Here is a 144,179-nt window from a genome sequence, read left to right on the forward strand (position 1 = left end):
ATGATAGACTCTAATATTTCTCACTCCCGGCATGTTGACTTGGAACGAGAGTTGGAACCGTGGGTCCCAGATGATGATCATCCGGAGTGCCCTGAACTAGACAATACATTTGACCATCACTGGCACAGGGGTTGGGATCAATTTGAAGCAAATGCAACATTATTTGGAGTAAAAAGTACCTTTAACGAGGAGCTCTACACAACAAAGCTTGATAGAGGCCCTCAAATGAGAGAGTTAGAAAAGGAAGCCTTAAGATTAGCTAGAGAAATCGAGGGTGAGGACACCCAAGATCTTCATTTAGCAGAAGTAAGTTTTTGCTTCTTCATACAAATCCACTGTTTTTTTATTGAAACAAATTTTATAAATTCTTAAATCCTTTACTTTTTTTTTGTAATTAGGAAAGAGGCATCCACTTTCATGACAAGTTTGATCTCGATGAAGAAACTAAATATTCATCTGTTACTCGCGTGGTTGATGATAGTGGTTATGACGAAAATGAAGACGTTTTGGATTCACGAAATGATGAAACCTTTGGAGATGTTTCGGATTCCATTTTGAGTACTAGCAATGACTTCCATCCATCTGATGCTCTAGATGGCCAAAGCATGTATGTATATATATATATATATGGGTCAAGTTATTCTACAAAGGCTTCTAATTGTAGTACTCAAAAAACCTATACCTCACCAAAAAAACCCTAAAAAAACCTAACCCCCCCCCCACCCCCCAAAAACCTAAAAAAACCTAACCCCCACCCCCACCCCCCAAAAACCTAAAAAAACCTAACACCCCCCCCCCCCCCAAAAAAAAAAAAAAAAAAAACCTAAAAAAAAAAACTAATAAAAACTAAACACCCACCCCCCACCCCCCACTCCCTCGGCAAAAAAAAAAAAAAATTTTTTTTTTTTTAGGGTGGGTGATGTGTGGGGGGGGGGTTTAGGTTTTTGGTGGTGGTGGATGTTTAAGGTTTTTTTTTTTTTTTTTTTTTTTGTAGTGGGGTTTTTTTTGTAGTGGGGTTTTTTTGTGTAGTGGGTTTTTTTAGGTTATTGGACACTTGTCACTCTATAAATCCTTCTTACACTTCTTACAATTAGGATCCTTTGTATTTGATCCTAATCCATATACATATATTGGTTTTTTTTCCTTTCAAATTGTGATGTTTTTAAATCAAGTTTCCCACTAAGCCTTTGTTTGTACAGTGTTGAAAACAATCAGACTAATCAACAGCGTGTTGGAAGTAATCACACTAAAGATGATACAGAAAAGCACATGGTAAATTTTGTGTTTTTACCACTTACCACTGGCTAACTACTCCTTTTAGATGTCCATATGTATGCTATTATGATCTATAATTTATAATAATTTCCGACCGTTCATATTGTGTTTGATTAATGCAGTTGTATGAGCAAAGCCAGGCTTCAAAATCCGAGGGTTAGTATTTTTTTATACCTATGGCAATGATAATCTTTATTGTTTATATTAGTGACAACAGGCTGTTTGTTTCTTTTTCATAAGAGTGAATTTCAAGGATTGTCCTTTATCTTTATACCCATTTTCAGGCGATGTCCTTTATGTTTAAAATTGACGAGTTTTGTCCTTTATGTCTTCATATCATACACGTTTTGTCCTTTAGGCCTAACCCAGTTAGTTTTTTCAGTTAAATTTGGTCACATGCTTTGCACATGAGGGCATTTTTGTCAATTCAAAGGTTCAAAAGCTTTGAGCTGTAAATCTGCTGTTGAACTTACCTTTGAATTGACAAAAATGCCCTCATGTGCAAAGCATATGACCAAATTTAACTGAAAAAACTAACTGGGTTAGGCCTAAAGGACAAAACGTGTATGATATGAAAACATAAACGACAAAACTCGTCAATTTTAAACATAAAGGACAGCGCCTGAAAATGGGTATAAAGATAAAGGACAATCCTTGAAATTCACTCTTTTCATAATATTCTCTTATCTATAAAGGACTTTCAGCAACTGCTACTGCACATGCACCATCCCATGTCTCATCTAACGTTCAAGAAAAGGCAAATTCTAGTGAAGTATCATCCACATCAGAATCTGGAAATGCTGCCCCTGCTTCAAGTGGGCCCGGATTATCACCTAGTTCATCAGTGGGCTCTTTGACTTCAGAAAAGTCAACTTTGAATCCTCATGCAAAGGTTAACATTCCATATCTGGTTGTTGTAAATACAATACTGGCAATTTCATCGATATTGTATTTACACATTTCATGGTTAATATTTTCCTGATTTTGTTTTAGCAACCATGGAATCGTAAATAAGATTTTGTTAGTGTTTTTATGAAATTTAGAAGGATATGCATGATGAATCTTTAAATTTTAAAAGAGTAAAATGCCATTTTTGCCCCTGAGGTTTGGCCAGTTTGCGACTTTCATCCAAAGGTTTGTTTTTTTTGCATCTGGATCCAAAAGGTTGAAATCTTGCCATTTTCATCCGGCTCGTTAGCTCCATCCATTTGTCTCCAATAAGAATGTGTTATTTTACTTCATTTATTTTTTGTATTTAATACTAGTGTAAGGGTATATTGGTAAAATTAGATAGATCATTAATTGATAGTCTTCATTTTTAATAGCTAACTACATTAAATTTGTAAATTATTATTAAAAAAACATATTTAAAAGAAAGAAAAAAATATATATATAATTTAAAGTGCAGCATAAATTACGAGGTGTGTAATACAAATTTCAATATGTGTAGGATAAATTTAAAAACGTATAGGATAAATTTTGATATGTGTAAGTAAAATACAAAACAACCCCACAAGTTTCCAGCTTGACAAAAACAACTAAATAAAAAGACAAAACAAACTCTAAAATTTTAGAACTTGGTAAAAACAACCCCTAAACTATCACAATTGACATTTACACTCTCTACACTTTTTAAAAACTTTATCAAATGTCATTTTCACCTTATTGAGTTCTAACTTTTCAAATTTACCTCCCCTATTTTCATTTTTTGGTTTTAAAGGAAAAAAAACTTTATCTGGCGTGGTTATTTTTATGTACGTGTCGATGTAAATTCATATTTCGATGTAATTTTTTTTTCTTAAAACAAAAGGTGGCCTATGCCACCGACCAAAATACAAAACAACTCTTCAAGTTCCCAGCTTGACAAAAATAGGCCAGACAAAAAGACAAAACAACCCCTAAAGTTTAGAACGTGACAAAAACAGTCCCTAAACTTTTGAAATTGACATTTACATCCCTTACACTTTCCAAAACTTTATAAAATGTCATTTTCATCCCACCTGAGTTCTAACTTTTCAAAAGTACCCCATATTTTCATTCTTGGCTTTTAAAAAATATTTTTCACTTCGTTATTTTTATGTATCTGTCAGTATAAATTCACGTTTTGGCGTATTTTTTTAGAAATGATTAGGGTCAAATATAACACGTTTTCATACTTATTTTTATGTACATTTTTAGTTGATCTATATTTTGACATTTAAATGTATGCGTCGGTATAAATTCACGCTTCAATGCTTGTTTTTTTTGTATGTTTTTTATTGGTCTACGTTTTGATATAAATTGTGTTCGAAAACGAGTCGGGTCAAATATAATGCATTTTCAGCCTACGGTATAAATTTGAGTTATTGTACGTCTTGACGCCACTAAGTCTTTATGCAAATGTAAGGGTGGTGTAGTGGTTAGGTGGAACGCTCTCTAAACGAACCAACTCGAGTTCGATTCTGTTTCTTTTGTAACCGCAATACTTTAGATCGAATATGTCAAAACACGCATTTTCATATGGTTAACGCATCACATAACGTGTCGCAAGCTATATACACCTAGGCGTTGCCGCTGCAACGTGCGACCTATGGCAACAATCAGTGCTATAGTGCAAATAAAAACGCATAAGGTACAAGCACAAGGTCACCACCACCATTGCAACCTCATTTGCCAGATCTCACGGGGGCGATTGCAACGACGGTTCTTTAGTCGAACTTCCTCCTACTTTCCCGATGTAGGCATGCAGCAACCTTCGAGTCGTCGCCGCATCTTAACCAACTTGCGAAAGATGATCTTTTGGGCCACGACTTAAAGAGACAAGGACAAGGTGAGTGAATAACAGATCGGACATTGCATGTCACGATCATTAACAAATATGACGCGACATTTTTCCAGCGACGATGGCACAAAAACGGGTATACACTGGATGGTGCCGGCAACAGATTGGTGATGATTTTAGAATAACAATCGCGACGAGCAGCGATGACAACAAAGGGTGGAATAACCATCGTAGGTGGTGACGACGTGAAAGGAAAACGATATAGCGGTGGTGCTGTAGTGTTTGGTGGTGGCTAGGTGGTTGTGCATGGCAACGACTCAATAGGCTTCTAAATGTTTAGACCATGTGCTATGGTTTCACGACCTTTCACTCCACCTCACTACCACATCATAAAGTAACGTTCACCTCATTCACACATCACCACACTATTTTCCTTCACTTTTTTCACTAACCCCTACAATGGTTTCGCCCCCTTTCACGCCTTATTAAAATAATATTAAAATCTAGAAAAACCTTATTAGTTGATGGGCATGGCCACACCAAGTCCCTTTTAATTCACGTCGTGATCTCCTCCATGCCTTCCCCCTCTCACGCCACCAACCCCGACCCTTTCTCCGGTGTTAGTGCCACCTCATGCCGGGCGACATGCCACCTGGCTTGGGCGTGAGGCGAATAATCTTATGCGTGAGGCGATAGCGGTGTTTATGTAAGCTACAACAAGTGTTGGTATCAGCGATGAATCAAACTGATCCCTTCCAAACTACATCTGTACCATGTGGATTACGATCAATGTTCGGTACTGACACCGATACGAATTACCACATGCGTGGCACGGGCTAATCCACTACTAACAAAATAATATATCATCATGCTTAATGATTTTGTGATACAAAATATGACAAGTATTCTTTCACAAACAAAAAAAAATGCATCAATATTCTACCAAAGAAATATCTTATAGAACTATGTATAACTTATGAATATACATTTGTATAGTCTTTCAAAACTACAAAAACCTAGTCCGGCCGAGTCAGAGCTCGACTAGGCTCGAGCTCAGCTCGTCATGTTTTTATGAAGCTCGAGCTCAGCTCAGTTCGAACCTACTTATTTGAGTTCGAGTTCGCCTCGTGAGTAAAACCCAAAGCTCGGTGTCACACCTCGATTTCCACGTGTCTCACCAGTGGGCCCGGTGGGGGATTATCGTGACGTAGTTGGCAACAATATAGTCAAACCACACAATATATGAATGCACAGCGGAAGCATAAAGATAATTATATTTCAACCATTGTTTGTAATATCAAATGTATTACGAATAGTCGAAAAGTATCCACAGGGGATCAAATAAAAATATAAATATTGTTCAACAGACGAAGGCATCCTTAAGCTTGCGAGACTCTTTAAGATGCCAAGGAGATATAGCCAGCCAATTACGTTTAGTACCTGCATTTAATCTTTTTGGGAAAATACGTCAGTTTACACTGGTAAATACATTCAACCGACACTTTTGAAAAATATTTATTAAAATTGATTTGAATGCACAAGGCACAAACTCTTTTATAACTTGGGAGAATTATTTAAATATATATAATCTTGTGAACGAATTACATGTTCCTTATGCGTTCAGTAGCCCGGATCAAGTCCGGGTTAAAGATCAATAGACACACCACAGCGAACTATTTATGCACTGACGAGTGTACGCCTACACTCCGTGCTTAGGTCGTGGCCATTTCGTAAAATGATGCCAGGGATATCCGGGACATGGTCATTAACCCCCCAAAGGCTTTTAAGTAACAAGACTGTTTAAACGAGCCGATCAAATTTATTCAATTACCCACTCAACGGTGGAGAATTTGATGCTCGATCAAGCGGCATGCTATATGCCGTAACCCAAGCCCGTATAACGGAAAATAAGTTAAAAGTATTTACCTTTGCAAGTATAAATCCTTAATTGAATAAATCACAGATAGCTTTTATTGGTCTCCTATTCTGGAACGAAGGTTTAAAATAACCTATTAGAATCCAAACGGGTCATTAATTTAGCCGTAGCTTAGACCGGTCAGTGAAAGGCGAAAACCGAGAATGGAATGTGATTTGGACCCAACAAGTTTGAAGACTTGTTTTATATGGGTATAATAACCACACTCTGGATTTTGGGGTCAAAACAACATGGTTTGACCCGTTTCGGCTAGTTTATGTAAACTAGTTACATAAGCCGAACCGTGCGCGCAAATGGCGTAACGGGTAACCGTAAGAGTCCTACACTGGTTTCCTAAGTCAATATGCCTTAAAGAGGTTGTGGTATCAGTAGGATACCTTCCATAATGCCCGTAACGAGTTTAAGTTCATATTATGCCCCGTGGGGGTATTTCGGTCATTTTAAAGATTTTTAAAAGAGGTTTCTGAGTTCTACAGGAAATCTGAGTTTCCCGAACAGTTTAATAAGTCTAAAATACTTTATTTATTATTTAAAATCAGTAGCAACTGGAATCGGGTCAAAAGACCTTGTAGAACTCAAGTTATGGCCGAAAAGGGTATATTCGGTATTTACCGAACCGTTGCCATAACCGCAGGTTATGAGCAGGTTAACAATAATTAAAAATCTTTAAAAATCCCAAAATATTATTTTACATCAGTGTGTAAAAGGTTTGGTGTCGACATCTGGGTTTTGATAGGCGTTATGCTAATTGCGCTATTTAATTATTAAAGTTTCCGTAATTATTAAAATTGAGATAGCATAAAAGAGATTTAACATAAAACATGGATTGTCACGGAACGTAACATAAGACTATTCCAAAGTGAATCGAAGACCTTCTCGAATTAACGAAACGTGCTTTGGCCTATTAGGTATTAGTACTCTCAACGATGGTCCCCAGGTAGGCAACGGGTCCTTAATGGATTTATACGAATGCCAAGCCTAGACAGGACGTCCCGACTACCGGTACCTAACCCTTCCAGTTACTACACGTCCTTAATCGATTGGGAAATCGAGACTTTGGCGAGAGCGAAAATCGAGGAGTGGGACTAGTTAACAAGATGCGAGTATCACCTCTAACTTGATAACATCGTACCCTAACGTGGTTGGTACTTATCAAAAGATAAGGGTCCACTAGAACATGAAATGGAAAACTCCCTTCAAGGTTTGTATATCACTCCTAACTTGAGGGTAGATTTCATGCAAAAATCAAAGTATAGCTGAGTGAAAATCATCACCAAGTGTGGGAATCACCCCTATCTTGATGAATCATTTCGATTGTATTGTAAGAGTGTCTTCAAAGCCTCCAAGTGTGTATTGTGTTAGCCTTAGAAAAGGCATGTATATTAAGAGTCCAAAAGAAAATAGAGAGAAGCAAAGTAGATAGAAGGGAAGTTGTTTTAAGCAACACATAGTGAAAAAGCTCCTAAACTATAGACTAGGCAAGGCATTCCTAATTCCCTATAGTTATGGCTCTGATACCAATATGGTATCAGAGTACTCCTACTATAGACTAGGGACAAGTAAGGCAATCCTACCTAATTCCCTATAGTTATGGCTCTAATACCAATCTGTCACACCCCAACCGATGGCGGAAACATCGGGATGAGACGAACAAATTGCTCAAAACAACATAACACTATTGTGACAATATGAATTAATTGATTTCATTAAATCTCAAAATGGGATACATAGTTCCAAATAAATAAACATAACATTTAACAATAATCAAAATGCTAAGTGGGTTTCTAATGTCCATCCTAGCTTGATTCTTGTTTTCTTGATCATTCAACCTGCAATATGTATTAAAATAAATCAACAAAAGCATGTTGGCGAGTATACAAGTTTTCATACATAGCATAGTACGTGTTTAAAATGTTGCTCATATCCAAATGTGAAATACAATATCATGTAAACAGTATATACTCGAAACGATGTTACTCTATGTGCCCAAACCAAAGTTTAACGCAATTAAAGTGTACCCAAACGAATTTGAGTAGGTTGACATAGTTAAACCTAACAATACCTGCTCATAGAACAGGAGGGGCGTTTCTCAACCTATAGCGCTACCATTGTTAGGGGAGGCTTGCAACGTTAATGAACACATAGTCATGAGTGTTTACAATAGCATAACATGTCTAACATGATTAAAATGTATCACATAGAGTAAGGATAGAGTGTGCATAAAATGTTTAACGTGATTGTGTAATTTGATAAGGAATACATATTGCACCCAAAAAGTGTAAAACGAAAATGGGTCATGTATACTCACATTGATTGCGTTGCGCTTTCTTGTAAGAACGTACGAGTTAATGTGGAGAAACCCAAGATAACGAACGAGAGAGTTTAACCTAGAAATTAAAATACCACATACGATCTTGTTATTCCTAATATTTTATGGTTTACAATAGCTTAATTAGATAATTTAATATATTTTATTATTAACCATAAAAGAATTATAATAATTTATTTATGTTGGTATTGTGGATAAAAATAATTGAAAGTGTTAAAAGAGTTATAAAAGGAATAAAAGGGATTTTTAACTTTCAAAACTTAGTGTTTTACGAATTAAAAACAATAGTATCCGTTCTAACTTTTAAGGATATTAGAAAAAGAAGTAAGCATTAAACCATCCCAAAAATTACTTAAAGATGACAAAAAAATTCGGCCAGACTTGGCCTTAGCGCAAATCCAAGCCCGACCATATTCTGGTTTCCAATTCCTTTATAGTGCTTGACATAGTTCATATATACTTATTAGAAAAAGAAAAAAAAAAGAACAAAAAGAATAATATAAGTGTAGAAAAAATAATAATAAGGACAAAACCTTATTTTGTCGTTTATGATGTTTTTATTAGATTTTTCCTTTTAGAGAGATATATAGGGTTCATCTTCTTCAATTAAAAGAAAAAGGAGTACAAGTTCACTGTTATCAAATTTTGTTTCCTATACTACAGTTAGGTTTTGATGAATAATGGGATAGGATCAAATAACATAACACTAGAAAAGAAATTAACAGTAACTTTGAAAAAAAAATCATAGTTTTAATTTCATCTAAACATGAACGGTAAATTATATTTTGTTTCAGTTTGGTTTTTTTTTTTTTTGCGGATTGTTAACAGGGTTCAAAACTCAACATTATAGTTTTATTTGTTCTTGTTATTCCCTATTAAAGTTCCATTATGTATAATAATAGAAAAGACAATCCGATTTAGTCAAAGAATATACCGAGTCCGTGATTCGAATTGTTTGTTATCTTAAACTGTGATTCTTCTTGTATTATATAAGAACAAAAACGTAACAAGGATCAAAGTGAGAAGTGTATACCGAAAATGAAAGACGCGAACTCGAACCAAGTTAGCTCACCTTCTTCGAAAGCAAACCGAACATCGACTATATTTCATGAATTATAAGGGTTCATCAGTGATTAAACGAATGGTTAAAACAAACGAAAGGAAAGGAGTATACCGATATGAAACGATTACTGTTGCGACGTCCGTAGTCTTCGGGGGCTCCGGCGTGTGCTCCGAACTCCGGCGAAGCTTCAAGTCATATGGCGAACACTCCGGCAAAAGTGTTTTGAACAGAAAAGGAGGTGTGGTGTTTAGAATGGTGATCGCGTGGTACAAGAGAGAGAAAGGTCGGTGTGAGAAATGAGGTAAAGGTTGGTTCGGTATTTATAGGAGTTCGATAAACATGGTAACGGGGTTGATTGATGGGTTCGTTTGGAAGGTTGCGAGTGATTACATGTCGGAGATTGAAACCCGCCATGATTGGCACGACAACATGGAAATTCTCGGTCAAAACGGAAGTGATTGGCGAGTCGGAAACGGAAAGGTTCGCCGGGATTGAGTCAAAGAAAAGGAAAGGTCAACTGGGTTGTTTGGGCGGCAAAATAGCAAACTCGAATGCATTGACTGTAAAAATGTTTTATGTTATAACATATGATCAATATCAAGGTTTTCGAATTTGATAAGGCACGAGTGATGTAATTTGTGTGAAATGAAGACTAGTATTGTAAACATGGAAATCTCTATAATCAATGAAAGGAACGAAAATATATTAGTAGAATTATTATTATTATTTTTAAATCTTTTATACATTAATACAATATTAATATTAGTAAATTTAATAAGATAAATCAAAAAAAAAACCAAGTTAAATTAAAGAACAATCCCTTCACGGTTATTTATTTTGCGAAAAAAAAAAAGAAATTCCGAGGCTTCAAAGGTTAGGATTTGGATTTTCAAAACGGGTCGGATTTAGGGAATCTAATTTGACGGATGTTACACAGAGGGTTATACCATCATGTAACCTGGTCCTAAGAGAGTCCTAAGGCATAACTTAATCATAATTTAACGGGTCAGAACTGAAGTCAATGCAAAAGTCAAAGCTTTGCGACTTTCGGCTCCGAACCGGGTCAAAACAGTCAATGGTCGGATCAAACAAGCTTAGACTAGTTAATATACTTATTATCATGTTTTATGAGTGTTTAAACAGGTTGCACATCATCTACATTACTGATTATGCATTAAATCGCAAAATAGCATTTCTGTTGACTTTTTCTAAGCACGTTTGACTCGACATTCGGACTAGTTAGAGTGGGAATCAGAGGGTGCCCTTTTAGGGGTTTAAAGCCCACATGATTACCATCATATAACTATCTTTGATTCGACAAACCACTGGACCATTCGTGATTTATCGCAAAGTCAATCGTTAATTACGACGGATTGACTTTTAAGCTAAACTAAACATAAACTAAGCCACAAAAGGGTAGGCATACTTACAGAAGCTTGGTGCACGACTAAGGATGTTAGAAGAATGCTTGAGAGCTCCAGAGATGATCAAGAGAGCAGGTTTGAGGTGTGATTCAATTGTGTGCAATGTAGTGCCTTTTATAGTGAATTTTCATGCACAAGATCATTACAACTCACTCTACAATGGCTCATGGATGATCAGCAGGTGTCCTAAGGTGCTAGGGGACATGTAGAGGGCGCCCATGCTTCAATTAATGCCTAAATGATCGTTTACAAGCTCAAACATTGAATCTGTCCAAACTTTCTGCATCTGGGACTCCCACCCGGCCCGCATTAGAGATTAGACAACATGGACGCGGGCCGCCTGAATCCTCATGTCAGTAAACGGATCTTCAGGTGGCGCGCGGCCCGCATTATCTTGCATGTTTCCTGTACGCGGCCCGCCTGAGGGTTGATTTCAAAGATTTTCAAATCTTTTGTAATGATTAACCTGACCTTTCGGTTTCGAAGGGGTAACTTTGCGATTTGGCCCTCGATTATTTACAATTAAGGGCCTCGTGACTTTTACCCGCATTGTTAAGTCCCCGGTTAATTTAATGACTATCCGAAAAGCCTTAACTTTTATTGTTGACGCTTTTAACCCCTCGCATACGAATTTGATCATAACTTTCTTATTTTAAAACGGAACTTCGCGAAATTTATATAGTATATTCTAGTGAGCGTATTTTACTGTTACAAAGCCTCAGGTTTGCCAAAGGGTCACTCAGAGGTATAAATCAAACATGCTGACACGATTAACCCCTGTAGCTTGTAATCTCTCACTTTCTCCCGCGTTTCGCTCCGTACGATCCATGATTTATTCGTTTGAAGGTACGAGCATCATTTAGGGTTACTGTACAGTATATTTACCCTTCGTTGACATTTATAACCCTCGAATTTACATACTTTCAAGGTTTGTCAACTTTAGTCCTTTATTTAGTATTTAATACCACGTGTAAACTCATGACACGTGTCAACACGTTATTGGACACAAAATTTCGAGGTGTTACACTCGGGCTCGGCTCGACTCGAGCTATTTTGAAAACAACCTCAAACGAGCTAAAAGCTCTGCTCATGCTCGCTTCAATATTGCTTAAACGAGCCAAAGCTCGACTCGCTGTATAAAAAGTAAATTTTTTTATTTGAGCTCATGAGCCTAACACTCTGTTCCCGAGACTCATTTAACATGGGGAGGGGAGGGAAAAGAGATGAAAATATTAAAAACCATGTTCCCGAGTTTCATTTAACAGGGGGAGGGGAGGGAAAATATGACCAAATATGACCATATATTCATCCTCCCAAATTGGAGAGACTAGAAGAGAAAATTTTCCTTCCCCTCCCCTCCCCTCACCTCCCCCTATTAAATGACTCGGGAACATAGTGTAAACGAGCTTTGCATTTCAAGCTCGGACTCAATAACTAAACGAATTTCAAGCTTTCAACTATACGTCTATACCGATAACAAATAGCTTCGAGCCTCTAGGCTTCTTTACCCCTGGGAAAATGGAAAAATTACAAGTTTTGTCCTTTATATTTATAGTACTTCACTTTTTTCACTAAGCCCTACAATGGTTTCGCCCCCTTTCACGCCTTATTAAAATAATATTAAAATCTAGAAAAACCTTATTAGTTGATGGGCATGGCCACACCAAGTCCCTTTTAATTCACGTCGTGATCTTCTCCATGCCTTCCCCCTCTCACGCCACCAACCCCGACCCTTTCTTCGGTGTTAGTGCCACCTCATGCCGGGCGACATGCCACCTGGCTCGGGCGTGAGGCGAATAATCTTATGCGTGAGGCGGTAGCGGTGTTTATGTAAGCTACAACAACTGTTGGTATGAAACGATGAACCAAACTGATCCCTTCCAAACTACATCTGTACCATGTGGATTACGATCAATGTTCGGTACTGACACCGATACGAATTACCACATGCGTGGCACGGGCTAATCCACTACTAACAAAATAATATATCATCATGCTTAATGATTTTGTGATACAAAATATGACAAGTATTCTTTCACAAACAAAAAAAAATGCATCAATATTCTACCAAAGAAATATCTTATAGAACTATGTATAACTTATGAATATACATCTGTATACTCTTTCAAAACTACAAAAACCTAGTCCGGCCGAGTCAGAGCTCGACTAGGCTCGAGCTCAGCTCGTCATGTTTTTAACGATACGTCTATACCGATAACAAATAGCTTCGAGCCTCTAGGCTTCTTTACCCCTGGGAAAACGGAAAAATTACAAGTTTTGTCCTTTATCTTTATAGTACTTTACAAGCGGTGTCCTTTTTTTCAAATGTTGACAGGCGGTGTCCTTTAGTAGGTATTTTGTTACAAGTTTTGTCCTTTACCCCTAACCCAGTTAGATTTTTTTGTTAAATTTGGTTACCAAGGGGTATTTTAGTCTTTTTACCCCTTTATTATTATTATTATTATTATTATTATTATTATTATTATTATTATATATAAACTCTATTTCTCTCTCTAGACCACTCTCTCTCTCTTTACTTCTCTCTCTCTTTGCTACTCTCTCCCTACCACACATACTCTCTCAAACATTCAGATCCCACCACCACTACCACCTCCCACCTATCACCACCATCAGCCAACGACTACCACCATTAACCCACCGTTTCACCACCCGATTAAAACCCCAACCCAGAAACAATGGCGGCGACGCCACCATCCACCACCGTGGGTGTGTTATTTCACAAAATCAACTGCACCATTAACCCACCGTTTCAACAGTTGTTCCTTCATCACTCAATCAATGGTACAATATCAGTAAGTTTTTTACTTGTTGATTTCGTCAATTCTTAGATTTGTGAGTTTTGTGATTTGATTCATCATGAACGGTTAGGGTTTTGTGTTTATTTCATCGGTGGGAGAGATGAGTGAGGTAGAGAGAGCAGGTGCGGCAGGGTTTCAGGTGTTTATTTCACAGAGGGGTTTAGGTGCAGCGGGGGTTTCAGGTGCGGGTGCGCCGGGGCGTTTCCGGTGGGAATTTGTGTCAGGAGTTTCAGGTGCGGCGAGGCGTTTCCGGTGGGAATTTGTTGGTGGGTTGGTTGGTGGTTACTCATGGTGGTGGTGGGTGAAGGTTGTGTGGATGGTGATTTTGCGCTGGCATGGCAGGGGTTGGTGGTGTAAGCAGTGACAGTGGAGGTGGGTGTTGTGGTGGTGATAAGGGTGAAGGTGGGTGGCATGGAGGTGTTACCTCCGGTATTATATGATCACTTGCAACCGGACTGATTCTGAAAGAAGAAAGATAGACCTATGTTGTGAATTGAACGAGCGTTTGAGTATAGCGTTTGAGTATATTATATACTAGATTTACCACCCGCCGCAATGCGGCTTGGGATTCAATAGTTATATATCATGTTAGATGAAAGGCAAATGTTTCTCACATGACCACGAGTCTGTGTGTAAAACCGAGGAAAAAATAACTAAGTTGATCTTTGACTCGCACGTTGCGACAGACCTATAAAACGGGGAAAAATAGACGCGCTGCGACGGACATGTCAAACAGGAAAAAAAATAGATGAAAAACGTTGAACCCCACACGCACGTTGCGGCGTGTTAAGTCGGGAATTTAGAACGACACGTTAAACGGAGAACTTATGAAAGATGAAAAATATATAAGAGACTAAAGTTGAAAGTAAAAAAATGTTGAGATTAAATTGCAAACGATAAAAAGCTTTAGATTGAAGGTAAAAAAAATTAAAGGGGTTAAATTGCAAAAGATGAAATCTTTTGAATCAGAAGTGAAAAATCCGCAAAAGATGAAAACTTGTGAATTTGAAGTGAAAAATCAAATTAATCAAAGGGGGTTAAAATACCAAAGATCAAAACTTTAGACTTAAATTGCCAAACATTGAAACTTTAGAGTTAAAAAAGAAATCAATTAAACAAAACCACGAGCCTGTGTGTAAAACCGAGGAAAAAATAACTAAGTCGATCTCTGACTCGTACGTTGCGACAGACCTATAAAACGGGGAAAAATAGACGCGCTGCGACGGGCATGTCAAACAGGAAAAAAAATAGATGAAAAACGTTGAACCCCACACGCACGTTGCGGTGTGTTAAGTCGGAAATTTAGAACGACACGTTAAATGGAGAACTTATGAAAGATGAAAAGTATATAATAGACTAAGGTTGAAAGTAAAAAAAATGTTGAGATTAAATTACAAACGATAAAAAGCTTTAGATTGAAGGTAAAAAAAAATTAAAGGGGTTAAATTGCAAAAGATGAAATCTTTTGAATCAGAAGTGAAAAATCCGCAAAAGATGAAAACTTTTGAATTTGAAGTGAAAAATCAAATTAATCAAAGGGGGTTAAAATACCAAAGATCAAAACTTTAGACTTAAATTGCCAAACATTGAAACTTTAGAGTTAAAAAAGAAATCAATTAAACAAAACCACGAACCTGTGTGTAAAACCGAGGAAAAAATAACTAAGTCGATCTCTGACTCGCACGTTGCGACAGACCTATAAAACGGGGAAAATAGACGCGCTGCGACGGACATGTCAAACAGGAAAAAAATAGATGAAAAACGTTGAACCCCACACGCACGTTGCGGCGTGTTAAGTCGGAAATTTAGAACGACACGTTAAATGGAGAACTTATGAAAGATGAAAAGTATATAAGAGACTAAAGTTGAAAGTAAAAAAAATGTTGAGATTAAATTGCAAACGATAAAAAGCTTTGGATTGAAGGTAAAAAAAATTAAAGGGGTTAAATTGCAAAAGATGAAAACTTTTGTATTAGAAGTGAAAAATCCGCAAAAGATGAAAACTTTTGAATTAGAAGTGAAAAATCAAATTAATCAAAAGGGGTTAAAGTACCAAAGATCAAAACTTTAGACTTAAATTGCCAAACATTGAAACTTTAGAGTTAAAAAAGAAATCAATTAAACAAAAGAGATAAATAAATTTAGTTAAATTGATGTTTAATATTATTATTATTTAATAAAAGAGATAAATAAAAAAATAAGGGTGGGAAATTACCAGAGAATGACATGTATCCAAAAAAGATTTTTGTTTATTAGTATAGAAAGATATATAGAGAGAGAGACTAGTCAATTGACAAAATTACCTTTATGTGTTTATCATGTGCCACAAATTAACTGAGTTTTTTAACCAGGTTGGGTGGAAAGGACAAAACTTGTAATAAAATACCTAATAAAGGATACCGGCTGTCAACATTTGAAAAAAAGGACACCGCCTGTAAAGTATTATAAAGATAAAGTACAAAATACCTAATAAAGTATTATGTGTTTATCATGTGCCACAAATTAACTGAGTTTTTTAACCAGGTTGGGTGGAAAGGACAAAACTTGTAATAAAATACCTAATAAAGGATACCGGCTGTCAACATTTGAAAAAAAGGACACCGCCTGTAAAGTATTATAAAGATAAAGTACAAAATACCTAATAAAGTATTATGTGTTTATCATGTGCCACAAATTAACTGAGTTTTTTAATCAGGTTGGGTGGAAAGGACAAAACTTGTAATAAAATACCTAATAAAGGATACCGGCTGTCAACATTTGAAAAAAACGACACCGCCTGTAAAGTATTATAAAGATAAACTACAAAACTTAGTAATTGTTCCTGGGAAAACCTAACCTAAGCCTTTGGTGGGTAATTTGGGGGAAAACGAAAACGATCACGATCACACGCTACTACTACTACTATTCGCTGGATTTAGGGTCTGAACTTTCATTTGTTTCCAAAATTCCACCGAGAAATCAGTTACAAAAGTACGAATTGTTCCTTGATTTCACCTATTTCAACACGATTTCTCTTCTGATCATCGTTTTTCAACATATTTTCGGTAATCCTTCTTTCTTTCATTATACAATCGTCTGAATTTATCGCCGTATATTGACGTATGATGATGTCACGCACACATACTAGAGGAACAGGTTTTCCTGATTATGAATTGTGTATGGATAGTTGGATACATACTTAATGATTGTGTGAATCGGTTACATGCAACATGATGCCAATAGTTTAGGTTTAGGGTTTTTTGCTTTTAGATCATACAAGTTTCATTGTACTGATTGTGATTTAGGATTCTTCTGAAATTACAACCATATGCTGATATTCTGGTTTTTATTAGGTGATTAGGGTTTTTGGTGTCTGTAGCTGTATGGTTTATAAGATTTGAGAACTTAAGAAGGTGAGGCATTGGAGTTATTGTTAGGTATTCAACATTTGACGACACACGATTACAATACGAAAACAAATGAATGCGTGGAGCTAAGCTACGTCTATGCGCTGCAAGTTATACCTATATGTTTCTTCAAATTCAGCTCTAGTTGTAGTTGTATACAATGAATGGAAAATGATAAGAAGCCTGCAATAGGATGACGGAGGACCGTCTTTATCTCCACTAGTTGCTTAAGGATTGAAACTTCAAGAAGAAAACGAAGGGAAATTGCTATTTCTGTTGTGATCATTGTATAATTAAGAGCACTGCTTGAATATATTGAAGCATTTTCTTTCATAAAAAAACCCGACATTGATTATATATCTTCATTTCCAAAAATATATGCCTAATTTGTTGAGGTGTGTCCCATGTCGACGAGTGAATTTCGTTACGCTGTTATTGCATAGTAGAGGGGAGAGCTTTGAATCAAACAGGCACACTGCACTATAGACACCTTTTATCTTAGTTATGTTATTTTGGCTATTTAATCATGAACACATCATGCAGGAACTTTATAAATTTAGGTCTTAGTGGCTTACATGAAATTTCACTCGATTCAACAGTTAGCTACCAAGCGAAGTTTTTGTGGATACCTAACTTCCACACCGTCGATTAAGCAGCCGTATATAATAAAAGCGATGGGGGCTTGTGTAACGCGTGGTGTCTGTTTAAGCAGTCCTACGTGAAGAATTAACAAACCCTAGTAAAATGCGGGTCATGTTGTAACCAGCATTCTGATGTCGGTCGTAAATAAAAGTAGTCCTACCTAAGATTGCACTTTTTAAACTTATGCTGGAATGGTTGGTGTTTATGCAAGTAGGTACAAACATAGGTCTTGTATGAAAGATAATTTTGTCGAATGCAGTTGTATGATGTTGGACAAGGTATAATACTATAATCTATTTGTATGAAAGATAATTTTGTCGAATGAAGAATTATCATCTTCATTGTTTACAATAAGAAAGCAAACTGATGCTTTCATTGGGATTATAAGCTATTAAAGAAAACAAATAGAAATGCACTATATATCTATAAATACAGATTACACTCGCGTTTTTTTTGTAAGTTTTATTTACAAAATCACCTCTGGCACCTTTTAGCAGATCATGATGATTTTTTTTGGCAGATACATTACTAATTCGGTTCTGCAATGAACCCACAACAAGTTGCACAGTCCAGATCATCCGCAAATGGATTCGCTCGTAGAAGAGGTGAAAAAGAAACAGGCACTCGAGTGGAAAATAAATTCCATTCTGGAAAATCAAATATAAGCAGAACGATAACGGCAGGTACAACTTTTTTTACCCAATCGTCTTGTGATTTTACAATGCCATCATTCTAAATTCAGTTTGTCTATGTTTAGAAACTGAAAACAAAGGGGGAATTGAAAGCCTGTCTCGTCATCGACTAGTTTATACAACAACATGCCTCATAGGGCACCAGGTGGAGGTCCAGGTCATCGATGGTTCTGTGTTTACTGGAATATTTCATGCCACAAATGCTGAGAAAGATTTTGGTACTTTCTTTGGCATTCATATTTAGGGCTGCAGACGAACCGAACGAACGCGAACAAGGCCTTGTTTGTGTTCGTTTGTTACAGAAGTATATGTGTTCACGAACTTTTCATGGACACTTACCGAACGGGATTTTCTGTTCGTGTTCGTTCGTTAAGGAAATGAACGTGTTCGTTTTCGTTTGTTAATGTTAGGTTTTTAGGTAATAAACGCAAACAAACGTTCATGAACACAAACGGACACACTCTAATGTTCATAAACACAAATGAAAACAAACGAACACAAACAAGCGTTCATAAATAGAATAATAAAATACAGTAATGCTTATTAAATATTTTGTTTGTCAGAATTTTGAAGTATTTAAATAAAATATGAAAGTTAAAAGCACTAACAAACTATTGAACACAAACGAACATAAACAAACTCGTTACCGGACGTTCACGAACATAAATGAACGAACGCGGTCTCTCGTTTAACCAAACAAACCGAATTGTTTGTTAGTGTTCGTTTATTTATTAAACGAACAAACACAAACGAACTTCCCGCCGAACGATTCACGAACTGTTCACTGAACGTTCAGTTCGTTTGCAGCCCTATTCATATTATTGTTAAAATAATGCATAGTTTCTTTTCTGAATATATTATTTCTTGCTATTTGCAGGAATAATCTTGAAAATGGCTCGTGTAACAAAGGCTGGTTCATCTCATGGACAGAAAAACAGTTTAGATGCTGTTCAAAAGCCCCCTTCTAAGATGTTAATAATACCTGCTAAAGAACTTGTGCAGATTGTAGCAAAGGTTTGCTTTTATATTCAGTCATCTTTAAAAAATCATATTCTTACAAGTTACAACTATCTTTCTGGAGATGTTTAGACTTTAGGGATAACTTAAAAGTTAAGTATTTAGGATGTTTTGTTGGTTAACTAATAGAGTAAAGTACACGGATGGTCTCTGTGGTTGACCAAAAATTTGGATTTGGTCCCTGGCTTTCCACAGGTACACGGATGGTCCTTGTGGTTTGCACTTTGAAACGCATTTAGTCCCCAACTTTTGCCAAAACTACATGGATGGTCAATGTCGTTTGTACTATGTAACGCATTTAGTCCCGTACTTGGACCAGTCGAAACGTTTAGATTTGTTAGATGAGGACTAAATGCGTTACAAAGTGCAAACCACAGGGACCATCCGTGTTGATAACAATCGGTTCAGTAACGGCTAGGAAATTAAAAAACTCTAAATAAAACGGACAGATCTAACGGTCTCTTGTGTTACAGAAACACCACACAAGAAAAACGATTAGGGCAAAACCAAACAAGAATCAAGATACGGATACACCATTTGACTCTAATCTAGGCTCCAAGTACACCATTCAAACATGCCAAATTTGAACTAGCAAGGAATAATATTAACTCAACTCATAATCCAATGAGTAAAATTAACATAGATATTTTCACAAAACAAAACACCCCTTTGCATCTTGCCATTTGCTCGTACATCTAGAAACAAAAAATGAAACTGACCCACTACCTAAAAACATGCAAACTGACTTTGACCACTATCACAAACTTTGAACTAAAATGCAGAAAAATAAAAAGAAGGAAACGTGGGAATTAAGTTGCATAAATTGGAAATAAAATAGAAAATAAAAACATGGCTCTAATTTGCTGCAGATGGGTCGGATCATGGCGGGTGTTCGGGTTCGGATGCGGGTAAAAATGTGACCCAGTTAACCCATTTCAGTAACTGAACCTGATGTATATCACATGTACTTTTAAAAAAGTAGGGACTAAATCCAAAATTTTGGTCAACCATAGGGACCATCCGTGTACTTTACTCTTATTTATATGTATTGATGAAAGTGCATTTTTTTTCTTTTATTATTGGTGCCAGAGTGTATTGATGACTAGGGATGAGTTAATGAATGAACTTGAGCATGATCAACTGCATGACATTATGATAGACTCTAATATTTCTCACTCCCGGCATGTTGACTTGGAACGAGAGTTGGAACCGTGGGTCCCAGATGATGATCATCCAGAGTGCCCTGAACTAGACAATACATTTGACCATCACTGGCACAGGGGTTGGGATCAATTTGAAGCAAATGCAACATTATTTGGAGTAAAAAGTACCTTTAACGAGGAGCTCTACACAACAAAGCTTGATAGAGGCCCTCAAATGAGAGAGTTAGAAAAGGAAGCGTTAAGATTAGCTAGAGAAATCGAGGGTGAGGACACCCAAGATCTTCATTTAGCAGAAGTAAGTTTTTGCTTCTTCATACTAATCCACTGTTTTTTTTATTGAAACAAATTTTATAAATTCTTAAACCCTTTACTTTTTATTTTGTAATTAGGAAAGAGGCATCCACTTTCATGACAAGTTTGATCTCGATGAAGAAACTAAATATTCATCTGTTACTCGCGTGGTTGATGATAGTGGTTATGACGAAAATGAAGACGTTTTGGATTCACGAAATGATGAAACCTTTGGAGATGTTTCGGATTCCATTTTGAGTACTAGCAATGACTTCCATCCATCTGATGCTCTAGATGGCCAAAGCATGTATGTATAATATATATATATATATTGTTTTTTTTTTCCTTTCAAATTGTGATGTTTTATGTACAGTCAACTGGTAAGATCTGTTTTTAAATCAAGTTTCCCACTAAGCCTTTGTTTGTACAGTGTTGAAAACAATCAGACGAATCAACAGCGTGTTGGAAGTAATCACACTAAAGATGATACAGAAAAGCACATGGTAAATTTTGTGTTTTTACCACTTACCACTGGCTAACTACTCCTTTTAGATAATTTCCGACCGTTCATATTGTGTTTGATTAATGCAGTTGTATGAGCAAAGCCAGGCTTCAAAATCCGAGGGTTAGTATTTTTTTTATACCTATGGCAATGATAATCTTTATTGTTTATATTAGTGACAACAGGCTGTTCGTTTCTTTTTCATAATATTCTCTTATCTATAGATGTTTCTGCAGATCCAAATAAAGAAAGTACTGATAAAGGACTTTCAGCAACTGCTACTGCGCATGCACCATCCCATGTCTCATCTAACGTTCAAGAAAAGGCGAATTCTAGTGAAGTATCATCCACATCAGAATCTGGAAATGCTGCCCCTGCTTCAAGTGGGCCCGGATTATCACCTAGTTCATCAGTGGGCTCTTTGACTTCAGAAAAGTCAACTTTGAATCCTCATGCAAAGGTTAACATTCCATATCTGGTTGTTGTAAATATAATACGGGCAATTTCATCAATATTGTATTTACACATTTCATGGTTAATGTTTTCCTGATTTTGTTTTAGCAACCATGGAATCGTAAATAAGATTTTGTTAGTGTTTTTATGAAATTTAGAAGGATATGAGTCTTTAAATTTTAAAAGAGTAAAATGCCATTTTTGCCCCTGAGGTTTGGCCAGTTTTGCGACTTTCATCCAAAGGTTTGTTTTTTTGCATCTGGATCCAAAAGGTTGAAATCTTGCCATTTTCATCCGGCTCGTTAGCTCCATTCATTTTTCTCCATCAAGTCAGGGGTATTTCAGTCTTTTTTGTTAAGTTAAAAGTCAATTCTGTCAAGGGTATTCGGTCTTTTTACATAAATTGAAAAAAGACCGAATTGCCCTTTAAGTTAGCAAAAAAGACGGAAATACCCTTGATTTAACGGAGAAAAATGAATGGAGTTAATGAGCTAGATGAAAATAGCAAGATTTCAAACCTTTTGGATCCAGATGCGGAAAAACAAACCTTTGGACGAAAGTCGCAAAACTGGTCAAACCTCAGGGACGAAAATGGCATTTTACTCTTTTCAAAAGGATGTATTAGAACTTAATTTATACAAATACGAATCATAACACTGATAGTATCATATAGATATAACTGCTTATGATGGTTATAGTTTGTCACAAACTCACAATGATCACTCATTTTCTTAATAAAATATATGGCTGCTCTGAAATTTTTTTTTTTTAACAATTTTGACTTTCTGTTTATCATTATACATCCAGGAATTCAGATTTAACCCAAACGCCAAGAGTTTTGTTCCGTTATCGGCACCATTAAGGGCTGCATCTCCTGTATCCGATGCCTCCTTTTACTACCCGACTAATGTGGGCCCGGTCCCACATATGCATGGCATGCCTGTTGGAGTGAGTTTTCAATAATAGTTACAAACTTACAATGGAAATATTTTTTTTTTAAATCTGTATGTGTATTTATCTTTGCAGATGGGACCCGCATTTCCGCCACACCAGCCTGTTATTTTTGGTCCGCAAGGAACACCTTTGCAACCCCCACCGACATATTATCACTCGAATGGTCCACAGGTATGTTGGTGGTTCCGCCTGCTCTTTTTTTATTTACTGGGGTGTTTTTATACTCTGACATGGGTAAAATGGTAATTCTATTGCAGTATGGGCAACAGATGCTTTTTGGTCAACCCGGGCAGGTGGTATACATGCCAACTTATCCTCCGGTAAGAAAGTGTTGACTTATAACTTATTCTATGTCTATCCGTTTAATGGATTTTTGTGTTAAACTGTAAAAAAATGTATTTCGCTACATAACATTGACAACAAACATGAAAGTTCATTACAGTTTCGTTGTAATAAATGCTGGAAAATAATATCAAAATATTCAATGAAAATACATTAAAAAAATTTACCCATTTTTTAGATACAATGACTATTATACCCTTCTCTTTATTCTTACAATCCACAGTCTTGTGTATCCTAAGGCGAGTTTTTAAGGAAAGGGTGTAAATAAATTTTGAAATGGGTATATTTGATGTTATGATTTTTAATTGGGTTAATATGAATATTTAGTAATTTATTTGCAATCTATTATACCGGTAGAGGATCCTGTACATTAATCCAGAAGTGTGAGAAGTGTAAGAAGTGTGAGAAGTGTATTATAACAATATATATAACACTATATAACATCATATAAACACCGTATAGCACTATGTAACACCATATAACACCATATAACACTATGTAACACTATATATAACACTATATAACAAATATAACACTATATTTTGTCTGATAGCATGTTTATGATAGATGTATAGTGTTATATATTGTTATACAGTGTTATATAGTGTTACATAGTGTTATATGGTGTTATATGGTGTTACATAGTGTTATACGGTGTTTATATAGTGTTATATATAGTGTTATAATACACTTCTGAATTAATGTACACTATCCCTACCCCTATTATACGTATACGCATGAAAACGTACCATCTTTCATCTCATACAGGAAATGCCGTATAAAGGACGGGACTTTTAGGTTGGGTTGGTCAAACCATGGTTGACAATCGTCAGATTTTGTTATTCTGGTGAATAGTAGCACAAGTGTTTGATGATGATAGGAATCCAGCAGAACAATGAACCGCTCTTGGAACATGATTTGCACAGCATAATCTTAACATTTGTTCTTTTTTGGGGGGGTGATGTTTTCTATTTAGATTTTGTTATTTGAACCACATAAATGTCAAAAGAAAGTACCTTTTACTCCTTTTGTTTGCCAATATCTAGGATCGTTTTTTTTTACTTCTTTTGTAAATTGGATTTTGATTTGTAGGATATTTGAAGCAGTTAGTTTATAGATTAATGTTTAAGACATTCAATTCTGAATAGAGCGCTATAAGAACCGTATAAACACTTGTATATATATATAATGTTGGTTCTGCATTGAATGCCTCTCATTCTTATAACCGTCCTGTCTCATTATATAAGATATCGAGTAAGTTACTTAAATGGTCGTCGTGGATTAACATATTTAGTAACAACGATTCAAGACGGCTTACTGATGACAAAGGTCTGATAATTCTCAGACATAGCTAAAGATCTGAGAATGCCCAATGGTGCTTTGAGGCCTTTTTTATGATTCTGTGTAGGTAAACATGAATTTATGATCCGAGCTGTCAGTTTTATGTTGCTAAATGATCATAGAAAGATGTGTGTGTGTGTTTAAGTAATATCTGGGTGTAGTTGGAGACAATAAAAATGAGCAGATTACTAGTCAAAATAAAATCATATATATTGAAAATTAGTAGTCAAAATAAAAATGACGAACTGGATTCTAGAATACCCACAAATTTATATGGTTCTCATGGAGGATTAGTTAAGGTACAATTGAAAAGCTCTATTACAGTTGTATCGTTGAATATTTCAGAAAATAAGTTTTACAATTGTAAGTATGACGCTTTTTAGTAATCCCTTTACTTATGGCCTAGTGGTAGGGGTGGATGTTGGGCAATGATGGTAATAAACCCACCGAGGGGGGTTCAATCCTGAGCCGCACCCTGGTTTTCATCCTGCTGTTACTTCAGCGAGGCATCTCGTGTGGAGGCAGTACGGTTTCCAGGGGAACGCCGTAACTAAGTCTGACCAACCCAGCGCGGGTCTGATTAAGACAACGTAGTCTGGGCAGATCTTGGCTATGTCCGCCGTTTAGACGGTGTGACATTGGGTCACTCAAAAAAAGACAGTCACCGTCAAAAAAATGACACTTTTTAATATGGAACAAGTGGTTTAGACCATACGATTCATGATGTGATCGATAACCTGAATAATACTCCATTGTTAATATTTTTTTAAATCAATTTCTATGTATATATTAACCTATGTAGATCTTTTCTTAAGAAAAGCATCCATTTTATACGTTTATAATATTTATACATTATTTTAAAATTACATGTATGATAATTATCTAATTCAATTTCTTTTAGAATGACTAGTTTAAATATTACCTAAAATTACTCTTAAATCTACATCATTGTCCATCATGAGACTAGAACTCTCAACTACCTGAGAATAGAGATGCACAAATCAGGTTCAAAGCCTAAACCGACTAGGACTGGTCAACAAAAAGTCAAAACTAGTTTTAGTTTCAAATCAGTTCGGATTTTGTCGGTTTTTTACAAGTTTTCAACACTTTTGATGGTTTTTTACCAGTTCGATTCACGTTTAACCATTTTCAAATGAGAGGACAATAAACCAACTAGAAACCTACGAGTTATGTATACTGTTTTCAAATCTCCAAGTGGTTTGGTTGTGCACCTCAATTGAGAATAAACACATTACAAAACACACATTTAACCTAAAAAGACTTTGGTATCTAATTTAATTATAACCATCAAGCTTCTAGTTGAGTGGTAGCCCCATTACTTTACAAATAAGAGGTCATGATAAAGTCTCGTTTGGGACAAATTTTGTTTCCGGATGAGCTAGTGGTTTTTCCTTGTTGTGGGTGGGCCAGGTCATCACGTTTTGTTTAGGGAGTTCAAAAAGCTCGCATCTCGCTCAAAAATCACTCGAAAAATGATCGAAAAAAACTCGCTCGAAAAAAGCTTGAAGATACATGTCCGAAGCCGGACATGATCCTTGAGACAAATCGGACTCCACTTGGACGGACATCTAAAACATGTCCGTTCCGTATCAAAAACCTCCGAAGACGAGCCTCCATTCAAGTGCGTCTAGACGGATGATGCCATCTCAGTTGACTACTATAAATACCCCTTCAAGTACAAATCCAAGTACGATTTCTCTGAACCTTCGTCCTTATTTTCTCTCTCTACCAATACTTATCCTCACGCCGGAGGGTGGTCGCAGAGGGGCCCTCCCATCTCTGCGGCGAGCCTAACGGTTTTCTGTTTTGCAGGAACCTTTCTCAACCCTTGACAAGATCCAAATCCTCGTTTACAGGCTCCGGCCTAAATACGGTTTTTTGGTTCTTCAATCCGAGCCAACTCGTTTTGTAATCGAGCCGAGATTGAGCCAGGGGTTCTCAGCTCGTGGCTTGACCGTAGCTTGGCTTGATGGCTTGACTCAATGGCTCGAGTCGTGGCTCGACTTAGTGACTTGTATGTATGTGTGTGTGTATATATCTATATTTTAGAATTGTGTGTTAATTTTTTATTTTATAAATACTTGTAAAAATTAATAAAAAGTTAAAATAAAATTAACGAGCTGACTCGATTGGGCTCGAAGTTTTTACAAGTTGAGCTTGAGCTCGACTTTTCAGTTCTAAAAAATTAACGAGCTGAGTTGACTGTTTTATGTTCGGGACACAAGGGCGATCCTATGTCTGGACTCCGGACCTTTGTGTTCAAAAGAATAATCTAATTAAATCATAAAAATAATAATGATAAATATATAAATTAAAGATGTGGAAAATAGACAAGGGCAAAATTGGAATTAAGTCAAAAGAATATTCTAAAGCATTGAACATAAAACCGGTCTACCGCCTAACCATATGGAAAACCAGAGAACCTTCTCGCGTGAACCGAAAGCCTCTCTCTCTCTTTCTTTCTTTGGGGTTTTGATTTTTTCATCACCGCCTCTTCACTTTCCCCAATTTCCAAACCCTAACCCTAATTTCACCCCTTTCAAACCCTAATCCTAATTCCACCATGTCATACTCTCCCCGATCTCCAAACCCCAACCAATCCGACGAGAATCGCCGCCTCTACAACCCCTACCAAGACCTCAACATCCCAGCCCAAACCCTATACAAGCTCCCCACCTCACCGGAATACCTCTTCCAAGAAGAATCCATCGCTCAACGCCGCTCATGGGGAGAAAACCTAACCTACTACACCGGCATCGGCTACCTCGGCGGCGCAATCATCGGCGCCGGAAAAGGATTAACCGAAGGCGTCAAGGCGTTCGAACCGGCCGACAGTAAGAAGATCAAGGTGAATCGGATCCTGAATTCGTGTGGAAAGTTTGGGGGAAAGTACGGGAATCATGCCGGAATTATTGGATTATTGTATGCAGGTATGGAGAGTGGGATGGTGGCGGTTAGAGATACGGATGATATTATTAATAGTGTGGTGGCAGGGTTGGGGACTGGTGCGTTGTATAAGGCGGCGGCGGGGCCGAGGTCGGCGGCGGTGGCCGGAGCGATTGGTGGACTTGCGGTGGGAGTGGCGGTTACAGGGAAGCAGGTTTTGAAGAGATACGTGCCGATTTGAGGTCGGTTGTGTTCGGTATTGGTTAATTTGAAGTTTTGATCATTTATCTGATGAGACTTTTATAAAATGAATTGTTTGTAGTGTTTTACGATATTGATGATTGACATATATTTCTTTTGGCTTGGCAATACACTTGATCCCCTTTGTTTTGTGTACTGTGTATCGGTATGTTGAAGGGTTTAGTGGCGAATAAATTTGTGTTGCCGTTGATGTGAAATTTGTGTCACTGTTCTTTTCTGTAGCTTGTTTGCTAGATTTATGTTTGTTTATGTCTGTTGAGGTGAGAATTGATTGAATGATGGGCTGCTTTATGCTTCTCGCTAACTATTTAGATCATCACGTGTTAGTTTTAAAAAGTGCCTGGCGATCTATGTGATTTGATCTCAAAAGCCAATGTGTGATGCGCGAAGCTCGGGCATTATGTGCGGATGCATATGTATTAAAACAAACTAAAAGGTTATTTAAGTTAATATTTTAACTTGTTACTATTGAACACTAAGATATAAGATGCTCATCATTTCTAGTCAGATTTATTCAGTCGACGGCTCGATATGTTCAGACCACATCACGTGATGCGCACATCATGGAGTCGCATCACACAATGCGATGTATCCTCCGCATCATGTGATGTGCTCCTGATGCGCGCAATTTAAAACTCACATCTTTCAAGGTTTAATGTTCATCATTTTCTGCATAAATTAGATCAAATGGCTTGCTTACTTTCAGCATTATGGCATATTGCTCCCTGGTTCGTCTAGGTTTACCCTTTTGACAAGGGTTAAGGTTTGCCGTTTAAAGACAGACTCATGCTGTTTGGTCTATGTTCTTATATTATATTACTTGTGTAGTATCTTAGGTGCGCGTTCAATTTTATTCAGAGATCTGTGATAACCACTTGATACTTTTCTACATGGTGGTTTTGGTAGAGTTTCGTAGAAATAAATAAGAGTTAGAAAGAGTTGGGCACGGCACATGGTTATATAATCAAGTTATGTCTTGCAGTTAGAGCAAAAAGTACAAATCTTTATATATGGTTATTGAGGTTATTTACTTAAGTTTGGTTATGTGCCGAATGTATTGAACATCGAAGATTCAAAAGCTGATCTACAGTATCTTTGCTGTTTTTTTTTTTTTTTTTTTTTTTTTTTTTTTTTTTTTTTTGAATTGGGAGGTTGATACTTGCAGTTGCAGGAATTTGTTTCTAATGAAAAGTTGCAGCTGGTGAGCATTTGATTTTACAGAAGTGTTTTTCTTAATGTTTATCCTTGTATCTTTCTAAATCTCATTGTATCCCTCAAGTAGCACGTACAAATGCATTAAGGTTCTCATGATTATGTTCTATTGAATTTCTTCTTGTATTTGTCAGCTACGGGTACAAGTGCTAAATGCATTATTATGCGGTTTTCATTGTTCTTTTTTTGGATTTGTTTTGTGTCGAACGCCCTCCTTGGCTCAAGGTTAATTAGTAACAGAGCAATTTGGGTTAGTAATTTTGAGGTTGATTGGCAGTTTGCAAGTAAATTCTTTAATTTTTGTCGAGGTTTCACAGACTTTGTATCACTGTAAACTGCGACGGCATCAACATCTTTAACACATTGAGAACCACTCGTAGAAATACCAGGAGCACACACAAACACAAACACGATCACATAATACTAGGCCAATATGGTATATAACATATGCTGTCGCATCACGTATAGCTTACTTTAAAAACAGCATTCTGATCTCCCGTAGGCCGTAACACTTTAAAAACAATTAACTCGATTCTCGTTCTAATAACCCAAATTCTATACTATCTTAAAGAAGAAAGTCGGTGGGTTACCAACCAACTTCTTCAATTCATTTGAGCTTCTTGAATAAAGGCAGCCATTGTTGAATGTTGACTTATGAACTTGCACTATTATTTATATATTAAAAACATTCTAACCCTTAAAACTTATCAACTACAACCCATGGCATTATAGCCTAGTGGTATCTTGGTGGTGGGATAAGGCTTATGACCATTAGGTCATGGGTTCGATTCCTACAAAGGGGGTTTTTCCCAGATTTATTGGGTTTCCTCCTGAATTGGTGTATAGACATTATTGCCTAGTGGAGATGGATATGATCGGGTGGTTCTACTGGTGGCACGATAATACTCCAGTGGTCCGTCAGTGATCCAAATTTGCCGTTCAAAAAAAAAAAAAACTTATCAACTACAACTTTCCACGTGTTCCCTTTTGCTGTTGTTTTTTTGAATACGTATTACACACGCAAACAAAACATTTGAAGGAGAAAGCGAGATGGGAAATCTGGTGTCCCCTCCTAAGACCGGAGACTGCCTAATCCTGCACGTACACAACACACGGCTACAGAAGGAGATTGGTGAATCTAACGATGGTGTTGTTACTGTTTAACGAGTGACGTCGGTGGTTTTAATGGAGCAAACAGTTGCGGCGGCTACGGTGTATATTGACGATGACGGTTCATCAACTTAGGGTTACGCCATATTATTGCAGAAATGGTGGAGGTTTCCTCATGCTCGGCATACCCGATGATGGTGACAGTGGTGCTGCCCATCGCCATAGTCTATCTAGAAGTGGTGGTCGGCTGGTGGTGATGATGTAGAGAGAGAAGAGAAACAATGGCGGTTTGCCGACCAGAGTTGTTCCGTCCGTCAAGATGGACGCAAAGGTAGCATCCAGCGTTCAGTTCGGTTCTTTATTTTCATAGATGGATGATTAAGGTGCTGTTTGTTTTTTCTGCGGGAAAAGGTCTGCAGTCTGCGGACCACATCTGCAGGTATCTGCAGGAGAAGAGGTGGACCAAATGTCTGCAGTCTGCAAGGAGAAGAGGGTTTGTTTTTTTCTAAAAAACCTTCTCTTCTCTTCTCTTCTCACACACAAACACACAGACCTCTCTTCTCCCCTCTCTCTCTCTGCTTCATCTTCCACCACCACCGAACCATAACCACCACCGTCACCTCTACACCACCGCCACCACCGTTACCACTACACCACAACCACCACCGTCACCTCTACACCACCTCCATTCCAGTACGCCATCGTTTCTCCGATCATTCTTCCAGAAACCAACCACTGATCAATTTGTTTGTTCTTCAATTACGGGATAAGGGTTTGTTCTTTGAGGTGAGATTTCTGTAAATTATACATTTATTCAGTTTAATTAGGTTTACATGTTTCAGATTAGGGCTAGTTTGTGATGATATTCAAATTTGGTTGCCATTATTTGGTATGCCCACCAACTGTTCGACAAATTGCCTATATAGGAACTGTTGTAATCTCTGCTTCATTTCCTCCTGTTTGGGGATTTTGAGTGGGTTTTTGAATTTGGGGATTTTGAGTGGTGGTGACGGTAGTTGTGGTGGTGGCCGGCGGGAGTAGGTGGGGGTTGTGGCAGGTGGATGGTGGTTGCAGGTGGGGTGTGATGGCAGGTGGGTGTTGGTTGCAGGTGGGGTGTGATGACAGGTGGGTGTTGGTGACGGTGGTTGTGGCAGGGATGTGGGGGTGGAGGTGTGGAAGAAGACCTATGTGCCAAGAAGAGGTTAATGTCTGTGCCAAGAAGACTTGGGTCATTGTCTGCGTGGTGAAGAGGTCTCGCAGACCTTTTTTAATGAAAGGTCTGCGAGAAAACAAACAAGCTGCAGCATCCAAACGTCTGCGCGCGTCTGTGCGGCGCAGACATAAGTGGCCAGAAGTGCTTCTGGCCAAAAAACAAACACCACCTAAGTCCGAGGGTCTGTGAACTTCAATGGAGCTTTTTGGGGGCAGAGTTAAAGTGGTAAAGACAAGATAAAGACGGGGGTGTTTCTGGTTTCATTTGGCGACGATGGTTCGGCGAGATGGTGACAGTGGATCGGATGAAGATAGAAATGGAAGTGTTGGTATTTATGATTTAGGGTTTTTAAGAGAAAAGCCGATGGCATGTATGTAGAGAGAAAAGAGACGGAATAAACGGTGTGATCTAGCTTTCATTTTCTGCAACTTTCCATCTATTTAGCTTCGGCGTAGATTAAACAAGTAACTATTAGTACATTTTTTTTTATTTCTTTAAATTTAGTTCTGTATATCAAGTTTAATCATTGTTTCTTGATACTTGTCATGTTGAAACTGGAACCTTAATTATCGATTGGGCATAAACCAGCAACACGAAAGGTAATTATGGGCATGTTTTACTAAGCTTATTTAAGTTAAAAAGGATTTTTGGGAAAAGAACTTATTGACTTATGACTTTTTGAAAAGGAGTTTTTAAAGAAAGTGTTTGGATTAGCTTATGGGCTTGGGAAAAGTCAATAAGTCAATAAGTTGTTTTTTAAAAAGTGTTTCGCTTAGCTTATCGATGTAAAATGACTAAAAGCTAATAAGTCAATAAGTTAGTTCAAAAAGTTACAACATTCTAACTTTTCAAAAATGACTTTTTGATGATTTTTTCTCCTTCTCAAAAAGTCATTTTGAAAAGGATTTTTGCATTTGCCAAACACTAGAACTCCTTATTAGCTTTTTGATTAAGTCAATAAGTTGGTTGGAAAAGTTTAGCCAAACATGTCCTATGTATGTGTACTTTGGCTGCATATTTTTGAAAGGCAAAGAGGACGTTGAAAGGCTGCATAATGGTGCAGTATAAAATGAAAGTCACAAATATCTAAAAGTTAATTACCTATAAAGTCATGTTTTTAGGTCGAGCGTTGGTCAAATTCGTATTCAGCATTATCGATTTACTACTTTAAGTATGTATATGTACATACGGTTTTGCCGCCGCAACGCGCGGCAAGGCAAATTACTAGTTCTAAATTAAAAAAAAAAAAAAAACCTTAAATTAAAATAAAACGAGACAAGTCGACTCAGATGTTGAAGTCTCTATATATGGTTCTTGAAGTATTTACGCATTAGAGGCCAACAAATTGTATTCCGGTAATTGCCTGGTAAATAACCTGTAGGTTACGCATCAACTTCAATATCAAAATTAATTTGTACACATCAATCATTTTCGTTCGAAAAAACATTAATGACTCATTGACATCATTATTCCTTCAAATATCTAACATGTCTTCTTAACTTTATATTCATGATATTAATAAACAAAATCCTAATATTAAAGTTTATTCACACTTAGATAAAGATGACTACCCTAGATAAATTTTATCTTAATCAACCTATGCAAGACTTTATAGATTTTAAGAACCAACAGAGCACGACTTTAGATTTTAAGAACCAACAACAGAGAAGAGAACCATATCGGTTAATATGTCAGTACTTTATAGATTTTAAGAGAACCATATTGGTTAACATGTTATTACTTTATAGATTTAAAAAAAAAAACATAGAAGAGAACCATGAACGAACAAAGAAGAGAACCATGTCGGTTAACGTGCAAGTATTTTATAGATTTTACCACAGAGAAGAGAACCATGTCGGTTAACATGGCGCTATTCACTATAATCCGTGTGGTTTGGGTCATTTTGTCAGTTTAGTCCAAATGTTTCATTTTTTGTCTGTGGCTCCAAAAAGGTTTCATTGTTGACATTTTAGTCCACTGGGTTACATTCATCCATTTTTTCTGTTAACAAGAAGTGCAATTCGACCGTTTTATATGTAATTCTGTTAACTAGAAGGACAATTCGGCCATATAAAAGAATCGAATTACCCTTCTCGTTAGCAGAAAAAATGGATGAATTAACCCAGTGGACTAAAATGGCAACAGTGAAACCTTTTTGGACCCATAGGCGAAAAATGAAACTTTTGGACTAAACTGGCAAAATTGCCTAAACCATAGGGACTAAAATGGCATTTAACTCTAAAATAAAAGAAAAAATAGATACTATATAGAGTACGATTATTGTACAAATGGGTTTAACATACTAAACATGAGAAGCCTATTTACACTAGTAAATCACTCTAGTGTAATTACACATTATTACCCTACTAGAGTAAATACACGAATATTTTTAAACATCATGCTTGGAAAAAAAAAAAAAAAACCAAAAAATTCATTCACTTCTCATGTTTAGTATAACAAAACCCATTTGTATTTCATGTTTACATATGTAAAATAATATGTAGGCACAACCAGGTGCTCAAAAACTGATTGAACCGAAGTTAATCAGCTGGTTTGGCCGATTTATACATTCAATTTCAATTGTTCAGTGATCCAAAACAACGGATTGAAACTTAAAGATTGCCATTTAACTTTTTTGTACATGAATGTTGTGCATTCATGTACCTATGTGTATTGTATTAGTGGGCCAACTTTATCATTCTAAGTATTATATACAAATTTTGATCTTTAAAAAAAAAACCGTTTAAACCGTTTGGTTTTTGTTTTCTGTAACCCTAGTTAACGATTCGACTCAGAATAGAACATAAATAGCTCTAGTGAGAACCACCTTGATATTAGAGTGTAATTCCCAAAAAAAAAAAAAAAAAAAAACCACCAAAGCATGCCATTAACTATTTAACTCGTTAAGCAGTTTGCCAACATTGCCATTAACTAAAAAATCTGATGAATATTATTTCCAAATTTCATGTACTATTGACGAATGTAATTGTTAGTGCATGAACTGTTGCATTGAGGAAGCTTAAGAGCAGTGGCGAAGCTTGAGATTTCCGACCGGGGGATCGAAAACGTATATACCAAAAAATTTCTATAAAACTGGGGGGTCAAAAACGTATATACCCAAAAATTTCTATACGAAAACTACATACTCTCCACTATTGAGCGAAAAGTTCGGGGGGTCGGCCGCCCCCCTCCCGCCCCCACTATGCTGCGCCCCAGACGAAGAGCCAATGTTGCAGCCTGCAGTGAAGATCAGAGTCGAAACTGAAATAGTAAATATGTTGCAACGATAACAAAACTAGTGGAGTTTTAAGAACTTCATGCGCACATAAATGTAATAGAAGTTATCACAAGTTGTGATATGCAGACTTAAAGTTTAAAATTTCATGCGCGCATACCCACATCATTTCAAAACACTAAAAATGTCACATTTATCCGTTCCATGGCCATAGGGTGTGGCTTAACACCACCCTGCTACCTCACTAATTTTGGCACCTCTAGGCGCTATGGACCACACCCTCGAAATTAAATGGGGGCGCTATAGGATGTCCGCCATTGTGCTAACGGACCAAATTCGGCAATTTCGAAGAAAATGGTAAAGATGAGGGGGCGCTATGGCATTGAAGAGACTTTAAACCATTGCATGCAAGTTAAAGGAAGGGGCTTTAAAGCCCCCTATGTGACGTGGCGCTGATGTGACGTGATAAAGCCCCTAGGGGCTTGTAACATAGAATAAAGGAAAAGAACAGGCACTAAAATTATCCACAGTGATTATGATGTTTTCTTATATGTTCATTCAGTAAAACATACTATGACAAGTAACTTCTGAAATTTTTAGTGTTATAAAAGGTTAAATATGATCTTTTGAAATGTAAAAGGACGCATATACAAGAAAGTTAACGAAGATGATAACCTTTCTTTCTTATCTGAGAATGTGCATATATGATAGATTAATTCGCTACAAAGACAATATTAGTTTAAAAGTAATCCAAGTCTTTGAATAAAAAGATTTAGGGGCTGTTTGGCAACATTTGAATGGCTAAGTGCTGAACCAGTAAGAGGTCTGAACCATTAAGTGCTGAACAAGTAAGAGATCTGAACCATTAAGAGCTTGTACGTGACAACCCAACACTTCCGAGGTTAGTATTGCGCGCATTCGCATAAAAAATCTACGTTTCATTTCACGTTACTATCTTGCGTCACATGTTAAATTTAATTTAACATACCTACACTAAATTAAATAGATAAACTAAAGCGATTAGCGTAAAATATTCTTAGATGTTCCGTGACTCGAATTGAAACGCTCGTGACCGAATTCCGAACTTGACACACCACAGCCCAAGCCACCCGACTACCCAACCCGCATACTCTTTAATCTTTATACTTAGGGGCTGTTTGGTAGCCTCTTAATGACCATTCAAGTGTTACCTCTTAATGCTTTAAAACCTCTGAATGAATAAGAGGTAATGGTTAAGAGGTAACCTTTAAATGGTAAATCATCACATGTCACATTCTTCTACCTTCTCATTGGTAAAATTCTTAATGGTTCCATTAAGAGGCAGCACCATTCAGAGGCTATCAAACAGCCCCTTACTTTACTGTCCCTTGTATTGCGCGCAACCCAAACAAACAACCCAATCCACTATCCCTCACTTTATAACCAGCCTATAAGAAGCCCAATAGACCATCCCCTCAATCTTGCTTGCGGTTTTTGTGTGTAGCCCAAACCGAGATCCCATTGCCTTTTTTCTATACCTGCGGCCCAACTCAAGACCACCGCCCACCTCCCTTATCTCTGTTTTATAGTTACGTACCATGCATTATTTTATCATCACAACTCCAAAACACTTAAACCCTAATTTACAAGCATCGCACGCCGCGGTTCCTTCTCTTCGGTGCTCTCTCTCGCTCGCATCACACTCTCTCTTACGGTTAGTGTTTCGGTTATTTTCGGATTGTGATTCTTACACTACATGGCTGCGTTTTTATCTTTGCTGCGATTCTTGGCGTTAAAGTGGATGATTATAAGTTAGGGTTTTCTAGAAATCATGTTCGAATGGTATTTTGATCGTATAAATGTTTGATGATTAACTAGGGTTTGTTACGGATTGGAACCTGCTGATTTGTGGTAATATGTATAATGAACATGTATGTATTATTATGCGTATCTCGGCTGCGATTATGTCTAGGGTTAAAGTGTGGCCTAGGGTTTGTGGAAATCAAGTAATGATGCGTAATATTATCGAATATGTTCGTATAGGCCTGTGATTATGATTAGGGTCATATCTTTGATGTTTGAGCATGGCATACGTGATATAAATAACTTACAATATGCTGTGATTAAAGTGTACGTGCCATGGGTTTGTTAGATAATCGATATAACTAAGTGTCATGGGCGTTTAAACTCGGTCTAGTATTATAAAGTCGAAAACAGAAAGCTGATTTACATTTACAGCCAACAGAAGTTGGCTGTAAACAGGTCGTTTTATATCAAAAAACTTATTTTCTGAAGTTTAAAACGTACGTTTTTTAAAAACGCTTCAAATGGCGCTAGAATCGCATTTTTCTGAGGTCGTTTACTATTTTTAAAGGACTGTTTTGTACATCAGCAAAAGCTGTGTTTTTCTGCAGAAAATTCATGTTACGCTTTTTGTTATAACTTGTAAACTGGATAGAGTTATGCTGTGAATTTCGTACAGTAGCTGGGCACGGATGTTGCCGAAAATCTCCAACTGGAATTTTGCCATTCGGACAGACGATGATTTTAAAATAAATTGTTCCGTGGACTGCAGTCAGAAAGTGACGAATCTGACTGCAGCCTAGTAAATGATTTTTGATAAATAATTGGTAATGAATTAGGTCCTGAGATTTTTACACAAGGGGACGCAGGCCACTTAGAACGTTCTGTAAATTATCTAGAATTTTTAGAATAAGACAACTATTTTATAAAAATACCCGAAAACAGCCCAGTTCTGGACGTCAAAGCTGAAACGTAATAAGTTGTTATATGCGTATCTAAATGTTGTTTATGCTATCTGAGAATGATTAAACTTGTTTAATGTCAACGAAAGTATTATGGGAATTATTGTGTGCTTTGATCACGAGTAATTATATGTGGATTATGTATATGTACGTAAGTTGTCAAAGTGAGTGCATGGTATGTGTTAGATACGTGTAGGAGCTTTGTGCCTTACTTGAACAAACTAATAAATTAGATGGTAATCGTATAAGGACGTGATCGACCTACCTCGACTCCTTACCATTTTTAAGAGACCAACCGAGCAATTGAAGGTGAGTTCACCCTTTTCTTCAAAGCATGGGATTCCCGGTGGTTTGGGAATGAGTTAAACAACAACTATCCCCCTTGGGTGGGATGCAACTTGCGTATTCTGCTTGGGTAGGATACGTACTAACATCCTCCTTGGGAAGGACGACAACCGTATAATACATGTCTTAAGCATACTAGACAACAACTCTATCTTAAAGTCCCTGCATATTTTATATTGACTTAATCGCCGGGCCAATGGCGAACGAGTTATTAGTTAAATAGCGCTATTAGGTTTGACAAGCCTCACACCGTGCCGCAGAGGACGGGCGTGGACTAATATACTTGGGCACTTAGTCAATGATGATAGACATTGACTCGGGGCACTCAACATAACTTAAGTCAGTAGTCGATATGGTAACGGGTCTAATGGTTTAAAACAGTGGGGTAGCTCCCCATGGCATGTTTTTATAAAGAACAAGAAACTTAACAACTTATGGTTTTTGGAACAACATTAAAATGGACAACCAACTGTGAACTCGCCAACTTTTTGTTGACACACTACTGCATGCTTTGCAGGTCGTTAGGTACATGGCTGGAGCTTGCACGAGGAGTGGACGTTGTGGCAAGGAACCAATTGTTAGGTTCCTACTAATAAACTTTATGATTTTTAAACTGCTTTATGGGTTTTATACTTTATGCTTTCGCTAATATTTAAACTTGGTTTGGGATTTTGTTTTCGTAAACACTAAACGTTTGATTGGTTGTTTTACTTTGTTTTACTTTATTCACATATTATTCAGTATGATTGGTGGTATGATCCTGGTCAGTCACACACCTCACGGTATTACTCCGCTTGTGAATTTTGGGGGTGTGTCAGATTGGTATCAGAGCCATTGGTTATAGTGAACTTGGTTTTAAAAAACGGGAAAATCTTTTTGATAAAACCAGACTATAACCAGCTCAGTGCTCAACGATCCACAACGACGCTTTGCTCCACGTGCAAGACTCAATACTTTAGGTGGTATGATTTATAATTATATTGCCTACTTGATAGTTACTTGGTGTGTCACTTATGATATGCTTAGTTCTTAGAGTTACTTGGAACTTTATATGCTTATGCCAAACCCTCTTTTGTTATTCTTTTCCACACTCCTGTGTCAACGTTCTCGTTTAGTGTTTTGTGAATGTGTATTCTTTTTGTTTAACGTCTATGTTACGTCACTAACTCCACAGGCATGTCTACCTCAACATCATCCTTATCATCAGATCAGCCACGGGCGCCAAGGAAGGCACCCGCAGTTATACGCACACCTCCGCGTCAAGTAGAGACGCGTTCTGCTTATCATAAGAGACTTGCTCGGGGTGGGGAGTCTTCTTCCCGACCTACCCATGCGGTACCAGTTAATCCAATTAGCGCCCAGTCCGAGTCTGCAGTGATGAAAGCCCTTAGGGAATATAACCAATTTTTTATACAGCAAAATCAGACCTTGTTAGAACGGAATCAATTCTTGCTGAAACAAGTTACTACTCTGGAAAGGCGGGTAGAATCCCAAGGAGAGCAGCTTCAGGTGCTCTTTGAGAGAACCGATGAGTTGAAGCATGAAGCCTTGGCGGATGAAGATTCGGAGGGGGGAGACAGCGGAGTCGACGACTGACCCGCTTTCCACTTGTTTATCTATCTATTTCTTTTGTTTTGTGTAAACAATCGTGATGTTTTAAATGTTTGCGGAAATACATTGTAGCGACTTTTACGATTTATTTTGATCAATTTTTTTTTTATTATTTTAAATACGTTTCTTGTGCTGAGTCGTTACCCTACCCTAAATTGCATGTTTTGAAAGCTTGTACAATGATTGTATGATACCTTGTCTCGTATAATCGTGCGTATGTCAACAGAATGTCTCGTCCTAACGATGAACCTCTCACTATTCATGGTGACAAGAGTGGTGCTGTTGTGGGCATCATCTCGTTCCTTAAGGCCCAGAAGTGTCTGCGAAAGGGCCACACTACCATTCTAGCCCTTGTTACCGATACTCCAACGAAAGAGAAGAAGATTGAAGACATCCCGATCGTACGCGACTTTCCAGAGGCATTTCCTGGGAATTACCTGGTCTACCGCTTCATCGCCAAGTCGAGTTTCAAATCGAGCTAACTGTAACAACCCGACTCTTCGGGTCATTACTTAGATCTGTCATTTATTGCTTAATTGACTTGTACTCTCGGGATATTGATTATCGCTACGGGTTAACTGTTTTAAACTATGTTTTCAAACGCATATTACAACGATTATTCAAAACGCAGTTATCATATTTAAACGCTACTCACAATGCATACTATTTACACGCATTTTACCGCATGTTACATCGCATGTTATTACTAAACCCTATCGCAACGCACTCTCAACGCAACTCGAAACGCGGAATTACTTTTATGCATTTTAGTTGTATTGTGTGTAGATTATGTGATTATTTGGTTATATTGGCTATATGTTTTGTGGTTGTCAACGCAACGATTACACGCTTACTCGCAACTCGCTTAAACGCAACGCAACGCTTAACGAACGAAACGAAAGTTGGAAACTAACTCGCACGAACACGGCTGTCCGAATGGACATCCGGTCGAATGGACATCCGTTCGGATGACCATCCCATCCGATCGGATGGCCATCCGACCGGACGCCCATCCGACCCAATGTCACTCTCTTGGGCCACCTTACCTTTTCTCTCACATCTATAAATACCTCCCACGCACCACTGTTCACTGATGTGACAGCTCCATCCGACCAACTCGCTCCCAAGTCATTCTCAAGCACTTTTCTCTCGATTCAAGGCTATTTCGTAAGTAATTCCTCTCAAATCTTGTACAATCATCATCACTACACACTTCTCCATTATCTTTTCCATCAAAATCACTAATTTTCTTCCATAAATCACCTGATTTGGACTGCTTGAATATGGTGTTCACTTGGTGACGTCATCCCATCAAGATTGGTTCAGATCTAAAGGATTTCCACACTCATAACTTGAAATCTTGTTAAGACTTCGACATATTTCAACGTTTTTCAACTGATTCCAAACTTTTCTTCAAAGTTTTCTTCAACAATGTACACGAAACCGATGGAATCTATGCTCATTTAGACTCTCTGCTCACTTCCTAGTTGAGAGCCGGCTTGAAAACCCTAAAAATGAAAGGAAGCCTTCATCTTCTTCTGCTCTTCATCTTCTTCTTCTTGGAAACCCTAAAATTGAAAGGAAACGTTTGGATGCCGTCCCCGAAACGTTTGGTTGCCGTCCCCTGATTTTAGGATACGTTTTCGAAACGTCCCCAGCCGTCCCCGACGTGTTTCCGTTCCCAAACCGTCCCCAGGACGGGTACTAGAGGCTGATACCCGTCCCTGTGCTTCCTAGGACACATCCTATCCATTTGACCTATTTTAGAAAAAGAAAAAGAAAAAAACAAATCTACTAATTGATAAGCAAATAGGTCGAAATTGCCACCACTGTTGACAAGCTTTAAGATATCCGAGTTCAGTTATTGCAATTACAAATTTAGTTCCTACTACAAGTTTACCGTTTTCCCCGTTTGCCTTAGTTATTCTTTTCTACGTTTTACGTTTCGGTCTAATTTCTTCGCATTAACACATAACAACGGATGTGCCTGGTTCAACGATTTTACGTCTGCTTTTCGTTCAGTGTTGTTTTTCCTTTTTTATTTATTTTATTTTACGAACTTTTCCAGGTCGCTGGTAATGGTGTGGCATTGGTGCTACTTGGCACGGTTTGATGAATCTTTTTAACCAATTAAGTTTTTTTACCTATAATTTGGTTCGACTTTACCCCTATACTTCCTTTACTTTAAAAATACTATTATATATGCATACTTTTTTTACGTGTCGATATAAATATGATTTGCTCTATGTTTCGTAAACTTTTTCTGGAAAACGGGTCTGGTCAAATATAATGTTTTTTTCATTCAAAAGAACCATTTTTTACGTGCATATATTTATGTACTACAAATTTGAGTTGGTCTACGTTTTGATTTGGGAGATGAGTTAGGACAAATATAATATGTATTCGTGCGTATTTTATGTGTTTTGTAAATTTTGTTTCGAATCGTGTGGAGTCAAATTGTAGTTTCTTTTCTATGTATGAGTCGGGTTATATAAATTCGATTTACTTTACGTTTTGTTCCAATCGCAATGCTCATATAGGTTACTTCAGGTTCAATCCGATACGTCAAAACGTGTGCTTTCATACGATTAACGCATCACACGATGTTTGGACTAATCCATTCGATATTTGTGATGTTCTCGCACGGGTGTTGTTGCTAGTTATAATATTAAGAATTAATTTATTAGGTACTTTCAAGGTCGGCTCAACTTTATAGATATAAACGTTGAAAGAGTAAATGTAAAATAACACAAGCTCACCAAAACTCATAAGTTTTGTGGAAAATCAGGGCCAAATTCAGATGGTCACATTCATTTAATATTCTAACATTTTATTATATTTAATGAAATGGGCCAATTTGGAGGGTAAACAACTTGGCATTTACCCACTTCTGCCACCCTGTTGACATGCAACTTTTGAATTTAAAAATACAATTACCACCTCATCAGAGACACTTTTCCACTCATAAAGGGCCAAAAGCCAAATTGGTAAATTCCATTATAATCCACCAAATTTGACTATTTAAACTTTACCTTATAGTTTGTCAACTACCAAGTTATCTTTAAACTTTTCATTGTCAATATATAACACATATTTGAAGTGATTGCTCTGTTGTAGAAATTTAAAAGATGGAGAAATACAGGTCTCGATCATGTCGGGATGATGGGCTGACAGATAACGGGGAGTTTCCACGCAACATGAAGAATTTAAGGAGTTACACCACTTGGAACCGAGACACAAAGAAACCAACTTCGAATTCGAAGAATTGGAGCCTGAGTGATCCTGAGTTGCAAAGGAAGAAAAGGGTTGCTTCCTATAGAGTTTACTCAATGGAGAGCAAAATGAAGGGGTCTTTCAAGAAGAGTTTTGGGTGGATCAAACATACTTACACCCACCTTCTCTATGGCTATAGGTGAATTTGTCGACCTCTATCGTCGCCTTCAAAAGAGACTCAAACATGTGATTGTATGATAACGCGTAGTTATTTTGATTTAACGATGATTTATTATTCTGTTTCGTGATGAAAGACATGTAATCATGTTATTAACAATGGTGTATGCTAAGATTGTGATGATGTTTGAAATTTAAATGATCATTCACCAAGTTTGATTTTCATTTATTTTTGGTTATAAATGACAATACAATACTTTTACTTATGTATACTTCAACCCAAAAATTGATTTCATAACTTATGTATACACAACTTAAACCCGACACAAGATTGGGTATAAACAGGACGTAACACAACATAAACCCGACAGAAGATCGGGTATAAACGGGTCATGTTTTACCCGTTTAAAATACATATTCACATACTAGACAACCTAACCCGGTATTCTAAACCTAGGCTTTTACTGATTACAACCAATCCGATGTGAATTTAATCAGTTTAACTCAGATAAGATAAACAAAACAAAACTAAAATAAAAAATAAAAATAAAAAACAGAAAAAAAGAACCACAAGCAACATAACAAAAATCATACAAGGGTAAACAAAATCAAAGTAAATATCCACAACATATCATATAATCTCAGCATATACAAACAACGACCCGCAACGAAACATATATGGGTTTATGATTGTTATTGCATCAACTGAGAGCTTTACTTTCGAAAAACAAATTTACATGGAGCACGACCCATGGCTAACCAAACCCTTTTTCATTTTGTTTAAAAACGCAGTCCCTCAATACCCTTGAGAGTCGATTCAAAGTTCTTTACGTTACTTGACCGTTTCTGGTCAGAGGACACAACTGGTGAGCTCCTTCGACCAGCGCTTGTGACCCTACGAAGAGCACTAGGGCTTGCATCAGCGGTCCGCCCGTATGATGGCTCGGGTTCACGTTCACCACCTGGCTCACGGCTACTAGAGACAGCAGGCCGCCTTGAAGATCCACTTGATTGCAAAATGTTATTACTCGATAACTGCATACCATTAGTTTGTATTTGTTTGATAACGGGATGAATAGATAAAATATTTATAAAAAAACAAAAGACTAAATTGAAAAGATGACATGCCTCTCTACTCATCGATGGATCGCTGGAAGCTGGATTTTTCTGTTTGGATAAATTACCGGAATTAAACGGCATCGGGGTATTTCTAGACCGCGAGGGATTTGTAGGAGACCAACCGAGGGGCCTACCTTCTTCACCACCTGCAAAGCACCAACATTTTTACAGTTTGATTTCCATAATACTACGATCTTGATGTAAAGAGTTTTAAAGTTTAGATTTGTGTTTTAGTTTTCTTGCATATTATGTTTTTGGGTATAGAAGTAAATAAAATTTCAAGAGAAAATTCAAAGCTAATCAGTTATTGCGGTAAAAAATCGGATATCGGTCAAGGACTGATATTTGAGATATAGGCTATCGCAGTGAGATATCGGTCATTTTAATATCATGTAGAATTTACATATATAGTAATTTAACATTGACAATTCAGTATACTCTCCTACCATTAACAAATTCACATGTTGCAACTAAGTAGAAAGACGAATGGCAGAACTAAGAGGAAAGGTACTGCTATTGGGAAAATCGGTGATATATCGGTCTATATTGCCGATAATATCGGTACCGATACTCTGACCGATGTTTTAGATGGGAACCGATAATCGATATATCTAACTGCATAGCTTTACAGACTACAGGGATCAAAAACGTAATCAGACAGAAGTAGAGACTACTAGTGTAACTAATGAAGTTTAAGGGACCAAATGTGTCACTTTTGACATACCAAGGGGGCAAAAACTGTAACTCGAAACAGAACTAAAGATCCAACTTTTTTTATAATAAAGCAATAGGGGAGGTAGTAAACACTCAACCATTTGGCCAATTCAATTTTCAAGTAGATATTTAATTTTGGGTAAAATGCCATTTTCGTCCCTGAGGTTTGGCCAGTTATGTGACTTTCGTCCAAAGGTTTGTTTTTCCGCATCTGGATCCAAAAGGTTTGAAATCTTGCCATTTTCATCCAGCTCGTTAACTCCATCCATTTTTCTCCGTTAAGTTAGGGGTATTTCCGTCTTTTTTGTTAACTTAAAGGGAAATTCGGTCTTTTTCGGAGTATTTGGTTTTTTACATAAAGTGAAAAACCCTTTAAGTTAGCACAAAAGACGAAAATACCCCAAACTTAACGGAGATAATGGATGAAATTAACGAGGCAGATAAAAATGGCAAAGATTTCAAACCTTTTGGATCCGGATGAAGAAAAACAAACCTTTGAACGAAAGTCGCAAAACTAGCCAAACCTCAGGGACGAAAACCGCATTTTACTCTTTAATTTTTCACCCTTTAAACTTGTTATCAATAAATTGTGCGAAAACTGGACTGATCATGAACTTCAGAAACAATTATCTAAACTTAAAAACCACGACTCACCTGACGGCCTATTCGGTTTGGCAGCCACAGGAGGTATACCAGAACTTGGTCCTGCACCAGTACCCTGACAAGAAAACAATTGTTATTCAATGATAATAACTATTCAAAATGATAATAAGTTCAATAATAACGGGGTTCATTGACAACGCTCTCATAAGCAACCAACTTACAAGAGCATGGGACGGAGGATTTGCAAGCTGTGATTGCTGATACTTCAAAATAGTCCAATCAAACACGTAATCGAACTGAAAACCTGAAGAAAAAAATAGAACAAATATTAAGTGTAAGATACCATATACCCAAATTGTCCAAAATTAAATGCAACGTGTTTTGAGTTCTCCAAAAATAAAAGCAACAATTTATTTTGGGGTAACGTTTCTATAAAATGTACTTTCCTTGTACAACGTTATGATATATAATGGAAGTGTTTAGATGTGTGTTGTAAAAGTGATTAATTTTATATGATAATGAATCATCAGAATCAGTGGTATCAAAATATTTTTTTAATATATTTTGGGAGTGTTTGGAAGTATGTTGTGAAGTGCTTAATTATATAACATCGAATAACTAGATGTATTAAAATGGGTTATAAGAGTGCTTAATTATATACATCGGATAATCAGATGTATTAAAATGGGTTATAGAAAATAGTGCCTGGAGTTGCTCAAATATATTTGGTTTCAGATGTTCGATAAATTTTAATAACTGAAAGATCTAATAGATAAACGACCAAACAGAACTTTTTTTTTTTTTTTTGAGAAAATGAAAGTTAAATAAGAGTAGAAGGTTCTCTATTTATGTTAAAAGATAAAGTAAATAAAAAAACTATGTTACCACTAGCAAAACAGTTTTGTTGCAGGTGGTATAAAACTACGAATTATCCAACATGTTATTTAAAACCCTAATAATAAGAAACAGAATCTGTTTATCCCTAGGCCTGTAAAGAACCGAAGTTTAGTGAACCATTCATTTATTAATGCATGAGCAAACATGAACAATTTTTTTTGTTCATTTAGTTGATAAAACGAACATAAACACGTCAGGTTCGTTTATTTATGTTCGCTCATTTAAATTCATTCATTTATATGTTCATTTAAATTGTTTAGGCCCGTTACAAATTAGTATGGTTTTATGAAATGAAAATATCACCCGTTACAGTTTAGTCTGGTTTCATCAACTTTTAAGGGCCAACAGATTGATGTTCTCGTTTACTTTTAACTAGTGGTCACTCAGTTATTTCATCTATTATATAAACGAACTTCCCAAATCCCACCCAACGGTTCACGGAACGTTCGGTTTATTTACAATAAAAACTAATTCAGATATTCGATTACAAAACACGCAGTAAAACAAGATAATAAGTTGGAGTAACTAAACCTTCACGAATGAAAAGATCACGAAAGATCCTCTTCAAATAAGCATAATCTGGTTTATCATCAAATCTTAACGAGCGACAATAATGGAAATAGGATGCAAATTCTGTAGGATAACCCCGACATAACGACTGCAAAAAAAAACACTCGGTAAATCAATCATACATAATGCAACGAACATCTGAAAACATCATGAAACAGAATAATATACCTCAATAGAGGTAGAAACCTTCTTTTCACTAATTTTTTCATATTTCTGTTTCTTGTTACCGGCTTTTAGTCCCTGCCATGGAAGACTACAACGTACAAAATATTATATAGTCACAATCATCATCAAATATAATTATTATGCATTTATTAATGTTAAAACAAAAGGTCGGTGACCGACCCCCCATTCGACCCCTAAACTTTTGTGTAGCCTCAAAGTAACCCTTTAATTTTGTAAATGTCACTTTGACCCCCCCCCCTCCCCCAAGTTTTTTTTATATATGTGTCTGTATAAATTCGAGTTCATCTACGCTTTAACGTAATTTTTGTGAGTTGGACTACGTTTTGACGTAAATTTTGTTTGGAAACAAATCGGGGCAAATGTAGTTCGTTTTCATTCGACAGTATAAACTTGAGTTACTATACGTTACAACGTAAATTTAGTTCGAAAACAAGTAGGGTTGATTACTTGATTGTAGTCTATACTTTATCACGCCGCGTACGACGCTGCGGCACTTGTTTATTTTATGTACGATTTGAGTTGGTCTAAGTTTCGATGTAAATTTTGTTTGGAAACGAGTTGGGTCAAATATAATACATTTTCATTCAACGGTATGAATTCGGATCACTCTGTGTTTCAATGTAAATTTAGTTCGGAAACGAGTCTGTTGATTGTAGTTTCTATAATTTATCACGTCGCTTACGCGCCGCTGGGAAAAAATACTAGTTCAAACTAAACACAAATGGACCGGTAGGGTTAAATATGTTTACCTTCCTCTTAGAAAGTACATGAGAACGTAACCAAGTGATTCCAAATCATCTCTTCTGCTTTGTTCTAAGTAATAAAAACACCACAATATAATACTGATTTAATGTTGTTTAATATATTTTAATAATATGTTTGAATAATTTTGAGCAATGCTTACCGATTCCAAGGTGAGTATTCATGCTCGCGTACCTTGCTGTCCCTGTTAAATTCTTGTTCTCTCTGTATTTTTGACATAACAAAACAAAACGTGCATGATGTCTTATGCTCAGGATAAATAAAAGGAATGACATAATGTGACTCCATTTGTGGCAAAATCGGCGAGTGGGGAGTTGTACAACTGGTAAGATACATAAGTTTTATGTACGTGTTGAAATGAATCGACCCGCAAACACTTTTTGTCCTTTTTATAACTTCTTACGATCTTGTGAATAATTAATGTAGTATAGTATTAGTATCATAATCTAATAATTTTTAACAATGCAATCTATAAGGTTTCCATTTAAATACACTTTAGGGTGACTTTCAACTCATTTCATTTTTACCTAAGTTCACAAACTTCACTCGTTAAACGTAACCTAAAATTGGCACACTTTTATGGGTCGAAATTGCCACCTCTAAATGTAAAAGAAATCACTTACCTATAAGGAATGTGTTGATGAGTAGAAGAGTCCCTATATTTCTTGGCTAGCCCAAAATCAATAGCATACACCTGTCATGTGTATAAAATATATATATCATAAAACAAAATATAAAAATCAGAAGTAAGAAATAAAAAAAAATGAAGAGACTATAGACTGAAACCTGATTAGCACGCCTCCCTAAACCCATAAGAAAGTTGTCAGGCTTAATATCCCGATGCAGAAACGATTTACAGTGAATGAATTCAACACGATTTATCTGCAGCGAATATAATCAAGAGAAAAAGGTAAATATGAAATCAAAAAGATAATAATGAATATACAAAAAGGCGTACCATTTGATCAGCAAGCATAAGAACGGTTTTCAAAGACAACTTCCTACTACAGAAATTAAACAAATCCTCGAGACTCGGGCCCAATAAATCCATCACAAGGACATTGTAGTCCCCTTCGACTCCATACCATCTCACATTTGGGATTCCAGCTGACAAATTGGCAAACACATTATGTATGTTAACAGTATAACATAATGCATTATCACTATATTCATCATTATCATCATCATCATCATACTCAGTAAATCCCACCAATAGCAAAGCAAAGGTAGGGTCTAAGGAGGGTAAGATGTAGACAGCCTTACCTCTACCCCGTAGGAATAGAGAGGCTGCTTCCAGTGAGACCCCCGGCTCGATAGTAGTTTTGCATCAAGCCTTGGACATAAGGCACATAACACTCAGCAATCGAGACAAAGACCGATTAGTACATGTACCCTTTTGTCTTTCAGCTATCAACGCCACCACATGATGCATGATTAACCGTCTTCAGCTTTTAACGTTATTTTCACGAAACTAGTAAAATAACGTTAAAATTAGTGCACACTTTTGCCCCCCGATGGCCCACACATATATACATTATATGCGCATACCGCAAGCGGGGCGAAATCACTATATTAATTAGATTTTATTAAATAGAACGGTTTAGGAGGCTAATAAGCATTATAAAACGTGTTGGGTGACTTTTAACTAGTTTGACCCGTTCTCATTTTTCTTTTTTTTTTTTATTTGACCAGATAGATATAAAAAATAAACCACAACCCATATCGCCCCATATATGGGTAATGAGGCGAAATTGCCACATCTAAATTATCATAACGACAATAAAGTGAAACAGAATTATGGAAGTGCTCATTACTTCCTCCTTGTAGTATCTTGTACAACTTTGATTCATATAGCAATTGTGGATGCTTTGTTTTCGCATTTTCCTGAAAAAGAAAAAGAAATGACAAAACAGTTAAAGTTAAAGAAAATCACAAGCCTTTATTAAAGTGTAGTAAAGGAAGCCCATAAATTAAAGATTACTAACGATCTCGTATTTACTTTCATAAATGATTAGTATTTGAACATCTTGCGTAATTAAAACCTTCCTAATATGGAACGTATATATAAATAAAATAGCCATGTGATTTGAGTTCTATACTTCTATTATAGAAATGCACTCCTGCTTTTAACCATAAATTATTATATGTCTTCGCCAAACACTCTGAATTGTTATCTATAGGCAAAATGGTCAATATAAACGCATATCCGAACACCACCTTATACACATGTCCAAGACAACTAGTAATATCACACGGTACAGCTCAACGAGCCACAATAACATTTAATCAATAACACGTACATATAATGCAGCTTTTAGTCAACCACAGATATAAATATCAAGATAGATATCCAAAAGTGAAACCCCAAAGTTTCCTGTCATTGCGGGTCTTAAAGTAAATATCACGTGAGGATAACAAACCAATAACATCACGTGAGGGTAACAAACCAATAACATCACGTGAGGGTAACAAACCAATAACATCACGTGAGGGTAACAAACCAATAACATAAATTGTAAGTAACAAACAAAAATTTAGCATAATACTCCAACTCAAATACACGCGTAGTTAGTAGTTCGGTTACGTGAACACATAACTGATAATTTCATTGCAAATACTGACGTGATATATAAACATATCCATATACGTACACGAAATACGCATAATACATGTGTGCACATATATATAGTATGCATATATAGTCTTTAAAGCCGATAGCCAATAAATATTATTCATTGTTCAATTGAAGTACCATACATAAGGTTATTCTACAGCACAAACTTCCACATACGCAAACATCAAAACCTATAAACACATTTTAGAATAATTTCCATGCATACATGCTAAATCCTCCAACAATCCATTGGCTGCAACTTTCCAAGTTCGCAAATAATAATAACAATCCCACTTATCATGTTCTACGAAGGTTTCCACCAAGCCCGATGAATCCCAACAAACAAACTGTTTAACCAAGCATAATTGTTCATACATCCTAAACCTTTGTATCATTTTGATGATCATATATCACAATGGAAATGTTAATATTAATATATTATACACATCCACACAAATAAATCTGCTTATTCAGCTTGGATGATTGTGCAATTCACATATACCTCAACAATCAATCCTCTTATTCAAGTTTAAACATTTTAACCTAAACACTCAAAACAACAACTAAATGCAAACCTTTACTTAAACAATCATACATATATAACCCAATAACAGTAACAATTTACAAACTAAAGCACCAATTATGAAACAGTTTATACTCACAAGCTTGATGGCAACTTCTTCATTCGTCCGAATATTAGTCCCTGCAAAAAAAAAAAATAGATAAAAAAATAAAAAAATCAGTAACACAACAACACAACCAGCTAAACCTAAATAGATCAACATCATAATCCACAATCAATCAATAATCAATTAATAATCAATCAAACAAACAAACAAACCTAAGTAGATCTCTCCAAACGATCCGCTACCGATCTTACGCCCTAGCCGAAACTTATTCCCTACGTGCGGCTCCATCGCAACACAATTCAAACCCTAATTTCACAAACTAACGAAAAACAAAACAGTCCGGTTCAGGTTTAATTATGGATTCATTTTCTATAATTCAAACCGGCCGATCGCGATGAAGAAGAGGTACGGGAATCTACGTCAGCTAGCGGTCAGCGCCATTAACGGCAGCCATGAACGATGAAGTTGAAGGTTGGTGAATGAGAAAGAGATGATTGTGATTTGGGGAAAGGATAAAGGTGTGGTTAAATTGTGCAGGATTTGAATGGAGGTTTAGGTTGGAATCATGATAAAGGAGGAGGCATCGTGATATCACCTCCAGTCCCACACACACAAACACATGATGCTCATTTCTTCAGTTTTCCATTCATCCAAGGCGACCCGACCCGACCCGGTTGGCCATCCATGTTACCAACTTATATAAAACTAGTTTAGGTTTTCTTTGAATGGCATAAAACTAGTTTAGTTATAAGGGTAGAGGGTATCGTCAAACATAGGGTGTTTGAGTGAAATCCTACCCAATAATGTTATGTCATGTCAACCTCCCATTTCACTTCCTATTTTGCACTCAATCAGAGGGTATAGTCAATCACCCTAGGGTGTTTGAGTAGGTTAAAAAATAAAAAAAATTGTGATTGGTTAAAAGGGGTTGGGACCCACCATTTTCTCAATCACTCTCTCTCTCTCCCATTTTCGGTAAACACTCACCGAATTCTTAACCTCTCTCCAACTCAAACACTCACCCACAATAACACGGTATAGTCACCGATTCGGTGACTCTACTCACCGAACACACTCACTGATACTATACCCTCCATCCTAAGATAAAGGTTGATTTTTGCAATTCTGTTATTAAAAGAAAGTATTATCATGGTTTTGCTTAAAAAAACTAAAACGATAGCAAGACTGTAAATTAAACTGAGGGCAAAGCTGTAATTTATCCTAACCAATGAGTGAGTGTTAGAAGCTAGCTGCTGGCATGAATAAAAATTAAATTGAGTCAACTAATTAAAACAAAACACTTCAAAAGTTTTATTAAAAAAACTAAAACAATGGCTAGACTGTAACTTTGAACTGGAGGCAAAATTATAATTTGTCAAAAGCTAAAGTGATGACAATACTGTAATTTTGAACCAGTGGCAAAATCATAATTTTGAAAAAGGGCAAATTCGTGATTTTGAATTGGGGTAAAACCGTAATTTGTTCGGTTGCCTAACACTATTCCTCCACATGCCTTTTGTAGTATACTAGTAGTTGCCCCGCCCGCGTTGCGGGGCGATGGCCGAATAATTCTCAATCAATTAAGAAAACATTACGATAATTTTGCTAGGAAAAAAACTAAAACGATGATAATGTCGTAATTTTCGGCTCAGGGCAAAACTGTAATTTTTCAGGACTAATGAGCGAGTGTTAGGCAGCTCCTTGACACAAAAAAAAAAATTTAACGGAGTCAACCAATTAAAATAAAAAACTTTTATAGTTTTGCTAAAAAAATAAAACGATGGGAAAACGTAATTTTGAACTGAGGGCGAAATCATATTTTTCATTCAGGGCTAAAATCGTAAATTAAATGGACCAATGAGGGAGTTGCAGGCAGCTGCCGGCATGACTATAATTTTCACTGGGGGTAAAATTGTAATTTAGCCAGGAAAACAAACAAAAACGACGGAGAAAATGTAAATTTAAGTTGAGTGCAAAATCGTAACTTGGCTGTGAGAAAAGAAAAACCTAATGGCAAAACTGTAAATTTAAAGGGGGCAAAATCGTAAATTTGAACCGATGGCAAATTTGGAATTTTTAGCTGGGAGTAAAAGCATAAATTTATTTTTATGTGGGGGTAAAAACATAATTTTGAGCTGATGGAAAAATCGTAATTTTAAGGGAAAGAACTAATGGCAAAACTGTAAATTTTAACGGGGCAAAATGAAAAATTTGAACCGCGGACAAAATTGAAATTTTTAGCTGGAAGGAAAAGCGTAAATTTATTTTTAAGTGGGGGGTAAAATCATAATTTTAAACTCATGGCAATATCGCAAATTTAAAGCGGGATAAAATCGTAAATTTGTTGGGCCAATAGAAGAGTGACAGGCAGCTGTCTGGCACTATTCTCTTTGCCGCCCATGTCAGCCAATAGATGGCCACTAACCACCTATTTCACCATATAGGTGGAAAACACTATTCCCGCCCGTTTAATTTGTATACGTTGAATAATATAAATATAAATATAAATATAAATATAAATATAAATATAAATATAAATATAAATATAAATATAAATATAAATATAAATATAGGGGTTGGTTAAGGTACAATTTGTGTTAATGTACGCGGCGTACGAGATTGAATTACAACATGCGAACTTCATTTTCACCATGCGATTTTTTAGAACGTGTTATTTTTTCATTTATACAACATGCTACTTTTCATCTTTCAACATGCGACTTTTTTGTTTTCAATTTGCGAGTTTTTATATTTTACAACATGCGAGTTTTTAATTACGAAGTTTATAACGTGCAAACTTCAAATCTTGTATGCTCATACGATAAGACATATTGTACATTACACTTTCATTATGTATATAAATATAAATTAGAACTATAAATATTTAAAATAAACAAAACCTTAATTATAACGATGATACTAAGATTCCTATACCTAATGATAGTGATAATAACATAAGTTAGTTTAACTTTCTATACCTAATGATAGTGATAATAATATAAGTTAGTTTAACTTTCAACATCCTTACTTAAACTAACTTTAGGTTGATGAAGATCTTTGTGTTTCTTGGAGATTTGGATTGTACATAATAATGTTGCTTTATAATTTTTGTATCTGGTTAGATTAACATTCTTTTTATCTTTCTACTTTGAAGATTTTAAATGTATGAGTTCGTTGCTATTAAAGCATCTTATATGGCTCTTATTGGAGTTATTTTATTAAAAATATATATCAGCATTTCAGTGTTCACGATATATGAATCAAATTATTATTATTTATTTGTTGCAAATGGATATTATATAAGTAAATGATTGAAATACATTTTTATTAAAACAAAATGTGTTATAAAATGTTTTGGCCAGCAAAGAAGAATTTATTCAAACCAAAATAAAGGTCAAAAGCAAGAAGCTTACAGGGACAAATTTTTTGGCCAGCAAAGAAGAATTTATTCAAACTAAAATAAAGCCCAAAAGCAAGAAGCTTGTAGGGACAGAGAGTACACAACACAAAAAACACAGAGGGGCCTTAAAACAAATTGTACTAAAAACATTAAGTAAAAAGAATCCACTCGAAAGTGCTCCAGTTTTCCAAGCTCATTCCTATTGCCCTAGCTCTCTCCTCCGCCCACCAGTAGGTTTCACTCTTGATATCTTCAAGCGCAACATTTACTGGAAGGTTATTTTTGTTGAAAGTTTCCAATGTCAAATGGTCCAAAACGTCATGAGGGCAATAGCGTAGCACCTCTTTTCACCTTTTTTTTATGCCAAGATCAAGAAAGTGTTTCAAGAGCCGCTTGATAGAAACAAAAGTGTTCGGGCTCGGGATCTTCAGCCACTCACAAATCTGAATCTATACGATGTTAGCATGTGAACAAGTGACAAGCAAGTGGTCAGTCGTTTCTTCAGTGGTGCCGCACATAGGACATAAGCCATCACAAAAAAATGAAGCAGTATTGTGACACACGCATTGGAAAAAAAAGATAAAAAGACAGAAAACCCCTCCGCCCTGATTATATCACGCGCCACGTATTCGACCAGGATCCGTTCTCACCGTTTTCACACTTTTAGGCGTTTTCTCCTGATCCCGTTTCTATATATATATACACGTAATATCTTAACGAATTATGAATCATAAATCTAAATTTTGTTGTATTTTTTGCTATATAATACTATACATACCCTAGCTAGCTAGTTAGTATGAGTATTTCTAATTAATTCATAATACAATGGGTCTTATAAATCAATAATAAAAATTAAGTAAAAAAGGAAAACACCAAAATCGGTACCAAAGCGGTAAATGTACCAGAAAACCGGTATTGATACCGGTACCGAACCAATACATTCGGTACCCACTTTACATTAATCTCGATACTAGAGTTGGCATATCGTGTCAGATACGACCTGTTAAGACACGAACACGAAACAAGTAAACACGAACACGACACCAAATCTTATCGTGTCAGATTTTCCAAACACGAACCTGATAATAAACATGTTACACGAACACGACTGGTTAAAACACGAAAAAATAGTATCATACGACTTGTTAAGACACGAACACGACATGTTAAGACACGAACTTGCCCTGGAGGGGTGGTGTGTGGAGTCTAGGGTTCACACATCGTGTCAGACACGATCTGTTAAGGCAAAAATATAACATGTTAAGACACGGACATGAACTGTTAAGACAAGAACACGATAAGACACGAACACGAAATAGGTAACACACGAACGCGACATGAAAACTAACATGTCTTATCGTGTCGACCTGTTTAAGACACGAAACCTGTTTAGGGTCAAACACGGACCTGTTAAGATCGTGTTGTTTCGTGTCATGTTTTCGTGTCCATGTTTGAAATTGCTAGTCCTACTCGATACCAGTATTTTACGGTACCAGTGCGATACCGATCTCATCCCTACTTTAAACCAAGTACAAATACAATAAAGACACCGTAACCTAATTCTCCTATATAACAAACTAAACCGATAGCTGATAATCCTCGTTCCAAATTACATGGTATTAGATTAGTTAAGGAAACTTTTTTTTATTTCATAACTCATCTATTTACATATAATTTTTTTTTCATCCATCACTTGTAGCCTTGTGGTAGGGTGACTTGGGTTCTCCAATGGAGGCTCAAGTTTAATCTCCACTTGTGTCACTTTAGTGGATAAGACAATGATAGATAGAGTCTAGCTTCCTTGAGAGGTGTATGACTATATCCTGAGCCCACTTGGGTTTTCGTCTCACCATGTGTTACGTCAGAGAGTTATGCTCTTATGGTGACACAATGACTGTCAAGTGGCAGCCAGCGGTATGGTTTCCTAGGGGAACGTCCAAGCCAAACTCTAAAGATAGCATGGACCCGATTAAGAAAACAAAGTCTGGCCGAAGTAGGGCAACAAAACTCTCCAATTTGGGGGCGGTAGCATAATACAAGAAAGTCAATCGCCGTTCCATAAAAAATATATATATTTTTCTTTTCTGATTTCGGGGGTGTTTGGCCTAGCTTTTATTTTTTGGTTTATGCTTATATTTTAAAGTAGCTTATAGCTTATTTTCTATCATTTGATACGCTCTTTTTAAGCGTTTGGATTAGCTTATAGCTTATTTTATATCATTTACCCTTACATAAAGAAGTTTTTTCAAATAAGCTAAAAAACCATTTTCAAATAAGCTAATAAGCATAAGGTTAAAAAACTAAACCAAACACCAAGTTAAGCTCATTTTGTAAAAAAAAAAAAAAAAAAAAAAAGCTAAAAAAAACTATAAGCGCCAGGCCAAACACCTCCTTCATGTATCAAAGCCTTGTCTCCTTCCTCTACAAACCCTAGCTCCGAAATCGTTAGTTCTCGATCAGCAATCTTTCGAACATGGATCAATTTGGGGGTGGAAGCTGGAACATGATCCCAACAATGGCGACCCACAGCAACCCCACAACACCCTCCAATCAAGACCACTTATATCTCCAACAACAGCAACAATTTCAACAACAACAACACCAGTTTCACCACCAACAACAATTTCAACTCCAACATCAACAACAACAACAACAACAGCGCTACCAGATCTCTCAACAACAACAGCAGCAGCAGCAACAACAACAACAGCAACCTTCACAATCACTCGCTTCACACTTTCACCTCCAAAACGTATGCCTGCCTGCCAACTGTTTGATAAAATTCCCCAACCACAGAGTCTGTATTTTATATTGTTTTATACTTTTTATCATTTAATTTTCATTATATTGTTGTAGCTGGTGGAGAATTTAGCTGATGCGATTGAGAATGGAACCCGAGATCAACATTTTGATACACTGGTGAATTGATTATGATTATCAATTATATTTTGAGATAAGTTGCTATTAAGGTTCTAAAAGTGCTGGTTTTAAGATATGAAACTTTGATTATTTTGAAGGTTACTGAATTGAGCAGCAACTTTGAGAAATGCCAGCAGCTCTTGAACACTATATCGGGGTCTATCGCCACCAAAGCTGCGGTATGTTTGTTGTTTGTTGTTCATGTATAACTTGATCTTTCTGGCGTTCTGCTGTATGCCAAACTGGATTATTTATCTTGTAATTATGGGTGACAATCGTGGTGGGTTGGTGGATTGTATTGATGAACCTGTACACTCTTAGAGTCGTGTAAGCCATTTTTCTAAACGAGTTAAACTGGGTGTAAACGGGTTGGTGGCCTGGTGGGTTATAAACGAGTTAAAAAGGTTGGTGGGTTGACCTTTCAATATTAATTCTTTGGTTTGTTATTCTAGTTTTAAACGGGTTGACAGGCCAACTTGTTAGATTAAACGGGTTAAACAAGTCAGCTCAAATACAACACATATAATAAAGCAGGTTATACATGTGAACCCGCACAAGACCTGTTTATTAAACGGGTTAGCTATGACAGGCGATAACCAAAAACCTTAATCATGTGCATTAGCATTTTGGACAACTGCATAACAATGTTGTCTTCTGTTACTATATTTGGTTGCCCAATTTTCGTGTTAAAAATCATATATTTGATCATTTGGGAATGTTTACAGACCGTGGAGGGACAAAAACAGAAAGTTGAAGAAGCTGAACAAATGCTTAGTCAAAGAAGGTATTGATTGGGTCTGCAATATTTTGAACTTGTCATATTTCATCACAGGTCATGTTGTATTGATTTATCACTAATTTTTACAATGATAGGGAACTGATCGCGAAGTACAGAAATTCTGTGGAAGAGATTACAAAGTCTGATCTTTAAGCGACTTCACGAAGATTGTAGACTTGGAACATCTTCCTTAAGTTGCTAATCCACTGTGGCTGCAAGATTTGATTGTTCATTCGAAGTTCATATAAAAAAAAAGCATGATAATCCTTACATTGTTATACTATTGTTTGTTTGGGTCACGGGTCCTTTTTCCTAGTTTTCGGGCCTCATATAAAGGAACGAAAAATGATATAAACTGGTTGTGTAAAAATCGGGTTGGTGGCCGGGCTGTGAGGTAAAATATGCCAGTGAATAGGGACCAATGGGCCTTAAAAATGGATTTTGTAGGCCTGTTTGTTGGTGTGACCATTGAAAATAATAAAGTCATAAAGATAATGAGGATTATGGTTGGATCACTTGGATGTACAAGTGTACAACATTTATATTATTCATTTATATTATTGAATAAGTTACTTGAATTGCTAATGTAAGTAGGTATTAGTTATCATGAGTTTTATAGAGTCTCAACAGATCTTTTTTTTTTTTTTTAAATTCACTTGACTTAAGGTGCAACTATTTGATAGTCAAGCTACAATAAATCACTAAAGTTACATACATATATTAACAGAAAATTTAATCAGTCAAATGCCAATAAACCCTGAATTAGGATGTTCCTAAACCGTCGAAATCAAACAAATCACTCAAACTAGTTTGTTATAATCTTATGTGTTTCAATTTTGTCGGTTTAACAATTCGGTTGGTTTTCAACAAGCAAATATTCATGTATCGTTAAATCACCAAACTATCTTGCTCGACGACCACCTAACCTAGCAACTTGCTCGACGACCACCTAACCTAGCAACTCTTATTTCTCATTTTTCAAAACCGTAGTTAATCTGATAAACTTTTTTTCTATTTTTTTAATCAAAACCAGTTTAATCAAATAGTGAACACTTTCTCTTTAAACAATTACATAATTATTTATTTGAATGAATCAAATAGAAAAAAAAAATATCAAATTTGTTGCCATGCAACAAGAACTTACACATTCAAATCATCTATAAATATTCTGTTAAGAATAAAATATTTTTATTAATCTTTTTTTTAAATATTAAATATTAACTAACCACACACGTATTTTTCGAACAACCTCTATATAAGTCATAACCATTAACCACACACTTCATTTCCATAATAAGATCAAAAGCCACGTGTGTAATGTAACCCAACCCTCACTCCCATAACAACAAAACTGCCACCTTGGCCCACCCATTCTAACCACCATAACCGCCACCATCACACCATCATTCCAACCACCACAAACCACCCCCACCCCTCATTTCCCCCTCATTAAACTCCACCCCTAACCACCCCCCATTTTTCTCCCCCCACACCATGACCAATAAACTCATCCACCAACACAAAAACCACCACCACCACCTCCTCCCACCACCACCACCCCGCTCCACCTCCACCATCCAAGCCTGCGCCGCCTGCCGCTACCAACGCCGAAAATGCGCCCCAGACTGCCTCCTCGCCCCCTACTTCCCCCACGACCGCCAACGCCAGTTCCAAAACGCCCATAAACTCTTCGGCGTAAGCAACATTACCAAAATCATTCGTAACCTAGACCGCCCACAAAAGGATGAAGCCATGCGAACCATCATATACCAATCTGATGTCCGGTCCATTGACCCCGTGGGAGGATGTTACCGCATTATTCGCGAGCTCCAACGACAGATAGAAATGTCGTGTGCTGAGTTAGATTTTGTCCTCCAACAGCTCACATTGTGTCGAACACTTTCTGTCCAAAACAACAACAACAATAATAATAGTCATACCCTGAATAACAACCAGTTTAGCCATGATCTGATTGTTATTGATGAGATTGATTACGATATCCATCTTGTTAATAATCCGGATGATCCGCAAATGTATGATGATGGTTTGAATAATAATAATAATAAGCATAACCATGATCTTGATCTGCATAAAGATAATTCTGCATGGGACGATAATAGTAATAGTAACAGTAATAATAATAATAGTCATGTGGTGTTGCCAGTGCAAGAAAACTCAAACTCATCGCCGCCGTTGATTCAACCGTTGCATGCTTCTGTTTGTGATGATTTCAAATCGCTTCTCATCAATGATGTGGATCATGAGCCCAGGTTTGAAATTAGACGAAAAGTTATGATCGTTTAAAAAATATTTTTTAATTTTTTTAATGGTTGGGGATGATTTATTATTGTTTGATGTTTGGTTTTGATTTCAGTGAAAAGAGTTTATTTGATGAAGAAAGCCAGAAAGATTTAGTTAAAGTGGAAAATGTGTGTTACAATGAAGAAGAAGAATATGAGATTGTTACGGATCATAAAGGCATTATTCATGTTGAAGGAGAATATGGTTCTTGATTCTTTGAATAATATTTTTCTTTAACAAACATGTTGCTAGAGCGATCAACCGGTTTGATATTCGGGTTTGGTTTTAAAACATCAGTTGTAGTTATGAGTTATAATCGTTTGAAGTAAAGTATTTGATTAAATCCGTTTGTTGTACGTAGTTAAAAGTTATAAAATGAGGGCTTTTATTAACGGTGGGAAGTTCACTAGTGAAAGTGGGTACCGTCACATAATATGTCCAGACCTCGTGTATGGATGGAAATTGGAATAGAATGACTTGATTCCAATTTTGATTGCACGGGCCACAGGGGACATTAGGTGACAATCCCATATGTTAATCGGGCCAGCATAGCCCTATAAAAGATGGGCTCAGATATAAAATGCACCTAAATCTTTATGGGCCTGTAGCCCAATTTTTTAATAGATAGTGGGCTGGCCTTGTGCTAACATGTAGTTGAAATTGGTAGAGTTCTAGACATGACGGGCACAACTTATAGGTGTCGGAAAATGTAATGAAGTTTTGACTTAGAGATTGACAAAAGATATCTTAAGTTTAACAGAGAATAATTATTTTCATCTACGCTGTTTTCACGTCCCATGACTCCCAATCTCATCCATGCCCATTTCCTGCAGAATGACTGACTCAGATTTCTCACGTCCTTGGGCGTGGAACCACAACAACCCGGTCTTAGAGCATTCACATCCAATCCATCAAATTATATATACATTCCACTAAAAAACAACTCCTATATCAATATATTTCCACTAAAAACAAATATTTTTTCTCTCTCCTTTCAATTAAATAATATTATCATTACATTTTTCTCTAACTTCCACTCACAACCACTTTCAAAATATATTAAAAAATTATAACGGGTGAACAGTGTCCCCTCAAATATACAGATGAACAGTAACATTTTCTCTCTCCTCTACTCACAACCACTTTTTATACCCTTTATAATATAAAACCCCTCCTCACATAATTTGATGGTTAGGATGTGAATGCTCTTATAATTTAGTTAAAATCACTTTTTATCCCAATCTTTAAATAACACTTTTTTGTATTTATTATAATTTTATTTCTTTTATTTCCACTTCGATGCCCAATCTTTAAATAACACTTTTTTTTTTTTGTATTTGTTATATTTTATTTCTTTTATTTCCACTTCAATGATAAATAAATTATGGATAGGAAATTTGTAGCGACTCTCTGAATATATGTTGAATTGAAAGTGAGTCATAAATTTTATAACTGTTTTAGGGAATAATATGAATAATATGAATAATATGAGCGTAATATTTTCAAGGTAGTAAAATGAGACATTCACAAGGGACATTCGTTTTGATGACTAATTGCACCATAAATTTCTTACACCTAACACCACCCGTACTCGTTGCCTTGTGGGCGTTTTTATGCCCAATCACGCCCCAACCACGGCCTTCCTCGGCCCCCGTGGGCGTTTTTTTTGCAAAAAATGGTTTGGGGCGTCCTATATTCCACGCCCATGCCCATTTCTTTTGTCCAATCACCTTCATTTTCCTTTTTGTAAAACCAGTCAGATTTTTTGATGTTTTTTTATTTAATTTATTACAAACATAATGCCCCACAATACCACATCCCCACTACACCCATTTTAGAAAACGTCTCATAATGTCTCATTGCTGACTGGGCTGTCACATGACGTAAAACGCCTAAGGATGAGGTGTTAACCACATGGTCTAATGATTAATTAATGATGTCATTTTCAAATCCTATATTTATATACTATTATTTTGCAACACATGTATGTATTTATAAGTTGTACATGTTGCTTTAGTGGTTTTATTTATTTATATACTATTATTTAGCAACAAGTGTGTGCATTTATATAAGTTGTACATGTTGCCAAGTGTGTGCATTTATAAGTTGTACATGTTGCTTAAACACGGCGCAACATGCGTGTGTGGTTAAACGTTTTTACGTCGTCTATTTTTTCCCGTTTGACAGGTTCGTCGTAACGCTCGGGTCATATATCGACTTAGTTATTTTTTTATATGTTTTACGTTTTGGTTTAATTTCTTCCTATTAACACGCTGCAACTTTAGTGTTAGTGGTCGCTGGTCGGAGTGTGGTATTGGTGTTCATCCTCGCCACAACGCGGAGTTGCTTAATACTAGTTACATTAGATTTATTAAAAGAGACATCCTTTATGGAACTTTGGTTCACAATTAATTATTGAAGTATCGATAACAACATAAAACTATTCTGCTTTTTTAATTATTTTTGTATCTTAAATTATATCGTATAAAGTACCTTAATTTATAAAGCCTCCCACTAATCTTACACCATTTAAATATGATTTTGACACTTTCAAAATGTATATAGGTCGTATAGGGTTATACGACCCATATACATTAATGTTACACAAATTTAAAGGTTGGGAATGTTTTTTTTTGTTTCGTTGTATACGAGTCGTATACTTATATCAGGGTCGTCTTAACCATTCTGGTGGCTCAAAGCGATAAAGAAATTTGGGGCCTTTTTTTTCTAAATTCCGTTGCCATAAACCCACCTACTTTATCCGTGTGACGCCCAGTTATAATAAACTAAAAAGAACTCACACAACACCTAATTAATATACAAAATAATAAGGAAGAAGCACCTAATAAAAAAATTAAGAAGAAAGAGTTTAGCAAATTTACCAAATGCTTAAAAGAAACAATTAACATACACATTATAGCCTCTAGCTTTGGATGCTTGTGTGATATATTATCGAATAAGTTATGTAAAAATTTTGGTACTAGCTGGTCACAGCTTGCATACAGCCGTTCTTGCACACAAATTAATATGCAGGTTTTATGAAGGAATTGGCTTAAAAGATAAGTCCCACATCGCCTTGGTGGGATTAGCTACAAAAGAAAAGAAAGGATTGGGGTAAAAGTTTATCCCACATAGCTGCTTAAATAAAGAATCTAGAATAGCTGCTTAAATAAAGAATATAGAAGGGGGAGCCGCTAAAATAGAAACCACTTCTAGTTGTAAGAACCGCGAGAACCACTCTCAACCAATCAGATTTAGCCAACTAAAAGGGTATTTTAGTCTTTTACCCCATATGTCAAATCCCACTCTCTCTCTCTCTCTCTCGATTTAACGCAACCAGACAATCAACCCATTCTCTCTCTAAATTTAAAAACCCCAATATTGTAGCATTCTCTCTCTAAAAACACCACAACACAGAAACAAAACACATTCAATCCATCTGATGTCAAGTTTGAAGTTCAATCCATCTAATGTCAAGTTTTTCTTTAACAAACACCCACAACACAGAAACAACAGCGGTGGGGGTGACGCGGTGTGGTTAACGGTGGCGGCGAAGGCGGTGGAAGTCGGTGGTGTGGAGGCGTAGGTGGTAGAGCAGGTTGATGGTGGTCGCCGGAGGTGAGAAGGATGGTCGGAGAACGGGTTTTCATGGGGGTTTCGACGTTTGGGATTTTTGCGGCAGTTGATTTTTGCGGCGGTGACGGGGGTGAAGGGCGGTTGTGGTGGTGGGGTTGATGGCGACGGTGGGTGAAGGCGGTTGCAACCCATCTCAGATCTGCAAAAACTCCCAGATCGGCAATCCATCTCAGATCTAAAAAAAAGACATGGTGGCTACAACTGTTCTGAAACGACCTGAATGAAGACCGGAGTCTTGTGCACACCATCCATCTCCGGTGAGAGATAAGCAACAGTCTCCGGGTCGGGTCTTGTTTTGATTTTTTTAATCTTGTTTGAGTTCTGGATCTTGTGTGGTTTGATGTTCCATCTGGGATTTGTTTGATATGTTAGAACTTGTAAATTGATGTTTTGGAGTTTGTAGGTTTTGAAAGGTTTTTTTTTTACATATACCCAATTTTAGTTTTGTGATTTTTCATCTGAAAGTTTTGTATATACCAAGTTTCATCTGAAAGTTTTGACGAAATCTTGAATTGTTTGGGGGAAGAAGAAAAGGGTTGTTTATGTATGTGTTTGTGTCGGGGGTGAAAATTTTTGGTTGTTTTTTTTTGTAAGGGGGTATATTATGATTTCTTGGAGAGTGATTGTTTGCTTTTGTGGGTTTTTTTTTTGGTTCTACTGGAAATGTGAGATTAATTGTGAAAATGGGTGATGACAACAGAGAGAGAAGAGCTGGAAGGATCTTGTAACAATTCTAAATAAAACCGACACCCTCAAAATTTTTCCGACACCCTAATAGTTTAAAATGTCCCAATATGTCTTTAAATACACCCCGTATGTGAAAACCGAGCCCGAAATACAAGATAGCATTTAAAAATAAATAAAAACAAGAAAAATTAAGTTGAGGCGGGCCGCGTAGACCCACCCCAACTCTTTACGCGGGCAGTATGAAGGTTAGAACCTGATTTCGCTGATTTCTTTAGTTCAGGCGGGCCGCGTAAGACCCACCATTAGTTTACGCGGGCCGCGAGAGTCCCAAATTGTGGCACAGCCCGGTGATGACACGTGTCATCATCGTGTCAAGTCTAGTGGGTGATCCGGACGAGCTACACGTTGACCCGGAGTCAACGCGGGCCGCGTAGGCCCTTTGTTTGTGTTACGCGGGCCGCGAGAGGACCAAAATCTGGCCCTATATAAGAAGGGCATCGGCTTTCAGTTTCTGTCGCCCAAATCTTTCAATTCTCTCTCAAATTTCTGATAGTATAACTAATACTCGGGTATAATACCCCCTAAATAGCGAGGTTCTGCTACGATGTAAGTATCATAACCCCTGGAGACGTATTAGATACTCTGCCCGATTGATCTAGGGTTCCGTAACGGCTGTCGTGGTTTTGCCCGACGTGGTCGTTGGAATGCCGTCTCGGGGAGGGTATTACTAATGTTAAAATGGTTATTATACTAACACACGTGCATTTGTGTAATATATAGATTATTCCCAGGAAATCCTTACTGAAAACCCTAAAACAGCAATGTGAGTAATCCTCTTTTTGTTAAATGTTTTTACAAAACCTTACATACTTTTCCATGCGAATAGCAGTTATTGAGTATTTGTAAGAATACAATTATCGTGGGTATGTTGGGGTTTTGTATACAAAATTTGTTACCACCTGATCAAGGAGTAACATTTTCACAAGTCGGGTCTGACAGTACCAACGGGTGATAATTGTTATATCTTGGAAACAAATGTAATTGCGGATGAGCCCTCAATACTGTACACTGTGACTTTTTATTTAAACTTGATTAAACTGGGATTCACTCACCAGTATTTCCCACTGACAAAATGTTTTTAAAACGCGTTTCAGGTAACACAATGTAAAAGACAATTAGAAGCCAGCTGGACAGCACTGAAGGCTTGGAAAAGTGGCAATAAAGTTACCTAAAAGAAATAGATGTTTTTCTCATATAAAAATAGGATTTATTCCTATGAAATGTGTGTACTGAAAACTTGGGTTTTACCCCTGTGTTTAGTGTTATGGAAATGTGGTATTTTACTCTGATTAAATATTTTCTAACTACGGTCCTGATAAAAATTCTGCTGCCAAATTGGATAATAACAAGATACCACCAGAACTGGCCACGGTCGCCCATTCCTGGGATTTTACCAGGAGGGAACGGGGGCTGTGACAGATCTTGAGGGTGAATAAATGTTAATGGAGATTTAGAGTGGACTAATTGTGTGTAATCAAAGTCAACAAGTCCGGCGGAGCAGTTAATTCATTTGATTGCCGGTGGTGCCCGTTAATTCGTTTGATTGCCGGTGGTGCCCGTCGATGTCGGTGGTGCTGGTGATTGAAGGCGGTGTGCCGTCGATGCCGTAAAAAAGTTTTCGTAAAAAATGTTTTTTTTACAACCCGTAAAAAATTTTGTAAAAAAAAAAGTTTTTGGTAAACCCGAAATCGGGGTCGTGGGCGTAAAATTCCGTTTGGCGTAGAAAAGTTTTTGTGTAAAAAAAAGTTAAACCGTAAACTTTTTAACGTAAAACGTAAAAAGTTTAACGTAAAACGTAGAAACGTAAAACGTAAAAAGTAAAAAGTTTAACGTAAAACATAAAACGTAAAAACGTAAAAACGTAAAACGTAAAAAGTTTTACGTAAAACGTAAAAAGTTTAACCTAAAACGTAAAAATTTTTATGTAAAACGTAAAAATTTTAACGTAAAAAGTAAAAAGTTTACGTAAAACGTAAAAAGTTTAAAAAGTTTAACGTAAAATGTAAAAATTTTAACGTAAAACGTAAAAAGTTTTACGTAAAACGTAAAAAGTTCAAAAAATTTAACGTAAAACGTAAACTTTTTAACGTAAATCGTAAAACTTTTTCTACGTAAGTTGTAAAACGTAAAAAACCGTGTGATAAAATGGCGCCTAAACAAGGGGCGTGAATGCGGCGCATAAAAATGCGGCGAAAAAAAAGGGACGTAAAAAACGGTGCGTTAAAAAAACGACGCTTGAAAAAGTCGAGCGTAAAAAAACGGCGTGCAAAAACGACCCCGTTAAAAAACGATGCGTGAAAAAGCCGGACGTAAAAATGGCGTGCAAAAACCGGCGCGCAAAAAAAATTGTCTTGTTTTTTTTTTGGGTAAAGGTTACCCTGGTAAATTTCATTTCACAAATCACCAAAAAAAAAAAAAACAAGTGGATGAGCTGACATGCTCACCAATTCAAAGGCACGAAATACTGAGCCTAAGTACAGCCAAAGAAACAAAAAACGACCAAAAACAAGATACATACAAACTAGACACTATCTAAACTATACACTATCTAAGCTAGTCTGCATCCCTACTTATCTTTTAAGCATCACCCGATCTCATCTTGAATGATAACCCCTTTGGGTAGCCTCCACTCGTTGATAATCTGTTCCACTTGCCGTGTATTTTTGAACTTCAAAGTAATCAACTTTAATCGAACCATATACGTAATGGCTTCGACAACTTGGTTCACCGATCGCTTGTTATCCGAGAATAAGCGAATGTTCCTCTCCTGCCATATGTGGTAAGCTGTTGCCGCAACTATCATTCTTTTTAAAAATTGTCTTATTAAAAAATTTTGAATTTAAAAATGCTTTTAATAAAAAAATTCTTTTTAAAAAATAAAAAGTAATATAATAAAACAAAAAAGTAATAAAAATTAATAAAGACAAAAATACAAAAAAAGTGTTATTTTACTAAACTACCCTTTTGCATTAAAATATTAAAGACATAATAAGAGAAAATGCATTTAATATTAATATTAGTTACTCTTAATCTCATCCATCCATCCATCTTGTTGATCTAGTGGTTAGGAATTGGTTCTCACGGTTCTTACAACTGGAGGTGGTTTTCATTTTAGCGGTCCCCTATAGAGGAGATGTTATCTATAAATAAAGAACCCCTCAGTAAAAAAATTACTAGTCCAAGTTGACCCTTTTGGTGATTTAGAATTTATATTCTTACAGGCCATATTAGTTGGGTAGTTGGGTGGTTAATTTATTTAGGATAAATTACACCTTCCATCCTTTATGTTTGTATTGGATTGCAATGGATGCCCTTTAGCTTCAATAATTACAGTCACAGTCCTTTATTTGTAAAACTCGTTACAGCCTAGGTCCTTTGACTCTAACCTGGTTAAAACTTTTAGTTAAGTCAGGCATGTGCCCTACACATGAGGGTATGTTAGTAATTTTACTGGTATAAAGGGCGAAAAGTGTAATTAAAAAAAAACCCCTCTCTAACCAACCCCACCGCCACCACCTCGATCACAGCCACCACCCTATGTAGCACGGGGACTCCATTTATGTGGCCGTACCCGTCTCGGGTACTTGTTGGGGACGGAAACACCATGGGTACTCGTCGGGGACGTTTCCTAAACGTTTCCAATGTCGGGGACGTATCTGGTAGAAGTATCCAGCCCGTTTCCATTTATTTTTAGGGTTTTTACCCTTTCAAATTCCACAACCAGCCATTAAATAAATAGACCTATCATATTCGGTGTCACATCCCCAAAATACCACATGCGGAATCACCGCAGGGCATGTGACGTACCAGGATCTTAGCCACCAATCACATTGAACTCATGGGTATATTCAAATAAAACTTTCATTTATCAACAATAAGTGTTACAACGATACAATAATTTACAGTTTACAGCGGAAGCATATTTTATTCGTTAAGTGTTTACAAACCACATATAAAAGCTCTTAGTCTTGCATTGCGTTTCCATGTAACTTGACCCATGACCACTCCAGCTTCCCAGACATCAAGTTCCTCTGCTTTGCACCTAAACGTCTGCAAGGCATGTAACAACGAGTCAACAATAAAGTTGAGCGAGTTCACAGTTGGTTGTTTAGTTATAGTATTAATTTCGTAAATCAGATGTTTGCTTTGAAAACTATGCATCGTATTAGTTCGTATCGCGGTCTCCCAGACATGTTTGCGAAGATTAGTGGGGGTTTCCCATATGTTCTAGACTAGGTATATTTGTATCGCAGCCACCCGGCATGTGTGCGAAGTTTAGTGTATAGTTCGCGGCCTTCCTAGGCATGTGTGCGAAGATTAGTCATATTATCGCGGCCAACCCTGGCGTGTATGCGAAGATCAGTTCTATATGTATCACTAGTCTAGTAGTATCTTATCAATAACCTTCCTCACCCGAGGATCATATCACTAATTTCCATTATCTGGTAAGTACAAGTAAATAATCAAATCCCATTCCCACCCTGGGAACCCCATGCCTTGGCTGTGTGAACTCACCTTGGTTTGCTCGGCAGATAAAGCGTTTGTCCTAAGTTGATCAACCATACCCTATTATGGTTACCACTTGTTAGGGCGTTATACAAGTAATCACGTATAAGCTACAAGTATCTAACACGTATTCATTGGGTAGTGTAAAAGTATCAATTATTGCATAATACTTTAGTCACGTATGCATACAAAGTTTCATGGAACAGTGGGGAGTGTGCGACCAAAAGGTCATGTCCAGTTAATACACTTAATTATCCAAATGATTGTGTGGGTCAGATGACTAGTGTGCGGTTTGGTCTCATAATCCTCCCACAAGGTGTGCATGGCCCAACACCTACCAGCCCAATTGGACTATGTGTACATGCAATAGTGTACGGTTTCAAACAAAGTGTGAGACCAAAAGAACAATGTGTGCGAACAAGTGGTGGGGCCAGCCATTAAATGTGTGGTCAGACTTATATAATCATCACCTCAGTCACGTGACATCTTAATATCTCCCAAATATTCAGACATGCATTAATAAGTTATACCTTGAGCTTATATGGTTGTACACACCCTATAACCCAGCATCAATTTTCATAACAAATAGGAATCACCAAGTTTAGATTTAAAACAGATAAGACAAGAAGGTTCATATGTTGTTCAATCATCCATCGCTCCTAAAACCCAGTTTCTATCAAATAATAGTTCATTCCAAAAAAAATAAAATCAACAACTTAACTCAGCTTGTTTGCACAAATCATCTTCTAAAACAACTTCCAAATATCATGTGTACATATGAAAATTTACGCCAAGATTCCTAATGAACACTGTGGTAGCCGTATATTAACTAAAATCACCAATCAGCTAACAATTTCCTATAAAAACAGTTTGCACACCCAATATTCCTACCATATACTTACATCATCCCTTTGTAAATAACAAAACTCTAATTCAACATAGAATGCAGCCACTTATATCAAATACAACTTCATCATCAAAACTCAATAATTTACTAACTAATCAAGTAGTCAACCATCATACAAGATTAAGAACACAAGAATACAAATAACGACATGAAACCTACTGGATTTGACCCGCAACTGAACCAGCTGAACCGAGATTCCACCGAGCCTGAACCGCGCATAAAACAATCCCGAATCAAGAATCTGACTGAGTGGACTCGAGATTCGTCCACTGTTGGCCCGAGTCAATACAGACCGCCACCACTACTGTCGTCAGGTTCCACTGAAGAAACTCATCGAGTAAAACAAAACCATCGTCGCCGTTAAACTGCAACTGTCATCACGACACCACTGACCACCACCTCTGAACGATAATCACTGGACGATAATCTCTATTGTTTCGACCACCTTCAACTTCCGATCATCGCCGGTTATAACCATCGTTCATCATCTCATCGTCATCGATCATCATCATCCTCGGCGACGGTGTTGTCGGAAAAGAGATTTGGCGGCTGAGATTACTATTAGGGTTTGGTGTGTTTGAAAACGAAGAAGACGACGTATTGTATACGTATTGTATCAGGGTTCTTTTTTTTTTTTTGTGTTTTAAAAGATGGGGTGGTTATTATTAAGGTTATTTAAATAGTGTAGGGTTTAGATTTAGGGAGTGGGGTTGGGCCTAGTCTAAGTTTGTGAACCCGTTTAATTGCGTGTCTCGCTTAAACAAACTGACCCGGTTTATTAATAGGATGACGGTAAATAAATACATGAATAAACCTCTCGTCGCGGATTAGTATTATATCATAAATAATAATAATAATACTAATAATAATAACAATAAATACGTGTATTGCTAAAATACCCTTCTCTCGACAACGAGAATACGGGTTGTTACATTCTCCCCATGTTACAGGAATTTCGTCCTCGAAATTTAAGCTAAGATATACGGTTCGTTATTGGCCTTATTGTTATACACAAATACATGTAGTTTCACGAAAGTTCACAAAACGAATCACGCAAGTCATATAGCATATAAAATCATGTAGCATGTAAATTCACGTAATTCTCATAACATGAAACTTTTCACATAGTTTAAACTTATTTCACATAGTAGGGAATATTATATAAGTTATATCTATTTGCTCACGAACACTGTGTAGAAATTGTATGTGAAATTTTTGGGACACCTGATTTATCTAAACTTAAACACAATGCCTAAGTGAATATATAAGTTAACGGAGTTAACAGGGTTTGTGTTCACCCTGTGAAGGTCGGGTGTTACATCATCCCCTAGTTGAAAGAATTTTCGTCCCGAAAATTTTTCTAAAACGATGGCTTGAAGTGAATTCTGACGAACTAGATCTATAGGTAACTTACAATGCTGGGGGGGGGGGGGTTGTCTCAACCGGTTCCTCAACGAAGTGATAAAGTTAAGTTTATCAACTAACTAACGAAATTAAACCAATATGTTTAAAAGTATTCCTCCCCAATCCAGGGATAGTAGTATTCCAATCCAGGAATATGAAGCAGTCCCAATCCAGGGAATAGTAATGGTTTTCAACACCTGGAAATGTGTACTTATTCTAAGGACGCGTGTGTAGCCCCAAGCTAGGGTTACCGTATGTATTTCCCAAACCGAGAAAATAGTATGTTGTCCCAAACCAGTGACGCATGCTTATGGTAAAAGTTGTAATCTCACTTTAGGGTGCGTGCTGTATCAAATGTTTTGCGTCAACGACGCGAACTGGTATAGTATGCAACAATCGTCCAACCATTCTTAATAATGTTCGCACGTCCTGAGTGACCAGTACCAGGGTACGATTGTTTCACAAAAGATTGAGCTCTATCGATGCTCTAAACGAGGTAGGTGTCGTTCCCAGCAGTTGTCAGAATCGGTGACACATGTTGCAGCATGTCTTCAAGAGTTTGTTTGGTTCAACTATTCATTCGTGGGTGCTAAGTAGTTCTCATGCGCGACCGTGAGCCGAAGGATTTGTGCATCGCTTGCCACAAATCAGATGCAAATTGTGGGTCGCGATCAGAGATAATGGAGGTTGGCACCCCGTGCCTAGCAACCACTTCTTCAGCTAGATGATTGCAAGCATAGAAAACTTATATGTTTCCTTGATGGCTAGAAAGTGGGCTGGTTACGTGAGACAATCAACGATCATCCAGGTGAGATTGTTTCCATTTCGAGTTGTAAGTAGCCCAGTGATAAAATCCATGGTAGTCGGTTTCGTTCCCGTATGGGTGTTTCTGGTTGCTAATACTTCATCTTGACTTTCCCTCAAGTCTAACATCATTCCCCCTACCTAGCTAGGTGGGCCTTCATGCCCGATCACCGGTACAAGGTTTATAAATCCTAATGTCTCTCATCATAACCCAGACGACTAGAATATCGAGGCCGGTGTGCTTTGCTCAACATAAATTTTCTACAGTTACTGTATAATGAGGCCCACACTCGTTCCATGAGGTGGTGAATATCGTCTGACCTGCCAAGGTTGCTTCTCCATGCCCCACATGGGTTCAACTTGAAAATCCTCTTCCTTCAGTTCTCTAGTTTGAACAGGGCGAGTCGGATCAGGTAAGTTAGAGTCGATAGTGAGCTGCAAAGCTCGTGCACGTTCGAATTTCATAGTTGTAATGATCCAAAAGTTCCTTCCAGCGATGCCATTAACTGATTTAGCTCTACCGAAGCCAAGGTACACAAGAGGCCCTTGTGATCGGTCTAAATAACACATCTGGTAACGTCCAAGTAATGCCTCCATCTAAAATCCCAAGACCACGGTTTTCACCGCCAGTTGTGTGTCGTGCAGTTCCTCTTTGTAACTCCATCACGTAAGTCATCACTCTCTCGTGCTGCGTCGGTGTGTAACTGAGACTCTGATTCGGACCATCATGGTATACCACTAAATCACCTGCACCCTAGGGTAAAGACGATGCTCAGTGCATTGCAGAGTTGGGATAATCTGCGATAATATCAAGCGGGTCCAAAAAATTGTTGTACCCTTGAATGAAAGCTCGTCCCTTACAACTAGTTGATAGGGTCCTTCTTTCCATATTCGGTGCCATGTTCTAAGGCGCTACTCTCTGTGCTGGTAGATACATATTCTACGTTATAGTCGATTGTCATTGCTTATGCCCTGTTTGATTCGTAAGAGTTGACTCCCATGAGTTGCTGACCAGGGTTAAGGATTCGATTGAAGCCAATTTGCTGGTGCTCGTTGCTGGTAATCAGGGTCGTCAAAATACTGAGGTCGGTAAAGTACTACGCTCATCCACCTATCCATTGATGTTGCAAGTTGTTTGAGTAATTCACAGTATGCTGCGGGAGTGTTACAAAAGTGATCACACTTCAGGATCTAAGATGTCAGTACATGAGTTCCAGCAAGCAAAGAGGAGTGAGAAAGGTATCGATTAATCATCTGATGCTGCGACATCCAACCCAGGGATTTTCGAATAAGCACCTAACATTCTACACGGTTCGCTAAGTGTTCAGATGGGTGTTCAGGTAATACTCGATAGCATCAAGATTCGAAAGGATCCAGAGATGAATGAAAAGTTCACGCTCGAGTAGGGGACAATCACTGCTATGACCCCTATAGGTTTATAATGTTTCACATTGGTCAAATAACGGAACGAAACCCCTTTTCCACTTGTTAGAACTCACTGGGACTCGCATGCACCCCACACTATTATTATGTGTGCACCCACAATAATATTGTGATTTGCATGCTCATCTCAGCTCCTCCTAACTCATGTCAAATGGTTCCTCAGACTCGAGTAGCAAGCAAGGAGCATTACGAAACGTGAGTCATTAATGTTTAGGGAAGTATCACCCTATCAGTCACATAACACATGCATGTAATACATGAATTCATACTATTGTACTAAACGTGCAATCACATGAAATATTATAGGTAAGTGTTCACTAGTTATGCAATGCAGTGAGTATACGAGAGACGAACCTTGCAGTCTGGAGCTGAGTGTCATGGTCGTTTTCATGTTTTCAGACATGTCCGGTTATAGTCTGGTTTTATAAAAACGTTTTTTTTCTTTTTTAAAACCAAGTTCACTATAACCAATGGCTCTGATACCAATCTGTCACATCCCCAAAATACCACATGCGGAATCACCGCAGGGCATGTGACGTACCAGGATCTTAGCCACCAATCACATTGAACTCATGGGTATATTCAAATAAAACTTTCATTTATCAACAATAAGTGTTACAACGATACAATAATTTACAGTTTACAGCGGAAGCATATTTTATTCGTTAAGTGTTTACAAACCACATATAAAAGCTCTTAGTCTTGCATTGCGTTTCCATGTAACTTGACCCATGACCACTCCAGCTTCCCAGACATCAAGTTCCTCTGCTTTGCACCTAAACGTCTGCAAGGCATGTAACAACGAGTCAACAATAAAGTTGAGCGAGTTCACAGTTGGTTGTTTAGTTATAGTATTAATTTCGTAAATCAGATGTTTGCTTTGAAAACTATGCATCGTATTAGTTCGTATCGCGGTCTCCCAGACATGTTTGCGAAGATTAGTGGGGGTTTCCCATATGTTCTAGACTAGGTATATTTGTATCGCAGCCACCCGGCATGTGTGCGAAGTTTAGTGTATAGTTCGCGGCCTTCCTAGGCATGTGTGCGAAGATTAGTCATATTATCGCGGCCAACCCTGGCGTGTATGCGAAGATCAGTTCTATATGTATCACTAGTCTAGTAGTATCTTATCAATAACCTTCCTCACCCGAGGATCATATCACTAATTTCCATTATCTGGTAAGTACAAGTAAATAATCAAATCCCATTCCCACCCTGGGAACCCCATGCCTTGGCTGTGTGAACTCACCTTGGTTTGCTCGGCAGATAAAGCGTTTGTCCTAAGTTGATCAACCATACCCTATTATGGTTACCACTTGTTAGGGCGTTATACAAGTAATCACGTATAAGCTACAAGTATCTAACACGTATTCATTGGGTAGTGTAAAAGTATCAATTATTGCATAATACTTTAGTCACGTATGCATACAAAGTTTCATGGAACAGTGGGGAGTGTGCGACCAAAAGGTCATGTCCAGTTAATACACTTAATTATCCAAATGATTGTGTGGGTCAGATGACTAGTGTGCGGTTTGGTCTCATAATCCTCCCACAAGGTGTGCATGGCCCAACACCTACCAGCCCAATTGGACTATGTGTACATGCAATAGTGTACGGTTTCAAACAAAGTGTGAGACCAAAAGAACAATGTGTGCGAACAAGTGGTGGGGCCAGCCATTAAATGTGTGGTCAGACTTATATAATCATCACCTCAGTCACGTGACATCTTAATATCTCCCAAATATTCAGACATGCATTAATAAGTTATACCTTGAGCTTATATGGTTGTACACACCCTATAACCCAGCATCAATTTTCATAACAAATAGGAATCACCAAGTTTAGATTTAAAACAGATAAGACAAGAAGGTTCATATGTTGTTCAATCATCCATCGCTCCTAAAACCCAGTTTCTATCAAATAATAGTTCATTCCAAAAAAAATAAAATCAACAACTTAACTCAGCTTGTTTGCACAAATCATCTTCTAAAACAACTTCCAAATATCATGTGTACATATGAAAATTTACGCCAAGATTCCTAATGAACACTGTGGTAGCCGTATATTAACTAAAATCACCAATCAGCTAACAATTTCCTATAAAAACAGTTTGCACACCCAATATTCCTACCATATACTTACATCATCCCTTTGTAAATAACAAAACTCTAATTCAACATAGAATGCAGCCACTTATATCAAATACAACTTCATCATCAAAACTCAATAATTTACTAACTAATCAAGTAGTCAACCATCATACAAGATTAAGAACACAAGAATACAAATAACGACATGAAACCTACTGGATTTGACCCGCAACTGAACCAGCTGAACCGAGATTCCACCGAGCCTGAACCGCGCATAAAACAATCCCGAATCAAGAATCTGACTGAGTGGACTCGAGATTCGTCCACTGTTGGCCCGAGTCAATACAGACCGCCACCACTACTGTCGTCAGGTTCCACTGAAGAAACTCATCGAGTAAAACAAAACCATCGTCGCCGTTAAACTGCAACTGTCATCACGACACCACTGACCACCACCTCTGAACGATAATCACTGGACGATAATCTCTATTGTTTCGACCACCTTCAACTTCCGATCATCGCCGGTTATAACCATCGTTCATCATCTCATCGTCATCGATCATCATCATCCTCGGCGACGGTGTTGTCGGAAAAGAGATTTGGCGGCTGAGATTACTATTAGGGTTTGGTGTGTTTGAAAACGAAGAAGACGACGTATTGTATACGTATTGTATCAGGGTTCTTTTTTTTTTTTGTGTTTTAAAAGATGGGGTGGTTATTATTAAGGTTATTTAAATAGTGTAGGGTTTAGATTTAGGGAGTGGGGTTGGGCCTAGTCTAAGTTTGTGAACCCGTTTAATTGCGTGTCTCGCTTAAACAAACTGACCCGGTTTATTAATAGGATGACGGTAAATAAATACATGAATAAACCTCTCGTCGCGGATTAGTATTATATCATAAATAATAATAATAATACTAATAATAATAATAACAATAAATACGTGTATTGCTAAAATACCCTTCTCTCGACAACGAGAATACGGGTTGTTACATTCGGCTTCTCTAATCTCTAAACTCTCAAGTCTCATCATCTCTAATTCTCTATCGATTGCCGATCTCTCACTAGATGAACCGGAGTTTGAAAATGATTTGATTATTGATAATTAATTACCATTGGAAGATGTAGTATTTTTGGAATTTGTTTAATGTGTTTTTATTTTTTTATATTTTTTATTGTCGTACCCGTATCTTGGAATTTTGAGTTTTACCGTTTCTCGTTCCCGTATCGTCCCCGTACCCCAATCCCGTACCCGTTCCAGTGATACTTAGCCACCACCATCAACCCCTACTTCGACAACCTCAGTTGTAGCTATGATATTATCGATATCCATTGTTCTTTATACTCATAATCTCACCATGAAGAATCCAATCCACTAACATCTACATCAAGCCCATCATAAAAAAACCAAAACAAGAGTCGCTGCATTTTAAAAAAACCTACACAAAAAATAACTTCTCAATAATCTATTATATATAATAAACATAAAGATTTGGGCTGATGTGGCATTAGATTAGAGCATCTAGATTTTCATTTTGGCGGGAAAACGATATGGGCTGAAAATGAGTCACGCGGATCTGGATTTATTTGATGTGGTACCCGACTTTTCAGATGTTATATAACCCAAATGTTTTCATTATTTCTTTTCTCTACAAGATTTCCATCATTACCTCTCTCTCTATTTTCTTTCTTTGTCAGTTATTTCTTGGTATAAACAAACCTTTATGTCCAATCTTTCATCCCTATTATCATATCATCTATCTTCAATCGGCGATACAATCTTTAGATCATCTTCCGATTAAGTTTTTGAAGGTACTCAAGTTACAGTCATTTATTGTATATCTGGTTTATCTTTTGGTCTTCATGTTCTTCGTATTTGTTTTTGTTTTTTGAATATCATCACTTAATCATCTTTTTTGATTTCCTGCTTAATTTATGTTTTGTTTTACAGTCCTTATTTACTTTGAAGTATTTGTTTTTGTTGTTCATTTTAATGATAATCTTTTGACTTACTGTTCGTCGATTTATGTTTTTAGATTAGGGTTTTTATCCCAATGATCATTTGTTCACAGTTCTGTTAATTGATCTTTATTCTATTTTGTATTATAATTTTTAGTTTTTGATGATTTTAGGGTTTTTGATTTGCTGTTTCTATGCATGTTGATTCATTATTTTTTTGTACATATGATTTATTATTATTATTATTATTATTATTATTATTATATATGGAAGTGAGATATGTGTTTTTATTTGAATGTTGAATTTTTAGGGTTTTTTTGGTACATCGGTTATAGTTTTCATATTTTTACATACTATATTTTTCTTTACTTTACTAACATGATTTTGGTATGAATGTTTTCATTCTTATTTCAGGATCAACATTACAAACGCAATAATGTCTTTTTACAAGTCAATGTCTGCACTTACCAGAGAGTTTTTAGTACTCTCATCTTCATTGATGTTCATTTAATTTTGTAATTTTTATTTTATTTATTTAACATTTTTTTATATTTTTTTTTACTCTGAAGGTTATACCTCTTCAGTTTTCAAAGATATGGTTATCTTCTGCTGTTGGTGATAATATGGTAGTCATAAAGAGTATCAACGAAAATGTTTGGAATGTTAATTTCTCCAAGAACAATGGTACTTTTGCCTTTACAGAAGGATGGTCAAAGGTTGTAGCTGACCTTTGTTTAACTGATGGTTGTATACTTCTTTTCAAGCAAGTTAATCCGTATAATTATATACTCACACCTTTTTTCAAGGAAACACCTTATCCACTATGTGATCCAGGCATCACTTTGTTTCTATCCATCTCATCTTTGCTGAATAGGAAATACATAAAGTCTTTCTGCCATGTTTTCAATGATCAAAGTGTTAATACACTGGTATGTTTAAAACGTTTTTTTAGTATATAATGTATAATATTTATTTTATATTTACAATATTAATTGTAATATATTTTTTTTTATTTTAGCTTCTTCCCACTTATGTTGTTAAAAGCACTATTGGTGTTGGTAAACTTAGAAGACCAATGAAGGTTCATCTTAATCCATGGGACTCTTTAGATGTTTTTGAAGAGAAAGATTCAGATAGCAAATGTTACTTTTTTTACCGATGGTTGGAACAACATTGTACAACATCTAGGTGTTCGTACTCAATATCTGGTTGTTTTACGCTATATCTTTGATTACAACTTTCAGTTGACATTGTTTGATGTCAATGGATCTGAGGTCGTTATGCCTAGATTTGGTTTATAGTTTAATTCTGATCCTGGATTTCCATCTTCAACTCACTTGGTAAACAATGTTGATGATGTTCATCATGATGATGATATCAATTCTGATCTTGATCCGGAGGTAGCTGCTTTATTTGAACCTTCTGATTCTGATGAATCCGTTGTTGGTAGTTCTGACAGTGATGTATCCATTGATGATGATTTCGATGATGATGACGTTGAAGATTCTACTGGTGAATCTGATGATGAGAAAAAGGACCCTGATGATCAACCTTTAGAATTTGAATGGGAGTATCATCCATGTCATTTTGTAAGTTTTATTAATTATATATTTGTAAGAATTATTTGCTGATTATTGTTCTTAAATTTTATAATTTTTGTTTTGTTGTTGAATTTGTTTTTTCTTTTTTTTTTTTGTAGCGACTGAATAGCAAAGTTGCAAGTATGGCTCGTGTTGATGTATCTCGGAAGATGACAGTTCAAAATCTTGCTGGAGTTGATATTGTTGTTACTTTTCGACCAGAGAAACATGGTGGAGGATTTAGATATGTTGCGAATGCATGGCGTACCAAGTTCACTAAGCCCAATGGAATCAATGCACCTCATAGATGCATTTTCGTCTACTCTCCTGGTGCAGATAAGTTGATTTTGAAGAAAGTTTCGAAGTAGTTCGTTTTATTGTTTTAGTAACAACTCTTTTGGAACAATATTTTATGGTTTTGTATGTTTTTAGTTTGTTTTTGGAACATGTTTGGATACTATGTTTTGAACAATATTTTCGATATAAACCTTTGCCTATCTATGATTTTGAACAACATGTTTGGTTATTAAGTTTTGGTTCATGAGTTCAAGATACAATGTCAGCCATTTTTATGCACAATGTGTTTCTGTTATTTTTCGACTTAACGTTGACTAACCATCAAAGATAATTTATTAATAACTGCCTAATAATGATGATCCATTACTAGAATTCAATATACTTCTAAAAATAGACTTTCAATTTAAATTTGGTTTGAGATTTAGCACTGTTTCTAAACCTTCCATGCGTAGATACAAACCTTTAACGCCAATTTCGATAAATTAGCTACTCAGTTGTATTAATTTATCCGTTTCTAAAATTAACATTAGATTTCATATCTTGGAAATTATGTTATGAAATTAAAAGTATATTTTCTGTTAGCTTCGGTTATTTTATATCGATAAAATACCGATTATTTTGTGTATGCAGGTAATAAAGTATTTTATTTTTTTTATATTTCATTATATTATATGATTCTCTATATATTCACCCTATATAGAACTGTTATTTTGTGTATCAAGGTAATAAAAATATATTTTTTTATTTCCAATAGGAAATCTTCCTTTAATATGAATACCATTTACAAATTTGTTAATAACTGCCTAATAATGATGATCCATTACTAGCGATTCAATATACTTCTAAAAATAAACTTTCAATTTAAATTTGGTTTGAGATTTAGCACTCTTTCTAAACCTTCCATGCATAGATACAAAACTTTAACTGCAATTTCGATAAATTAGCTACTCAGTTGTATTAATTTGTCCGTTTCTAAAATTAACATTAGATTTCATATACAAATTCACCCTATATACAACGGTTATTTTATGTATCAACCTAATAAAATTATTTTATTTTTTTTATTATTTCGAATAGGAAACCTTCCTTTAGTATGAATACCGTTTCCAAATTTGCATTATTCATTGGCATCCTATATAAATCGATTTCGTTCAACAATTGCAAATCACTTTTCTCATTTCATTCAATCTTAAATCTCAACGTGTATTGGTAAATTGAATTCCAATTTTATAGTTTTTTTTTAAATTTACATTGATGCTAATGCTAATTCTATTGGCACTTACTCTTTAATTTTTAAATTTCAGCTGTGAAATGGAGGTTGCAAAGGTTACTATGCTTAATGATTTAAATAGTTATTCAAATAACTATTCCACTAGAGTCAAGATCGTTAGCACATCAAGGAAAATGATGAATCAGAATAAGAATGAAACATATCGGCTTGATATGATCTTTATGGATGAGATGGTACCGTATATATTCAACTAAATTTTTTTTGTTAAAATCTAAAAAAAGTAATTTTATATGAAATCTATATATCTAGTTTCGTCGTTTCATTTTTTTAGGGCAATATGATACAAGCTAGCTGCCTTCATAAGTTGTTAGAAAGATTCGAAGAGTTCCTGCAGCTTGATGAATATCTTCAGATTACTAAACCTTCTCTTGCTGCTAATAAGTCATCTTCTAAATTGGTCAACAGGAATGAAAAAATATCTTTGTATTTTTACACTTCTGTTGAGAAAGTACTTGACTGGTGTGGTCCGAAATACAAATTTAATTTTGTCAATCTAAAAGATGTTGTTCAGAATAAAGTAGAAGTTAATACTGCTATTGGTATGTGTGTTACATCCTTTTTTATTTTGTTTCTGTTATATGTTAAGTTTTTTAACAACTTATTTTTTTTTGTCTAGATTTTATTGGATTTGTCGAAGTGTGTTTCAACATTGAAGACACAACAAAGAAAGATGGTAGCAAAGGAAAAAGACTGAATCTGAAAATTGAAGACCTTGAGTTAGTTTTTTATTTAGTAGACAACATTTACAATTTTATCTACGTCTTAAAGTGTTTTTGGTTGATTTATATTATATTTTCTTACTTTTAGAGGTCAAAAATGTCCTGTTACGTTGTGGGATTCTTTTGCTGTTGACATGTTTACGTACATGAATGACAAAAAACGTGAGAAATTTGTTATTATCATCTGCCACTTTGGTACAGTAAATCTTTACAAGGGTACGTTACAAATCTTCATCACATATTTTTTTATTTGTTTAGTATCTTATAATTTATTATTATATTTACATATATTTTATATTTTTTATGATGTAAATATTGATTTAATTGTGTGTTCTATTTCATCTCAGGCAAGCGTGGAGTGGCCAACAGTTTTGATCTAAGTAGACTTTTTATTGATAACGCTGACATTGAAGAAATTTCTTCTTTCAGAGAGAGGTATATTTAGTAATACCGAAATAAAAATCTAACAATATTATTTTAATTTAAATTATAATTTTAGTCATTAAATTATAATTATACTAGCTTAAGACCCCGTGTGTTACACGGGTTGGTAAAAGAAATTTCTTCATTAATATCGCTGACATTAAATATTATACTTTTATACACGTTAAAGCACAAACAAATAAATTAGATTACAACGACAAATTGAAATAGATGAATATGCAACCCCACCTACAAATAGGTTTTTATGTACGCCATGTATAAGTGTGTGTATTTTGTGTGTCATCCATGTGTTTATTCGAGTCCCTGCAAATTTACATGCTCTTAATCTCCATTGTTGTTCCAAAACATATTAAACTGGTCAAAGTAATAAGCGATCTCAACCCCTTTAAAAATTACAATAAATTCCATTGAAAAATATCTCATAAAAATTACAACATTTTTTGTCCTCACTTTGTAGTCTCAGACTGAGATTTAGGGTTCAAAAGAATTGATCATACATGTATAAATAAATAAATACAAAACAAAGTGACATACAAAAGCAAGATTAACGTGAACAACTTCAAAGTTAAGATCCCAGATCCCCTAACAGTTGTCACTAATCAAATTTAAATGGAAACATTGAACAAATATGTACTAAAACTATTAATAACATAGCTATAAAAAAATACATACTTTGAATTAATAAGGACCATGATTTTTTTACCATCTTGTTTGTTAGCACCCATTTCTTCTTTTTCTACATTTGTTTCTGGTGTACGAACCCGCTCTGAAGACCATAATACTCCACCATCTCTCTAAAATTTGAAACAAAACTCTATATCAATCACTTGTAAAAAATAATCACAAAATGTGTATGATAGTAAAAAAAAAATTAACTATATGCTTAAGGATTCTTTTTATTTAACTGGTAAGATTAAACCCGCTCTGGGAAAACATTTATTACAAAAACTCGATACGATTTGTCAGCGAGGGATTTGCAACTTGACCTCTTACCGGTCTAGTGTCTAATTTAACATTTTACCTACCAAAAACAACCTGCAATACCAAGCAAGAAGTAGCCTATAATATGAAAACTTGACCTGCCAAGAGGTGGTTCTTCCTTTAAAGTAAATAGTTTTAAGCTCAGAAAATGAAGAATTAAAGTGGAGTGAGACGATTAGTGGGAAGTAGGGTTCATTTTTATTCAAAACTTGAAACCCGACCCGAATTCAAAGCCACCCGAACCCGAATTAGGGAATACTCGAAAAACCCGAACCTGAGAAACCCGAACCCGACCAACCCGAACTTTAAATGGTTCGGTTTTCGGGTCACTTTTTCTAGGCCAAAAACCCGAACAACCCGACCCGAAAAACCCGAAACACGAAACCCGAAAAAAAAACCCGAACATTTATTGTTTTTTTCTTATAAAAGTGTTTAGATTTTGAGTCTTTAATAGATGGAACACTAAGTTTTAGGTTTTTTTAAATATTATAATAGCATATTGTCAATTAATCTTTGAACTTTGATGATATTTATAAAGTAACAATATGAATTTTGATGATATTTTGTAAAAAAAAAACATTTATTTTTATTTTACATCTAAACCCGAAAACCGTAGCTATAAAAAAATACATACTTTGAATTAATAAGGACCATGATTTTTTTTACCATCTTGTTTGTTAGCACCCATTTCTTCTTTTTCTACATTTGTTTCTGGTGTACGAACCCGCTCTGAAGACCATAATACTCCACCATCTCTCTAAAATTTGAAACAAAACTCTAATGTTTTTTTATTTAACATTCACTTGTAAAAAATAATCACAAAATGTGTATGATAGTAAAAAAATTTTAACTATATGCTTAAGGATTCTTTTTATTTAACTGGTAAGATTAAACCCGCTCTGGGAAAACATTTATTACAAAAACTCGATACGATTTGTCAGCGAGGGATTTGCAACTTGACCTCTTACCGGTCTAGTGTCTAATTTAACATTTTACCTACCAAAAACAACCTGCAATACCAAGCAAGAAGTAACCTATAATATGAAAACTTGACCTGCCAAGAGGCGGTTCTTCCTTTAAAGTAAATAGTTTTAAGCTCAGAAAATGAAGAATTAAAGTGGAGTGAGACGATTAGTGGGAAGTAGGGTTGTTCATTTTTATCCAAAACTTGAAACCCGACCCGAATTCAAAGCCACCCGAACCCGAATTAGGGAATACTCGAAAAACCCGAACCTGAGAAACCCGAACCCGACCAACCCGAACTTTAAATGGTTCGGTTTTCGGGTCACTTTTTCCAGGCCAAAAACCCGAACAACCCGACCCGAAAAACCCGAAACACGAAACCCGAAAAAAAACCCGAACATTTATTGTTTTTTTCTTATAAAAGTGTTTAGATTTTGAGTCTTTAATAGATGGAACACTAAGTTTTAGGTTTTTTTAAATATTATAATAGCATATTGTCAATTAATCTTTGAACTTTGATGATATTTATAAAGTAACAATATGAATTTTGATGATATTTTGTAAAAAAAAACATTTATTTTTATTTTACATCTAAATCCGAAAACCGAATAAGCCGACCCGAACTAACCCGAACCCGAATAACCCAAACCCGATTAACCCGAACTTTAAATGGGTTGGTTATCGGGTCAATTTTTCCCAGAGAAAACCCGAACAACCCGACCCGAAAAACCCGAAACCCAAAGAAAAAACCCGATGAACACCCCTAGTGGGAAGTAATACCAAATTGCTAATAGAGCCATCAAGACGAACTGTTAACAAAAGGTGAAGCCAAAGCAATTGTTGATCATTGAATCCACCTATGTTCAAAGCCGACAGTTAACCGATGGTCAACGGAATTAACCGAGCCTCTTGTAAAAAAGTAAAGTAACCCATCCATTATTACCAAAACCTATTGATATGAAAACTACAAACACTCATGCTCATCCCTAATAGACAAACAAAACGCCACCTGATAACATATTTCAGTTTTATATCACCCTTCTCATTACACCATGTTCGGTTAAAAAACGACATTACTTGAAATGATGGATTTAAAAAGCAAATATTCATTGTAATTGATACTATTTTATTTTCATGGTTCTCGTCGTTCAAGTGGTACTATCAAAAGATATCGAAAACTCTATATCAAAATAAAACTTCATTAGCATAAAAAAACTAAAAAATTACCTATTGGTCATTCCTCCCATTGCCAGATGATAGAAGTGAATTGAATTCCTTTAATTCTCGAAGGTGATTCAGAGGTTGCTGAAAAGGTGTCCTCAACTTATGATCAGGTAATAAACTTTTAAAATAAAGAACATCAATTAGTAGAAGTTTAGAACAGAGATAATAAGGTTATAATATGACATTATTTCACAAATAATACAATATCTTAGAATTGCATATGTTAGAGATATAATTTAAAAACAACAATAAATATACTATCCTCAGAAGATATAGATAAGTATGGAAATCACTAAAGAGCTGCGTTGCCATTAATTCCTAGAGAAAGTTCTTAAAAACAATAATATCTTAATTCAACGTTTTACCAACAAAAGTCCATCCATTAGGGATTTAAGGCCATTCCAAAGTTCAAAGACTGGAATCCATCATTTCGAAAATATTATATAATATAATCAAACGAAGATTTTCATTAAAAGTTAGCAACTTTAAATCTTGAAGTTGAACTCATTATTCACAAAATACTTCAGGTTGCATCAAAACTGCCTCAAGTGAGTGGTACTCCATATTTAAAGCCAATTTCCACAATTACACTCACTATAAAGCAAGAATGATTGAAAGAGTAAAAGAAAGAGGTTAAATGACGTAAAATGCGAATTCTAACAATGGTACTAAATCATTATCTTAAATAAAATAATACCAGTAAACACCTTAGTTAAAAAACATACTTGCTTACCATATCAATAGACACTTTTCGGAATCGGGTCAACTTGTTTAGAAACCACGACGGGTTGACCAGTTTATAATCATAACCAAACAAATTATTGAATAAATAGTGATGCGTGTTAGTGTATATATGTTTTTAGATATATATTTAAGCCCTTTTTACACTTTTAGCCAAGTTTTAAATTTATAAAACACGATATTTACTAACACTAAACACACATATGGGCAAGTGCACCCATCGTGGACGTAGTATAGTGTTGGTAAGATACCGAGGTCGTCCAAGGACACAAGAGCTTTTAATACCGGTTTATCCTCAACGTCTAATCAAATCAAAAAGGTTAGAAAAATGTTTTAAACTAAGAAAAATAAAAACTAACTAAATGCTGAAAATAAAAATAAAATAAAAAACAGATAGACAAGATGAATCACTTGGATCCGATACGTGTATTAGTATAACCTTTGATTATTTTCGCACTTTTGCACTTGTTTAAGAGATTATCTTAGTTATTGTAGTAGGCCCCTCTTTTGAAGGCGACGTTACCCTCAACCCAGTAGTTTGAGTCAGCAAGGATACAATCCTAAAGGGTCGGATTATTGGAAGATAATGAATTAAGTTATTAATGCAAATTATGGTAGGCCCCGCTTTTGGCGGTGACGTTACCCTCGGCTAAGTAGTCTGAGTCAGCAGGGATACAGTCCTAAATAGCCGGGTTATAGTATTAATAGTAGTTAGCTTATGAGGGGGTCAAAGAGTTTGGATCCCCGCCATCCAATACCTATGGGCATTGAAGGAGATCCTACTAAATTTGACCCAGGTCCCAAGCAGGACCTCTAAACGCTGAACAAGGGCAAGACCCTTACCAAACCGTTCCCTTAACCCCCGACCAGGTAGCCAACATACCTCCATATAGACCGTGGAGATATGAATGGTGAAAATCTTTTATTTTATATAGACAGTAAAATAACGCCAAGACACCACGGACAAACGATAAGGAAGGATCACCTTCAACATAAGTAACTAGTTATTAAAGTCATTAATACAAAACCAAATAAAAAGTGCAAAAGATTAAAAATAAAAAGTATTATACTAAACACTTGTCTTCACCAAGTGATGTAAGAGACTTAGGCAAACATGGCCTTGATTGTCAAGAACTCTTACGATCGATCTTGGATCCCGAGACGACTCACACACTCTACGATGGACAATGGATGATGGTGGTGGATGATGGTGTTATGGTGGTGATGGGTGGTGGATGAAGTGTGAGAGAGGTGGTGTGCCAAGGGATGAGAGAGAATGAAACCAAGCTCCTCTATTTATAGGCTGAACAGAACGCTGGACACGGCCCCGTGTCCGCTGGACACGGCCCCGTGCCCGTCTGACATTCTCTCTCTTCATTAATTGTAATTGCGAATTACAATTAATGCGCCTGCTGTACTTTCAACACGCCCCCGTGCCCGCTGGGCACGGCCCCGTGGTGAGCAATGGAAGCTTCTACTGGTTTGTCTTTTCTGCTGCTTCCTGGGCACGCCCCCGTGTTCACTGGACACGGGGCGTGTTCAGAGTCTGTTCTCTTCTCTTTGTCTTGGGAGGTGCCGTTGAGGGTCCGGGCAGTTTACTTTTGTTCCTTTTCTTGTATTTATGGTAGAATTAGTGGTCTTTTTGCTTCTTTTGTGATTTTGAGCTCATTTCATCCTGAAAATACAAAAGGAAGACAAAAACACTCTTTTTCCAACATTAGTACTTAAAAAGGGTTAGTTTTATGCCTTAATTGATGTGTTTTATATGTTGCATTTTACACACATCAAATACCCCCACACTTGAACTTTTGCTTGTCCTCAAGCAAAACTCTTTTAATGTGGCTTACACTCCCAAATGGAATAGGTAGAAGAGAAGTTTTTTTAACTTGTCCTAGAGTGTCGGGAATCCAAGGTTTGTATAGGTTCTATTTTTATTTTATTTACAATCTTATTCGTCATGGTTTATTTTGAACTTTTCATAAGATAAACTACTTATTTGGGCATAGCATGCCTTATTAAAATTCCATTTATATACAAGTTCACATACCTCACGGGAGATCACTCAATCACTCGGCCGAAGGTGTATATTTAAGTGAATCGCTCGAGAGCGGCACGGATTTACATTCTCCATATGCTTGCCAAGCGATCAATCCTCCTCCTTTTTAACTTTTTACCTTTGTAAATATCAAGAGGTCTTTTGGGGTGAAGGCTTGGGTTTAAAGGTGGGTGGTTGGTTAGTGGTTAGTAAAAAGGGCGAAAATCGTAACAAGTGTCGGTTTTCGTGAAATACCTTATTTTTGGTGACATTTATTTTTGAAGTATTTCTCCAAACAAGCTTTTTGTAGCTTATGTTTGTTTTTGACTTCATCATCATTTTTTTTTTTTTTTGTCACGTAAAGGGTATGTTTATGAAAAACCGAGTTTGTTACTAAAATAAAGGTGAAAAAAATGAAAAAGGTTTTTGGTGGGTAAAAAAATTTTTGTTTTGGGGGTAATGAAATGAAAGGTTTAGGCTCAAAGGGGGTTTTCTAGGGGGATTTTGGGTAGGTAAAAAAAAATGAAAAATAATGGTTTTGAAAGAAAAATAGTTAGTCCTAATGCCTCCATCATTTACTTACTTGGGTTTAAGTTGGTAAGGACCGGGAATGTATCGTCGTGGCAAGTTCTAGATTTGTAAAGACCGAGCGGCTATTCACACAAGAAACGAAAAATGAGCATTTAATCTAAATATGTGTATTTTTATGCTCAATAAAGGCTCAAAACTCACTTTTTGTGGGAATGGGTTTTTTAATGTGACCAAGCATATATAATCGAATTTTAGCTAGACTTGTTATACCGTTTCATAATTTTCTTATGTTAGTTCTTTTTATCACGACGCTATCGGTTGTAAGTTTGTAAAAATATAACCCTTTTATAACTTGTTATTCCCAACTTAAACTTAGACAAGTAAATAAAATAAAAAATGAAAAAGTTTTTGAAAAAATTTGGGGTGTTTAGCGGTTCCAATAGAGTTTTGTGTAAGGCTTGTTTTAGGATTTTGCAAAATTCCAAGGTTTTAGCATCCCCCCCACACTTAAATTACACATTGTCCTCAATGTGTCCAAAAATAAAGTTTTTGGTTGATTAGAATATGTAAAAGTGTGTTTAAAAACAAAGATTTGTGTTACTGGCACTCTGGACACGGCCCCGTGTTGACCGGGCACGGCCCCGTGGTCAAGTGCCAGTAACAAAAATTATAGAATTGAAACAGAAGCCTGGACACGGGGGCGTGTCCGCTGAACACGGCCCGTGTCCAGTTACCTGAACTGGGTGATTTCCTGCAGGGGGCTCAGCACGGGGCCGTGTTGGTTGGGCACGGCCCGTGTGGAGCCTTCTGTTGTGGAGATTTTTGTCGGTTTGTTCTGTTCTTCTGCATGGTTCCATTTTTTCTCGTTCCCTTTTTCATCCATTACCACCACGAGTGTGATTTATTCTGCAAAAACTAAAAGATTAAACTAAACTAAGGATAGGTCCGCGGAATGCCTCCGTGGTGCGCCACGTTTATAAGGGTCCTTGGCTAGACCCAATTCCCGGTCACACGTCTTTTGATTGGGGTGCCTTGCCTCCCAAGTTACACCGTCGGAGAGCGGCATCCAAGCTTGAATCGATAACCTTCATGTAGTGGATCGGGTCGTCATCCTCTATTCTTTTCCCAACTCCGAACTTTACCTCATCGTCCCCATATCTTAAAGTTAGTGTCCCGTCATTCATGTCCACTACTGCTTGTGCGGTGGCAAGGAAAGGCCTCCCTAGAATAAGAGGGACCTCGGTGTCTTCCTCCATGTCGAGTATGACAAAGTCAACAGGATAAACGAATCTGCTTACCCTTACCAAGACATTCTCGATGACACCTTGCGGGAATTTGACCGATCGATCCGCGAGTTGTATGCTTATTTTTGTGGGGCTTGTGGTTCCCAAGCCAAGCCTTTTGAACATTGAAGAGGGCATGAGGTTAATGCTAGCCCCTAAGTCGGCCAAGGCATTGCGAACGGGAGATTCCCCTATTGAGCACGGAATCGTGAAACTTCCGGGATCGATCTTTTTTTGGGGTAGTTTATTGAGTACGAGGGCAGAGCATTCTTCGCCTAAATTAACTAATTGCAAATTTTCAATTTTCTTTTTATGTGTAAGGAAGTCCCTCATAAATTTAGAGTATTTGGGCATTTGGGTTAGGACTTCGATAAAAGGAATATTGACATGCAATTGTTTTAGCAAACTTTCGAATTTTGCGAATTGCTCGTTGGTTTTCTGACGAATTAACCTACCGGGGTACGGAACTCGAGGAGCCTTGGTAGGCTCTGTTGATGGGGGAGGGTCCTTCTCCTGCAGATTTGTTGGCGTTGATTCTTCCGCGGCTGGAGGTACTTCTGCAGGCCCTACGGTCCGGTTTCGTAGCGTGATGAGGTGAACTTGCGCCTTCGGGTTGGTTTCGGTATTGCTGGGTAATGCGCCTTGTGGTCTTTCGGAAAAATTTTGAGCTAGTTGACTTATTTGTTTTTCTATGTTTTGAATGCTAGCCTGTTGATTCCTAAAGTTTGATTCTAATTGTAGGAATCTTTCCGAATTTTTCTTGTCAGTGTCAGAGACGAGGCGAGATATAGTATCTTCGAGCCTTTCTCTTCCACTTTGTTGTTGAGTGAAATTCTGTGACTCATTTCTTGATTGCTGAAAGTTTGTTCGTTGTGGTTGTTGGTTACTACTATTGCCGGGCTCCCTCCAACCAAGGTTTGGGTGGTTTCGCCATCCTTGGTTGAAGGTCCCCGTTGGAGGACCCGACGGCCTAGGTCTATTATCAATGTAGTTTACCATTTCTTGTTGATCGTCCGTTTCTTTCATGCAACTCCAATTTTCATGTGACCCACCACACCCCTCACAAGCCATAACCGAGACTGTTTTTGTCATTTCTAATTTTTTTATTTTTGAAGAAAGGGCCTCGATTTGGGCTTGTAAAGAGGTGCTTTCGTCTACCTTATGGGCGCCCGGGGCGATAGTTTTATTTCCCCGGGGAGTGTGCCATTGAAAATTGGTTTGAGCAATTTCCTCAATCTGATTATATATTTCGTGTGGGCGTCGATTACCTAAAAGTCCCCCGGAGCTAGAATCAAGTGTCTGCCTAGTATGTGGCAACAACCCATTGTAGAAAGTGGATACTTGTTGCCATATTGCGAGGCCGTGATGGGGACACTTGCGTAATAGCTCCTTGAACCTTTCCCAAGTTTCATATAAGGATTCCCCGTCCTCTTGTGAGTATGTGTTAATTTCAACCATTAATTTAGCAGTTTTAGAAGGAGGGAAATACTTATATAGAAATTTTTGGGCTAGTTCATCCCAGGTGTTTACCGATCCAGCTGGGAGGGTGTTGAGCCAAGCTTTCGCTTGGTCTTTTAGTGAGAATGGAAACATACGAAGGCGGATGGCGTCGTTTGATGCACCATTGATCCGAAATGTATCACATATTTCTAAGAAATTAGTTATATGTAGATGGGGATCCTCGTCCGCGAGCCCGTGAAAGGTTGCGGAGTTTTGGAGCATTTGTATCAAGTGCGGTCGAAGTTCGAAGTTATTGGCTTCGACATTCGGGGCATTGATAGCGGCGCCGAGATTACCTACGGTGGGCCGTAAGTAATCCATGAGGGTACGTTGGTCCGCCATTGGGGGTGGGTCACCCGAAACCTTCTCTTGGTTTTTGGCTTTTAACCTTTTTCTGAGAAAGCGTTCGGGTTCTTCTAATGGTTCCTTTATGTCTTTATTGGAACTGGAGCTCATACACTACGCGAGGTTGGCGTCGGGTTCCAAGTCCTGCAATAAAAACAGAAAAGAATGTTGGTCAGAAGGTTCACCACGGCCCCGTGTTGAGCGAACACGGCCCCGTGGTCGGAGTTACAGTGGTTGTTTTTCAGATCCCAGTTACTGGAAGTTGGACACGACCCCGTGTTGCACCGACACGGCCCCGTGGTCAGCCTTCTGTTAACTTGAAAAACAAAAACTGCCAGTAACGTTGCTGGGCACGGCCCGTGTCCGACCAGGCACGGCCCCGTGCTGAGCTCTGCAGAAGCTGAAAAATCTAAAAAAAAATCCTAAAAATTAAAGAAAAATAAAAAGATGATTAGGCTGTTGATTCCTAACTTTCTTAAAATCCTTGTGTCCCCGGCAACGGCGCCAAAAACTTGATGCGTGTTAGTGTATATATGTTTTTAGATATATATTTAAGCCCTTTTTACACTTTTAGCCAAGTTTTAAATTTATAAAACACGATATTTACTAACACTAAACACACATATGGGCAACTGCACCCATCGTGGACGTAGTATAGTGTTGGTAAGATACCGAGGTCGTCCAAGGACACAAGAGCTTTTAATACCGGTTTATCCTCAACGTCTAATCAAATCAAAAAGGTTAGAAAAATGTTTTAAACTAAGAAAAATAAAAACTAACTAAATGCTGAAAATAAAAATAAAATAAAAAACAGATAGACAAGATGAATCACTTGGATCCGACACGTGTATTAGTATAACCTTTGATTATTTTCGCACTTTTGCACTTGTTTAAGAGATTATCTTAGTTATTGTAGTAGGTCCCTCTTTTGAAGGCGACGTTACCCTCAACCCAGTAGTTTGAGTCAGCAAGGATACAATCCTAAAGGGTCGGATTATTGGAAGATAATGAATTAAGTTATTAATGCAAATTATGGTAGGCCCCGCTTTTGGCGGTGACGTTACCCTCGGCTAAGTAGTCTGAGTCAGCAGGGATACAGTCCTAAATAGCCGGGTTATAGTATTAATAGTAGTTAGCTTATGAGGGGGTCAAAGAGTTTGGATCCCCGCCATCCAATACCTATGGGCATTGAAGGAGATCCTACTAAATTTGACCCAGGTCCTAAGCAGGACCTCTAAACGCTGAACAAGGGCAAGACCCTTACCAAACCGTTCCCTTAACCCCCGACCAGGTAGCCAACATACCTCCATATAGACCGTGGAGATATGAATGGTGAAAATCTTTTATTTTATATAGACAGTAAAATAACGCCAAGACACCACGGACAAACGATAAGGAAGGATCACCTTCAACATAAGTAACTAGTTATTAAAGTCATTAATACAAAACCAAATAAAAAGTGCAAAAGATTAAAAATAAAAAGTATTATACTAAACACTTGTCTTCACCAAGTGATGTAAGAGACTTAGGCAAACATGGCCTTGATTGTCAAGAACTCTTACGATCGATCTTGGATCCCGAGACGACTCACACACTCTACGATGGACAATGGATGATGGTGGTGGATGATGGTGTTATGGTGGTGATGGGTGGTGGATGAAGTGTGAGAGAGGTGGTGTGCCAAGGGATGAGAGAGAATGAAACCAAGCTCCTCTATTTATAGGCTGAACAGAACGCTGGACACGGCCCCGTGTCCGCTGGACACGGCCCCGTGCCCGTCTGACATTCTCTCTCTTCATTAATTGTAATTGCGAATTACAATTAATGCGCCTGCTGTACTTTCAACACGCCCCCGTGTCCGCTGGGCACGGCCCCGTGGTGAGCAATGGAAGCTTCTACTGGTTTGTCTTTTCTGCTGCTTCCTGGGCACGCCCCCGTGTTCACTGGACACGGGGCGTGTTCAGAGTCTGTTCTCTTCTCTTTGTCTTGGGAGGTGCCGTTGAGGGTCCGGGCAGTTTACTTTTGTTCCTTTTCTTGTATTTATGGTAGAATTAGTGGTCTTTTTGCTTCTTTTGTGATTTTGAGCTCATTTCATCCTGAAAATACAAAAGGAAGACAAAAACACTCTTTTTCCAACATTAGTACTTAAAAAGGGTTAGTTTTATGCCTTAATTGATGTGTTTTATATGTTGCATTTTACACACATCAAATAGTCATCTTATTAATATAATTAATAAGTTGTTTACCTTCTCAGTTCTTGCTCTAATAGCCGAGTGTCACCAATCCTTTTACGCGCGTCAACTCGAATTCGGTGGTTCCAACTCCGATATCAAGATATGCACCTACAACCGCACTATCTATGTCAAATTCAATAAGATTAGATATGAGAGATTGGAGTGAGCAGGTGAAGAGAGACTACGACTAACATCAACAAAACCTAAACAAAAAACTGAAAAAATGCTTAGATTCTTTAAACCTCACATAAACCAAACATCAAATTCCTATCGAGAACAAAAACACATGAAACCCTTTGATAAACCTAAACTAACAAATTCACTCAATCTCTAACCCAAATAACAGAATCTTATCACCGATTTCCACACATACCTTGGAAAAATGCTTTAATCATGTTATTAACACAACAGACACAAATTTCTAAACACCTTATGGTAAACCATGAGAAACCCATTATTGCAACAAAATAACAAAGTATGGTGGTTTGAGATATCAATAACCTTTCTTAAAAAAGAGTATGAATTTACGATTGTAAAAAAGAAGTTACAGCCAATCAAGCATGCTACAGCGCCACTTCTCAAGAAGCCTGCCAGGATTTACACCACTATAGAAGTGTCAATTTCTCACATCTATCACAACAAAGCCAATTTTCACTCACTACTGCAGCTGTACCAGAGCAGGCCCACCATTTTCCATTCTAGGTAGGCCCAGGCCCACAGGACCCACTACTAACAAAGATGGTTTTGGACCTTTCTTTTCAAGTCTATCCTTTGAAAAAACATCACTTTCTATAGTGTTTTTTCGGTAAGATTTTCCAATTTTAACACATATATGTTTTATTCTTTAGGTAGAGTATTATCTTTCTTTAAACCATTCTCCAAGATCTGACTTCGTTTTGAGATTTTTTATTTCAATAAGATGGTTTCCCCAATTTCCACATCAAAATTCTATTATATTGTAGTAAACTGTATTTAGTAAAAAGGATCATAATGTTCTACCATACCTCCAGAAAGAAAATGATAATTAAAAGAGCATACTGGACCATAGTGTTTATAATTAAGGTGTACCTTTAGTGGCGCAGTTAGATTGCCATCCACATAAAAAAACAATTCTCCATTTTTCTCCATCAAGCCGAATTGCTAATCAGACCTTAATAAAATAACCATACATTTGAGATTTTAATATGTATATACTTACATCACCACCGCCCAATCAGACAGCTTTTTTACTGGTTCATGGCTGTTTTTATCCCGTTAGGCACTTTTGGGCCTTTGGCACCGTGCTACACGTAATGGGTTTTGCTACTCCCTGCCTTCCCTAGGCACGCGCCTTTGATTAGATAAACTCAAACAAAAAAAAGCATACCTTGACGTGTAGTAGAAGCGATGAAATGGAATCTGAACCCGACCAACCCGAACTTTAAATGGTTCGGTTTTCGGGTCACTTTTTCCAGGCCAAAAACCCGAACAACCCGACCCGAAAAACCCGAAACCCGAAAAAAAACCCGAACATTTATTGTTTTTTTCTTATAAAAGTGTTTAGATTTTGAGTCTTTAATAGATGGAACACTAAGTTTTAGGTTTTTTTAAATATTATAATAGCATATTGTCGATTAATCTTTGAACTTTGATGATATTTATAAAGTAACAATATGAATTTTGATGATATTTTGTAAAAAAAAACATTTATTTTTATTTTACATCTAAACCCGAAAACCGAATAACCTTACCCGAACTAACCCGAACCCGAATAACCCAAACCCCATTAACCCGAACTTTAAATGGGTTGGTTATCGGGTCAATTTTTCCCAGAGAAAAACCCGAACAACCCGACCCGAAAAACCCGAAACCCGAAGAAAAAACCCGATGAACACCCCTAGTGGGAAGTAATACCAAATTGCTAATGGAACCATCAAACCGAACTGTTAACAAAAGGTGAAGCCAAAAGCAATTGTTGATCATTGAATCCACCTATGTTCAAAGCCGACAGTTAACCGATGGTCAACGGAATTAACCGAGCCACTTGTAAAAAAGTAAAGTAACCCATCCATTAATACCAAAACCTATTGATATGAAAACTACAAACACTCATGCTCATCCCTAATAGACAAACAAAACGCCACCTGATAACATATTTCAGTTTTATATCACCCTTCTCATTACACCATGTTTGGTTTAAAAAACGGCATTACTTGAAATGATGGATTTAAAAAGCAAATATTCATTGTAATTGATACTATTTTATTTTCATGGTTCTCGTCGTTCAAGTGGTACTATCAAAAGATATCGAAAACTCTATATCAAAATAAAACTTCATTAACATAAAAAAAAACTAAAAAATTACCTATTAGTCATTCCTCCCATTGCCAGATGATAGAAGTGAATTGAATTCCTTTAATTCTCGAAGGTGATTCAGAGGTTGCTGAAAAGGTGTCCTTTAATTCTCGAATCTGACCAATGACCGTTAATTGCTACGATCTGTGTGGTATGCAAAGGAACTTTTCAAATAAAATAATTCAACCATATATTATATATTATGTGATATCTTCTTCTTTTTCTGATGCAGAATCAAATGAACTTTGTTTCAGAAGCAAAAACAAACATATAACACAAACAGTTCAAGTATTTAAAAATTAAACAACTCTTAGAGATACATAAACAAACAAAGATGGACTACTGAATAGAATAATCAATTAATTTGAAATTACAGAGCCATAAAAAAAACTTATAATCAGCATTGAAGAGCCCGTATATGTTAGATAGTTATCCTAATATGAAACGAAATGAGGAAGTTCATGAAATAAACTTATAACAAAATAATCAATGGTGTGTATTGATAATATCTCCAATATAATAATCAAAACACATGAAATTCGAATGAGAAATATTAACACAGTTGTGGAAACCCAATACAAAATCAGAAAACGGAATCAAAAGTAAAACCATACCTTTGATGTAAAACAAAAGATGCAAGCTTGTAGTGGTTGCGGGAATTACCTTAAGAAGGAAAACAAAACAGAACAAAGGAAGAACAATCAGGAATGAAAAACACAAACAACCGAAGAATAAGAACAATTACCTTAAGAATTAGAGAATCAGAAGTGACATAGCGAGGTGTAGACTGAAATTTAGGGTTCAAAAGAATTGCAGATTTACATATCCATTCTCAGTTTGACATAAACATAGAAGCTTTGAAATAAATATTATGATTTTGTACCTTTGATTGCGAGAAATCCACACCAAACAATCGTAGAATGAGGAGATTATCTTGAAATCCATTGATAAAACCATTTGATTCTTTAACAAATCGACACTGTTTAAACAATATAAACCCTAATTTCAGATATGGAAATTGAACTTAGAATCAAAATTTGAATAAGAAGAAGAAAAACTACAGAGAAGAAGAGTCTAACCTTGATCTAGAATGTTAGATCCATTGTCTTCGCATAGATTAATTGTCAAAGTAGATTGAAAAGGAAGGGTTTAAACATTATGGAAAGTCTGGTGAGTTGATTGATGGTGAAACGTATCAAGCACTCTTTGATAAAAAAGAGCGATGTAATGAGATAAAGAAGAATAGAGGTTTGGCGCCCAAAGTGAATTCTCTTGATTAAGAGGGTGTCCACATCATCAAAATGATTGGCTAAGAATAGCCCATGTGGCCTAAGAGAATTCATTTAGTATAATAGATAGATTTAGGTATGTTGCCAAAGTTTCTGCTTCTTCCTCATCGAATGAGAATGTTGGTTCTTATATTATTTCAACTGTGGAAGATGAGTTCCTCAATAAAGGAGATTTCATGCTCATTGGTTTACTTGGAACCATATTAGAGGTATAGTTTTTTTTTCTTTTTAATTTTGTAATTCCTATATTATATATTGGTATGTATTATAGTTTCATTTTAAGATTAATATTGTTCTTTATTTTTATTAGAAAAAGAAGGTGTTGGTTATTGGCACAGTCACGGCCATATGTACGGATAAGCTTTGGTATTACAATGGTTGTAACCACTGCAAATCATGTGTCGAGGATAGATTTGTAACCAAAGAGGGTGATGACGGTTCATGTGATGCTGCTGAAACAAAGGGTTTGGTTTGTACCAACAACGAATGTCAAGGAGTGGACATTTATGCAATTCCGCGGTTTGATAATTTTTTTAACTCTTTATACAATTGTAAACTGAAATTACTTTATTTTTAACTAATATTAACAATTTCATTTGTTTTTAATTTTAATATAATAGTTTCAAGATACCTATCAGGGTCCAAGATTCATCTGGTACTGTTTCATTAACGCTGTTTGATTATGAAGCTTTCAAAATATTTAAGAAATCGGCCAAAGACTTACTTGCTGTCCAAGATCAGGTAATCCAATTAGTTAACCACGTTATTCATTTTTGTACTCTTACTAAGTAACAATTAGTTGTATAAAATTATAGGTTGTTAATTCCGGTGAGATACCCAATCCCTATCCTGAGTTATTTGACACATTGGTTGGAAAGAAATATGCGTTTGTCATAAATATTAGCGACTATAACATTGAATATCAAGTTGAGAACTACGGTATTGCAATGGCAACAAACGATGATGATATTATTGTTGCTCTCTACTCCAAATTCAACATTAACCAGGTCTACTTTATAATTATGTAATTCTTATTGTTTCATATTCCTTTCGTTTTCGTTCTATATAAATATAACCACTTGTATTTTATTTTATTGTTTCTTTCGAATTGCAGCATGAGCAGTCGGAATCGTATGGTGTTCCGTTGTCCGCCAATCTGTCTAATGCTTGTGAGGTTACTAAGGTAATATAATAATTTATTATTTTACTTTATTTTTTTAAATATTTATACTTATTGTTTTTTTTATTAGGATGATGTGTCATTCACCGGTGACAATGTTACGCCTATCTCCAATGTAGCTGGAAGCAGTAAGAAGGCGTCTTCTTGTGAAGTAAAACGTAATCTAGGTGAAGTTTATGAAGTAGATGCTGCATTACGTTGTTCTTCTACAAAGCGCCGCATGAGTGATGAAATCGTCGAAGATGAAGTTGTTGGTCTTTCTAAGACATTGATTCCGAAGGCTGAGAAATAATTTCCCGCATTTTATAAACAATTTCACTGTTTGGTTTTTATTATGGTTTTTTGTTTGAATACATGGTTTTGGGTTTGTTATGGATTTTGAATTGGTGGTTTTAATTTGTGGGATAATCCTTGAATTTTGAAGTTAATAAACAATTTCACTGTTTGCCTTGATTGTGGTATTTTGTTTCAACACATGGTTTTAGTTTTCTTATGGATTTTCAATGAGTTTTTATTTTATAAATAACCCTTTATTTTATAATTGAATAAACTTATCTTCTTATTTAATGATCTTATTATATTGTTTTATTGTAATCATCATACAATCATTGTTTTCATTTTACTTTATTTATTAATGAAAATAAATAAAAGAAATAGAGCATTTATTGTATCTTTCATTACAATATATCTTTCATTACAATATATTCTTATACTACTTGTAATTAGTAGATATTGTTTTTTATTTTTTTTATTATTAAATATTATTTTGACCTTATTACTTCTTCTTAAATAACAATTAAACGTATATTTAAAAATTCTATCGAAAATAATATATTTCATTATCTTGATTGATTCTATACAATACAATTTAACATATTCACATGTTGATATTTAAATTTGTTGACATTTTATTTAATGTTTAAAATTGGTATTGTTAATTACATAAATCGAGATTAGAAACTTTCAAAATATATATAAACTTTAAATGATTTTGAAATAAAATTGAAAAATTGTAGTTTACCTTAATTTGTTGTATTTAATTTTAGAAAAAAACCTCTATTTTAAATAATGCAAAGTGTCATTTTAGATGATATGATGGTATGATGGTAATAGATAGTTTAATATTTAAATATTTTTAAACTGATTTCTAACTATTTTTTATATTATACAACATATATATATGAATATTGATTATTAAAGTTTTTAAAGTTTTAATACAAAGTTTTATTTGCCATTTGATATGGTTCTGTTTGAGATTTTAACACGACTAAACGCTTGATCAATTGATCGCTATAAATGTTTATGTAGACAGTTGCTTGACGGTCTATCATCCTTTGAGTTTAAATGATTTTGAATTTAAATTGAAAAATTATAAATAAATGTTTACCTTAATTGATTCTATTTATTTTTAGAAAAAAACTTTACTGTAAATAACGCAAAGGGTAAGTATACATGATATTTATGGTATGATCGTGATAGATAGTTTAATATTTAACTATGTTTTTTTTTTTATTATAATTCGGTTATATATGAAGTTCAATATTGTAAAAGTTTAATATTTCGTAAACTGATTTCTAACAACTTTTTTATATTATACAACATATCTATATGAATAAAAAAGGACCATTATTTATAATTGGATCGGACCAGGCCCATACAAAAAATTATTAAATCCATTTACATATAAATTAGATGTGTAACCTATTTACTATCCATTGTAAAAGTTTTTAAAGTTTGAATACAATGGTTTATTTGCCATTTGATATGCTTCTATTTGAGATTTTAACAAGACTAAATGCTCGATCAATTGATTGCTATAAAACAAGTTGTAGATTTTGTTTTATTCCTAAGATTTACTAAATCACTTATATTTCGTGATAATGTATGTTGCTCCGTTTTTGATTATTTTTTCTTTCTTTTAGTTTTTATATGTTATGGATTATTATTTTGATGTTTTCCTTATAAAAAACATAATTAAAAAATGGATATTACACATATTATATAACAGATTATAATTATAATAAGCAAAAACCATTGATTTGCATATCACAATTTTTTTAATCCAACCAAAATTAAAACTGGAAATATTATTCATAAGGTAGGAAACAGTTATTATAACGAACAAACAAGCCATAAGTTAAATGTTCCAAAAGACTAATGATTTTTTTCACCAATCGTGTTATCTTCTTCCATTGCCTCATATTCTTCTATTTTTCTGCGTTTCGATTGAGAAGGAAAGTACTCGTCATAAATGATTTTATATAGCGTTGGGCAATCCTCCCAGAAACTTTCCTGCGTCCATAAATCGGAAATAATTTTGAAGAAAAAACCGACATTGTTGTTAAAAGTAATTTAAATTTTGAATGTAAGTACAAGATAAGTATAATATATTACCGCATATTGTTTAGCATAGTTGACGTGTAACCATTCAAACGGCCATGATGATAGCCCTTCATTCCATTGTTTGCATACACATTTGTACTGCTCAATGTCTCTACCATTGAACCTAATTAGAATTTCAAACAGTATAATATCGAAAGGAATATAAACCATTATGAAAGGGCTTTGAAACCTGTAATTGAAGATGCTATGTTGATGCTTTATATAGTAGAATAACTTGGGCCTAATTGAGTAAACCGAAAAAAAAACGAAATCTAATTCAAAAATGGTGATGAAGTTTCTAAATGTTAATTTTCGAAAATATTGTTAACTAATCAATTCCATATTTGTATAATCGGTTTTTGTACGAAATGCTACAAGAATAAGGTTATTTGGTTACTTTTTCTGCTTTGCTATAATTTTGGTTGCATAAACTCATTGAACTCTATAGGTTTGATGATCAACAGTTAAGTGAGACAAATTTAAAGGTTTCTGATTAGGTGGTGATAATTGAGAATGGTCAAAGTACTCTCTATCAACTTTATGATGATGCCAACTAACAGTGTCATTGAAATCAATATTGTCGATTTTTCTTCTTTTGAAATAAGTAATAATTTGTTTTCAGTTATAATCTAAATAATATATATCTATTTTTCTTCTTAGTATTAGTAATGTGCGACCACAGTTGACAACTAATGATACTATATAATCCTAATATAAACAATATTGTTAACATTCATACATATTGTTATATAATGTTTCAAAAACTTCCCATCATACATATACTGAAATACTAACTAAACTTTTAGAAAACAAACTACCAACAACATGTTCATATGCAAATATATAAGTATCCAAAAAAACCATAACCATTAACCACCCATAAACCAACAAAAAGATGTATTACCATCCTTCGACATGCCTTAAATTCGATCCACATTTGTTAACTCCATCACCTGTGTTGAGGTAACAAAGTTGAAGTGAAGAATGTCACCATTCTTCAAACTATTTGCTGACATAAAGTTACCCCAATTGACCATTTTGTAACGCGGTATGTCACCATTTTTTTCGGTTTCCACTTCGTTCTCCATTATTTTTCCATCTAGAGTTTTAATCTTCAATGCATGAAGCTTCTTTGTAAGACCAGATCTCCTCGCTACTTCAACAGGAAGCCTCTACATAAAATATGTTACATTATATTATTATAATTTACCCTATAATTTATACATTATTTAACTACAACTCATTATACAAATTATCATACCAATCTATTTTCTCCTTTTTTTGTAAACTCATAATTTTCTTGATCAATTGCAGCCGTCTTTCGTTTTCCACTATGTTGTCTGGTTTGGCTTTCTTCTCCAACTTTCGATACCTTATTATAGTAGTTAACAACATTTGAAGTCTAATATCAATAATCAATAATAACCAATAAATAATTCTAATTTTGGTTCTATAGCAATCACTAAATAAATCAATTGTTACCTCTCTTTTTTTTGATGATCTACGACAGCTTGAAACATCTGGTTTGAGCACTTCTGGAGTTTCTTCAATTTCCTTTCCCTTTTTTGATGTTGAAACAACAACTTGTGCAACCTTTTTGCGTTTCTTTTCAATCTATTTAGTATATATTTTAAACATATAAATTTGTAAATCAAATACATACTAATCATATTGAATGCTGTTTCTATTTATATTAAGTGATTATTACCTTGTCAATACCTTGAACTCCTTTTTTTGTATTCAACATCTTCTCAGTTTCACTTCCAATGTCTTTAACCTGATATTAAAATTTTATTCAATTTTAATTTATATAAAAAACATAAAATAAAAAACTACATTAGTTCATTAATAAAAGTTATATTAAAAAAATACAAAGTATAACACACTACCTCACTCATCAACGTATCTCCACTTGTATCCGTTCCATTATCAGATTCAAGAAAGTTCTGTAAATAAAATTTATAAATATTACTAATCAAATTTATTTGATAAACCTTTTTTTTAAACTGGAAGATATTTACATAATAAGCATTTCGTTGATATGTTGATTGAGATATTATTTCACAGAAATCGCTCTCTACTGCTTCTTTTTGAATACCCAATCCAACTTCGATTCCATTCCTGAATGCCCTCAGATGAAATATCACATTACCAATCTTATCGAATACCAGTGTGTCACCATCACATATGTTCAAACTTTCACACAGTTTTGGCCATCCATCCTTAAAAGCATAAGTAACATGTAGTTTAGCTGCCATTAGATCCTAGTACTTACCACCTGCAAATACTTGGTAACTGCCGTTTAGCTCGTGGTTTCTGTAGAACATGTTAATAAATTCATCTGGAATTACCTGCAAGTTGTTAAAACATATTAATAATGATAATTACTAAATATGTATTACATTTCAAGTGTCTACAATGTTCACATTTAATTTACTATCAAACATTATGCTTACCGTAAGACCCAGTTTTGTGTAGTTGTTCTTTGTTATGTATGATTCACCATGCACATTGTTTATGAAAGGATAAACCTCCAACACTTTTTCCCCGATGCTTCTAAATAACAGCCATGTGTTTTTTAACAAATGAAGATTATTAACAACAACCCTCCAACCATCTGTTAATACTGGTAGATCATCCATGTGTCTAAGTCTTACCATCCAATGTCTACCGTCTTCATGACGAACCTCTATGTTCATATGTTGCCAGTCATTGCCCCATTTTTTTTAACAAATGCAACAGGTACCATCTACATTATACGGCTTGTATTAGGTACAAAGTAACATATTTAAATAATTCATACTGTGATAACCTTATATTTGATCAACTTAGAAACGGAAAGTACACATACCAACGAAAGCTCTTTAGGATCTTCCATCAGTTGAACAAACCATAGAACCATTTTGTACACTGCATTGCATAATACTTATTATTTGGAGTTCATATTTTTTATGGTTAAATAAGTTATTATAAAGTTTTATTAAGAATCATAAAAAACACATTAAATTTGCATAATTGATCCAAACATCTAATTCTGACTAAAATTCATAATTTTTAATGTTATGATTATTTGTAAAAAGAAAAAGTTATTTGTTACCCATTCTTTATTTACTTCCATATTCCCAGTAGCTATATGTTTAACATACAGATATAATATTTACATAATTTTAGAAAATAATTAATTAATTTAACCATTGCCTTCGTTCCTTAAGTATAAATTTATTCCTTTTATGAGTTATAGCATCTATCAAGTTTGTTAACACTCTAAATCCATGATATTCTTAACATGCAATCTATAATTACTACTGAATTTCTGTTTTAATCGATTTCCTGTTCATTCTCTATCAAATCTATACTTAAATATCTAAATAAATCAATGTATGATCCAAAAAATACTAACCGATTAACAAAAATGAAGATACGAATCTTACCTTTTCTTTGAAATTATACACCAATCTTTCTTCTGTACACTTTGATTGTCTACAAGATTATGTAAGAAAGGAACTTGAAAACCCTAACCGATGGTGTTTGTTGTTGTTGAAGTGATAATAGTCTTTTTTGAATTTTGATAGAATTGATTAATTAAAGGTAATGATGGTATTTCATTGAAACAAGGTATTGAAGTGACGTTTATTAATAAGCAACGGCTACGTAATAATTTGTTTTGTTAACATTTTTTATTATTTATCTTTTCTTTATTTAATATACAAATAAGAAAAAAATATATATTATTTATTTTAACAATTGAATTATTTAGATATTAAATATAAACGATTTTAATTACTTTCCGTATTAAAGACAATCTAATTTTTTTTAATAATTCATATAATTAAAGTATTGGAATTTCCATTATATTTTAGCAATTCAAATCTTTCCAAATATTATTACTTATTATATTTGTTATTTCATAATCTTTTTCAAACTTAACGAATTTTGTAACCTTATAAATACAACCGGTTTTACATTAAACCTATTATCTCAAATTGAATTTTGGCTTTTATTTTCAAACAATCATATTTTCAAAATCTCATGATGTCTCTTCTGAGTTTTTTAACAATGCATCTTTCAGTAGCATTGATGTTTTATGGGAGACAACTAAGGTATGTGTAATTAATTTTCCGTTAAACTTTTCAATTATTTATTTTAACTATTTATTTTATTTTGCAATTTTTTTAGCCAAAGTCTCTTATCATATTCGGTATCATCAAGAACATATTTACTGGTTTTGGTTGGTACTACATGACATGTCCAACGTGTTTGCATGAGGCTACTATGGAGATTGAGGAATATCTTCCACTTGATGGTTCTTTTGATTCTAAGAAATATGAAGTTTATGACTGCTCTAACTATGAATGTTTTGAACACATCATAAAACCTCTTCCGAAATTTAAGATCAAAATTGAAGTTGAGGACGATACTGATTCAACTCATCTTATATTATTTCATGATCAAGTTGTACATGATCTGCTGCTGAATTGCTAAAAGATAATGAATCGGTATATTTTCAGTTTATAATACTTTTATTCTATAATCTTTATTTTAACATTTGTAAAATATTAACAGATTGATGAATATTCAACATTTCCAAAGGAGATTAAATCTTTGGTTGGGAAGTTGTTTGCTTATAAGATTCAAGTTACCCATGAAAATATCGAAAATTTGATGAAGTATATGATATCACTGCGTTAAGCAGCGATTATTCTGTTATTTCCCATGTTAAAAAGAGCCTTTTGACTAAACAGGTAAAAATATTGCTTATGAGCAATACATATTATTACTTATTATAGTAAATTGTTAAATATTTAAGTAACTAATAAAAAATATTTTGCATTTACAGGAGGAGAATATCGCAAAAGGTAAACGTAATCTGTATGAGCTGTACGACGTTGATCCAGCATTTCCGAGTTGTTCTACAAAGCGTAAGATTGATGAAGAAAAAAATGGGAAAGATTTTCATTGAAGTCTACAGAGTTACTAATTAAGAATTTATTTTATATTTTTGTTTAGTGATGCGTGTGTAGTGTAATATAATTTAGATGTATATTTAAGCCTCTTTTTACACTTTTAGCCAAGTTTTAAATTTATAAAACACGATATTCACTAACACTAAAGACACATATGGGCAAGTGCACCCATCGTGGACGTAGTATAGTGTTGGTAAGATACCGAGGTCGTCCAAGGACACAAGAGCTTTTAATACCGGTTTATCCTCAACGTCTAATCAAATCAAAAAGTGAGAAAAATGTTTTAAACTAAGAAAAATAAAAACTAACTAAATGCTGAAAAATAAAATAAAATAAAAACAGATAGACAAGATGAATCACTTGGATCCGACACGTGTATTAGTATAACCTTTGATTATTTTTGCACTTTTGCACTTGTTTAAGAGATTATCTTAGTTATTGTAGTAGGCCCCTCTTTTGAAGGCGACGTTACCCTCAACCCAGTAGTTTGAGTCAGCAAGGATACAATCCTAAAGGGTCGGATTATTGAAAGATAATGAATTAAGTTATTAATGCAAATTGTGGTAGGCCCCGCTTTCGGCGGTGACGTTACCCTCGGCTAAGTAGTCTGAGTCAGCAGGGATACAGTCCTAAATAGCCGGGTTATAGTATTAATAGTAGTTAACTTATGAGGGGGTCAAAGAGTTTGGATCCCCGCCATCCAATACCTATGGGCATTGAAGGAGATCCTACTAAATTTGACCCAGGTCCCAAGCAGGACCTCTAAACGCTGAACAAGGGCAAGACCCTTACCAAACCGTTCCCTTAACCCCCGACCAGGTAGCCAACATACCTCCATATAGACCGTGGAGATATGAATGGTGAAAATCTTTTATTTTATATAGACAGTAAAATAACGCCAAGACACCACGGACAAACGATAAGGAAAGATCACCTTCAACATAAGTAACTAGTTATTAAAGTCATTAATACAAAACCAAATAAAAAGTGCAAAAGATTCAAAATAAAAATTATTATACTAAACACTTGTCTTCACCAAGTGATGTAAGAGACTTAGGCAAACATGGCCTTGATTGTCAAGAACTCTTACTATCAATCTTGGATCCCGAGACGACTCACACACTCTACGATGGACAATGGATGATGGTGGTGGATGATGGTGTTATGGTGGTGGTGGGTGGTGGATGAAGTGTGAGAGAGGTGGTGTGCCAAGGGATGAAATGGAATGAAACCAAGCACCCCTATTTATAGGCTGAACAGAAGGCTGGGCACGGCCCCGTGTCCGCTGGACACGCCCCCGTACCCGTCTGACATTCTCTCTCTTCATTAATTGTAATTCGCAATTACAATTAATGCGCCTGCTGTACTTTCACCACGCCCCCGTGCCCGCTGGACACGGCCCCGTGGTGGGCAATGGAAGCTTCTACTGGTTTGTCTTTTCTGCTGCTTCCTGGGCACGGCCCCGTGTTCGCTGGACACGGGGCGTGTTCAGTTTTCTGTTTTCTCTTCTTTGCCTTGGGAGGTGCCGTTGAGGGTCCGGGCAGTCTACTTTTGTTCCTTTTCTTGTATTTATGCTAGAATTAGTTATCTTTTTGCTTCTTTTGTGATTTTGAGCTCATTTCATCCTGAAAATACAAAAGGAAGACAAAAACACTCTTTTTCCAACATTAGTACTTAAAAAGGGTTAGTTTTATGCTTTAATTGATGTAATTTATATGTTGCATTTTCACACATCATTTAGTCACACGAGTTTAAAGTTTTGAATTTAAACTTTGTTTTATGTATTAGACTCGATTCTAATTTTTATAATTGAAGTTTTGGTGTTTTCCTTTATAATCTTTTTATTTATACTGAATGCTTTAAAATTCACATTTCTGAACTTGATATTGTAATATTTGTGACTATGTATAAATGGAACCTTTAAACTAAATTTAGAAATTATATAACTGAATATAACCGAAAATCAATTCAGCAAATTTAATAGATAATCTCAATTAATGCAAAATATATAAAAGACCTTATTTAAGCCTCTCATTTTGCATTAGAATATTTGTTATGCATAATATTTAATGAAATTCAAAAGAGACAACTTCTCACTTTCAAAGACATTCATACACACATTTCAATTCTTTATGTTCCAGTTCATCCGTATCTAGATTTTTGAAGGTAATTCTATATGTATTCATCATTAGTGCATGTTACATACAAGATGTAATTATCACCAATTCCATTTCCTTTAGCTATTCTACAATTTTAATATGAACAATTTTGTTTTCTAATAATTTTCTTTGTGGTTGTTGTTAATGAAGTTGTGATTATTCACATATACTATGTCAAAAAGATCATATAACTCGCGTTCATCTTTAAAGGATCAGAATTCATTACAACAAATATTTAACAGTAAGTGACATACTAAGTTATTCAGTTTTCATTTACCTAACCACAAATGATGCATTTTTTATATTAAATCTGTATTCATATTTGTGTTTTTTAGGTCCTATTATCAGAACTCCTCTTTCAGATATCTCAAATGGTAAATGCTGTTAAATCTAATTAAAACTATAATTTTTACATTTTATGTTTCGAATGCTACTAATTCTTATGTTTCTTACGTATTCTACCTTTTTAATTATTAAGTTGATTCACCTGCTGAAAGATGTAAGCTTCGAAAAATAATACTTGATGACAAGAGATCAAAGAAATCGTCATCATCAATAAATGTTCCTAACATATTGCCTGAGAACATAAGTTCGCTGCAGTCTTCTAATAATAACAAGAGATCAAAGAAATCGTCATTATCAACAAATGTTCCTAACATATTGCCTGAGAACATAAGTTCGCTACAGTTTTCTAATAATAACAAGAGATCAAAGAAATCATCATCATCAACAACAAATGTTCCTAACATATTTCCTGAGAACATAAGTTCGCTGCAGTCTTCTAATAATATTGATCGCAACATATACTCCTTTTCTCCTCATAGAAGTATAAATCATACAAGTTCATTAGTTTCAACCATAACAGGTATGTCTTATGTTTCTGTTGTCTTACTTTTCCATTATATTTTACTAAACAAGATGCCTATACTAACATTTATGATAAATTATGTAACCTTTAGATAACTCCAGAACCAAATCCACACCGTCAAATGAAAATCGTCGATATTCCATTTCTCCTCGCATCAATATTAGTAACAATCAAGTGGTATTTGGTACTACTTCTACAATTACAAGGTTGTCTTCTGGTAAACGTAAGCTTGAGCACAAGAAACGTGATACCACTCCTATACCTATGGTCAATTTGGATTCTGATGAAGATGATGTTGTTTTAGTTAGAGTGGACGACCCTTATAAAGGGGTATCTAAAGGTTTAATTCTATTTCATCTTTTTATGTGATATATTATACTGAAACTGCAATATAACCATTAATATTTTTTATTAGATTATTTGGACCATGGTGACCAAGTTCTTACATGCCAAATCTGTAGTGCAAAGTTATGGACATCAGAAGGTGGAAAAGGTCGAATAACTATTAATAAGATGTGTTATGGTATGTGTTGTGGGTATGGTAAAGTTGAGCTACCGCCTTTAAAGGATGCGCATCCGTCTTATCAAAATTTGTTTTCTTCCACAAATGAAAAAAGCAAGTTTTTCCAGAAGAATATTAGACGATACAACTCTATGTTCTCTTTTACATCTATGGGTGGAAAGGTTGATTCTACTATTAACAAGGGCAACGCTCCATTTATATATCGTATAAGTGGCCAAAACTATCATTGCATCGGTAGTCTTAAACCTTCTAATGGAAATCAACCTCGGTTTTGTCAGCTATACATATATGACACTGAAAATGAAATAACAAACAGACAGACATTATTCAGGTATGATTCATTATAAGCACCATCTTTTTTACTTAAATTTATTTATAAAAAACGATGTTCTATTATTATGCTATATTAACTTTATGTTGTTTATTTATATTTTGTCAGGAAAACACGCAAACCTTCGTCCTCTAATGATAAAGAGCTTGATGTTGAAATGATACAATATTTGAGGAATTTATTAGATTCAGAAAATATGTTGGTTAAGACATATAGGATGGTCAGAGACCATTTTCACGAATCACCAGAGGCCAACCTTAAACTCCGTCTTATGTATAAAAGAGAAAAAGATGACAGAATATATAACTTACCAACCACGTCTGAAATTGCTGCTTTGGTTGTCGGAGACATAGATAAAGCTATAGATCATCGTGATATTCTTGTGGAGACTCAGTCTGGAATGCTCCAGCGTATTAGTGAATTACATCCATCATATCTTGCTTTGCAATATCCGTTGCTATTCCCATATGGTGATGATGGATATAGAATTGATATTCCCCATAGAGATTTCATTGCGACACAAAAGAAAATAAAGCCAAAGTGCACCATGAGAGAATTTATTGCATATAGGATCCAAGATAGAAATTATGGTTTTTCCTTAATTCTTAATGGAAGAAGGTTGTTGCAACAATTTTTGGTTGATGCATATACTATGATCGAGAGCGAGAGACTACATTTCATTCGGAGACAACAAACAAAACTTCGATCTGAGACATTTGAAAATCTTCAGAAGCATAAAGCTAAAGGTAAATAAACTTTAAAAGACACTGGAAAGGCTGTTATACTACCTTCTTCATTTACTGGAGGTGCAAGATTCATGCAACAAAACTACCTTGATGCAATGGCCTTATGTAAGTCGTTCGGGTATCCAGATTTCTTCATAACTATAACTTGTAATCCAAAATGGCCAGAAGTAAAGAGATTTCTAAAAGATTCCACCATCAAAGCTGAAGACAGGCCTCACATATTGTGTCGATTGTTTAAAATTAAGCTTGATTCCATACTCAAAGATTTGAAGGATTCCAATTATCTCGGTGAGATTAATGCTGGTATGTTAGTTTATTTTTTACATTTCTTTTTTTCGTTTATAATTTGCAATTACTTTTATAAAGTACTCAATATGTGTTTTTTATTTTTTTAGTTGTTTATACGGTAGAATTCCAGAAGCGTGGTCTTCCTCATGCACATATATGCTTATTTATGAATGTCGATCACAAACTTCCTACTGTAGATCACATAGATCCATTCATATCCGCTGAGATTCCTGATAAAAATGAAGATCCAGAACTTTATTCCTTGGTAAGTGATTATATGATTCACGGTCCATGTGGAAATGCTAATTTGAATTGTCCTTGCATGGTTGATAAAAGATGTTCAAAAAACTTTCCAAATAAATTTTCACCACATACAACTGTTGATTCAAGTGGTTTCCCTGTATACCGAAGACGAGATTCCGGTCACACAGTTATAAAATCTGGTGTTAGTTTGGACAACAGAAGCATTGTTCCATATAACAAAAGGCTTCTAAAAAGATATCAAGCACACATCAATGTAGAATGGTGTAATCAATCTAGTTCAGTTAAATATTTGTTCAAGTACATTAATAAAGGCCCTGATATGGCTACTGCGGTTGTTTCTGGTGTTTCAAATCCAACCATTAAGGATAAGCCAAGAGATGAGATCAAGGAATATTATGATTGCAGATATATTTCAGCTTGTGAGGCATCATGGAGAATATTCTCAAACGAGGTTCATTATAGGTATCCTGCAGTTATGAGGCTTCCCTTTCATATGCCGGGTCAACAGAATGTTGTGTATGGTGCGGATGACGATATTGATAATGTGTTAAGCAAGCCTTCTGTTGCTTCTTCAATATTTGTTGAATGGATGAAATTAAACGAGTCAAATGAAAATGCTAGAAAGTTGACTTATGTCGATTTTCCTTCCAAATTTGTTTGGAAACCTCAAGATAGATCTTGGCAGGTACGTAAGACGTACCAAACTGTTGGTCGTATACATTCTGTGTCTCCTGCATTAGGCGAACCTTATTTTTTGAGGATACTTCTGAATAAAGTTAGAGGTCCCAGATCCTTTGAGGAAATACGTACTATTAATGGTCAGTTATTCCCGACTTTTAGAGATGCTTGCTACGCAATGGGGCTCTTAGATGATGACAATGAATATGTTGAGGCCATTAAAGAAACAAGTTTTGAAGGACATGCAGGGTATCTCCGAGCGTTATTTGCTACCTTGCTGTTGTCAAATACACTTTCACGGCCAGAGTTTGTGTGGGAGAACACGTGGAAATACTTAGCAGATGATATTTTATACAGACGTCAAAAAGAAACAAATATTCAAAGTTCTTAGCTGTCTTTCTATTTTACGTTCTACTTTTCCGTTTGATTATTAATAACAATTAATTTTTTTTAGGTTTACTTCTTCCTGAACATCAAATTAAAAACCTTACTTTGTTGGAGATTGAAAAATATTTACTTTCGAATGGTTCGTCGTTACGAGGATTTAACACGATGCCTTTCCCTGATGATGATTCGTTACGTGATGCTACTAATCGTCTAATCAATGAAGAGCTATCACATGACGTAGATCAAGTACAAGCTGAGTTTAATAATTTGCATCAATGTTTGACAGATGAACAACGATATGTTTTTGACGAAATAATGGCAGTAGTTGCAAGCCGTAAAGGAGGGTTATTTTTCGTCTATGGTTACGGTGGAACTGGAAAAACGTTTTTATGGAAGACTTTGTCTTCAGCAGTTCGATGTAGAGGTGAGATAGGTTTAAATGTTGCTTCAAGTGGCATTGCTTCGTTATTACTTTCTCGTGGAAGGACAGCCCATTCTCGCTTCCATATCCCAATTAATCTCACTGAAGATTCCATGTGTCATATTAAGCCAAATAGTGATATCGCAAAATTATTAAAGGAAACTCAATTGATCATATGGGACGAAGCACCGATGGTCCATAAACATGCCTTTGAAGCTTTAGAAAGGACGATGTTTGACGTATTTTCTGACGGTAGGAGTATTCGTTCTGATGTTCCGTTTGGAGGGAAAGTTTTTGTATTCGGCGGTGACTTTAGACAAATCCTACCAGTTATTCCTAATGGTACTAGACAACAAATAGTTTGTGCTTCTTTAAGCTCTTCATATATATGGTCAAAGTGCAAACTGTTAAGGTTGACTAAAAACATGCGCCTAACAATTGGAGCTGAAAGTTCTGATATGGACTCTATCAGGGATTTTGCGAAATGGCTGCTTGATATTGGTGAAGGTAAGTTGGGAGATGATAATGATGGTGAAGCAATTATTCAGATACCAGATGATCTATTAGTCACCGATAATTCTGATCCAATACAAAGCTTAATTGACTTCGTCTACCCTTCAATTATGGAACAATTTCGAAATCCTGGTTTTTTTTCTGAGCGAGCAATTCTAGCACCAAAAAATGACGTAGTTCATGAAATTAACGATCGATTGCTTTCGTTATTTCCAGGTGATGTTAAAGAGTATTTGAGTTCCGATAGCATATGTCAAACTGAACAAATGCTTGATTCATTTCAAGAAGGTTTATACTCAACAGAGAACTTGAATGCTCTTAAGATTTCTGGCTTGTAATCATAGATTAGTTCTTAAAGTTGGTGTTCCTGTCATGCTTCTCCGAAACATCGATCAACAAAAAGGTTTATGTAACGGTACAAGGCTAAAAATTACTTTTCTAGGCAAACGGGTAATAGAAGCTGAAGTGATATCTGGCGGTAATATCGGCACAAGAGTTTTTATTCCAAGACTTAATATGATTCCGTCAGACAAAAAAATACCATTCGAATTCCAACGAAGACAATTTCCTTTATCAGTTTGTTTTGCCATGACAATTAACAAGAGTCAAGGACAATCCTTATCAAAAGTTGGTCTGTATTTGAAAGATCCTGTGTTCACTCATGGTCAGTTGTACGTTGCATTATCAAGGGTCAAGACCAGAGAAGGAGTTAAAATATTGATATTTGATGCCGATGGAAAACCAACAAATAAGACGTCTAATGTCGTCTATAAAGAAGTCTTTGGTAGCTTATAATGTAAACTGTTGCTTTTTTATTCCATTAACATGGCAGTTATTTTTTATGATTTTCAGTATGTGTTGCTTATAAATAATAAGTATATTAATAACTTTCTCCAGCCCGGGAAGCATTTCCCGGGTGATAACCTAGTATATACATATAATAATGATTATAAAATTGAAACCAGGCTCACAGCTACTGAAGGCAAGGCAGAAGCAGAACGAAATAGTTTACCTTCAAACTAAAGAACAATGACTCGATTGAAGATCAGATTTCTTTATTTTTTTATTCTCAACAGAACAATTGTGAATTTTTTTAATCGTTGGGGAACTATGACGGCTTCAGTTTTGTTTTGGGGATTTGGTGGTGGTGGTGATGGGGGCGAATTTTGGTGATGGTGGTGGCGGTGGCGGTGGATTTGTTGGTGGGGGTGGAGGTTGGTTGGAGACAGGGGGAGGAGAGCTGAGAGAGATTGTTTTTATATATATTATTTTATTTTTAAAATCTGATTTATATTTGTTTTTAATATATATTTAAAATATACTAGTAAAATTACTAACATATCCTCATGTGCAAGGCACATGCCTTAACTAAAATTTTTAACCATGTTAGGGCCAAAGGACTTAGGCTGTAACGGGTTTTACAAATAAATAACTGTGACTGTAATTATTGAAGTTAAGGGGCATTCATTGCAATCCGATACAAACATAAAGGACGAAAAGTGTAACTTACCCATTTATTTAAAGTAAAATTACACAAATTTTTGAGCTAGTTTAACGAGCTTCGAGCTGGCTCGAGATTTTTTCGAGCCGAGCTCGAGCCTATATAATCAACTCGTTACAATTTTTTGAGCCGAGCTGGCTCGGTCCGTTTTTCTTCGAGCCCGAGCTCAAGCCTAGGCTGGCTCGGCTTGGTTCGGATCGTTTACACCCCTAATGGTTGCATATGTGAAAAGCCCTTATTGAGAATTTGAGCCGTTCTTTGAAGGTGTAATATCGTGTAAAGTTACAAATAAAATCTTTTTTTACTGTTTAACTTGCACGATTCCGGAAATCTAAATCTACTTTTCATAGATCTTGGTATTGCCAGGCTACAAATTCTTTAATATATTTTCATAAAAATATAAGATAAATACATGAAAATTTATACAAATATTCATAGATATATAAGTAAAATCATATATGAATATATCAAACATCTATCAAATGAATAAACACATCAAATTTTACGTAACCAACAAAATTCATAATCAAGTAAAGTCACACCTCTTGTTAAACTCAAATAGTCCATTTCCAAATCTTAATCCGAACATCCACCTCACACTCCACGTCATCACTACTCGCAGTAGTCACCGCTTTACCAACGGGTGGCGTAACCCGAACCCCTTTACAAACAACCCGAATCGGCACCTTCTTCGTCTTCAAGCTTCCGACCTTCACCTTAACCTTGGTATCAAGCCGAATCACCACCGGAACACTCTTCTTACTTTTCAAATCCGATTTCAAACCGCTACTATCCTCCACACTCCGCCCGTTCGCCGCCACAACCGTCCTCAACCTCGTAACATTCTTCTTCGGCATCACGAACGCCGGAATCAATCCGTGACCGACATCCACTCCGTTCGAGTCAATCGCAACCGAAACCGAATCAAATCCGAACGTTATCTTCTTGTTAGGGTTTCGGGCGGTTACGGTGAAGTTAAACTTCGTGTTTAGCTGATTCGATGACGTTAGGTTAAATTGAACGACCTGAAGCGATGTAACGGCGAACGACGGCCGGTGTGGACGGTAGAGTACGTAGAACGCACCGCCGGCTGCGGCGGCGATGAGGATTAGAACGAGGAGAAGGACGGTGATCCAGAGGCAGAAACGGCAGCAGCAGCTCCGGCGGTTGCGGAGGGCTTGAGGACGGTAGACTGGACGAGGTTTACTCGCCGGAAAGTTAGGGTTAGGTTTTCCGGTGAATTGTTTGGACGAAGGGTGGATTTTGTCAGCCATTGGATTGAATTGAAGGTGTTTTGATGTGTGATTTGGAGATTTGTTAGTGAATTTGCTGTTGAATATTGATAATGGTGTACAGAGAGTGTGATTGGAAGCCTGTAACTAATGGTGGAGGTGATGAAGAAGATGTGTACAGGGTTTGCTGTATGTTTGTATTCTACTCTACTTAATAATAATAAGTGTATTATACGGATGTAATCATTTGGGACTTGTGAGGTGTTTTATTTTACAAGTAACGTGTCCCTATGTCATGGTCAATTTTGTTAGACTGGAGCGGTTGGTTGGACCGGTTAAACCTAAAATCGTATTTTTTATTGGTTTGGTTTGGTTTGTATGGATTGGACTATTAACGGGTGAGTCGGTCGTTTTTTTTTATTTTGTGATTGAACCGGCAAATTTGAGTATGCAGGTGTAGTGACGGAGCTTGAATGAAAACTCACCGGAACTTTCACAATCTAAATCGGTGGGAGTCGAACTCTGAAAAATCCAATATTTTCCACTACAATTTTTTTTCTTGAAAATTTTCGGTAAATTTAACACTACGAGCGAAAAATCGGTGGGGATCGGGATAAAGTTTCGCCCTTGTGTAGGTGTTTATAGTATGGTTTTACGAGTTTTGATATGTTTCTGGACCAAACTGCTAACTAGGGTTTTAAGAAATGATAAATCAAACTGGTTGGGTTGGATGAGTTTGCCGGACTGACTTCTTTTATCGGTTGGTTTAATGGTTTAGTTTTGGCCATCTGAATCGATTTTTATATGTTTGTTTCTAGAATAGTTCGTATTGATTATATAAGTTGAAATAGTGAAGATGGTTGACGATTATAATACATAGTGTGTATGTAAATGAAAACGCATCTGGTAGTTGTTGACGGATATCAAGAGCATAGTTTTTTTTTTTTTTACCAATGTGACGGTGGTCCATTAGTAAAGACAAAGCCTTTGAAAATACCTAAGTTAGGAAGGGGAAGGTCTTGGGTTCAAGTCCCACAAACAATAGGTGATTAAAGAAATTAGCCGTTCAGAAAAGAAAAAAAAAAGTTATATACTAAACAATAAAGTTACTATAAAAGTTACCTATTAGTTAGTTATCTACTAAACAATAACTGTGTAAGTTACAATCATATATAATTATAAATGATAATTAGTTAACTTGAAGATGAAATATGAAACAAAATTATCACCAAATACAAAGGACATTGGTTTGCTTAGGGGTATAGAGTTGACTTTTGTTAATTTTGACCCTTATTATCTCACAAAGATAGTATTATTGAGACATCATACCCACCTCGTATAGGTGGGATCGCACTATCTCCTTTTCTAAAATATACACTCTGTATACCAAATATAATTAAACTTTGTTTTTTAATACATATGAATGGAATCAAATTCTAAAAGTGATGGTATCATACACCTAAACTTATAAACAAATTATTGTTTTGTTTGATTTACATCATAACTATCATTATCGAATATGATCATATACAATGATGTATTACAATTTACAACTTATTTCTTGTCATAGGTTTCTATTTTACCACAATCTTAAGTTGTGAAATTATTCATAACACCATTTGTAGTCGAATACACAAATAATGTTCCCATCTTTGAGTGTTTTGCGTCATGTTGCAGTTCCGTCTGCAATTGGGCATTATAGGGCGTTTTTCTAAAATAGGTGTAGTGAGGATATGAGCATTGTGGGGTATTATGTTAAAAGGGTGTAATAGAATTTAAATTAAAAAAACCATCAAAAATGATATTGGCCAAACAAAAAGATGAATAACGGTCATTGGCCAAAGAATTAGAACAAAGGCGTGGAAAAAAGAACGGCAAAAGCATTTTTTTTTTTTTGAAAAAAAAACGCTAAGGGGGCGGTCTAGGGGCGTTTTAGGGCGTTTTTTGGGGGTAAGAATGCTAGAAACCCTCTCATTACGGGTATAGTCTAACCACTGAAATATAGAATAACTGGTATACTGTTTATTTATTTATTTATGTTTTCATAATTACACAATGAGTCATGTTATTGCATGTAAAAGAGTAAAAAAAATTAAGAATTATTGTATCATTATTCCGTTGTTATGTTTAATTTTTTTCCAAAGCTCGTTCCGTTATTTTTTCGATCTTTATAAAAACAACTTCAAGTGTGTACATCAAACCTATATTTTTGAATGCATCATCGTAATGATTAGGTGTGTCATGGTTCGGTTTTGACAGTTTTTAGGTCAAACCTTTATTAACGTTTTTTTTTATCCAATGGTCCGGTTTTAAGTGTAAACTGCCAACCAAGCCTCGTTTGAAAATTTTGAAATTGACCAACCGAAAACTAAAAAACGATCGGCAAACAAAACTGATGACCGGCTTAGACAGTTTTACAGTTTAAACCGAATCGTGAACACCCTAGTAATGATTGCCCTTTATAAGGTAAGTGAAACATGACACATCAAAACTTATTGCAATGGTCATCAAACTAAAAAACAATTACATAATACAATAATGTGACAAGTACACATGTAAGAACCCAACAATAATGTGATAAGTATAAATGTAAGACCCCAACCTCAGGGACCTCACAGTAGGATTTGCATATTTAGACTTAGTTCTTAATCGGTAAAATCATTTGAATTGCAGTGAAAAACGTAAATTGTCGTTACATTAAAAACTTTAATACATGATGTGCTTTAAGTAATTAAAATCCATAGGATGCCAGCTCGGGAGGGGAGCAACTTTCATTCCACCGTTTATCAATTACATGACATACATAATAAAAGTGAGTTATACTGAGTGAGTCCTAGTTTTTAACAAAACCGTGAGCTTATAAACATTATTAAAAGACCTTATAAACATCTATCAGTCACATAATTTATCAATCAAACTATATCATCAACTGCCTAATTATCAGTCAAACTATACCATCAACTGCCTAATTATCAATCAAACTATACCATTAACTGCCTAAACTTGCTAGATAGGCTTACATCGGTATAAAACTCGAGTACCTACTACGGCGTCGCGCTCACAGATTTCATCATTACATCAATATCTTCTGTCAATTCTTCAATTTTTCAAATAACCATTCAATTGCCCTTTTAAACTTCAAATAAGCATCAACTACCAATTTATCATCATTACACATGTACTGTCAATCAATCAATGATATTAAACAGGTATCATCTATTAATATTAAACACGTAGTATCAATCAAGTACTTTGGTTTGTATATCTTTTGAGGCTGCATGCATATCACCCCAAAAAATTAAGCTATAAAAGTGGGCATCTAGAACTCACTTGATTGTTGTTAACAACTGAGTGCTATCGCACCAAAAGTAACTCGAACGTCACTTAATCTCCACGAGAATGCCACCTGATAGTGCCGGCAGACAGTGACGCCAGTACATTATCACCAGTAGTGCCACCCAACAGTGACGGTAGAGAGTGACGATAGTGACAGTTACCTCCATGTAGTATGGATGTCCACTAGGTGGCTCTTGGTAATGTCGTCAGCGAGAGTAGCTAGTGACAAGGCTGATCAACACAGTGTTGCCAAACCTGCGTTAGGACGTGACATCAACTCATTCATTCACAGGCGACATCAAATTCTATCTTTTTTTTTCTCCAACAGATCCGCTTTCATCCCCAAAACACAACTTTTTACATCCAAAATGTCTATTTTACTTCCATACAACAAAATCTATGATCCATTACTCTTATAACACGTAAAAATCCCACTTTTTATGAAAACCCAAGTTTCACCTTAAAACCCCAAAAACCCATTAAACTTCAAGTTTGGAATGATTCTTACCTGGATCATACAAATCAATGCTAAGATGATTAGAGAACAAGTCGAAACATATTCCAAGCCTTAAATCATGAATTCCTTGAACTTTGATTCTTGATCTTTACTTTCTCTCTCCAAAAAACCCACTTGCTCTCTCTAACTTCTCTCTAGAATTTGAGCAAACAATGAACCAAAGCATATCATAAACCTTCCACTTTCTCTTTCTAACTTCTCTTTAGAATTTGAGATTAAGGTTTCATATAGTAAATACTTAAGGTCCAAAGCCCTAAACCTTCCATTTTGGGCCTATAATCCATTCCATAAACTAAAACCCACTTAATTTTCACACTTCCAAATACTTACAACACCATAGTGAACACCTTAAAATCACAAGCACAGATCTAAGACCATCATGGCATCATACAATTCTCTTTTTTTTTTGAACGGCTAACTGCTTTCCACATGTAAACCCACCCTTTCGGAGCTATGTCCAAAGGCCGACTACTCGACCACCGGTAGAAAGCGTAGCACACCCCTGATGTGCGGAAACCCCGTGGAATAGGTAAACCCCCCGGACTCAAACCCAGGTAAAACCCCAGGCCAAGCCGTCACTGAGACGTCCAATATCCAGCACCAGCCGGGGATCGAACCGGCGCCTTCAATGGAGACAACCGGCCAACAAACCAACTGAGCTGGGGTAATGGACAGGCATCATATATTCCCTATATACCTGGAATAAGGACAACCAACTTCAAACATGTAATGCACTGAACAAATATAACAAAAATGGTACACCAGTTTCATTTCACTCCCAAGATGACCAAAAACACACATAACTTGAATAAAGAATGTAACCTAACAAAAATCTGGTCATCTTAACAGATAAATATAAACCTCATACACAAAATGAGAGAATCTATATAAAGAATAGGACAAAACTCTAAAACCAACAATTCCATACGCTCGAACCAAATTTAAAAAAAAATAACCACTTCCATTGCCACCTCAAAATTACTGTTGTTTGCATTCAGGAGGTTTTTCGCCGTTTTCTCCTGTAGCGCCATTTGAGATGCTGCCTTTCTGCTGTTCACACAATGACCAACTTGTAAACACTAATAGCCATTCATCGCTGAAAAATAAATTTAAAAATAGTATAGAGAAAACTAGAGGTGACAAAATGAGCGGGTCCGTGGGTCAAACAGGTCATTTGCTGGTCAGAGAGTCAGAGGGCTGGCAAATCGTGTCTTAGCAGGTTTAACGGGTATCTGATAACGCGAACAACAAAAATTTTAAACATGAATACGACTCGTTTAACTACTTTATATCCAATATCTATAAGACAGATGTATATTTTATGCACCTAGAAGGAGAAATAATGGATCCTAACTTTCAAATTTTGATTATTTTTAAAAACGTAAAAAAATCACATGGTGTACTTTTCTGTCAGACTGACTAGACATCATGGTTTTAATTTTTTTTTCTTTAAATTTATGGATAAGAATGTGCTAAATATGATTACATATCGATATTAATACCTAATAATACAACTTTTTAATAAAGTATTTACAATTGAAATAAATTTTGGATTCCCTGCAACCCATTTGACCAATTATTTTGTTAAAATTCATACATTCCGTGCAGAAGGCTGTAAGAACACACTATTATATAATATATAACAAAGATGTTAGCATATCCTAGGATGTACAGAAGAAAATTTCACCTTTGTTTTCCTCTTGGTCTTGCTTTCCTCTTCAACTTCATCATCATCCTCATCATCTTCGTCATCGTCCATTTCTTCATCTTCATCTTCATCATCACTAATTTCTTCATCGTCATCTTCTCCTATGCCATCAGACTCATCATCCTCGGCAGCCTCACCCGTAAACCATGAAACAGCGTGAGGGATAATTTCGTCCCGTATGGTTGAACTATATTAGATACAAAACATTCACGTTGTCAGTTTAAATAGAAGTGGCAAGATGAGCAAGTCAAGCGGGTTGAATAATGGCTTCAAGTTGAAAAGATTCAATTTTCGTAGAGTAAAACAAACTGGTTGCGTTGGTGGCCCGTAAACATTTTTTTGTCTTATTTATTGTGAAAAAATAATATGCTAATCATGATTACAAAATAATATTATTGCAATAATAATCCATATCTTTTATAATAACAAGAGTAAAATGCAATTTCGTCCAAAGGTTTGTTTTTCCACATCTGGATTCAAAAGATTTGACATCTTGCCATTTTCATCCGGCTCGTTAACTCCATCTCTTTTTTTCCGTTAAGTCAGGGGTATTTTCATCTTTTTTGTTAACTTCAAGGGCAATCCAGTCTTTTTCACTTTATGTACAAATATTTAGCGTACTGTACAAGTATTCAAAAGACCAAATAGCCCTTTAACAAAAAAGACAAAAATACCCCTGACTTAACTGAAAAAATGGATGCAAGATTTCAAACCTTTTGCATCCAGATGCGAAAAAACAAACCTTTGGACAAATGTCACAAAACTGGCCAAACCTCAGGGGCGAAAATGACATTTTACTCTAATAACAAATTAGAAGACTGTATGCATACAAAAAAAAAAAAATTATGGCCTACTTGTAACTTTGAAATCATCAAACAATGTAACCCAGACCAACCCAATTATAAGAAAAATGGGTCGAAATTGCAGCTTCTTAACTAAAATTTATATTACACTACTCACCCAATGTCATAATCTTGTTCCATTCGGTTTTGAAGTTCTTCAGCCTGCCAATAAAAAGTTGCATAACTAAATGTATTCATTTGTGGCATCAATCTGTGCATACAAATAAAACGTTACCTCTTCTTCATCAAGATCATCGGCATCCTCAGGCACTGGTGGAGGGTTAAAAAAGTTGAAAAAGCTTTCACAATCTTCGGTCTTAGTGATAGGTTTAGCATTTTTTGATCCCTTCTTTGGCTTCTTCTTTAATATCTTCTGTGTCAGGCATTTTCCCGGTAGCCATTCAATATTCGTCCTGCAAAATACCAAGCATAACATGAGTTTAAGATTGCGCGAAGCTTGGTTTTAAATTGCGTGATGCGCTCCGATGCGTTTAGTCCAAAAATCTGATGCGCGATGCGTGATGCGTGATGCGAGCGCATCACGTATGTGATGCGTTCTTTATAAAAAAAATAGTTAAAAATTATTTATACATAAAAACTTATAAAAACATACTTAAAGTAAAACAACTGACGTAATTAGAAGGTAAGAGTTGTGTTTTTTGGTTCAAATCAAGCATACTAAGATGTTAATTATGGAAAAAACCGAACACAGTTCATAAAATCTGGAAAAAAGCATAAAAAACAATGTTGCGCGCATCAGAGCGCATTATGCGATGAGCGCATTATGCGAAATGCGCGCAATATTCTCGCATCACGTAAACGCATCGCATCAGCTGTTGCAATGCGCTCTCATTAGCGCATCGGGCGCATCACGCATTATGCGCGCATTATGCGCGCATTTTAAAACCAAGGCGCGAAGAAGTATTTTTAGGGCTGCAAACAAACCAAACGTTCAGCGAACAGTTCGTGAACCGTTAGACGAGAAGTTCATTTGTTTCTTTAAACAAACGAACACAAACAAGAAATTTCGTTTAGTTACATAAACGAACATGAACAGAGGCCGTGTCCGTTCATTTATGTTCGTGAACATTCGGTAACGTGTTCGTTTAGGTTAGATAGTTCCTTAGTGTTTTTAATTTTTATATTTTATTTAAATACTTCAAAATTCCGACAAATAAAAAATATTTAATAAGTGCCAGTGTATTACATACAATGTTCATGAACGCATGTTTGTGTTCGTTTGTTTCCATTTGTGTTCATGAACATTAGCTTGTGTTCATCAGCGTTTGTTTTCGTTCGTTGCCTAAAACTAACAAACGAACATGAACACATTCATTTCCTTAACAAACAAACACGAACATAAAATCTCGTTCGGTAAGTGTTCAGAACAGTTCATGAACACATATATTTCTTAACAAACTACGTTCCGTTCGTTTTCAGCCCTGAGTATTTTACCCTAAAAACTTATGAAACTAGACATGTATATGACTATATGATGATTTACCCTATTGCCTTCTCTAAAATAGGCTCATCTTCATCGATCATATGATATACTTTGGTCAAAACTGAGTTTTTGAAATATGGATTGGTATCGAAAAAGAACTCGAGCTTAAAGCCCTTGGGGTCATCAATCCGGCACCACTTAATGTCCTTCAGATACTTTAGAGCATCTTCGTCTCGTTCTGAAATCTGGTAATAGTGCCAAAATAGAAATCATTGAATTGCAGAAACAAAAAACCATAGATATAACAAAGTTATTAACAGCCGGTCTTACCTCCTCTGCCAAAATTTCATTGGTCTTCATTGCGGTTAGCCAAAATTCAGGCACACCCTTTTCTGAAAATTGTTCAAAATAATAAAGTTGGTTTTTACACACAGAAAAGAGGTGTGAATCATAATGTAAATATATTGATTATGTTTACCTTCTTTTGAATTACCATCTGCCTGATCAGTTGCGGAATTATCCTTTGATCCATCAACTTCAACAACACCATTTACTATATCGTATCTCTGCAGTTCCAAAGCATAAAAAGTCAGTATACACAACACTATGTAGGTACAACTAGTGGATCAAAAACCAACCCAAATGGCCTGTCAGTTAGTCGATGCCTACATTCGGTGTTGTTTAATACGTCTATCTATTTATGATGTGAAAGATTGAAGAAGTGATGTGGACAATGTAAGCACCATATTCATGTTTCGTCCTATGCAGTTAAAGCGGTCCAAAATCGAATAGCGGTCAAGGTCTGCTATATGATATATAGGTTATAGCGGTGGTATAGCGGTGATATAGCGGTAATTTTTATACCATGCATAATTTATGTATTTTTATATATATATAAATATATCTTTGAAAAATATTAATAGTAATATCAAAATTCATAGTAATATCATTCCATTATCAAAAACCTGTTGCAAATCAAATACTAATAGTAACTTTGAAGTATTTAATTTAAGAATTAACACAATCAAACACCGTTACTGCTATAACCGCCATAGGCCACCGCTATAGTACCGCTAGAGCACCGCTATAGCGGTATTTAGCGCCGCTAATAGCGGAACCGCTACAGGCCACCGCTATTTGGACCGCTACACACCCTGAGGTCCGCTAACCGCTATAGCACCGCTATTGACTGCTTAGGTTTTGTCCATATTGTAGACAATCATATAATGGGAATAGCAACTTAACAACTGGACAAGAAGCAAACCAACATGTAACAAGTTGTATTTATTATGCGATTTTAGCTTTAGTCAAAATGATCAGAGTGAGTTTTTGGTCAAACAATAAAGTATGAAGCACACATCTTACCAAGCTGTTCATTATCTAGTATCTACACAAAAAAACATAACCATTCAAGTGAAAACAACTTGTAGGATCAGTTTGTGCCATTCAAAGGCTTCAAATTTGTATGCAATGTAAACATAGTAATGGAAGAAATCATAAATGCCAATCTCACGGTGCGACTTGTAGTTATCTAACATTATATATCCACACCTTTGCGTACAGCGGCTGGTACAGTTTCTGGTATTTCAATTCAAGTGCTGCTCTCTCTTCAAAAAACTTCGCCTCTAGCTCATCATGTTCACTCTGCATATAATTACAATGATATGAGGACTGATCTCCGTTTAAAAACATACTTAAAGCACACCTAGACACGTAGGCTTGCACTGCAGACTACAAAATGCAAGCAGTGTACAGAAAGCACACTTAAGGTGCAAAAAGCGCACAGAAAATCGGCATGAGGCGCAGCTTAAGGCATGCGTTTCATACGAGAAAAGGTTTTGTACATCATGATGTTGTACATGTAACTTTTTTAAATTGTACATATAGTTTATTTATGTCAAAAATTTGAGTAAGTGATGCTCGAAACCTATAAAAACTATAAAAAGTGATTAAATAAATAAAATGCACCTCCCGTACGAAAAGCAGTGCGCTTAGCATCAGTTTTAGACCCTATCAACTCGGTGACGCACGCGCATTTTGAAACCATGCAACTTATATACCTAAATCAGATCTAATTAATTAAACATGATTTAACACAATATATTATATACCTAAATCGGATCTAGTTAATTAAGCATGATTTAACAAAAAATTTAAAGCTGCAATCAAACTAATTAACAATCAATCTTCTCCTTCACCTGAATTTCTCTCAAAACCTCAACTCGCTTCCTAACAGCTGGAGTCAAATTCTCAAGAACAACAGAGTCATGTCCAGCCAAATTTTGCAGTTTATCCTGTAAAACAATTCACAAAACAAATTCAAAACGCACGTATTATCATTTATCAAACACTTATCAATAAAACAAAAAACGAAATCTGACTGATGAATGAACATGAATAATTAAATTAAAAGGTTAAAACCTTCAAGGAGTTCACGAGTCCAGCACGATCCTCCGCAGTAAGAGCTAATGAAATAAAGCAACACAGATTAACAATACAGTAAGTAAGTTAGAGGATGATGTTAGGAGTTAGGTAAAGAGAGTGCTAGTGGTTTTGTGAGAAGATGTGAAGATACCTGCGGTGAGATCGGACATATCTAGCTTGTTGTTGGCCATGGCGGATGAGAAACCCTAAACCCTAGATGAGATGAGCAGCGAGGTTTAAGAGAGGAGGGTTTTGGTTTAGGCGAGACGTTTTGGAATTTATAAGGAGTGTAAGGGTTTGGCTGATTTAACTTATCAAATCTTAACTCGTTCGAGTTTGGTTCGTTAATTATTTACTAGGTTAGAACCCTATCTATTACACGGGTTAAATAAACGTAATTTTATACACCAAATAATAAAAAAATATATCTTTAAAAATCTTGTTTATTACACGGGTTGAATGAATGTAACTTTATATACCAAATAATAAAACAATATATAATTAAAATCTCGTTTATTACATGGGTTGAATAAATGTAATTTTATATATTAAATAATAAAAAAAAGTTATATTTTTAAAAACCTGTGTATTGTACGGGTTGAGTAAATTTAATTTTATATATTAAATAATGACAAAAGTTACATTTTTAAGAACCTCATGTGTTATACGGGTTGAGCACATGTAATTTTATATACCAAACAATTAAAAGTTATATCTTTATAAACCCTATGTATTATATGGATTGAATAAATCTTATTTTATATAGAGGAGGAGTTTGGTAGAAAGTGGATTTTTCCTAGAAAGTCATGGAAGCAATCAGAATGCGACACGTAGCATTGAAAGATTTTAACTATAAAGGCAATTATGTACTTTCACAATCTATTTTTATTTTAGGAAGTTATCTTCAATAACTAACTATCCATAATGGTTCCATAAATTTCAGAATTTTTTGTTTTCGATTTCTGATATCACTTAATATTAATCATTCATTCGTTTTCTTGCTCACAAGATTCATCGCTGATCATATTTTTATACGGAGGGAAAAATCATGGCATCTGGAATCTATCAGCATGTTCTTGGTACTGTGTTTTAACAGTTTGTTCTTGGTGATGTATTTTAACAGCAAGCAGATTCATACAGCTGTGTTTTATTATTCAGATTCATACAGTTGTGTTTTAGCATTCAGATTCATACAGTTGTGTTTTAACAGCAAGCAGATTCATACAGTTGTATTTTAGCATTCAGATTCATACAATTGTGTTTTAACAGCAAGCAGATTCATACAGTTGTGTTTTAGCATTCAGATTCATACAGTTGTGTTTTAACAGCAAGCATATTCATACAGTTGTGTTTTAGCATTCAGATTCATACAGTTGTGTTTTAACAGCAAGCATATTCATACAGTTGTGTTTTAGCATTCAGATTCATACAGTTATGTTTTAACAGCAAGCAGATTCATATGTTGTGTTTTACCATCCATGCTGGTAATGCTGAAGGATTTCTTTACGCTGTGTTTTAACAGCAAGCAGATTAATACGATGTGTTTTCTTGATGTGTTTTCTTCATGAAGGATAGAAGGAAGAGAGAGACAGAGAGAGAGAGATCGCTTGATGTGTTTCTTCATGAAGGATAGAAGGAAGAGAGAGAGAAAGAGAGAGAGATCGCAAGAAATATGGGGTGGTTATGGAATGACAATTATTTCCATATTTAAAACAAGCTAAATGACATATCTACCACTTATTAATTAAATAATCCTATTTTTAAGAAACACATATTACCAAAATGCCACCAAGATGATCTCAACCATTAAACACACCCAATGGATGGCCTAGATCGCTTCCTAGACTTTATAGGAAAAACACATTTTCCGTAGGATCCCCACTCATTTTATATAATACATAATAAAAAAGTTATATTTTTAAAAACCCGTGTATTACACGAGTTAACATAAATATAATTTTGTATAGTAAAAAATAAAAACCTTATATCTTTAAAAAACCTCGTTTATTACACGAGTTGAATGAATTTAATAAAAATTTATATCTTTAAAAAGAACTAACGGGTATACTCGATATACGATGGATGGGGGGACTGTGGTGATGGTTCTTATAAATATCACGTAAAAATAGTGATTACTTATTTGAGTTGAGAGTTGAACACGAAAATAAAAGTATAGAACCAATAAACGTCGATTAATATTTTTGTTTACCCCTTCTAAACATTTTTGAAATATGTTATACCCTTAACTACTTTAGTTTAATAAAATAAATAAATCATTTACATTATATTAATTTATATTTAACGTACATCTTTTGTTAATTTCAGGATAAATAATTTTGAAATTTGATAAATATTTTAAAATATTATATTATCTCCTATACGAATTGTTTTTATATTAAATTAAATTTTATAATTATCTTTTAATTGATATTAATTATCTATAAAAAATAAATGGCTTCAATGAATGACGTGTGTCCTCTCATTGGTTTCTTTTATTATATAGTATAGATTAGTTAGTTTATATTTATATTAATTATAACTATTGTTTTGTATATAATTTAGTTATTTTTTATAATTTATTAATAAAACTTATATAAACAGCAGACTCGTTTAGGCTTGGGAGCCGGTTTGAGCTCGATAAGCGAAGCTTCGGCTTTGACCCGTTCACTTAACAATCTTGTTTTTAGATTTGGACTCGTGTAGCTCGCGAGTAACTCGGCTTGTTTGCACCTCTACCTTGTATTTATGTGTTGTATGCGTGAGTAGTTGAATTCTTTTGTAGGGCAATTCCAGACACGATTCGACACCAAACACGACAAATACAAGTTTTGAGGTAGTTAACACGACCTGTTTGTAAGATGGATCTAGTTTTGGTTAACCTGTTAACTTGTGTTAAGGGTTTTTTTTTTTTTTTTTTTGGAACTTTGTTTTTAATTTTCCTTTGACAAAATGTGTAGCAGAACTTGAATATTATTATGTTAGTTTAGTTATCTTCTTAGTTGCCTATAAATATCCAACAAGAATTCCATTGAATTGTTACCATTTAGACTAGTTGTGGGGTGGTGCCCATGTCACTTCACCCTATACTAACGCCAAAGGTTATGTCATCGGCGTTAAATGTGACAACTGTCAAAATTCCAGGGATCAGTACAACTATTAAACAATGATTAGTGCTTAATGATTGTGCTGAATTTCAAGTGATGACTTAAATTGCTTTCTGATTATTGTTATTATACATACATGTGCATCACATATTGCAAATGACATACCATTATTGCATGCAAACTGTGTTGATTTAAATGATGCACGAAACAAAGGTAGCACAGTTATCAGACAATTCAGAAAAATGATTACGAAGTTAAATACATAGACAGACATGGTATTGAGACACAGAATGAGCCAGAAACCAAGAGTTACACTAGTATAGTGTGTAGGAGAGTAAGGATCATAAAAATGTCTTCCTAGTGATAGTTTAAGTGTCGGAAAGTGCCTAAAACTTACATAAACTGCATAATTCTATGGAATTCAGCAAAATTCAGCATTTAAACAACTTAATATCATGCAGAAATATGGTTAAATGATCCTGAATGCTTTCCTAAGTGTCGGGAATCAAAACTGTTGCGAAAGGTAACATAAAGCACACTAAACTACAAAGTTTAGCACCTTAACGAACCGGTAACCAACCGAACAACCGGACACTACCCGAAACACCAAATTTTCACTAGAAGCATTGTTTTAACATTAGCAAGTTAGTTATGGTCCCCGAACATCATAACACACCATATAATATCTAGTAACTAACTAACCTAACTAGATACTTGATTTTCACCTAACTAAACTAACTAATGGTTACCACCTAGCCTAAGACCCCCCCCCCACCTTACAATCGGCCAACACACATGGCCCACTCAAGATTTTATTTTCATTTTATAACAGATCTTGTTTCACTTTACTAAACACATTATACATTGGATTACAAATGATGGAAGATTATAAGTGAACCTAAGGGATCATAATCCATTCATTTCCTCACAAACACAACGCACACTTTCTTCTCCTCTCTCCCTCTTTGCTCACGGCCGAAGACACCCCCACACATCACCATCATCATCTTTCATTCTTCATACAATCTACACATATACAAAGGTGCTAGAAGCCATATAAGGAAGCTTGGAACCCTTGGAAGCTAAAGGACCTCTCACACAAGCTTTTATCCACTTCATTTTCATCTAGTGATCATCCCTAGCCTTGAGCTAGTAGTAAGATCATTCTACTCTTCATTTTACATCTTGTTTTGGTGGTTAAAAGAAGATACAAGTTGTTAATCATAAAGAACACAATGAATCAAGAGCATGAAACTTGAACATAAGACTAAAAACATAAGAAAACATGTTGTTTAAGTATTGTTATGATTGTTGATTGTTGATTGCTCATGTTATTGATGTAGATCATCATGAGATCTTGCTAGATAGTGATTAAAGACATAATCTAACAAGACGAGAGGATGATTATGTTAAAGATCAATAGATCATCCTCATGTAAATCATGAACTTGAAAGTATAAGTTGTTTTTCTTGTTAAGTGATGATCAAAGTAAACATAAAGTCTTGTAAATCTATGATTTCAATAATGATTTTTCAATAAATCAAGTTAAAAATACAAAGTTTACTTAATATTGGTTCTTAGAGAAATTAACCACATTTTTAGTGGTTAAACAAGTATAGAAATATATATGTAACAAGAAAGACTCAAGAAGAAACATTTTTAGAAAAAATAATTACAAGTTGTAAAGAACTAATTTCTTCAAAAATGAAGTTTTTAAATAAAAGACCACACTTTAAAGGGTAACTAAGCCTACTAAACACACTAGTAAGTTACTACAAATTTTTGTAAACTTTCAAGTTCATGAAGTAGTAATTTATGATTGACCTTGGCAAATTGGTAAGTGTTGATTGGTTTATTGTTGACTGTGGTGATTTACAAAAGAAAATAATATGCATTGAAAGCATGGAAACCTCCATTTTTAGGGGAAACTATTGCAAATTTTTTCTAGAAATTAAATACTTAGAAAAATATTTTTAAACAAATATTTACAAGTATATTTTAAACCATGAATTTTCATATAAAGTTTGCCATAATTTTTGTTACAAAAATTATAAATATTGGAGGTTGGTTTTTGTAAATAAAAGTGACTAAATATGTATTTAGGAAAATATATATTTAGATGTCACTATGTGTGTGATTATTTGTATATTACATGTATTAGTTATATTATTTTAGGTATTGAAATAATATAACTCACCAATATACCAAGAAATTACAATACAAAATATTACTAAAATTCCAAGAATTAAATACACAAATTACATCCAAAATATTGGAAGAAACCGAACAAGGAATATAACTTGCAAAAATATTCCGGAATTTAATTCATAAGTATATTTTGGTAATTAGTATTTTGGACACCAAAAGAACACAAATATGATTTTTTTTACAATTATTACACAATGTATCATATTTTTGACAAGGATAAAATATATTATTGGTAAGTGAAAATATATATTTTTCAGGGAAATTATTAGAAGATATATTATTTTTGGGAGAAAATATATATTTTCGTGAATAAACATGAAATACATTATTCTTGGGTGAAAAATAAGTTTATATATATTTTTCTAAGTTAGACTTGAAAATATATTATTTTTGAGACTTATATGAAATTTATAAATATTTTTGCCAAGGGAAAAATTATACGTAATTTTTCTATGTAATATTTCTTAAAAAATATATTTTGAAAATATATATTGATGTATTTTTATTAGAAATGTTATTCCGGAAAAGCTAATACAAAAATCAAGTATAAGAGTACTCATTAATTACAAGAAAATACGTATTCTCGTATGTATAAATACACACCGGAATACGCTACTGAAACTTGGCAAAAATATACAAGTATTAGAATACGAATACTAGTACATCCATCCTTGGGGAATTATTCATGTACAAATGCATAAGTGTGACAAGTTAAAAATATATTTTTTTAACCATTACTCCAAAATTTGGTAAATATAATTTAAGTTAGAATATTGACTATTTTAACAAATAATTATATAACTTGGAATAATATTAAATACATAAAGGAACGTAACTCAAAGACACTAATTAATACTAAGTCAAGGCACGGCCCACTCGTCTAATAGACCGTAGTACGTTGTAGGTGGTCGTACACGCAAGTATCAGCTGTGAGTTACGTTGGATACGAAGAACGCAAAATTGTGAGTTCATGTCCCCCTTTTCTTTTAACTGTTTTTGTTTTATAACTTCGGGGGTAAAGTAGATGTTACAAAATGTTTACAAACGATTACAATTGGTATGGTTAGCTAAGGAATGTACTGTTAGATCAGGTGAATGGGTAGGCGCACCCTTAAGACCATTAATCCTCGTATTTGGACCGAGGGACATGAGCGATAGATCTATTTGGGTGTAGCGAGCCCCACCCATGTGGATCGGGGTGTCACACCCCGACCACGTAGAACATACAAAACGTGGCGGAAATGTCGGGGAGTGTTGTAACAGAATTAATTGTTTCAAATCCATGGCAATTGAAGTTTCGTTTTATTGATCAAACATGAAAGTTTACATTGTTTAAACAAGAACCAAAGAGTACATAACATAAATTAACTAGTTCTTTTCTCGTTTTAAGTCACTAAGGCACAAGTCCGCCTAAGTATATCTTGATAAGTCCTATGCATCATCTCCTGAAAACACATGTGAAAATAGGTACGTCAGCATAAAAATGCCTGTGAGATACATTGGTTTTGTGAAAACGGAATTCATGACTTATGTTTGAGAAAATGTTTAGTCATGAACCTTGTAATTTGCTTTGTCTTGTAAATCATTTGAAAAACGATAAGATCAGATGATATGTATAAATAAGAGAACACTGTATGGTTAAATGGATAACCATGTAAAACGAGTTTGTATAAGATAAGTTGTTTGTAAAACAATGTCTTGTGAAGAATATGTTATTTGTATAAAATGTAATATGTTTATACTGAAATGATTTAGATAACGCTACGGTATGTAATATAATGCAAGCATTTATATATAGGAAGTACCAGCGGCGTATCCACTATATTTGTATCATATTACATACGCCACGTTACTCCAACCATCTACCCAAACCAACCACCATGTAAATTGTTTATGTATAAATCAATTGTCAAATGTTATTGTGTAAACCATATCGAAATGTCTATGTTCAATGTAAACCACCAAGTATGTATATCAATGTCAAAATGTTTATGTTTAATGTAGATCATGTAATGTGTACCCAAAAATATATTGTATGGTAATTGAGATGTATCAACTAAACCATATGTAAAATGCACAACACAAGGTGTTGAAGTAAAACATGGTTTAAATCAACGTTATGTTTTGTAGAACAATGCATGCTATACTGATATGAACGTTTATGCGGTATTGTGAAATATGCATACATTCAAGCCTTGAGACTGGGTGATAAACCCTTAAACAAATTAAAGGTTTATCTAAGTTATGTATATCGAATTCGGTCATTCCTTCCAATCCAATCAAACCCAGGATTTCAGGAACGGGAGTTGTCAATTCCTATGGTACCACTACCTACTAACGAACGACGTAGCTAATGTTAATGAATGTATTGTTCCATGTTAAACAAACCAAATGTCATACCAAAATGAAGGCATGTGATGAATAATTGTACTAAGTATGCACACAATGGGCATAAATAGCATGAAATGTGATGTGAAACAATGTACTAAGTATGCACACAATGGGCATACATAGCATGGAATATAATGTAAAGCAATGTACTAAGTACGCACACAATGGGCATACATAGCATGAAATGTAATGTAAAACCATGTACTAAGTACGCACACAACGGGCATACATAGCATGAGATGTAATGAAATCATGTACTATAATGTACTAACGAATATAGCAGGTATATGATGTGAAAACATGGAAAGCATGAAAGTAACAAGTAGGCACATGTGTTTCACCCCAAAACAGTTTGGAAAACAGTAAAAGAGGGGTTCAATGTACTCACCTGAGATTGCTTTGAAGTTCTTGTGTAATAATCACACAATGCTAGAGATCACGGAATATCGAACGGCACCTAATAGGTAGCTATATTAATATACCGGACCAAAATCGGAAGGATCGGATAGTATGCGGGTTCGTAAACCAAACGAGTATGGAGACTCGTGTAATATGGTTTAACAAAGCCTACATACTAAAATGAAACCTAACCTAAGTGCTTACGACCCATTACGACCCGTTTAGGTAGCTTATGCTACTTTAACGCGTCGTTCGCATAGAACGCGTTTGGAACGCCTAACATCGTGACCACAAGGTATAACCTCGGAAGGTTACAACTATGGTCACCTAATGTGTTTGGTCGGATCCTAATGATCGACCAATTGGGTCGGGTTCGAAAGTATAAGCGATGGTTTAGATCGCTTACCTTACGACCCTATATAAGCACTATACTAAAAGTGACGAGCTAAGCATGTTAGAACATGCTTAACTAAGTTTAGAAAACAGGTTTGGCATCAAAACAAACGGCTTTGATGCTCACAAGTAGTTTGGTTACAAAATACGCAAGAATGCGCATTTTGGCCGAAACTACGACTCGTCACTGAGCCTAGATAACGTGGTAATCAGTAGGTATAGTCGCCATGGACTATAACCATCGTGATCACGCTCACGTTATGAAGTTCTAATGAACTTCGTGTTGACCATAGGCTGGTCAACGCAGAAAGTCAACAAAACGTTGACTTTCGGACTCGAAAAGCGAATAAAAGAACGAAAGAACACTTACGAAGGGTCACCGAATGCTAATCTAGATCAAAATGGCTCAGGTATGAAACAAAGGTTCCAACTTAGAGCTTTAGATCAGATTTTTGTGGGTTTTAACCAAAAGGGGGGGGTATTTATAGGAAAAGTAAAGCCGTTAGGATCGTTTCTTGAATATCGTGCCACGATCTTAAGCGTACACTTGTCGCAAAGTTGTGGTGCCTTATTTTGACCCTTAGCTCCTGAGATTGTGAAAGGGCATTGCCCTTTGGAGTGTTTGAAAGGCCCACTTCAGCCAAAAAGCAAGTTTTCTGCTTCTGTAGGGGCCATGCGGTCCGCATCAGGATATGCACAAACTCAGGCGGGCCGCCTGGGCATGCCTGATCTGCACATACTTTCAGAAATGGCAGTTTTGGTCCCTGTTGCATGTTTAAGCCATTTCCGACACTTCTAAGGCCCATAAAGCCAACTTTAAGGCCCTAAAATGATGCCTAAACATTGTGGACATGAAACATGCTCAAAAATATGTCGGATGTTGGTTCGTTTGGCCGTACGAATGCGATGTTCAGTTAATTACGACGGAATGCGCATAAGCGCGAAAAACGATCCAAAATGCGTGACGAATGGATTTTTCTCATGCCAAACACTAAGGCATAATATAAGGATGCTTACATAAATTTTTGGACGTCCGGATGTATTCAGAACGTAAGTTATGCGCGAAAGTGCAAACTTATGCACTTTTTGACACTTTTAGTCCCTGAATGATCCAAAAGTTTGTTTTAGCATACCAAACCCCTCAAAGCCTATTTCTAAGCTATGTAAAGGATATTTATGGTATGTTTAACTTATGGACATGTTCCAGAATGTTTGTTACAGTTCAAATTGGCATACTTTTGCAGTTTGTCAAGTTTAGTCCCTGTAAGCGAATTAACTTGTTTTTGCCATACCCAAGCCTTCAAAACTTATTTCTAAGTTATGTAAAGGTTATTTAAGGTATGTTGAGTATATGTTGATGTTCTGGAGTATTTGTCGCATTAAACTGAGTACGTTTACGCACCAGTTTGCGTATAATTCTCCAGAAAGCGATGTAGAGTTTGAAATTGAACAAGACTTGATATGTGCAAATGATACACATATTTGTACAAATCCCAAATATAAAATACAATATCTCATTGGTTTGGTATTTGTTTGATGGTCGCAGTGACCCAGGTGTCACACGGGGTTTGGCCCATGAGGTGACTATGTCTTATAGCCGGAAGCCCGGTGCAAAATCTGCTAGGTTTGAGCCTTCCTATGCCGTTGCACACATGTTAATGGCCTTGCAAACCATTAATTGATATGTTTCCTTGTTTGCTTTTATACCAGGGTTTACAAATACATACGTACTTATAATGACTACAAAGTTTCTTCGAGCTCACACACTAAACACATGAACTCGCTTAACTTTTGTTGATGTTTTCAAACTATATGTATTTCAGGAAATTAAGTATGGATCTGGCGGGCATTGAAGTTTATAAGTCATGTTTCTAATAAAAGATGTCATCCGAAGTCGAAGGGTTTGGGTTATGTAACTTATCTTGGATGAGATACATGGCTCAAAACCTAGTTTATTAGTGTCTTTTGTGAAGTCCTTGTGGAACTTAAAAATGGTTGGTATTGTATTATGATCATGAAGTCTATGTTTGGATTTTAAGACAATGTTGTTTGTGACGTTTTAAAAACTATCTATGGATGAACATCTTTGGTTTTATCATATGGTTGTTTGTTATGGTTGAATGCAATAATAGTAAGCAAGTCACACATAATCACGCTTCCGCAAAAGTAAGGGTGTGACATTAAAGGAGCACCAAGGGCCCCCTTAATGTTTGTTAACATAAAGGAGAGGTCTATGATCCACCAATCACATACACACACATTTGTTTTTTAATATCTCTTTTATTTATTTTTTAGTTAAACAACACCATTGTTGTTAAATAGTGGGGTAGTTAAATCCCACTATATACGTGATAAAACATTATACATTTTTTAGTTAACCAATATATATACTCCCAAGACACTTCAACCAACGTAGCATGAAAAACTGAGTCATGAAGTATAAGGATTTGATCTATACTGAGAGAACTTATTGGACATCAACTTTCTATATTGTCATAATAAATCACTTAGTTTAACTACTAGTTTTTTTATATATCTACAAACTTAAAATACATAAAATTTAAAACCAATGTTAAAAAATGTGTAATAAAAAATTATATCCACACCATGATAGTTAAAAACACATAAAAATTGATAATCTATATATACTTAACAATTTTGTGGGGTTAGTGACATTATTTGGTTTGTACATCATCTTGCTCTTTTGGTCATTGGGATCTAAAACAATGTTTTCAGAATCAGACTACTTACTGGTCTACTAGTCGGACCGTTTCGACCGAATGTGAGAACCGAATGACATTCTAAATAATATAAAAATAAATAAGGTAAAATGAGATTCTTTTTAATCAAAATCCGGTTCAACCCCTTAAAATCCCAGTCCGACCTCCCGGTTTTCCGGTATGACCGGTCGGTTCCCGATCTGACCTCCCGATTCTCATCAATCCGGTCCAATAGCCTGAACTGGATCGATCAAGGTCCCGGCTCCCGGCTGGTCTGGGTTTGAAACACTGATCTAAAACGATTAAAAAACCCACCCAACCTTTTGAAAGTTGTTATCCCGTAAAAAAATTCAAAACGCACGTATTATCATTTATCAAACACTTATCAATAAAACAAAAAAACAAAATATGACTGATGAATGAACGAACATGAAAAATTAAATTAAAAGGTTAAAACCTTCAAGGAGTTCACGAGTCCAGCACGATCCTCCGCACTAAGAGCTAATGAATTAAAGCAACACAGATTAACAATACAGTAAGTTAGAAGATGATCCTAGGAGTTAGTTAAAGAGAGTGCTAGTGGTTTTATGAGAAGATACATGCGGTGAGATCGGACATATCTAGTTTGTTGTTGGCCATGGCGGATGAGAAACCCTAAACCCTAGATGAGACGAGAAGCGAGGTTTAAGTGAGACGGTTTTGGAATTTATAAGGAGTGTAAGGGTTGAGCTCGTTTAACTTATCAGATCTTAACTCGGTTTGAGTTCGGTTCGTTTATTATTTATTAGTTAGTTTATATTTATATTAGTAATAATTATATATATATATATATATATATATTTAATTTATTAATAAAAATTATATAAACAGCAGACTCGTTTAGCCTCGCGAGCCGGTTTGAGCTCGACAAGCGAAGCTTTGGCTTTGGCCCGCTCACTTAACAATCTTGTTTTTAGGTTTGGTCTCGTGTAGCTCGCGAGTAACTCAGCTTGTTTGCACCTCTACCTTGTATTTATTTGTTGTATGCGTGAGTAGTTGAATTCTTTTGTAGGGCAATTTTAGACACGATTCGAAACCAAACGCAACAAATACAAGTGTTGAGGTAGTTAACATGACTTGACTTGTTTGTAAGATGGATCTAGTTTTGGCTAACCCATTAACTTATGTTAAGTTTTAGTGTTTTAAAGAAGTTTGTTTGGAACTTTTTTTTAATTTTCGTTTGACAAAATGTGTAGCAGAACTTGAATATTATTATATTACTTAGTTATCTTCTTAGTTGCCTATAAATATCCAACAATGATTTCATTAAATTGTCACCATTTATACTAGTTGTGGGATGGTGCCCACGCCACCTCACCCTATACCGACACCAAAGGTTATGTCATCGGTGTTAAAGGGGCACAAAGGGCTCCTTAATGTTTGTTAACATAAAGGAGAGGTCTATTAGCCATCAATCACATACACACACATTCGTTTTTTAATTTCTCTTTTATTTATTTTTTAGTTAAACAACACTATTGTTATTAAATAGTAGGGTAGTTAAATAAATAAGGTAAAATGAGATTCTGTTTAAACAAAATCCCGTTCAACCCCTTAAAATCCCGGTCTGACCTCCCGGTTTTCCGGTCTGGCCGGTCGGTTCCTGATCCAACCTCACGATTCTCATCCATCCGGTCCAATAGCCTGAACCGGATCGGCCAAGGTCCCGGCTCCCGGTCCGACCGGCTAGTCCGGGTCTGAAACACTAATCTAAAACGATTAAAAAACCCACCCAACCTTTTGAAAGTTATTATAGTCTGAGGCCGATTGTTGTTGCTTGTGGAGAAGGCTTTAGTTGGCTAGTAAAACAAGTCCATAAAATGGTATCTGATAATCAGTTATTTAGATCGTATAAACGTTTGGAATTTGGCTACCACAAAAGTCCGATACTTAAATTTGAGTTTGTATATATTGCGAGATGTTCAACTTAAAGGAACATGTGTGATGTGTGGAAAATTCCATCTTTAGAGATAACATATCTAGCTTGTTGTTGGCCATGGCGGATGAGAGTATATTAGAAACCCTAAACCCTAGATGAATGAGAAACGAGGTTCAAGAGAGGAGGGCTTTGATTTAAGAGATGACGGTTTTGGAACTTAAACCCTGTAAAGGGGTGTAAAGGCTTGAGTGAAATCTTAAGCTTATACTCGGCTCAATTCGAACTTTGTTTTTAAAACTTATACTCAGCTCGAGTCGAGCTTTGCTTCTAAAGCTTGATCTGAGCTCGTATATAGTTTTTCAAGCTTAACGTTGTGTTCCCGAGTTTCATTTGACGAAGGAAATGAAAGGATTTGAAATATCGTAAAACAAACGTGTTCGAAAGTTTTTTCAGTAAAAGAAGTGGAGAGAAATTGAAGGAAAATGTCTTTTTCCTTCATTGTAAATCCTTCCGAATCGGAAAGATTTGGAAAGAAAAGTTTTTTAATACATAAAAGGGTAAATTACTTTTTTAGTCCCTGTGTTTTAGGGGTTTTAACCACTTGAGTCCAAAATCAAAATGTTTAACGCCCTGAGTCCCTATAGCCTCTTTTCTTAACCATTTGAGTCCAAATTTCTAACATTGTTAGAATTTTTTGTTTAAGTATTGTTAAATGACCAAAATACCCTTATAGTTAAAAAAATAGATTTGATCTCTCTCTCTCTCTCTCAACCTCATATCTCTCTCTCTCTCTCAAATAAACATTTCCACCACCACTACACCTCCACCCCACCACCACCACCATCACCACCACCACCACTGCACTCTACCACCGCACCCGACCTACATACAATTTGGAACCCCCCTGCATACAAACGTCAAAAGCAATATATAATGCTAAATCTTCGTCCAGTCTATCCACTAGATCTCCACCGCTGTCACACCCCAACCGATGGTGGAAACATCGGGATGAGACGAACAAATCGCTCAAAAGCATCATAACACTAATTGTGACAATATAGATTTAATCAAATTTCATAAATGCTAAAATGTCATACAAGATTCAAATATCGTATCAAAAATAGTTCAAAACATTGTTATTCTAGATGGGTTTCTAGGTTCATCCTAGCTTGTTTTCTTGAGCACTTCATCCATCAACCTGCAACATGTATTAAAATAACATCAACAAAAAGTTGGCGAGTATACAAGTTTAATACATAGCATAAAGTAGAATAAAAGTTTAAATACTCATATCCAACACGAATAACATGATCCAAGTTACTACTTTGCCTTTCCCAATAGACTAGCGGGAGGTTAACACGTTCAACTTGTTCAATACGTTCAACTTGTTCAATACGATCAACTTGTTCAATACGTTCAACTTGTTCAATACGTTCAACTTGTTCAATACGTTCAACTTGCATAGCATATGAGATTAACAAGAAGCAAAATGTTTCGTGTTTAAATGTGTTTAAATGTTGATAGAGTGTGAATATAACAAGTTTCAACAAAATAATCTATTTATAGCAAATTGCTCGCCACTCGCTCGAAAATTGCTCGGCAAATGCTCGCCCGTTCTGTCGCTCGATTATAAATGAGCCGCTCCGCTCAGTTCGGTTTGTAAACAAGCCAAGCATGAGCAAAGCTTCGCTTGGTTCGGCTCGGCTCGAATATTTTATATATATATATATAATATATATATATAATTTATTTTGTAAGTTTGATTCTATATTTCTATTCTATACTTGTAAATATAAATATTAATTGGGCTAAGTACTAACAAACCCAAATAGCACTTAGCCCAAATAAAGTCCATTAAATATATAAAGTAAACACTAAAGCTAAACCCTAGTTTCATCTTTTTGAGTTTTTCCCCTTCACATCGTAACTATGGCCCTGAGGACGCCAGCAACCATCACAAATTCATCGAGCTGAGTCTCTGGATTATAAGTAAGTCACTGCCATGTTAATTTAGCTTCATAATTGTATCTATTAGTTGCTGCTACGCAAGGGATTCTCCTTCACAATTGTTTTCCACGGAGCCCATTACATTTTAGAGTGTGAGGAGCTACATGTTTACACAAGTGAGAGTAACAGATGAATCAAACAAATGAACAATTAAATAAATCAATTTAGTAATCAATCGATGATTGAAGAATAAAAGAACAACAACTTTTTGTCTCTAGGCTTTCTTTGTTTTTTTTTTTATTTTTTTGTTGAAGAATAAAAGAACAACAACTTTTTTTTTTTGCAAATAATTTATATATGTTTTTTATGTCAATCAACTCCAATAATCAAAATTGTGATTGAAACTTCATCATGTTGTGTAAAAGGATCAGATATAATGGAGACAGATTAACCTAAATTTATGTTTTACTTTTTGTAGAATAATGGAGACTGATGAAGTTGAGTTACTTGATGAGGAGAACTTTGAGCTAGATGATGAACTCATAGATAAGAACGATGAAGTGTCTGCAGGTAAAAAGCGAAAGCGGAAAAATTCTTCTAATGTGCATCCACATTTTGTGGAGGTTGATTGTTTGTTTAGAGGAAAAACAGTGAAAAAACAACAATGCATCCATTGTAAGCATACTTTCGTGAAAGGCAAGACGAGCACAACGTCAAGTATGGTGCGACATCTCCGGAATGATTGTGTTCTATACAAAAGGTCACTAGGTAAAAAAACAGGTACTATCAATTTTGAGCCAATTAGGAAAGATGGTGAAAAAGATTTTACCAGGATTGAGATAAAAGGGGGTTATGATCAAATGAAGTGTCGTGAAATTATTGCAAAAATGATAATAATGCATGAGTTGCCCTTTTCTTTTGTCGAGTATCATTGGTTTAATCAATTATTAAAGTATAACAATCCTTTATATCAAAGAGTTAGTAGGGCAACAATTAGAAGAGACTGTATAAAAGTGGTAGAAGGAGAAAGAGAAAGGATAAAAAAATGTTGAAAAAGGCGACTATGATATCACTTACAAGTGATTGTTGGACATCGAACCAAACGATTGGTTACATGTGTTTAACGGCCCACTTTGTTGATTGTGATTGGAAGTTGAATAAGGCATTATAGGTTTCAATGAACTTGCACCACCCCATAGTGGTGAGGTGATATCCGATGCTATATTAGAATGTCTTATAAAGTGGGGTATACAAGATAAGATAGGTACCATTACATTAGACAATGCATCTAACAACGACAGGGCAGCCGCGATTTTAATGCACAATTTTCGGGTGAAAGAAAATTACACTTTGAGGGATTGTTTTTTCATGTTAGATGTTGTGCTCACATTCTAAATTTATTAGTACAAGACGGTTTAGGCACTGTAGAATTATGTATTTCAAAAATTAGAGAAGGTGTGAAGTACTTGAAAAAGTCATCAGGTCGTTTGTTGAAGTTTGGTGAAATAGCGATATCTCTCGGTATCAAAACTCGGCGTTCTCTTTGCACTGATGTAAAAACTAGGTGGAACTCAACGCATCGAATGCTTGATTCAGCCATTTACTACAAACAAGCTTTTGAAGGTTATGCATTGAGAGATTCTAACTTTATGTGGTACCCCACAAATGATGAATGGATTCGGGCCGGAAAAGTTTGCAAGCTATTAGCCGTTTTCCTAAAAGCTACTGATATGTTTTCAGGTATATTATATCATAATCTCAAACTTGCTTCTTAATTTAAAATTACAAGATGTTTGTTTAAATGCTACTAATTTGTTTTCACGTTCAACATATCCAACTTCAAACTTATTTCTTACTGAAATTTTTAAAGTGAAAAAAGAGATAAGTAATGCTTTTAATCGGAGGATTCTTTCTTAATGGAAATGAGTAAACCCATGTTTCAAAAGTTTAAGAAGTATTGGGGAGAAATTGGGCTACTTATGTCCATTGCTTCTATTTTAGATCCTCGCTATAAGATGTTGTCAGTTGAATGGACCTTTGAAAAGTTGTATCTAGAAGATGAATGTAACAGTCGGGTTCAAGATGTGAAGGATAAGTTAAAATCTCTTTTCGATAAGTATTTTAATGCATATATAAAATCCAAGGCTGCCACGGGTCACTCAAAAGCATCAACATCTTCTGACGAACCGACTCCAGATGTTGATGATTTTCATGCTTTCCTCAAACGTAGACCCGTTGAAATCGGACAAAGAACTGAACTTGAGGTGTATCTAGATGAGCCAAATGATGGATGTGAGGACTCCCAATATGATGTGTTGAAATGGTGGAGTCAACACTGTAGCAAGTTTCCCGTATTAAGCAAGATGGCTAAAGATATTTTTGGCATTCCGATTACAACCGTCGCTTCCGAATCAGCTTTCAGCGCCGGGGGACGCATATTGGATGATTACCGAGTTCTCTTTCAAAAGATATGGTGGAACTTCTTGTTTGTGGAAGTGATTGGTTAAAGGCCGGCTCAAAAGCAACGATAAAAACATTGGAAGTAAGATTTTATTACATTATTTGTCTATTTATGTTCTTATACTTTATGCGCCAACATTTTTTTATTACTTTTAATGCGTAGCAATCCGCAAAAGAAGAAGAAAACTAGGATATTGATTTGTTGATTCCGGACGGGTGTGGTACAAGCAATTGAAAAGAAAGGTATCTAAGAGAGGCTGATCATAATACCTTGAATCATTTATAAAATTCTATCTTTGTCTATTTTTCATTATTTGACACTTTAACATATTGTAACTAGTTGTGTTTAATTGGTTGGTTTAACAGGTTATGTGTGTTGATCTAAAGAGGGATTTTGTCGAATGAAGATGCCAATATTTATTTTTGTTGAACTTATTATATATGCGAATGAAGACGCCGACGCCGACTTTTGCTTGAACTTTAAGATGTTTTGTTTTTGAACCGAAGGTTTAATATATGTTTGGCTTATTATGTATGTTGATCTTGAATGATAGTTGGCAATGGTGGCCTTTAAATTTGAAATTTTTGTATGAAATTATAATATGAATATTGAAACCAAGCGAAACTGAGCAAAACTGAGTCGCTCGGTTGCAAACCAAGCGAGTTCGAGCAACGATTATTGCTCGTTTCCTTAAATTCGAACCGAGCCGAGCCGCTCGATTTTAATTCGAGCCGA

At 35.6% G+C, this 144,179-nt stretch overlaps 9 protein-coding genes, 2 long non-coding RNA genes and 2 other non-coding genes across 21 annotated transcripts in view; 8 read left to right on the forward strand and 5 right to left on the reverse strand.

Annotated features, from left to right (window-relative positions):
- Window positions 1-2,329, forward strand: part of LOC110894193 (polyadenylate-binding protein-interacting protein 4-like) — a 6,419-nt gene extending 4,090 nt beyond the window's left edge. For 2 of the 3 annotated variants that reach the window (XM_022141380.2, XM_022141381.2), the window contains exons 5-9: window positions 1-306; window positions 399-607; window positions 1,200-1,272; window positions 1,398-1,431; window positions 1,971-2,329. The exon at window positions 1-306 is cut by the window's left edge and continues 63 nt beyond it. In XM_022141380.2, coding sequence (XP_021997072.1) covers window positions 1-306; window positions 399-607; window positions 1,200-1,272; window positions 1,398-1,431; window positions 1,971-2,257 — 909 coding nt within the window. In that variant the 3' untranslated portion in view covers window positions 2,258-2,329. The remainder of the gene's footprint in view (window positions 307-398; window positions 608-1,199; window positions 1,273-1,397; window positions 1,432-1,970) is intronic. The other variant, XM_022141382.2, reaches the window with a different exon arrangement.
- A 14,088-nt stretch (window positions 2,330-16,417) lies between these two features.
- LOC110894194 (polyadenylate-binding protein-interacting protein 3-like) lies at window positions 16,418-24,215 on the forward strand. Of its 4 annotated transcripts, none has more exons than XM_035980804.1 (13): window positions 16,418-16,651; window positions 18,156-18,318; window positions 18,393-18,545; window positions 19,205-19,341; window positions 20,434-20,802; window positions 20,897-21,105; window positions 21,229-21,301; window positions 21,390-21,423; window positions 21,525-21,760; window positions 22,561-22,705; window positions 22,780-22,878; window positions 22,965-23,027; window positions 23,818-24,215. In XM_035980804.1, the coding sequence occupies exons 2-13, from the start codon at window positions 18,180-18,182 to the stop codon at window positions 23,829-23,831; spliced, it is 1,671 nt and encodes a 556-aa protein (XP_035836697.1). In that variant the 5' UTR covers window positions 16,418-16,651; window positions 18,156-18,179; the 3' UTR covers window positions 23,832-24,215. The 4 variants fall into 4 exon arrangements, with proteins under 4 accessions (XP_035836697.1, XP_021997075.1, XP_021997076.1 ...); XM_022141383.2 differs by having other exon boundaries at window positions 22,561-22,701; XM_022141384.2 differs by having other exon boundaries at window positions 21,537-21,760; window positions 22,561-22,701.
- Window positions 24,216-26,811: 2,596 nt separating this feature from the next.
- LOC110894195 (mitochondrial import inner membrane translocase subunit TIM23-2) lies at window positions 26,812-27,755 on the forward strand. The gene has a single exon (XM_022141386.2). The coding sequence runs from the start codon at window positions 26,975-26,977 to the stop codon at window positions 27,536-27,538; it is 564 nt and encodes a 187-aa protein (XP_021997078.1). The 5' UTR covers window positions 26,812-26,974; the 3' UTR covers window positions 27,539-27,755.
- Window positions 27,756-35,735: 7,980 nt separating this feature from the next.
- Window positions 35,736-42,643, forward strand: LOC110894197. The gene is made up of 3 exons (XR_004874504.1): window positions 35,736-36,021; window positions 38,592-40,195; window positions 42,146-42,643. It is a non-coding gene; the product is annotated as an uncharacterized LOC110894197 (transcript).
- Window positions 42,644-42,997: 354 nt separating this feature from the next.
- Window positions 42,998-51,183, reverse strand: LOC110894196 (casein kinase 1-like protein 2). Its single transcript, XM_022141387.2, has 14 exons — window positions 50,725-51,183; window positions 50,546-50,586; window positions 49,084-49,153; window positions 48,228-48,376; window positions 48,056-48,151; window positions 47,893-47,963; window positions 47,412-47,473; window positions 47,257-47,320; window positions 46,490-46,574; window positions 46,283-46,409; window positions 45,076-45,158; window positions 44,906-44,969; window positions 43,547-43,683; window positions 42,998-43,453 (listed from the first exon to the last, which is right to left on the reverse strand). Exons 1-14 carry the CDS (start codon window positions 50,798-50,800, stop codon window positions 43,199-43,201), a joined length of 1,380 nt encoding a protein of 459 aa, XP_021997079.1. The 5' UTR covers window positions 50,801-51,183; the 3' UTR covers window positions 42,998-43,198.
- A 5,089-nt stretch (window positions 51,184-56,272) lies between these two features.
- Window positions 56,273-57,979, forward strand: LOC110894199 (mediator of RNA polymerase II transcription subunit 9). Its single transcript, XM_022141389.2, has 5 exons — window positions 56,273-56,664; window positions 56,769-56,831; window positions 56,930-57,010; window positions 57,557-57,615; window positions 57,705-57,979. The coding sequence occupies exons 1-5, from the start codon at window positions 56,386-56,388 to the stop codon at window positions 57,760-57,762; spliced, it is 540 nt and encodes a 179-aa protein (XP_021997081.1). The 5' UTR covers window positions 56,273-56,385; the 3' UTR covers window positions 57,763-57,979.
- A 1,057-nt stretch (window positions 57,980-59,036) lies between these two features.
- On the forward strand, window positions 59,037-60,253 carry LOC110896416 (LOB domain-containing protein 22). Its single transcript, XM_022143777.2, has 2 exons — window positions 59,037-59,879; window positions 59,984-60,253. The coding sequence occupies exons 1-2, from the start codon at window positions 59,104-59,106 to the stop codon at window positions 60,120-60,122; spliced, it is 915 nt and encodes a 304-aa protein (XP_021999469.1). The 5' UTR covers window positions 59,037-59,103; the 3' UTR covers window positions 60,123-60,253.
- Window positions 60,254-68,143: 7,890 nt separating this feature from the next.
- LOC110894200 lies at window positions 68,144-70,368 on the reverse strand. The gene is made up of 3 exons (XR_002566165.2): window positions 69,866-70,368; window positions 68,809-68,859; window positions 68,144-68,343 (listed from the first exon to the last, which is right to left on the reverse strand). It is a non-coding gene; the product is annotated as an uncharacterized LOC110894200 (long non-coding RNA).
- Window positions 70,369-73,941: 3,573 nt separating this feature from the next.
- On the reverse strand, window positions 73,942-76,134 carry LOC110894201. The gene is made up of 3 exons (XR_002566166.2): window positions 75,664-76,134; window positions 74,607-74,657; window positions 73,942-74,141 (listed from the first exon to the last, which is right to left on the reverse strand). It is a non-coding gene; the product is annotated as an uncharacterized LOC110894201 (long non-coding RNA).
- A 14,716-nt stretch (window positions 76,135-90,850) lies between these two features.
- LOC118485310 lies at window positions 90,851-90,957 on the forward strand. Its single transcript, XR_004875614.1, has one exon. It is a non-coding gene; the product is annotated as a small nucleolar RNA R71 (small nucleolar RNA).
- Window positions 90,958-105,029: 14,072 nt separating this feature from the next.
- On the forward strand, window positions 105,030-113,237 carry LOC110892488. The gene is made up of 11 exons (XM_022139648.1): window positions 105,030-105,212; window positions 105,321-105,392; window positions 105,595-105,676; window positions 108,216-108,254; window positions 108,359-108,745; window positions 108,840-109,088; window positions 109,164-109,602; window positions 109,711-110,348; window positions 110,514-110,651; window positions 110,744-111,961; window positions 112,033-113,237. The coding sequence occupies exons 1-11, from the start codon at window positions 105,030-105,032 to the stop codon at window positions 113,235-113,237; spliced, it is 4,650 nt and encodes a 1,549-aa protein (XP_021995340.1).
- Window positions 113,238-114,954: 1,717 nt separating this feature from the next.
- Window positions 114,955-115,674, reverse strand: LOC110894202 (NDR1/HIN1-like protein 13). The gene has a single exon (XM_022141391.2). The coding sequence runs from the start codon at window positions 115,672-115,674 to the stop codon at window positions 114,955-114,957; it is 720 nt and encodes a 239-aa protein (XP_021997083.1).
- Window positions 115,675-120,230: 4,556 nt separating this feature from the next.
- Window positions 120,231-137,801, reverse strand: LOC110894203 (nucleosome assembly protein 1;2). 4 transcript variants are annotated; one of them, XM_022141393.2, is made up of 11 exons: window positions 137,718-137,801; window positions 137,576-137,619; window positions 125,678-125,773; window positions 125,031-125,123; window positions 123,958-124,045; window positions 123,810-123,871; window positions 123,540-123,724; window positions 122,271-122,448; window positions 122,154-122,197; window positions 121,173-121,380; window positions 120,231-120,535 (listed from the first exon to the last, which is right to left on the reverse strand). In XM_022141393.2, the coding sequence occupies exons 1-11, from the start codon at window positions 137,755-137,757 to the stop codon at window positions 120,464-120,466; spliced, it is 1,110 nt and encodes a 369-aa protein (XP_021997085.1). In that variant the 5' UTR covers window positions 137,758-137,801; the 3' UTR covers window positions 120,231-120,463. The 4 variants fall into 4 exon arrangements, with proteins under 4 accessions (XP_021997085.1, XP_021997086.1, XP_021997084.1 ...); XM_022141394.2 differs by lacking the exons at window positions 137,576-137,619; window positions 137,718-137,801 and adding exons at window positions 125,901-125,944; window positions 126,055-126,213 and having other exon boundaries at window positions 120,231-120,532; XM_022141392.2 differs by lacking the exons at window positions 137,576-137,619; window positions 137,718-137,801 and adding exons at window positions 125,901-125,944; window positions 126,055-126,213.
- Window positions 137,802-144,179: the final 6,378 nt, after the last annotated feature.

This window comes from Helianthus annuus, chromosome 12, assembly GCF_002127325.2.
Source record: "Helianthus annuus cultivar XRQ/B chromosome 12, HanXRQr2.0-SUNRISE, whole genome shotgun sequence".
Lineage (NCBI taxonomy): Eukaryota > Viridiplantae > Streptophyta > Magnoliopsida > Asterales > Asteraceae > Helianthus > Helianthus annuus.

What these genes read in the sequence shown, in the direction of transcription:
- LOC110894194 (XM_022141383.2), top strand. Translation starts at nt 18,180, where the DNA reads ATGAACCCACAACAAGTTGCACAGTCCAGATCATCCGCAAATGGATTC. An exon ending in AAGCAGAACGATAACGGCAG is followed by an intron (nt 18,319 to 18,392) that starts GTACAACTTTTT and finishes GTCTATGTTTAG; the next exon opens with AAACTGAAAACAAAGGGGGA. An exon ending in TGCATGGCATGCCTGTTGGA is followed by an intron (nt 22,702 to 22,779) that starts GTGAGTTTTCAA and finishes TTATCTTTGCAG; the next exon opens with ATGGGACCCGCATTTCCGCC.
- LOC110894195 (XM_022141386.2), top strand. Translation starts at nt 26,975, where the DNA reads ATGTCATACTCTCCCCGATCTCCAAACCCCAACCAATCCGACGAGAAT.
- LOC110894196 (XM_022141387.2), bottom strand. Translation starts at nt 50,800, where the DNA reads ATGGAGCCGCACGTAGGGAATAAGTTTCGGCTAGGGCGTAAGATCGGT. An exon ending in AAGAAGTTGCCATCAAGCTT is followed by an intron (nt 49,154 to 50,545) that starts GTGAGTATAAAC and finishes TTTCTTTTTCAG; the next exon opens with GAAAATGCGAAAACAAAGCA. An exon ending in CAAGATACTACAAGGAGGAA is followed by an intron (nt 48,377 to 49,083) that starts GTAATGAGCACT and finishes CCAATTTGTCAG; the next exon opens with CTGGAATCCCAAATGTGAGA.
- LOC110894199 (XM_022141389.2), top strand. Translation starts at nt 56,386, where the DNA reads ATGGATCAATTTGGGGGTGGAAGCTGGAACATGATCCCAACAATGGCG. An exon ending in CACACTTTCACCTCCAAAAC is followed by an intron (nt 56,665 to 56,768) that starts GTATGCCTGCCT and finishes ATATTGTTGTAG; the next exon opens with CTGGTGGAGAATTTAGCTGA. An exon ending in CAAATGCTTAGTCAAAGAAG is followed by an intron (nt 57,616 to 57,704) that starts GTATTGATTGGG and finishes TTACAATGATAG; the next exon opens with GGAACTGATCGCGAAGTACA.
- LOC110896416 (XM_022143777.2), top strand. Translation starts at nt 59,104, where the DNA reads ATGACCAATAAACTCATCCACCAACACAAAAACCACCACCACCACCTC. An exon ending in GATGTGGATCATGAGCCCAG is followed by an intron (nt 59,880 to 59,983) that starts GTTTGAAATTAG and finishes TTTTGATTTCAG; the next exon opens with TGAAAAGAGTTTATTTGATG.
- LOC110892488 (XM_022139648.1), top strand. Translation starts at nt 105,030, where the DNA reads ATGGAGATTGAGGAATATCTTCCACTTGATGGTTCTTTTGATTCTAAG. An exon ending in TCCGAGTTGTTCTACAAAGC is followed by an intron (nt 105,677 to 108,215) that starts GTAAGATTGATG and finishes TGTGTTTTTTAG; the next exon opens with GTCCTATTATCAGAACTCCT. An exon ending in AAAAGAAACAAATATTCAAA is followed by an intron (nt 111,962 to 112,032) that starts GTTCTTAGCTGT and finishes AATTTTTTTTAG; the next exon opens with GTTTACTTCTTCCTGAACAT.
- LOC110894202 (XM_022141391.2), bottom strand. Translation starts at nt 115,674, where the DNA reads ATGGCTGACAAAATCCACCCTTCGTCCAAACAATTCACCGGAAAACCT.
- LOC110894203 (XM_022141393.2), bottom strand. Translation starts at nt 137,757, where the DNA reads ATGGCCAACAACAAACTAGATATGTCCGATCTCACCGCAT. An exon ending in GACTCGTGAACTCCTTGAAG is followed by an intron (nt 125,774 to 137,575) that starts GTTTTAACCTTT and finishes ATTGTTTTACAG; the next exon opens with GATAAACTGCAAAATTTGGC. An exon ending in GAACAAGATTATGACATTGG is followed by an intron (nt 121,381 to 122,153) that starts GTGAGTAGTGTA and finishes TATCTAATATAG; the next exon opens with TTCAACCATACGGGACGAAA.